The sequence below is a fragment of the Bidens hawaiensis genome, unplaced genomic scaffold (genome assembly GCF_021521415.1).
Source record: "Bidens hawaiensis isolate Kalapana, Puna unplaced genomic scaffold, B.hawaiensis_p1.1 tig00029922_1, whole genome shotgun sequence".
Lineage (NCBI taxonomy): Eukaryota > Viridiplantae > Streptophyta > Magnoliopsida > Asterales > Asteraceae > Bidens > Bidens hawaiensis.
Window position 1 is genome coordinate 57,389 of NW_027494979.1, and position 144,179 is coordinate 201,567.

Genomic DNA, 144,179 nt, shown 5'->3' on the forward strand with positions numbered 1-144,179 from the left:
GAGTCTCGTTTTTATTTATCGTAGTTAGTGTGAATTGCTCTTTTGGACTTTTGTGGTTTCCGTTGCCATTCTCAATCTTTTCGACGATATCGGATTTCTTTATCACATCAACTTATAAGGTGAGTTTTCATAACCCCTTTTCACTTTTACACGTTTTGGGGTGTAGCACGTCCAAACTTGGTTTTCTTATGTCAAACTATAATTCACATGCGTGTCTTGTATGTATTTTTTTGTATCGTATTGATTGTAAACTGTGTGATTACGTGCTAGTTGTTTATTGTTTTTGTTGGTGGATACACATACTCATAGTGGGAGGGTCCGCCGGGACGTACCTGCGCCGTCCATTTGTTAATGGTGGTATCATACACATAATCATAGTGGGAGGGTCCAACCGGACGTACCTGCGCCTCCATTTTTAAATGGCGGTATCATTATCATTATTCTATACTCCAAGTAGCTTGTCGAACGGGGATTCCTTGATTGATTTGACTTATGTCAAGCGAACGGGAATATCATGTATTTACATTTCTTTTGCTTTATGATTGAGACGATACATCATGACTTGTGAATTTTTACACTTTTAGTATTATATATATGCAAAACTTTATGAATTCTCACCAACATTATTGTTGACAAAATATATTATTTTAAACGTGCTGCAGGTTGAAGTTTAAGGATTGAAGACTATAGTAGTTGGACCATTAGGTTACTAGAAAACAAATTCAAAGTTTATTGTATTATTATTTGATTGTGTATTTGTGATGTATTGAAATAAAATAAATATAATTATTATCGCTTTAGCGTTACGAGCTTATGAGTGATCTGTACGTCACACCCGGGCGTATTTCGCTTTAGCCGGGGTGTAACAGCTACATACGTTCATCTCAAGGGAACACAACACTTCTCGATTTGGGCCTAATCTATATCTCATATACCAATTTCTAACAGTAAACTGAACTGTTTTCTAGTTATCTTTCCACTTCCGTTGTTCAAAAATAAACACTACTCCTAAAAAAATACCTAGTAAAGAGTATGGTTTATCAAATTATAAATAAAATAACTATCCTATTGAATTTTCAATAATATAACAAACCGTGACCACCTACATATATCATACACCAGCTATAAAAATAATAATTCCTTTATACCTCACCAGTACCACCGACCTTGATGAACCCTCCATAACTAATAAATTTATCAAATCATTTTTGTACGAGTATCTCAAACCACTCCTATTTTGTTACCACTCCGATCGATTTATCATAGAAGAGAAACCTCACGCTTGCGGACCAACGAGGTGTCTTGGCTTGTAGAGAACATACTTACTCCCAACTAATAAATCACCATTTTTAGTAGACTCGGCATGCTTACAGGTACTGAATGACCTAACGAAAGAATATTCTATAGTTACAGTTAATAGCATCTAAAGGTCAAGGGGAGTATACAAATGTCTCCCGATTATAACATACTGTTTAAACTCATAACGGACAAATGTCTACTCACGGGAGAGGCAGGATAAAACAACTATCCAATGGTGGGATTATATGGGAATAATTGTTGGGCAAGTTGTGAACTATTCATGAAGATTGTAATGTGTGCTCGGATAGACAAGGATAGTATGGTACCGTTACGTATAGTTTCAATACTCCATGCAATCATATGGTAGTGTGCTATGTTGATATAGAGGACGATTTGGATCTTTTATTACAAACATTGACCCTTATAGGGTTAAAATTACTTGTCACTGGGTGACAACTTTCAATATATACATGCAAACAACGGCCTTATTAGGCTAAATCCATGTACTATCCTTAGGATATGGATATAGGATTTGATGTGCGTGATACATACGTGCTATTTGAAATATCTGAGTATTAGCTAATGTTATTTTCCTGCGCGATGAGTATAGGGGGAATTACTATTAAGTGAAGTATAGTCGTTTATCATTATAAGATGGCCCTGAAGAAAACAAACACATGACCTTGAGGCAGTTGCGGCCGAGATGATTGTTCGTCAATTGCAGATAGTAACTCTGACAATAGCAGCGCGATTCGCTGTCGACATTAATATGATAATGAATACAAATCAAATGCCAAATGCTAATACGGCCGCGAATATTATTTCTCCGCCCAATACTAATACAGTTACAAATGTTATTTTCTTGATAAATACGAACATTGTCACGAATAATACTTCCCAGCCCGCCAAAGTGGACTTTCCCCCCTTAATTCTTTTTTTTTTTAAACCATTTAACACATATTTTAACATATGTTCCTGCACATTACCTCGAGCCGACTTTACTTAGAATATTTTCCTTAGAAAACATTCTTCTCAAGCAGACTTCATGAATATTCATGATAAATCCAAAGTTTGCTCAGATATATCCCACGAGCAAACTAGTTATTACTCGGATCCCTTCAATCTTTGTCTTAGACTTATATGAACAAACTTAGTATGCTCGGTACTGTAGCTTTGCGTGAGATTTAATAATGCTTAGAGAAATACTTAGAGTATTTCCATTAACTCCCTTCAAGCATACTTTAGATCCACTTATTATTATATCCTTGCTCGATCCACCAGGTTACTCGTGAACTTGGTTTAAGCTAAGATAAATCAAATGTTTGCTTAGATACAAACCTTACATGATATAAGAACAGCTTTGCTCGATGAAGTGCAACTTGCTTGAAGCCAACACTTGGAAGAATTCCAGAAGATAACGTTACTCGAATAAGATATTTTGCTCGAAATAGTACATACCATGCTCGGAGTGCCTAAGCTTGCTCGAGTTCCATATTTAGTATTTTCTAAGGAGGTGAAAAGATTCCAATCTCCTTATCAAACCTTTATACCTAACAGTATGAAAAGACCGGGAGTATGTTTTCATCGAAACTAAGGATCTAATGTGCTTCAATAATTGGACCTAAACTGTATTTTCTTTTTATAGGATCAGTTTGATTTGGTTTTACCACACATTTCATTGTGGTGGAGCCTGTAAATTCTTTTTTTTTCCTAAAACTTGGAATGTCAATTGTGGCTCCTTATAAAGTGCTTTAAACAGTTAAGCTTCCTTTTGGTACTTTTTACTTTCAACAATAATTAAATTATGTCTTTGTTAAATAAATTAATTTTAATTTTAGTTCATAGAGAAGTTGTGACTACAAACACTCTTGGTTTGATAATTTGTTGTTGGTAGGTAATTAACAATATTCATATAATAGGTAATTTGGTCATTTAGAACTATAGAAAGAAGATAAGAGCTCTTAGGATTCAGGGGTATTTTATTCATTATAGAAAACCTGCAACATAAAACTGGTTTGAGTAATTTTGACTTTCTGTTCAAATTTGACTTTTTGTAGATCAAAACTGGTTTTTTACTAAGGTTGACTTTTATTGGTCAAACTTGAGCAAACGGCCATTAATATTGTAAGTGCCATTATGCTAATTACGTAATACTCCTGAAATTCCATGACGCTCGTATATTTCTATCATCTCACCCGCCGCATCGTGCGGGTTTCCTATTAGTATATATATATATATATATATATATATATATATATATATATAGTACACACAAAAAGTAAGCTTTTATTAGTTGTGATCAAGTGATACGAGGCTTGAGTGTGACTCAACCTTTCATCCTGGTCCTTACGCAAGACTTCGTTAAGTTAACATGGCCCAAAGATGTTTGATCGGATGCTAACTCGAGATAAGCTTAAGGTTGATCTTCATTAAATACAAGTCCCTCTTTATTATTAGAAGACCTTAACGAGCTCAAGGCATCATCCAAGACTATAGAAAAGTTTCTAAATTACCTAAACATTTTCACCTAATGTGGTTTTTAGACCTCTTATATCTTTTTCATAACTTTTAATGATCTCAACATATTGCGTTCTTTCTTCTTTATGTAGTGGTTATCTTTTATTAATTCTTTTAACTCATTTCTTAAATCCATATTCTGATTAGTTGGAAGACTTGTTTGTTCAGACAAGTTATGACAATTTACGCATGACTCTTCATTACTTACCTCAGATAGTTGATCATTTAGTTATGCCATGTAAGCTTGATCCACTCCATTGTTTGACTTGCTTCTTACCTTGTCAAAATCCACCTTAGCTAAACAAGCTTGTTCTTCCACTTCTTCCACCTTCACATTCCAATTGTACCCCTTATTCTGATGAGATACCATTGCCCTCACATCAAACTGATTAGTTTATTGATTCAAATTTCGCTCAACTCTTTCATTTGTACTTTCACGAACAAAGTGATTGTTTCTTTGCGTATAGCACCGAGCCTTTGCTTTATCAAAACTTGGTTTTGACCCACAAACTTCCTACCAATCTTTTTCATGAATCTTTTAACTCTTCACACTATCATTGCCATTTGCCACTGTAAGTACATTTCTTCCATATCATCTACATTTATCTTATCATAGTATTCATCCAATTTTGTCGGATACATAATTTTTCCTTTAATATAGTTCTCATATGAGGATATGAAGGATGCGTACTGCAAATTGTTGTTCAACTGATTTCACACTCATAGGCATGGACGGGTAGTTCACACTAGGTAGACTTCCTGATGAACTATTTGTACTTAACACACTTTTAGTTGGTGTTGTTCCACCTGCTACAAAGCAAATATCCCCATAAGAGTTCATCACTACTTGGGGTCCTCCATTATCACCCATATCACTACCCATGTAGTATGTTGCAAACCCATTAAGTGTGAACTTTAAGAAACTTTGCCCCATACAGTGCTGAACTTGATTAGTAGTTGTTCCCATTCTTTTCATGTTCAGCTCATACCCTCTCTAAGTCTATTCATCACGGTTTCCAACTCAACCTTTTCAAAATCATTTTCATCTTTGATCATCACTGCATACATCTTCCACTTTGGTGGAAGTGCATCTAGAAGTTTTTCAACTATCTTGAAGTCAGTCATCTTGATGTCATAATTGTTGAGTTCAGTAATGAGAGGTGATAGTAACGAGTGATGATATCATCCAAAGACTTGTTTTTCAAGTACTTAAAAACATATAACTAAGTTTTTAGTAATTTGGTCTTTGAATTTCTAATAGAGACGTTTCCCTCATATCGATTCTCCAAGGCTTCCCATATATCTTTAACTGTTTTGTAATTTTTAATGTGTGGAGAATTTCTTGAGGCAAAGCCATAGTTAGTTTTCAGCTTCATACAATTTCTTCATGTCTTCTCTATCTTACTGTATTTTTAGCATATTCTCTTCCCTCAAATGTAGTTGTGGGTGGTATGTAACCATATTCAATACACACCCACATCTTGGCATCTTGCCATTTAATATACTGTTCAAATATTTCATTCCATTGGATAAGGTCGATTCCTCTAAGCAATTTAGGTGCTTTGGTTGTGGAACACGATTCTACTTCCATTTTGACTAGCTTTGAGATATTGACAAAAGTCATTGTTAAATATTTGAATTATTTAAGAATTTCTTTGTTTAATTCATTTTTTACTTTGCCTAAGTCTCAGTAATCAAACAAAGTTGGCATAACTTCGCTTGGTCAAAGTCTCTGGTCAACTTCGCCTATTAGAACTTCACATGTTCTAAATTCGCCTATTATAGCTTCGCCTGTTATAACTTCACTGGATCAGTGTAAACCCTACCAACAATTTCGCTGTGACGGCTGGAAATTCTTTTTTTTTTTTTTTTTTTTTGATTTTTTGGCTGTGTTTAGGTCCCTAGAATAGATCGATGACAAAAGTATCACAAACTCTAAGAGTGCGGAATCCCCTTAGTATTTGTTTACGAGTATTAGTAATAACTAGAATAAAAGGAGGCAAGAACTAACACCAAAAGATTATTTGTATTGACTAATAACGAAGTATATGTCAAATGCACGGTAAAGCACACAATGTTTCATGGCCGAAGTACTATCTCTAAAACCCTTTCAAAGATATTATTATATACTACATATCTTCGTCTGTTACATACTAGACGAAGTTGATAGCTTCGCCTGACCTATAACTTCGCTTCTAATCAAGCACATCAAACATAAACGTTAACATAACACAATTGTTCAATACAAACAAGACAAACATTAAACTTATAGACTACTTATACAAAATGCACCAACAGTTATGATAATGTGTATGCTTACGGTTCAAAATAGTATGTATCCTTTTATTTTCTAAAATAAATGTTTAATTTGCAAAAAAAATGTTTTTAAAAATAATTAATTAAAAGAATTAGCTCAACAAACAAACCAATCGGTCCGTTGAAAACCACATGAACTGTTCCATGGTCAAGCCGAAAACAAAAATTGTGAACACTTTACATTGAAAAGCAACAACCAAACTGAAATTGCTAAACTATACAGGAATAAATCCATGGTCCGTTGTGTACAAGAATATAATAAAATATAGGTTAATTAATAAACTTCCTTCTCTAAGAATAAAATATAATCTAACCTAGGATTTTTGCCCGTTTGTCATAAAACCTCCAGCCACACAGTTCGATATGGTTACCTGCCCACACGGTTCGATATAGTTAATGTCAGTGCATTTCAAAGCAACATATCTTTGTCAAAAGCAAACAAATAGTGGCAGTCAGTATGTATCAATGTCAACAGCCATGTTATTATACCAACTAAACTTTAGAACTTACTTATTACTTAATTAAAGGTTTAAAAGATAAGATCTCCGCCATGATGTCAAATTCCCTCGCACACGTTACCACTTCTATAGGATCAGCATATCCGGTGACAATTAGTTTTCCCGTTTCCTTATATGCAGAAACATATTCAACACCCACAATACCAGATACGGCCTTTTCTATCTTGTCAGTTTCACTTTCGCTATTAAAGCTAACTCTCAGCTCAATTATCTAGAATTATGAAAAAATAGGATTGAACAAAAGTATTAAGAACAAAGGATAATTGGAATCACCAATCCATATAAAGAGCAAAAGATTTTTTTTTTATGTAAACACGCTAAAAACAATCTATACTTGTTTTTTTAAGGTTAATGGTAATTGCTCTTTTCCTTTTTTTCATAGATAAAGGACATAGAACCAAAATATATGATAAATCATACTTTTAGAACAAATATTATGAAAAGATTTGTAACAAATTTAAAATTAAGGCACAGATATTACAAATATGTGAAAAGAAATTTATGGTAAAGGTATTTCATGTATACTCATGTTTTAGGTCAGAATTTTGTACATAAAAAGGATTGAAAGAGGGATTTAGCATATTGCTATTTTGTTTTGTTAAAATCGCAATTATCATTGGAATTTGAATAGATCTGGACTCAAAATTCATGTTGTTCCAGTGTTGTTAACTAGTAAAACCGATACGATTATCGGTGATCAACAAGCTGATCCTCGGGGTAAACAAATTGGTTTTGTGTTTTTTGATTGGTAGAATAGTCAAATTATTTGGTTGCTTTGTTATGTTATTGGTAATCCTAGACAAATAAATTTGTTTTGTTTGGACAGTTGACTAAACTGCAAGTTTGATTCAAGGGATACACGAACTGGTTTTGTGCTTATATCAAGATTCTATCTTTATGGTAAGATATGTCAAAGTGTGAATTAATATCACACGTAAAGTTTAGGGTAAGATATGTCAAAGTGTGAAACTATGTTCATTTCTTATTTATAATACTAGGATATAGCCCGTGTAATGCACGTGCGGTTAAAAAATATAATAAAATAGTTAAATTTAATAATATACGTAATAACATGCCTTATGGATACTTAAAATATAAATAATGATAAATAACATTTTATAATTCATAAATATCTAAAAACATCTTTTAATATAGCATTTAAAGTTACATTTGTAACTTTGTTAATAATTATATAAATGCTAATAGGGTAGTTAGCATCCTAGTTTGATACTTTAATTGAATGACATGTAGAAGAATTGCTTTGTTTTAATAGTATATGTAGATTGTAAACTAGAAGGGTGAAACCTCTAATACATGACAAATAGGATGCATCGATCAAATAATACTATGGTTACTTGGAAATTTGATTATTGTTGTCAGTTCAATTCTTGATTATCAAATTATTGTGTATTCAATCAATCCAGAGCAACAATACTTACTTTTAGAAAGGCCTTTTCTATATCTCTCAGCCTTCGGGATAGGTTTGACTGATGGGTTTTTCGCCATCCTTGTGAATCTGAGAGAATTTATGATACTACTATATTAGTGTCTATCATTACTTTTAGTATCAACTTTAAAACATCGAATAACTCAATCAAGAACATACCTTCATAGTGAACATTATCACCAAAGAAATATTTTAACCAATACGAAGTCTTTAAACCAAATAAATTTTTGCGGCAAAGATAGTAGCATCCTGTGGCCACCTTGAAATCAGACAAATCTCCTCCAATTACTTCTTCGTTTTTAATTAAGTTATTCTCATACGTTTCTTCTTCATCTACTTCACTGTCCATATACACAAGGCTGGCACCACAATTGTGTATTATCATCTTTCCTTTCTGCACATATATTACCACATTGACTTCGTCACCAACATCTAGTACGTTTCCAATTGGCCAGTAGCTTACCCACACAATATATTCATCAACTCTGGGTTTGCAATACACGATTGGGCTGTACAACCAAGTAAGACCCTTGGTTTTGTTGCTGATCTTAGCCATCAAATTCCACACATCTTTATCCTTGGATGTGTATAAACAGATTACACTTAATCCTTGGATCTTGTTTTTCTCATTTTGAAAAGGCACATGAAAGGATAAGGAACCACATGATGAAGTATACTCGTATCTCGGCAGGCTTGAATGCTTTATCCCTTGCAGATACGTGGTCATTATGCCATATTCATATAACATCTACTCCACATAATTGTTCTGTTAGTCATATTTAAAACTAGTGTACACTATATAAATATGTGTTCTAGTGTATTGATATGAGAGAAAATACGAGAGAACCTGTGTACGCCAAATTCTGCCTTTAGTAATCTCATCACCGACCAAGTCCACTTTATGGTTTGCATATGCTTTGATCCATTGCATGTGGCCTAGATCTCTTTCATCCATTTTTTCTACGGGCACTAATTTAAAAAGGCCTTGAACTTCAAACAGTTTAAAACAACATTCATAACCAAAGTCTTGCAGACTGAAACGACCTGATTGGAATGTTACTTTCTCCAGTGATGTACACCAATCTATATGCAACTGCACAAGCGTACTTGGGATACATGGGAGAGATTTCAGGTTTGGACAAGAATACAAGCAGAGTATGCGAATCATTTTAACGTCGATGTTGTTTGGCAGGTACTCAAATGGATTTAATGCCAAATTCAGGTTAGTGTATGATTGGGGATGGAACACCATACCAACATTACTGTTAAATTCCAAGCCACAGTTTGAGAGAGCTAACCAGGTTAATGACCGGGGTAAGGAAAACGACAACTGTTTTGGAAGCCTCGTTATATCCAATTTATTTACATACTTCCACAGTCTAGTACACCCTGTAAAGTCCAAATAATAAAGATTCCCAAGATTGGCTTTACAAATATGAATCAGACTGCTACAATTACAGAGGATCAACCTCACAAGTTTAGGAAGTCGGTAGAGATTGCATATGCTGACAAGTTTGTCACAACCTTTAAGGTTTAGTGTCTTCAATGAATTAAGAACCTATTGCAAGAATAATATGGTTAAACTATGATTATACATTCAAATAAAGATCGTCTAAAACAAAGAAGCTTAAAAGGTGAAATGTCAAACATAAGATTGAATTTCTTATACCATGGGAGCTTCAAACATTTTCAAGTGTCCATCACTCATGTCTAATACCACCAAGGTGCTCGCCAATAACCCGGGAGGCATTTTTGGCAAAGTACATCCATGCCAACACAACCATAGTAACTTTGGAAAATTATCATAGGACCCAGTAAGTTTCACATATTTGAGTTGCAACAATTTTAGTTTGTTCATATTTGCAAGAAATTTTGTTTCAAGGGTAAGTTCCTGCAAATTTAGCATGAACTAAAATTATTAGCAAGCCTTATATAGGTTATGACAGCAAGCCCAATAATTTCTTAGAATCTGTATTTTTAGTGACTTAATAAGCATTATATTGAACTCTAGTTTAGTAATTCTTTGTGGGTCAAAGAGCCACTTGTGTTGTAGCCGAGTGGTAAGAGGCAAAGCTTCTTAACACTATAATGTTCAAATTACTTCAAGTTAACCAAAATGATGTGTCAGATTATATATGCGGTATAAAAGGTGCAACCCTAGCATCACAATGTTCATGTTTTACCAACCGATTTCTCCATATAATGCGTGGGCAAATTACTAGTTCCATGTAATACTAAATGAAACAGGTAAATGAAAGATGTTGGTTTAATCTTGACGGGTCAAACAGTCATGGGTTATGAGTCTTTGTTTGCATGAAATAAGCTAGAGTTTCAAGAGTTTTTTGTTCATGTGATAGTGATCTGTATGGATGGAATATGGAGACTAAAGCATTTATTTATTTTTTATGGTTTGTTTATTTAGTTGTGTACTAGTCAAAGTTTGGTAGAGTTTGACCCATTCATCTAAAAGTATACGTTAGGAGTATGCACTAGGATAGTGGGTTGTACCGGTTCTTTAGGTTGACTAGGAGTTTGTTGCTATTTTCTTGTTTAGTTGGTTGTACTTGACGGCTATTTATAGCCTCATTCTTATTGAATAATAAAGTATGCATTGGTTTTACTCTCTGCATCCTTATCATTTTCTCATTACTCTTTCACTCTAAAATTCATCTTTTCATTTCTTCACATAACTTAGATAAACTTGCTTCTATTATAATTTTTATTAAGGGGCCTGAACCAACAAAAGAGGCATTTGAATGGCTACGATGATTGTTGCATTGTGCGTAATTTAACAAATGAAGCCTAAAACATTATGGTTAAATACTTATAGTTAACCACACACACAAATATAAGTAATGCCTTTCTTAAATAATAAACAACTGAGGACGAACTCTTTTTTTAATTGAAAAGGTTGAATGGTAAAGCCGAAGGAGTGAAAAGAAAAGCATGTGAGGAACGCATATCATTTTTTATAGTATTGATTATGTAAACTATCATCTAAAAGAAAATTTTATTTTAGTCAACTTATATATATATATGCAACCAAATGTTTTTACCTCTTGTCTCATTCCTTGCTCAACCTTTCGCATGTCGAGTGATAGACCTTCAATTGTATTAGATCCCTAATAAATAAAAAAACATGTTATTAATGAATACTGGTTAGGTTGTGAAATGAGAACAATCTTAAAGATAAACAAAAGAAGCATCTTACATCTCCTCTTCTTAACACACTATAAGATTCTTGTGGATGCCAAACTCTACTCCGTTTAGCAGGATCTTTGGACTCTTCATAAACTATCTTTCTTCCCATTTCTTGAAGTAGTTGATGCATCATGAGTTTACCATCTACGGAAATGGTAAGAAGGCATCTGTTAATGAGGGTCAAGATCCCAGATTTCGCATACAATTCATCCTCCAGTATCATTTCAATAAAATATTTTCTTTCACCAACAAAGAAACATGCAATATGCAGAAACAGCTCTCTCTCACTAGGTTGTGGTAATGAGTCAAAGCTCTTTCGTAGTAACCCTTGGATTTTAAAATCAATATTTCCTTTTAATGAATTCAGTGAATTTATTCTACTTATCCAAATTCCTTTCATGTCATTTATTGTCACTGGGTTTTCATCACTAAAATATAGAGAAGAACCTAATACTTTAAGAGCCAATGGATTTCCTCCACAATAACATGCTAGTTGTACCACAAGCTCCTTGAAATATTTTGGAGGAGTTATTGATCGAAAGGCATAAAAGCTTAAGAGCTCTAATGATTCAAGATCATTCAACAATTCGATCTCGTGCACCCAACACTTCCAAAATAGGGTAGCAAGCCATGCCTTTACATGTAGAATCCTTGTTGTGATTATGATCTTGCTTTGCGTAGGAAAGTCCTTTGTTCCAAGTAAGGCACTTATTTGTTCGTGTTGATCAATGTCATCTAGAACAATAAGCATCTTTTTAATTCGTAAGGCCTCCTCAATCTTCTGTGTACCCTCGAAAACACTTGATATTCTTATTTTCTTTCCACCCGAAACATCTTTGAGAAGTTGTTTCTGTAGCCCAAGCAACTCATCATGTTGTTTTCCAGCCACTTCAATAAAACTGCTGCTATGAAAATGTTGTTTGCTTAAGTTATATATGTGTTGGGCGAGTGTCGTCTTGCCACTGCCTCCCATACCGCATATTGCTAGAGCGCTGGACTCCTCATTTTTCAACCAGGAATTGATAACTTCAACTCGAGTCTCCATTCCAGTTAAATGTGCTGGAGTACTAGTACTCAGTTGTTTGAAATCTAGTTTACACTGAACTGTCTCAACCACTTCAGCAATGAAGTTTGTCTCAGAACTAAGAAAAAACCAAATATAGCACATTTAAAATGAAATTCCAACTTCTTAAGAATATGGACATTCAATTATAGTGCATAAATGTATTAAATTTATGGGGAGGGGAAAATTCCCAAAATAACCCTTTTTAGAGAAAGGATTCCCAAAGTAGCCCTTTTTTCCTTAGAATTATTTAAAATTTGGACTGCCAAGACACTTTGGGAAAATATAATAATATAGGGGTAGCAGGCCAAATTTATAAAGAAAGTTAGGTAGGAGACGAGATTTAGGGAAATAATGAAGGTAAAGTTCAAATTTTTTTGTAATCTTGGAGCAAAAGTTCAGATTTTTTCAAAACTTTTTTTTTCACAAAACCGTCTTCAGAGACTATTTTTTTATGTTTTCTACCTTTTCCGTTCATATTTTCAAATTCTTGAAAAAATATATTTTTTACAATTATACCCCTGAACCACCACCACCACCTTGAACCACCACCATCACCGACGCCGTCAGCCCCACTCCATCACTGGCATAATTTTTCATGGTATAAAGGAACATATGAAACCTGAATCTTTGAGCACATTCTCAACCATCGCTTATCAATGTTTAAAGAGATCGAGCTCGTAAAGAACGACCAAAAATGGGGGAGATCGTGCAAAAACTTGAGATTGCACTTGAACAACAAGTACTTTTCTTACCATTTTATTAAATGTGTCATATTACAAGTCTATAGTTGATTAATATGCAGACACATAATGGGTTCAAAGTAAAAAATTAATATTGTGGCAGGAGATTTTTTATAATGGGGAAAAGTTTGAAAGAGTGCGGAGGAATGCAGATCTTGCTGTATCTCCTCTGTCCTACAAAACCAAAAGCATGAAGTTTGGGTGGGGCAGACGGCGTCGGTGATGGTGGTGGTTCAAGGTGGTGGTGGTGGTTCAGGGGTATAATTGTAAAAAATATATTTTTCCAAGAATTTGAAAATATGGACAAGAAATGTAGGAAACATAAAAAACAGTCTCTCAAGATGGTTTTGTAAAAAAAAATTTGAAAAAATCTGAACTTTTGCTCCAAAGTTACAAAAAAATTTGGACTTTACCTTCATTATTTCCCAAATCTCGTCTTCTACTTCTACCTGACTTTCTTTAGAAATTTGACCTTCAACCCCTATATTATTATCTTTTCCCAAAGCGTATTGGCAGTCCAAATTTTAAATAATTATAAGGAAAAAAGGGTTACTTTGGGAATCCTCTCTCTAAAAAGAGCTATTTTGGGAATTTTCCCTAAATTTATGTTTAAAATAAACCTTGTGTATATAACTTAATTGTGTGACGGTATTTAATTATTATGACACTAGCTTTTAGATCCCGTATATTACACGGGATTATTCAAGTAATTAAATTACAAATAAAGTTAATCAATAAGTACATAATATATATGAAAAAAATATATTATATATATATTTCTTATTACTAAGGGCATGTTTGGGATTGAGTTTGAAAAATGCTTATTGGCTTATTAGCTTTTTCAAAAAGTGTAAGGCCAACAATGTGACTTGCGATATCAAAGTATGAAACCCGTTATATATTTACGGTCAAGTTAATAATTAAAGTGGGCGCGAAATCCGGAAACGAGACGAGAACTTCGACACGCTTTTAAGTTTAACGAAAAGGCTTCTAGAATATCTATGTTTAGCTATAAATAGGACTTTGTATTGTTAAGTTTTGTGTGTGTTTGTATGGTGTAAATCACCCATCCAAAGGGAGCTCACCTGGGTAGGTCAGTTCGGTTATTATGTATTTCATCTTTCGAAATCGACAACGGAGTCGTTCACTGTTTATATTAACTTTATATTACTTTGTTCGATCATTTGATTTACCGCACCCGTCTCGAGATTTATCAAGAACAAAGCCGTTTATTGTCGGATCCGGTTTTGGGACCTACAATTGGTATCAGGGCAGGTCAAATCTTATGATTCAACTTTGTTCTTGAAATTCGGGTTCTATTTCCGCTATTACCCAAACCGAGACGTTAATTCCGTTGAAGTTGTGAAAATAAAGTATGAAGATTAGAGAAAATAAAAGTGTTTGAAGTTCGTCTCGGGTTTGTAGATCCAAATTCTGTGCCGGTTAGAGATCTAGAATTTGTTAAGATGATAACGGTGGCTAATGACCTGGTATGCCGGCGGCTGTTTGCCGGTGACCGATGTTTATGGTGGAGGATGGTGAGGCTGTTGATGGTGTGGAAGGAGGCGACGACGGCCATAATGGCTTACAACGGCGTTGTGTGGCCGGAAATGGCGGTTGGAGCAGTGGCGGAGATGGTCGTGGTGATAGTTACGGCGGAGGCAGCGGCGAAGGTAGGTATGGCGGCGGAAGTGAGAGAGATGGAGTCTTTGATGGCCGAAAATAGGTTTTCCGGCAAGTACCGGGTTTTTCGAAGATCCATTTTCCGGCGAGTGGATCTGGCGGCTGTCCATCTTCACACAAAAGTGCATGTATGTATTCCATTTCAAAACCTACCTAGATCTGCTAGGGTTAATTTTTGGGCCAGATTCTGAGTGGGCTTCAAACTAATGTGGGCTGTTTATGTATGGGCCATATGATTATATTTTGGATGGATTTCTTTCTTGGGCCTTGTTTTTATTTATTTTGGGCTGCTGAATTATTTTAGCTTGGGCCAGTTACATTAATGTTATAACCAGATTTTTGGGCGCATTTTGAGGGGTATTTCTTGAGATTGATAATCGAGTTGACCAACTAAAGAAAGTCAAAATTTGTTCGGGTTTCGCGTTGTTTAACCGTGTTCAAAGCTTGTTATTTCTAAGGCGTTTGAGAAGTTGGATCCGAAAGATGAACTTCGAACGAAATAATAAGTTTTGTTCATTTGATCGTTGAATCCGGTAATTCGAGATTGATTTGTGAATAATCGAGCTCATCTCATGCCTATATACAACTTAAGATCCGAGAGAGCGGACAAAGAAGCGAGAACTACTTAAACATTAAATGTAGGTGGGTCATACCTTGAGGGGGTGAATTAAAACGAAGAGGCTTCGGTTTATCGGGTGATTTGTGAAGATGCGAGACACGGTTCGACAAAGTTTTGATATCATAAGTCAAAGGGGTGATTGTAAGGCCAAAAATGTGACTTGCGATATCAAAGTACGAAACCTGTTATATATTTACGGTCAAGTTAATAATTAAAGTGGGAGCAAAATCCGGACACGAGACGAGAACTTCGACACGCGTTTAAGTTTAACGAAAAGTCTTCAAGAATATCTATGTTTAGCTATAAATAGGACTTTGTATTGTTAAGTTTTGTGTGTGTTTGTATGGTGTAAATCACCCACCCAAGGGGAGCTCACCTTGGGTGGGTCAGTTTGGTTATTATGTATTTCATCTTTCGAAACCGACAACGAAGTCGTTCACCGTTTATATTATCTTTATATTACTTTGTTCGATCGTTTGATTTACCGCACCCGTCTCGAGATTTATCAAGAACAAAGCCATACGTTGTCGGATCCGGTTTCGGGACCTACAAAAAGCCATTTTGAAAAGCCAGGATTTGGGCTTTTGGAAAACTGCTTTTCAACCCTTTCAAAAATCTAATATAAGAAAGATTTTTGTGATTGTCAAACACATTTTAATTTATTGGCTTTTTAAAAACACTAATACGCCAATAAGCATTTTTCAAATTCAATCTCAAACATGCTCTAGATACCAACTCAGTCGGAAAATGCTCGGTTCAGCCCCGATTAATATTTAATGTTTCGAAGATAAGAAAGAGTGTGTGGGCTCGACGTGTTTGCTACCGAGCATATGTTGGAAATTCTGAAGGTAAATATGCATTCACACTGGCCCGTATTGGTTCACTAGATATGCTGATCGTGAAAGAGGAAGCACAACCTTGGCACCTTACCTACCGAGCGTATGTGGGAAATACGGTAGGTAAATGCTCCATTAGACCACCATAATCACCAAATGAGGTAACGGTCTGGCTGAAGACCTTAACAAAAATTTAGCGATGACCGGGAGGCAACCCGACCTTTTGTTTTGTTTTTCTTTTTGCATTTTACTTTTTGTTTGTGTTTAGCAGTCATACTAAACCCTAAGTGTAGGGAAGTTCATGTTGGTCTAGTCATGATTCAGTGGAGCATATATTGTCACATCAAAGTTCAAGGAGTTCAGGTCAAGTTTGCAATAAGTACTTATCAGCAGGAATCGTTTGACAAGAGAGATTCGAATCAGGTGCATGTGTCTCTTTCCTTTACTTTGGTTGTTAAAATTTTAAGTTCTCGTGTACTACACTCAATTTTAACAGTAAATTACATTGGGGACAATGTAAAGTTTAAGCGTGGGGATGCGGGATTGGAGTTGAAAACGTGAAAAATGTTAAAAATGTCCCGAATTTAAAACTTTTTGCAAAAACAATGGAAAATGATAGAAAAACTGGAACTGTTTGTAACATTTATATAAATAAAAATAAAAAATAATATTAATATTAATATTAATAATAAATAAATAATAATAATAATAATAAATTTTAATAATAATAAAAGAACAGTAACACACTTAATTTGGGATGTGTCGGTAGGCTCAGCCTTTAAAAATGAAAGGACGGTTTGGTTGTTGACTTAATTGAACCTCTAATTGCTTGATTTTAGTGGGAAACATTTTCGGGTTTTGATTGTTTAGCTAAGCCTGTGTAAGGACTGAGATGAAAGGTCGGGCCATACTCAAACCTTTTTGTTAAGATTTGATGACCAAAAGAAATTTTGTTAAAATATGAATAGACTACTGAACGATGCTTGGATAGGCTTAACGTTAGAGTATGCTAGATGGCTTGTGATATAAACATAACGAAAATACTTCTAGTTTAAGTGGTTAACGCTTCATAGGTGTATGGTTTTATAACCTTAAATCCTATATTGATGGGATGCTCTAGGGTTCGGACACCAGAGGTCTTTATGCGGTATATCATCTGGGTATTCGTATCTCCTAAGTGGATTTATGAATATTAAAAGAGCTCAAAGATCAAACCCGCAGTTTATCTGCCAAATATAAGTCATTAAACATGATCATCACGTGCTTTTAAAGTATAATTACACTACTGACTTGATCATCCATGCTGTTAGTCATATGGGCCTGTGCTCGTGTCTCAATACCATTAAGAAATGGACCACATGGGACATGCCATATGTAAGCCCTACAGATGAATTCGTACATACTCACCTATGGATATGGACTTTGGGGTGTTGCTTGATAACGGGGGTATACCATGTAGTGGGGACTATTTGCTAGATAGATGCCTAATTGTACCTTAATAGTATCTAATGACCATTCTGGTAGACTTTGATGCTTAAGTTTAGGTTGGACGATAATATCCTTGATTGTTTTAGCTATTACATATGGGCTCAAAATTTTACACATGGTTGTGCATAGTTTTGATCATCTAACTCCAAGGTTTAAGTCAAGTTGGGGGGTCTGGCTCGGTAAAACCATAATGAAGCATGGTAAGGCGGCTTCAGGGCTTGATGTGTGGGTTCCACTTAATCATATAAACTAATGAATTTGTCACACCTTATTTGTCCCGGTAAGTATTAGGGCATGGGTTTAAGTGGATAGCAATATCAGCAATCGTGGTTTTTGTGTTATCTGTTAATAATAAAATAAATCGAGTATTTAGTAAAAACAGTTTCCGGTTTTGATTCCGTTGTAAATCTTTTTCGGGACAAAAAAGGATAAGTGTGGGAATGTGATATGTGGGTGAACTAACGTGTTTTAAGTAAGTTATATCGTGTGTTTTACGTGTTTATGTGCCTTGGACACGATTAATTTGAGTGGTTTTACGTTTAAAGGTGAGTGAAGAATAAAGGAGCTTAAAGGAGCTAAATTGGAACATATGACATGGAATGGAAATGAAGATTTTATTACATGGAATGATAGAGAATTTGAAGAGGATGACGTGGCCGAAAACGGTGCGTAAAACGGAGCTATAACGAATAAGTTATGGGCAAAACAGTGTGAGGGGCTTGTTACCGTGAAGCAGAGTCTGAGGACCGTAGGCTACGGTCCCACCGTAGCTTACAATGGGGAGACCGTAGGCTACGGTCGCCTAGGCGGAAAAACACGATTTTTAGGTTTTTTCTTCCATATTTAAGCCCGGTTCAACCCTAGGACGGCTATGCTTCATACCCTAGCCCCCTTGGACGATTTTAGGGCCATTCTCCACCATCTTAACACCTCCCAATCACCATAATCACCCATGCCATCATCCATTCAATAATCAAAGAGGCCATTCAAGATGCATATGCTAGGCTAATCCGCTCGTGACCATCTCCGAGTGTAGGGTTAAGTTGTTCATTGGATTTGTGGTACATTAAACCTTAACTTTTGGATTTTGTTTGTATGCTTGAAAATGTTCTTGGGTAATCAATGATATTTGAAGTTTATCAGTTAAGGATTTTGGTCATCAACAATTAGGATTGAGTTCTTAGTGTCATTGGCCTAGTTATCTTTAACCATAGAACTGATGTTTCAACATTACCTAAGATTTACAATCAATTAGATTATTGTTTAGCCGTGTCAATCAATTGGATTAAATTCTAACGATCAACATAGTCAAACATCTAGTCTCCTGGTTTATTGATTCAAAAAAGGTTATAATTCAATAGATTTAATCGTTTATCCAATTTACTTCAAAATCTGAAACCTGGAGATTGGTTACCATTTTTATAATCGTTTACAAATCAAACTAATAGTCGTTTGTTTCAACAATTCTTATAAAACGCTTGACATCGTTTGTCCGCCTAGTATAATTAGTTATTACAAGTTGAACTTGATTAGCACTTTCCACTGATTCCCTGTGGATTCGACACCTTACTTACTGTAACGATTCCGGCAAATCCAGGTATACCCTAGCCGGTATATACTATTTACGTGTCATTTAATATTGATTATATGACTTATAGTACGTTTATACGAGTATATATGATTCATAGTACGAATCATACTCGATTATATAGTAAATCGTATTGGAATTACTATTAACCAATGAACGATTATTGAAACCCGAACGAATCGGGAATTACATTATAGACGAAGTATATAATGTTTAGTGATGTTTACGAAGTATTAATGCTTCGGGATAAGTGAATTATAGCACAGAAAAGGGATTTCGATTTATTAGTACGTCGGTACGATAAACGAAACCTTTAACATCAAACCAAGCAAGAGACGATCGATCAAACCGAAAAAGATGCACAATGACCGACAATATGATGTTTTAAGTCAATAAATGTCATGGTTTAAGTTTTTTAAAGTTTTTAAGTCGGTTTTATGTAAATTTTATTTTAACCCGAAAAACAACCATTTTAGGCTCGTTTTAAGCCGAATTACGAGTTTAAACGAGAAACGAACCGAACCAGATTATCCAAAACATTATCCGGATTACGGAAATCCGAATATGTGGCTTAGAATGGACTTGTGGGTCCCACCCCACCCCATATGGTGGACCGATCGGCCCACCCTCTTCATATTATCATTTCATTTTCTTTTTTTCAACATCAAACTCTCTCAAATCTCTTCCAACAATTCAAGTGTTCATCCAAATCCATCCCTTTTAACCAAGAACACAAGGTATAAGCATGTTATAATGCATAATCGTTGGTGTTGATTTCTTAATTTTGAGTTGTTTTGCAAGAACAAGAGGTTCCAAGTGAAATATGGGTGAAAACCCGAGATGGAACCGATCCTTGCTAGATCAAGTGATGTATACAAGTTATACACGGGATCTTGATCCAAGAAACGAGTTAAAAGTGTCAATAACGAATTTTTACGGTTAGAATCTTTAAAAATGAATTTCCAAGTGAAAGACGGGTGAAAACCCGAGATGAAACCGACTCTTGCATGATCAAGAGATGTATACAAGTTATACAAGGGATCTTGGTCCAAGAAATGAGTAAAAAGAGTCGAGAACGGATTTTTACGGTTAAAACCTTGTTTTTATATCAAAACCGACACTATGAAAGAAATGGTTTGATTGTTGGTGTAACTTGCTTGGTATAGTGTTATTGTGCTTGTAAGTGTTGTATCTAGTGGCTAGCAAAGGCTAGAAACCATGATCTTTGCGATCTAACGCTAGAAAACACAAGATAGTTCGATTTTCGTGTGATTTAGTGATTTTGGACAGATTGTAGTGTGCTTAGAGTTGGGTCATGAAATTTCACAGAGATGATCTACACATGAAAATATGAGATCTGTGAATTTTTGGTAATTTTTGGATAAAGGATGAATATTTGGTGAATTTAATGCTCGGTTTTGGCCAAAAATGGTGAAAAATAGCTAAACTTGATGAAAAATTCTGGAAAATTTAGGATAAGCTTTTTATAACATATAAAAGTCACACACAAAATTTGAGCTCAGTTGGAGAATTCTAAGGGGGCTTTTCGGTAAAACGAGTTCTAAGGCTTTCTAGCTCGGTTTTTGTGAAAATGGCTTGAAAAATGAGTTTTGGGTTCTGGAAAAATTCCAGGGAGTTATGAGGATGGCAGGGATCGTCCCAGAAAAATTTGGGATTTTTCTAAAGTCTTTTGGTATTTTTGACATATTTAGTGTTTTAATAATGTTTAAAAATAGATAAATAAATGTAAATATAAAAAAATAAATCTGGAAAATTTTTATAAAATTTCTTACTGTCAAAATAAGTTTTGTGCAAAATTTCAAGACCCGAGACTAAATGGGTAATTATTTGTGCTAAAAAGAACATAAAAACAAATTTTTAAAGCTTAAAACGTGTAAACCGGCAAAACTCGCATAAGCGAGCTGACTGGTATATAAAAACCTAAAAATGGACCATTTTCATAATACTAAGTAAATTAAATAAAAGTAAATCATCCGAAAATAATTCGGATGATTTGGGTAATTTTACCCGATTTTACTGTTTCCGGCACCTAAATGACGGAAACGGGCCCCGCGGCCAAACGGGGTGTCCAAACCGAGCTCTAATTTCATCACTTTAACTAAAATAACAGTCAAACACCATTTTTGGGTCGGGTGTGAACAAACTCATTTTTGAAACTAAAAACGGATAACCGTGCTAGGCACGCAAATCAAGGAAAACATAAAAATGACAATTTTGACCGTCAGACTCTAAGTAATGGCACAATCTGAGTCCTTAGGAGTGTCAAGGGGTTAACATTGTCCCCGGATCGAGTACAGTACTGGGTTAACAATGTCCCCAGATGTACCGATTAACACGGATTTAATTTATGGGAAATATATAGTAACGACTAGATATCATATTACAGATCCAGGCTTATAGCAGTTCATTGTACCACGTCCCGACTCACAGAAAGGTGAGTTTTCACGAGCCCCTTTTACTGAACTGTTTTAAATATTTTCCCGGGGCGGAAAGCATGTCTTTATTAAAGTATTTAAGTACATACCGATCGTATGGAAACACTTGTATATTTAAATATATATATGGTTTGATGCATAGAATATATAAATTGTTTATCGTGTGGGATTGTTCTGGGGTAACATAGTTCCCGGAGGTTATTATTGTTCTGGGGAACATAGTTCCCAGAGGTGATTATTATTGTTCTGGGGTAACATAGTTCCCGGAGGTTATTATTGTTCTGGGGTAACATAGTTCCCAGAGGTTATTATTATTGTTCTGGGGTAACATAGTTCCCGGAGTTATTATTGTTCTGGGGTAACATAGTTCCCGGAGTTATTATTGTTCTGGGGTAACATAGTTCCCAGAAGATTAATGGAAATGTTATGGGGAAAACATAGTTCCCCGCATAATTACATTGTTAATAAATGAATATTAAAATGATCTGTCAGTGTTTATTTAAATTAGTGAAACTCACCAACTATTCGTAGTTGACCCGTTTTCTTTACATGTTTTCTAGGTATGCCCAAGTTGGAATGATTGATATGTGCTTAATGATCTGTGCTACTTGTTGGAAGCTTGCTGATCTATGTTTTGTAATGAATATATTAACGTCTTATCGGTAAAACTTGTGTGTAACACCTAGACAGTAACGAAACTAGCAACAATGTAATATGATATAAATTAATGTAGTGGTATTTTTCTTTATAAGCAATGCTGTTGATATCAGATGTGTCTGTTGCATCCCGTGTACGTTTCCGCTGCGGTTACGGGGTGTTACAGAACTTGGTATCAGAGCCATTGGTTATAAAGAATTAGGATGTCTTTAAAAGATACCTAAAATATAACCAGTAGCTCAAGTATTATAGGATCTGAATATCAACTAAATATATATAGTGACGAGATCGGGATGAACTTGGATGGACAAGTGGGTTATTATGGTCCGGAACATAATAACAGACTTGTCTACACGAGGGAATTCAGGGGAAGTCAAGGGGGACTTTAATAGGTAAAATTGGCAACATATGTGCAAATATGTGATAATATTGTTATGTGGTCAAGTTGTATAAGTAAGTGCATATTAATTTGATTATGATTTACACTATGGAAAGAACTATATGTTTGTTAACTTGTGTGCAGGTAATATGTCAAGAACCCCCAGTGTGTCGATCGAGGAGGACCCGGAGGAGGTCAGCTCCGGGGACTCCGGGAGCCCACTTGTAGCATCCAGCACCGAGCCTTCCGAGGCTAGCTTGAGGAGTTCCGGCCAGTCCTCCTCAGCTAGGATGGCCAGGTCCCCGACCCCACCCGCACCACAGGTCGCTCCTGCACCCCCTGGATTCGGACCCAGCCTCACGGCGCGGATCAGTCTTCCACGGGTCCGACCTATCTCGCCCCCACCCAGACCTGCTACTCGCAGGGGCGAGTCCTCCAGCTCTCGTCCCGAGCCTGCGACTCTACCGGTGTGGGGTCTCCCGAGACAGGAACGGGATGCTGCGACCTGGCTCCGAACGCTCACCGAACAGGTGAACGAGCACTCCGCCGCCTTGACGGTGGGAGTCCAAAGGAGAATGTACTTGGGTGATTGCATACTGGATCATCAGTATGCAATCGCCCAGCTGAAGAGGGAGTGCTCGTACTCCCAATGGATGCTTGACCGGATGGAGAGTCGGGTTCGGGTTATGATGGCGGTGTTAGTGGTGTTGGTGGCGATGTTGGTGGGGTTGGTTTACCACCATGTTTAGTTGATTTGGGTTGGGGATAGACAGGGACCATTTTTTTTGATACTCTGTGTAAGTAGTTAGTGGTGATACTAACATGGAGTGAATCTTGTTTAGTTATGATACAACCACTGGCCCCTAGGGTGGGTCTCTTTTGGGGCATAATCATTATAGATACTTTTGGGTATCATTCAAGCACTGACCCCTTTACGGGTTATGTCGAGATGATGCCGACATAGGGCCCTTGTATTAAAACTTAGTTGTGTAATGTTGACTGGAAAGTATGTAAACCGATGTTTGTGTAATATGTATCAATGTTTACTAATGAATGAAATATGTATTGTGTTTTATGATTTGAGATGGTATTGATTATATGTATTTTCTTGATGTTGTGTAGTATGGCACCGAAACGATCAACGAAAATATCGGAAGTAGATGTGAGCCGTTTGATTGCTCAACAGTTGGAGGCGGCGATACCGGATATAGTATCGCGCATCGCCGCCAGTATTAACAACTCGACCAATCCAACCCCTCCGAGCAATCAAACGCCCATAAATAATGACGGGGAACAAAATGCTAATCCTCCAAGGAATGATAACACGATTCCGAGTAATGACGCACCGCCTAGGGTGGTCGTTACTGACAGCAATGGCCCTATACCTACGGTAGAGACAAACCGTACTGAACCAATTCGTGCATCCAGGGGATGTTCGATCAAGGATTTTATGTTGTACAAGCCATTAGAGTTTAGCGGGTCTGAAGGACCGAATGGGTTAGTTAAATGGATAGAGAAAATAGAATCAGTGGTGAATATCAGCAACTGTCCCGAGGATTGTGTCGTTAAGTACGCCACCTGTACATTCACCGACCATGCCTTGACATGGTGGAACACCATAGTACAGACTCGAGGTCAGGCGGCGACAAACCACATGACCTGGACAGAGCTTAAGGCTCTTGTGTTGGAACATTTCTGCCCAAAGAATGAATTGCAGAAACTGGAAAATGAGTTGTGGAATCTGGAGATGAAGGGGCGGACCACTTGGGTTATACCAACCGGTTTAATGAACTGTCACGATTAGTACCGTGGTTGGTCACCCCAGAGACGAAGAGGGTGGAACGTTATATTTGGGGACTTACTCCAGTAGTGAGGAGTATAGTTAACGCGGGGGGACACCAGACGTATGAAAGTGCAGTGACACAGGCTGGCATTGTCACGTATGATTTCTTACGGAGCGGATCACTAAAGGTGACAGGAGAATCCGCTGGGGGAAAACGGGGTACACATGACCATAGGATCCAGGAAAAGCAGCAGAGCAAACGAGCTAGGCCTGCTGCCCAGAGCTATGCCATGACGAGTTCGGGCGGAAGGCAAGAACCGCAGAAGGGAACGTTTCCTAAGTGCGGGAAATGTTGTTACCACCATGGTGGCGTGTGCAAAGAGGTGGTGTGCCACCGGTGTGGCAGGATTGGACACTACGCACCAAATTGTAAGACAAATCTGAACAACCTGAACCGACAACCGCAACCTATCCGTGCGCAGCCATTTAGGACCCAACCGGCCCGACAGCAAAACCCGCAAGGAAACCAAATGGTGACCACTAGCCGTGCTTGCTACGAATGCGGCAGCACGGATCACTTCAAAAGGAACTGCCCGAAACTGAACCAGGGAGGAAACGGGAGACAACTCACGGGTCAGGCATCGTCGTCCAATCCGGCGCGAGGCCGAGCATTCGTGATGGGGGCAAACGAGGCACGCCAGGACCCCAGCGTAGTGACAGGTACCTTCCTCGTCTCTGATCATTACGCTTCTGTATTATTTGATACAGGCGCCGATAGAAGTTTTGTCTCCGTTAGATTCCTTTCGATAGCAAACCTTCCTATTGGTGAAACCATAGAACCTTACACCGTAGAAGTCGCTAACGGTAAAACCATGATAGTTAATCAGATAGTTCGGAATTGCCCTTTTATTCTGAACGAGCAATCCTTTCTGATTGACTTGTTACCGGTAGAATTGGGTAGTTTTGACGTGATAGTGGGAATGGATTGGCTAGCACGTAACAGGGTAGAAATAAACTGTGAAAAGAAAATCGTCAAGATCCGAGTGTCGGATGACGAGGAGGTATTAGTGCAAGGAGAAAAATCCGGCACCATGATACCATTTATATCCCATCTCAAGGTGTTAAAATATATACGTCAGGGATGTGTGGCGTATCTAGCGAGCCTGACGGCCACTGATTCTGAGGAAAAACGGGTGGGCGATATTCCCGTGGTACGCGAATTTCCACAAGTTTTCCCAGAGGAACTTCCTGGATTACCGCCAACCCGACAGGTCGAATTCAGAATCGATCTGTTACCTCAAGCTGGCCCTGTTGCTAAGGCGCCCTACCGACTTGCACCATCCGAGATGCAAGAATTATCCAACCAGTTGCAGGAATTATTGGATAAAGGATTTATACGTCCCAGTTATTCCCCGTGGGGTGCACCTGTTCTATTCGTGAAAAAGAAGGACGGGAGCCTTAGAATGTGCATTGATTACAGGGAATTGAACAAGTTGACAATCAAAAATAGGTATCCTCTCCCCCGAATCGATGATCTGTTCGACCAACTACAAGGTGCGAGCTACTTTTCAAAAATAGATCTTAGATCGGGATACCATCAGGTTAGAATTCAGGAGGAGGATATCCCAAAAACCGCATTACGGACTCGCTACGGCCATTACGAGTTCTTAGTTATGCCTTTTGGGCTAACAAATGCGCCAGCAGTATTCATGGATCTCATGAATCGAGTCTGTAAACCCTATCTCGACAAATTCGTCATTCTATTTATTGACGATATTTTGATATACTCGAAGAGTAAAGAAGAGCACGAGCAACACTTAAAGTTAGTTTTAGAGCTCCTGGATCAGGAGAAGTTATATGCAAAATTCTCCAAGTGTAACTTCTGGTTACAAGAGGTGCAATTCCTCGGTCACGTTATAAACCACCAAGGAATACACGTTGATCCGAGTAAGGTTGAAGCAATTAAGAATTGGCAAGCGCCTAAATCTCCAAAGGAAATCCGCCAATTCTTAGGCTTAGCTAGATACTATCGTCGATTTATAGAGAACTTTTCCAGCATCGCCCAACCTTTAACCCTCCTGACTCAAAAGGATCGGAAGTATGAATGGGGTGAAGAGCAGGAAACGGCGTTTCAAACGCTAAAACAAAGATTGTGCCAAGCGCCAATCTTAAGTCTCCCCGACGGAGACGATGGTTTTGTCGTGTATTGTGACGCATCCCGGAGAGGGTTAGGATGCGTATTGATGCAAAATAGTAAGGTTATAGCCTATGCTTCTCGACAATTAAAAGTTCACGAGAAAAATTACACTACTCATGACCTAGAATTGGGAGCAGTCATCTTCGCACTTAAAATCTGGAGGCACTATCTCTACGGTACAAAGTGCACCATCTTCACTGATCATAAAAGTTTGCAACACATATTCGATCAGAAAGAACTGAATATGAGACAACGAAGGTGGGTCGAGTTACTGAGTGACTATGACTGTGACATCCGATATCACCCCGGCAAGGCTAACGTTGTAGCCGATACCTTGAGTAGGAAAGATCGAGTTAAGCCACTACGCGTGCGAGCGTTGGGAATGATAGTCCAGTCGAACCTTTCGGATTTGATTCGAATCGCTCAACGCGAGGCGTTGAAAGGGGACCAATTGGAAAAAGAGGGACTTTTCTGTAACGAGAAGAATTTCGAACAGCGTGTGGACGAAATTCTCTATTTCAAAAATCGGATTTGGATTCCGACCCTCCATGACCTTCGTGAATTGATCATGAACGAAGCACATAAATCAAAATATTCCATACATCCGGGATCAGATAAAATGTACAAGGATGTGAAAGAATTTTACTGGTGGCCAGGTATGAAAAAGGATATAGCCACATACGTCGGCAAGTGTACGACGTGTGCGAGAGTTAAGGCGGAGCACCAGAAACCCTCGGGAATGTTACAACAACCGGAAATTCCCGAATGGAAATGGGAGCAAATCACGATGGATTTCGTGACACACCTCCCTAAGACGTCCCGAGGACATGATGCAATTTGGGTAGTCGTGGATCGATTAACCAAATCGGCACATTTTATCCCGATTAGAGATAATTATAACACTGAGAGACTTGCGCAGATTTATATAAATGAAATAGTGTCTCGTCATGGCATCCCCATCTCGATCATCTCCGATAGGGATAGCCATTTCACCTCCAAACTTTGGCAAGTTGTCCAAGAAGCATTGGGAACACGTATTGACCTAAGCACAGCTTACCACCCTCAGACCGATGGTCAGTCTGAGAGGACCATTCAAACTTTGGAGGATTTGCTTCGTGCCTGCGTACTGGACTTTAAGGGAAACTGGGTTCAACATCTCCCACTCGTTGAATTTTCCTATAATAACAGTTACCATAGCAGTATAAAGGCAGCACCTTATGAAGCATTGTATGGACGGAAGTGCCGATCACCACTTTGCTGGTCTGAAGTGGGTGACTCGCAGGTCATTAGATCGGATCTGGTCCAGGAGACGACCAGCAAGATTCTTGAAATTAAGAACAACCTGAAAGCCGCGCGGGATCGGCAGTAGAGTTATGCCGATACCCGTCGAAAACCGTTGGCATTTGAGAAGGGGGAAAAGGTATATTTGAAAGTATCACCCTGGAAAGGAGTGGTCAGATTTGGAAAGGCGGGGAAGTTGGCCCCTAGATACATTGGACCATTCAGCATCACTGCAAAAATCGGTCCGGTAGCTTACCGATTAGAACTGCCTGAGGAACTAAGTGCAGTTCATAACGTGTTTCATGTGTCAAATTTGAAAAGATGTCTGGCGGATGAGACATCGGTGTTACCCTTAGAGGGTGTTCAAATAAATGATAAGCTCAACTTCGTAGAGGAGCCCATTGAAATAGTGGACGGTAAGATCAAGCAACTTAGACACAATAAGATCTCGTTGGTCAAAGTTAGATGGAATTCGCAACGAGGCCCAGAATTTACTTGGGAACGAAAGGATGAATTTCGGAAGAAATACCCCCACCTATTTCCTCAAAAGGAAGTAGTTGACGTGTAAAATTTCGAGGACGAAATTTTTATAACGGGGGGAGAATGTAACGATTCCGGAAAATCCAGGTATACCCTAGCCGGTATATACTATTTACGTGTCATTTAATATTGATTATATGAGTTATAGTACGTTTATACGAGTATATATGATTCATAGTACGAATCATACTCGATTATATAGTAAATCGTATTGGAATTACTATTAACCAATGAACGATTATTGAAACCCGAACGAATCGGGAATTACATTATAGACGAAGTATATAATGTTTAGTGATGTTTACGAAGTATTAATGCTTCGGGATAAGTGAATTATAGCACAGAAAAAGGATTTCGATTTATTAGTACGTCGGTACGATAAACGAAACCTTTAACATCAAACCAAGCAAGAGACGATCGATCAAACCGAAAAAGATGCACAATGACCGACAATATGATGTTTTAAGTCAATAAATGTCATGGTTTAAGTTTTTTAAAGTTTTTAAGTCGGTTTTATGTAAATTTTATTTTAACCCGAAAAACAACCATTTTAGGCTCGTTTTAAGCCGAATTACGAGTTTAAACGAGAAACGAACCGAACCAGATTATCCAAAACATTATCCGGATTACGGAAATCCGAATATGTGGCTTAGAATGGACTTGTGGGTCCCACCCCACCCCATATGGTGGACCGATCGGCCCACCCTCTTCATATTATCATTTCATTTTCTTTTTTTCAACATCAAACTCTCTCAAATCTCTTCCAACAATTCAAGTGTTCATCCAAATCCATCCCTTTTAACCAAGAACACAAGGTATAAGCATGTTATAATGCATAATCTTTGGTGTTGATTTCTTAATTTTGAGTTGTTTTGCAAGAACAAGAGGTTCCAAGTGAAATATGGGTGAAAACCCGAGATGGAACCGATCCTTGCTAGATCAAGTGATGTATACAAGTTATACACGGGATCTTGATCCAAGAAACGAGTTAAAAGTGTCAATAACGAATTTTTACGGTTAGAATCTTTAAAAATGAATTTCCAAGTGAAAGACGGGTGAAAACCCGAGATGAAACCGACTCTTGCATGATCAAGAGATGTATACAAGTTATACAAGGGATCTTGGTCCAAGAAATGAGTAAAAAGAGTCGAGAACGGATTTTTACGGTTAAAACCTTGTTTTTATATCAAAACCGACACTATGAAAGAAATGGTTTGATTGTTGGTGTAACTTGCTTGGTATAGTGTTATTGTGCTTGTAAGTGTTGTATCTAGTGGCTAGCAAAGGCTAGAAACCATGATCTTTGCGATCTAACGCTAGAAAACACAAGATAGTTCGGTTTTCGTGTGATTTAGTGATTTTGGACAGATTGTAGTGTGCTTAGAGTTGGGTCATGAAATTTCACAGAGATGATCTACACATGAAAATATGAGATCTGTGAATTTTTGGTAATTTTTGGATAAAGGATGAATATTTGGTGAATTTAATGCTCGGTTTTGGCCAAAAATGGTGAAAAATAGCTAAACTTGATGAAAAATTCTGGAAAATTTAGGATAAGCTTTTTATAACATATAAAAGTCACACACAAAATTTGAGCTCAGTTGGAGAAGTCTAAGGGGGCTTTTCGGTAAAACGAGTTCTAGGGCTTTCTAGCTCGGTTTTTGTGAAAATGGCTTGAAAAATGAGTTTTGGGTTCTGGAAAAATTCCAGGGAGTTATGAGGATGGCAGGGATCGTCCCAGAAAAATTTGGGATTTTTCTAAAGTCTTTTGGTATTTTTGACATATTTAGTGTTTTAATAATGTTTAAAAATAGATAAATAAATGTAAATATAAAAAAATAAATCTGGAAAATTTTTATAAAATTTCTTACTGTCAAAATAAGTTTTGTGCAAAATTTCAAGACCCGAGACTAAATGGGTAATTATTTGTGCTAAAAAGAACATAAAAACAAATTTTTAAAGCTTAAAACGTGTAAACCGGCAAAACTCGCATAAGCGAGCTGACTGGTATATAAAAACCTAAAAATGGACCATTTTCATAATACTAAGTAAGTTAAATAAAAGTAAATCATCCGAAAATAATTCGGATGATTTGGGTAATTTTACCCGATTTTACTGTTTCCGGCACCTAAATGACGGAAACGGGCCCCGCGGCCAAACGGGGTGTCCAAACCGAGCTCTAATTTCATCACTTTAACTAAAATAACAGTCAAACACCATTTTTGGGTCGGGTGTGAACAAACTCATTTTTGAAACTAAAAACGGCTAACCGTGCTAGGCACGCAAATCAAGGAAAACATAAAAATGACAATTTTGACCGTCAGACTCTAAGTAATGGCACAATCTGAGTCCTTAGGAGTGTCAAGGGGTTAACATTGTCCCCGGATCGAGTACAGTACTGGGTTAACAATGTCCCCAGATGTACCGATTAACACAGATTTAATTTATGGGAATTATATAGTAACGACTAGATATCATATTACAGATCCAGGCTTATAGCAGTTCATTGTACCACGTCCCGACTCACAGAAAGGTGAGTTTTCACGAGCCCCTTTTACTGAACTGTTTTAAATATTTTCCCGGGGCGGAAAGCATGTCTTTATTAAAGTATTTAAGTACATACCGATCGTATGGAAACACTTGTATATTTAAATATATATATGGTTTGATGCATAGAATATATAAATTGTTTATCGTGTGGGATTGTTTTGGGGTAACATAGTTCCCGGAGGTTATTATTGTTCTGGGGTAACATAGTTCCCAGAGGTGATTATTATTGTTCTGGGGTAACATAGTTCCCGGAGGTTATTATTGTTCTGGGGTAACATAGTTCCCAGAGGTTATTATTATTGTTCTGGGGTAACATAGTTCCCGGAGTTATTATTATTCTGGGGTAACATAGTTCCCAGAGGTTACAATTGTTCTGGGGTAACATAGTTCCCAGAAGATTAATGGAAATGTTATGGGGAAAACATAGTTCCCCGCATAATTACATTGTTAATAAATGAATATTAAAATGATCTGTAAGTGTTTATTTAAATTAGTGAAACTCACCAACTATTCGTAGTTGACCCGTTTTCTTTACATGTTTTCTAGGTATGCCCAAGTTGGAATGATTGATATGTGCTTAATGATCTGTGCTACTTGTTGGAAGCTTGCTGATCTATGTTTTGTAATGAATATATTAACGTCTTATCGGTAAAACTTGTGTGTAACACCTAGACAGTAACGAAACTAGCAACAATGTAATATGATATAAATTAATGTAGTGGTATTTTTCTTTATAAGCAATGCTGTTGATATCAGATGTGTCTGTTGCATCCCGTGTACGTTTCCGCTGCGGTTACGGGGTGTTACACTTACCCTAGCTAGTGAAGGTATTTGACAAATGTTTTTGATTGACCTTTCGATATCGATCATCATTGAAATCAAAATTAGTGGAACCTACCAAATAAATTTTGAAAATACCATAATGTCCGTAAATAATGAGCTAAATAGGATCACAACCTATAACACTACAAAGTAATTTTTTTTATAGAAAACATTAAAAGGTACCTACCTGTACACTTAAATACATATTTTGGATTATTTTCGACTTGTTTCCCTTTAGTTAAAAATGTAGCTTAACTTATTCTACCTATTAAGAATGAAACATAACCCAACTTCACAACATAAAAACAACTACAAAAACAATCCAATTAAGATAAAAACACATTCAATATGAGAATTAAATACGAATCAATTCAACAAAATACAGAAAACCCCTAATAATCATATGAATCAAATAATAAGCAAACTTGTCAAAACATATTCAAAATTAAAGCAATGAAAACAAAATCAAATACATATTTTTAAATTTCAAGGAACACTCTGAAAACCCAAAATGAAACTATTAAATTAAATATTGTTTAATATAATGTTTTCATTTTTTTTACTATTGTAATATGATTATCGTATATGTTATTAACAAACTAATCTTTTTGTTTATTGAAATAAATTATATTAATTAAATAAATTTGATTTTATATAATATAAAAAGACTTAAATGATGATATAGAAACTTAGGTTGACTTTTATAACTGAAATGTGAACTTAATAATAACCTATTATAATTAATTATATATAGAAAATATATATTAATTTTAATTAAATATCATAATTTACAAGATATAAAAGTAAAGGAATTTTTGTGGGAAAAAAATTGTTAGATGAAGTATGGTGATGACATGTGACACGATTATTTTCTTTTATTAGAATATGTAGATTATTAGTTTAATTAGGTGTAACTTTGAATAGATTGTTTACTTAGCGGTTAAATCAGTTAAACTATCACCCGATTAACATTTGCAGTTTTCCGCATGTAACTCACTGCCTAAGCATTGTGAAAATAACCGACTAATGTATACGAAAATAGATATATTGTTATCTTCCATCGTCGTCGTGTAATCAATCCTTGTGTCAATGCTAGTTGTGTATTTGTCTATTATCAAATTCATGTGCGCCTTTTCAGTTTTTTCATTTCCACTGCAAAATTGGGTTGATTCATCCTTATTTAACTTTATCGAAGTGGTATAAAGCCACATCTTTACTGATTTTCTTTCATTTGTAAATTTATGTGTATGTCCCGAAACCAGATCCGACAACGAACGGCTTATACGAGTGCGATGAAATCAAGCGATCGAACAAAATATTATAACAATAATATAAATAGTGAACGATCTCGTTATCGGTTAAAAGATTTATAATATTAAACCACCACAAGAAAAACAACCAATAGTGGCAACCTCAATAGCGGCGACATCGGGATTGCCGCCGCTAAAGGCCATGATCCGCATGCTTCATGTGAGGTTACTTACTAGCCATTGATAAAAATATGATCTAACGGCTAAAATCTACTCTGGTCTTCTTTACATCCACACACCACAACCTTATCCTCAAAACACACCAACCTAATCTCAAACACCCAATCTTCCTCATTGATTGAGCTCCCCTCAAATATCAATTGGCCACCACCTTCTTGACACTCCATGCTGCACGTCACCGTCAACCATCTTCTTGAAGCTCCGATGCTGTAACCAGGAACAACTTCAGATCCGCCACCGTAATTTCAAGATTCGGCACTGTCAATCTCCGCCACCGTATTTTCAAGATCTGCTACCGTCAAGCTCCCCCACTATTAAGCTCTATCGTTGTCGGACTACCACCGTATTTTCAAGTTCCGGCAACTAGTTTTTTATTTCTTGTAATTTTATGTAGAAGTCATTTAAAGTTTATGTAATTTTAATCGATTTGAATGAGAATCTAAGTATGTTTTGTTTTGATTTGTTTACAAATTCAGTTTATTGCTACTCAAACGTTTTATTGCATTCAAAATGTGGAACTCCTTAGCGGCGACGCATTAAAGAATTAGCAGCGACAAATAGGGCATCAGCGGTGCGGAACTAGCGGAGAATAATTGTCGTCGCTATTTCTTTTAGCGGTGCATTACGAGGTCTTTAGCGGCGACTTTTGCCGCCGCTAAAACTCAAATTTCTTGTAGTGAACGAACCGATCCCACCCAAGGTGATCTCCCCTTGGGTGGGTAATTTACACAATGCAAACACACATTAAAATAGCATTACAAGACCATATTTATAGCTTAACACATAATCTAGAAGCTTTCATGTTGAAGTTAAACGCACGTCGAAGCTACCATCTCGTGTCCGGAATTCTCAGCCATATTAATTATTAACTTGACCATTAATATATAACGGGTTTTATACTTTGATATCGCAAGTCACATTTTTGCCTCACAATCACCCCCTTGACTTATGGTATCAAACATTGTCAAATCGTGTCTCTCATTTTCACAAATCAACCTGATAAACCAGAGCTTCTTCAATCACCCCCTCAAGGTATGATCCACCTAATTCATTCATGACGGAGTTCTCGCTTCTTTATCTATCTCGGATAGTTAAACGTTATAGGTTAAGACGAGCTCGACGAAATACCAAGGACAACGATCAATGACAAAGCTTATTATTTCCTTTTTAAGTGCCCTGAAAATAAAATGAAAATAACACGCTTTGAACACTGTCCAACAATGACGAAAAACCCGATCAATTTTGACGTTTTCAATTTGGTCAATCAGAATATTATCAATTTCACCGTCCAAAATTATTTCACAAACACATACCCAAAAAAGTTCATACAACTGCGCAAGTAATAACTCATAAGCCCAGGTAAAAATTTGTAGCCCAAAATAAATACCCACTAGTGAATTAGGTCAAAGTAGCTAAGCCCAATGGCCAGAATCCATTTTCAGCCCAAGATAAGTTAGAAAGAGGCCCAGCCCAAACAAACCTGTGACCTAGCTGCTGCCATATTATGATGCTAATGTGTGCACCTGGCAGCCTCCATTGTCCCACGCCGGAAAAGAAACATTCACCGGAAAAGAACTTCGGTGACACACACCTGGTACACAACATCATCAATATCCTTCATCATCAACTCCAACTTTAGATACCTCTTCACTACGGATCCTGTATCCTAGACACCACAGCCGCCACCATCTCTATACCACCGATGACCGGCCACCCTAGCTGGAAAATCGATCTCCAACATGTCAACTTGAACAGCCATCACCTATAATCACCGATGACCTCACATATCGGAAAATCAATCGTCCGTATCACCGCCGCTGGCCACATTCACCGGTCATCCGTTGCCGGCCACATCCAGCCTCCAACACCAGCATACCACTTAGGCTTTTGCCAGATTTTATTTTTTTATTTTATTTCTCGGTTAAGCCTTACATCATCTTCATCCAACGTCGCTGCCAGAGTGATATGGCAGCGGCCCGAAGCACTTTTTGCTTTGTTGCTGTTCGGTGAATCACCAGCACCACCACTACCGCCAGCAGTTACCGGCAAACCCCTTGGTCACATCTTTATCCAACAGTTTCCACGATCGAAAATATTCGACACTCAAACACATCGGAGTTTGATTTTTACATCTTCATCCTTAGAAGCATTGCCGGAAAGGAATTTAGGGTCGCCAGATTTTAGGCGTATGACCGAACTGTTCCCGAAACGCCCGGATCTGGCACTTGTAGATCCCGAACATCCGGATCTACAAGGAGAAGCTTCAAACACGCTTATTTCCCACTTAATTTTCAACCTTATTTTCAAGATTTTCAAACTTTATTTTCAAACTTCATCGAGTCTTTAATGTCTCGGTTCGGGCAAGAAATAGAACTCGAATATTAAGAGCAAAATTGAATAATAAGATTCGTCCCACTCTGATACGAATTGTAGGTCCCGAAACCGGATCTGACAACGAACAGCTTTGTTCTTGATAATTGTGCAAGACGGGTGCGGTGAAATCAAACGATCGAACAAAATAATATAACGATAATATAAATAGTTAACGATCTTGTTATCGGTTAAAAGATTTATAATATTAAACGAACTGATCCCACCCAAGTGAGCTCCACTTGGGTGGGTAATTTACCCAATATAAAACACACATTAAAATAGAAATACAAGCCCATATTTATAGCTTAACATATAATCTAGAAGCTTTCCCGTTGTAGTTAAACGTGTGTCGAAGCTCTCATCTCGTGTCCGGAATTCTCAATGACATTAATTAATAACTTTACCACAAATATATAGCGGGTTTGGTAATTTGATATCGCAAGTCACATTTTTGACCTTAAAATCACCCACTTAACAGATGTGTTGTGTTTTTGGTTGTTTTATTTCGCAGTTATTGAGGTGTTTGCAGAGGGAGCTCCCTCTTAATGTAAACTATTGATTTGATTTGTACGGTCCATCTAGAGGACCTACAAGATTGGATCATGATACTTTATTTGCAGAGGGAGATCCCTCTTAATGCACCACACATTTTGAAAAACCTCCCGCATCCGAGTAAACTAGAAACTTGCATAGCTTACTGGTTTGATAAACTAGAAACTTGCTTACATGGCTTCTACATACATGGAGGCCTTTGAGTGGTGTTATATAAAAAAATCATTTAACTTTAATAGTATATTTAGAATAGATTAGATTTCATTCAATTGATTGTGTATTCTGAAATACCATTATAGAAATGATTAAGATAATTGTAAACCGATTAAAGTTGGATATTGATATTTAATGACTTGGATGTAATTCTGTTGCGCATTGTTTGTCTGCCATATGAAGTCAATTGTGAGTAGTTTGTCTGCCATGTGAAGTCAATTGTGGGTAGGGATGTAAAATCTAGCCGCTAATGAACTATTGTAGAATGACTTGTACGTTGAATTTGAATTGAGTCAAGCTTAAATGAGCTCAAGTCCAAACTCAAGCTTTTATTAAGGCTTATATAATAAACAAGCTCGAGATTCACATATCGATTTTGAGCCGGCTCATGAGCTTAAATGATCTTATTATTTGTATAATTTTTTTTAATATCATTATATAATAACCTTTAAAATGATATGATAATAGTTATTAAGTAATTTATATATATTAATTATAAATGTATGAGTATATATTTATTATAAACGTATGAGTAAATAATTATAAAAATATATAAACAAAACAGGCCGAGTTTACAAAGTACTTACAAGATGAGTCGATCTTTAGAAATACAACTCTAAATGAGCCGAACTCGACCTCAAGCTAGTTGTGCATTTCTTCATTATCGTACTTGTGTGCGTGTTTCTTGTTTGTTTACACTCCGGTATAAAATATTGTAAACAACTTGTTGTGCTTTTCTTCAAATTTATACTTTTAAATATATGACTTCGGATTTATCCTCAAAAACGAGTTTTTAAAAAAAATCATATGGACGGTCACGGGCTGTTACGAACTGCAAGCTGATTAACTTGCCATGCACTAAAGCAAGAACTAAAACTCCTAGTCAAGTTTAACCTAAGCATTCTTCAAAATCTTGAAATACAAGCATAAGCATAAAAAGGGGAGAATATATATATACCCTGAAAGAACCATGCCAGTCAAATTGGCAACATCTGTTAGTGCTGCGTTCCACCGCCTCACATCATCCACTGGCCTTGACCTATTAATGGCGAAGCTTCCTCTTTGGTTCCTGACATTTGATGGATCAACTTGATAGAAAACAGGTAAAACAAAATAATTGCACTTCCTTCTTTGCTCGAAGATCAAGCAAAGCTCGTCGAGGCACCATCTGGAAGTCGCATAGTTCTCGGATAATACAACTACACATGCCCTAGATTCAGTTATTGCAGTCTCAATTTCCTGTTTGAGTTCTTGGCCTCGGTTGATTTCATCATTGTCTCTGAATGTGCGAAGTCCTGCTCTGATTAATGCATGATAGAGATGATCAGTAAAAGTATGACGTGTATCTTCACCTCTGAAGCTTAGAAACACGTCAAACCTAATAGTAGGAGTACGTTGTGAAGCGGATGATGAAGTAGAAGCCATTATAATCAGAAGATTAATATTAGGACTTCGAAAGGTTAAGTTTGAGAAAGGAAGGTGTCATGGTTATAAAGGCATCAAAAATGAGTTGTCGTGAGAAATAATATTAATAAAAAACCACAATTAAGGTAGTTTTTAATTGTGTTCACTACAACTGTCATCTATGACAAGAGGTTTGACTTTTGAGAAAGAAATAAAGCATTTAACCCGGAACAAAACCTGATTTGGAAATGGTTTCGTTGAACTCGGTATCGACCCGAATCAAACCGTAGTGTTGAAGCCTGTTTGTAATGCTATACCTTAAAATCCATTTGAAGCCGGGCAAACCTGAACTGGACCAGTTTAAAATTGGTTTAAAACCGTTCAAACCCAATCCTTTCCCTCTTCTAAAAGTTGTTTCAGCCCGAACTATTTCAGCAAATGCCTTATCTGAACATCTTTGATACAACCCAAACCGGTTTTAACCCAAACTGAGTGTCTGAAAAACCCTATTTATCCACCTTGTCACCTCAATTTATTAATGAATACACCTATCAAAAGGCAAATAACTTTTTGATTTAGTTCCGTTAATTGGTATTGAATTGCTTAACTTCATTCACTTTAATCAATGATATGTATAATACATATGTAACGTATTCTATTACTGTTCTCTATCACTATTCCATCTTTTGGTATTTATAAATATAGTAGTTATCAAAAATAACCATGTAGCCTATTAAGTCTCCTCTAAATATATAGCTATTTATACTCCGGCGGTCAAAGCAGAAGATTGATGGATGTTGAGACTGTTTCTAAAGTCATCAGGAGGTTGACGGATGTCGGCAATCTGAACGGATGGAACATGTAGAACTTGAACTTGACCCTGAGCCACCTTTTCACGAACAAGATATCCAATTCAATGTGTTTACTACGCTGGTGTTGAATTGGTTCCCTGATAAGTAAACCGCACTAACATTATCATAGTAAACCAGGTTGTACGAGCATGTGGATAAGTAAGTTCCAACAACAAATTATGTAACTAGCATGTTTCAGATACTACATTTACAACCCTGTAAGGCCAAAAATTGTGACTTACGATATCAAAGTGGAAAAACCCGTTAAATATATATTTTGTCAAACAATCGGTTAAAGTTAGCGAGCAATCTGGATCCCGGACGAAAGCTTCGATGCACAGGTTTAGCTTCAATGAGGAGAAAGCTTCTAGAATGTAGGTTATTCTGTTTAGCTATAAATAAGACTTATTGTTTCTATTTTAGTGTGTGCTTTCTTGGTGTAAATCGCTCATCCAAGGGGAGCTCATCTTGGGTGGGGTTGGTGTTTATTCAATGTTTGAATCTCTCTTATATCGATTATGGAATCGTACTTTTATATTATCTATAGTTTTCTTCGATCGTATGATTTCCAACACACGTCTCAATCGATTATCAAGAGCAAATTCACTTATTTGATAGATCCATGTTTCAGGAGATCTACAAACCCACTGGAGTGGAACGAGAGACAGTTGGCTAACGTTTTGAAAGACCACGATAACTAATTATCTCCCAAGTATACAAGATATCCAAACGTTGAGCATCAAGAACCGGGACACCCACCCTGTCAGCATCTATGTATGAGATAAGCGACATGACAGGCGACTTTTTAATGTGTAACCCATAAGAAGGGTCCCTTGAATGTGCTTGAGTACCCATTTAATTAAGTGCAGTCAAATGGGTAGTCCACGAGGCGTGCATGTGAATGCAGATTTGTTAAATCGCATAAGTGATATCCGGACAAGTGAAAGTGAGATACTGGAGGATCCCAGAGACTTGACATTGTAAAGTAGCCCCATCCTTGAGAAGATACCCCACGTTCTCCTTAATATGGAGTAGATGCTAACATGTGTGTTAATCGGATGACATGAGCCCATGTCTGTCCCTTCTAAGATTTCGGTACCATAGTTTTGTTGAGAAATGTCATTTTCATCTCTGCGGTTTGGTCATTTTTGCCATTTTCATCCAAAAAATTTTTTTTTTTGTTATTTCTGTCATCCTGGTTTCATTTTCATGCAATTTCAGTCCAAATCACTAACTCCGTAAGTTGTTTTCTGTTAAGTGAGGGTATTTATAACTATTTACATGTATGTATGTATGTATGTATGTATGTATGTATGTATGTATGTATGGGGAAGGGTTAGAATAAAAAAACATAAGTTGTTAGAAAATGGCGGGAAGCAATCAGATTTAGGCGCGCGAAATTGAGTGCTTAAAAACAATAAGGGCATAATTGTTCTTTGTGTTTTAATTTAATTTAGATAATTTAATTAGTTATTAAGTTTATATTTTTATTGATGTACATATTTACAAAAATTACACTTATGAAAGTCTCTCAACTACGATTCAAAGTGTTTAAAACATATGGCGAATTTTATCAACGGCAATCCATGCTATTTACGCCTTGACAGTGACAACAATACAATTGTTCTTGTTTCAGTTCTTCGTTGACACTTTATTTTAGTCATTGAAATTCACACCGAGTAACTATAATTCGTTGTCGAAGCGGCCGCTTTAAGTGGTTTCCCATGGGCAGGTCTCAAGGAGAATATGAAGGATTGTTAAACACGATCCTCTATATAAATGGGTGTATTCACAATCCTTTATATTCAACTTAGACACATTTTAGTATAACTCACACAAACACACATATAGGATAACCATATAATCAAAACTCACTCTGTATAACAAGCAGTGGTGGAGTCAGGAACTTTTTTATATGGGTTCGGAATTTTTTGATGTTTGATTTTATTCCGGTGTCAAAGTTTTCGGGCCCAAATGGGTCAGGTCGGGTCGATCATTCGGTTAGATAAATAAAATGCAATATTACTATCATAATTGTTTTTTACGTGTTTTCATGTTTTGAAAAATATCTTCAATCGCGACTTTGAAAAGTAACCCCCTCTCAATATAACAAATACAAGCATCATTCATATAATCGTCGCCTAAAAGATTACGCAAATCCGACTTCACATGCTTCATTAAAGAAAAACATTTCTCAAGCGATAGACCAACAAGTATTGGTTGTTGGCGATGGTTGAAACCTTGAGGCGAACGGCGATGAGGCGATGGTCATCTGGTCGATCAAAAGAAGCTGATCGGTTGCTGAGTTGATGGCCGATGTCTTAATTTGTTTATTTATTTATTTTTTATTTAGGTATTATGTTTAAAAATGTTAATTGGGTAGGGCTTATTAATCCATTCTATAAGTATTTTTGGCTTTTTATTAATATATATATATATATATATATATATATATATATATATATATGGTATTGTTGGCCCATAATGTTTGTTATCATTCTTATAGTTTTTTAAAAAGCTTTTTATATTTTATAAAAAGAATATTCGTTACTAAAAAAATATAACAAAACTTCTAATAATCAATGGGTTCGAATATACTTTTTTAAAACGATAATGGGTTCGTTCGCCGAAAAAGAATGGGTTCGCTCATTAATTCAACATTGCGGGTTATATATAAAACCGAAAAAGAACCGGGTTTGGCCGAACCCGATGGTAATGGTGTGGCTCCGCCACTGATAAGAAAACTTAATAAACTTATTCTCCACCGCACACCGCATATTAAATTTAATAAAGTGGGTTTCTGTAGTGGAGATTAAATGCTCTAAAAAGCAGTTTGAAATTATGAAAAACTTAGCAGAGTAAAGTTTTTTTGTTTTTTTAACGGAAGTTCAAGGAAACAATTAGAGTGAAACGTGGGGCCAGTGACAAGTATTTTTTTTAGATGAGTTTATTATTTGCCATCTGAAAAAGGTGAGACTAATATCCAATTTGTATAAATAAATTGAAAGTTGCCTTTTATTTTCTCTTTTTTAAAACGTTTTATGTAAAACATGTGTATTTTGCTACGTAAGTTTTTTTTAATTATTTATTTTCAAATATAATAACATATATTATTTATGTTATGTTAGAAAAATAGAAAAAATTTAATTGTTACAAAGAATTTACATGAGTTTTAATAAGTTCTAATGGATTTTATTTTTGTGCATCTCGTATCCTTAGTTGTTTAACCACCAATGTTTTGAAACCCGGACCGGACCGGCCGGTTCGACCGGTCTGACCGGGACCCGGTAGGTACCCCGGTCCGGTTCACATAGCCTAACCCGTTTTCTAATAGCCCGGCCGGGTTTGTCGGTTTGCGGTCCGACCGGAACCGGTGAACCGCCGGCCGAACCGACAAAACCCTTTTTCCTCTATTAAAATAAAAACATGCAGCATGCTAGACTCGAACCCGGGTAAATCCTATGTCAACGTATTTAGTGATCTTCTCCAAAGCCATCCCACTGGCCTTCAATGATATCTTCGTATACTAAAATTAACTTATATGTACTATAAAAGCACAATTATGGCAACTGAACTGTTAGTGGCTACGTAGAATTATTGGACTTTTTGGAATCTCATTTATTATTCATTTTTTATAAACAAAAATTATATTATATATGTATATATTATTTATGACATCATCCGGGTCAAACACCAGTCCGTCTTCCCGGGTCGGTCCGACGTTTGACATGGTAAGGCGTCCAGGTCGACGTCTGGGCCTGGTCTGAAAACATTGTTAACCACTCAAAAATCAAAACACCCACAACTTTAAGGAGGTGTTTTTGCTAGTTTTCCTAATTTCCCAAATTATTAAACTTGAGTACATTAACTCAGGGGCCCACCTCATCAAAAATGAAAAATAAAACGTGCCAAGCAAGAATCAAAATCGAAAGCAGGACCTCTCTTTCATTTCAATATTCACAAGCCTAATAATTGGACCATGCATCCCACTTAGGTAAATCTTATAGATTCAAACTTAAAAGAAGAGTAGATTCGATAAATCTTACACCATACGCTATAAATAAAACAGAAATTTAAGCGGTGTCGCTTGAACACAATCTTGACTACGTAACTCGTCTCTGGCTGAGTGGCAGTCTTGGTATTAACTAGTTGCTTTAAACCCGGAAAGTATTCTCAGAATGCCCCCATTTATCGAGAATTATTATTATTATTATTATTATTATTATTATTATCAAATTCAATCAAATTATTATACTTGAGGGCATAAATCAAACTGTTAAACTTAGGGGAGAGTGGAATTGCATAACAGCATTTTTAACCCATCCTCTAAAATTATGTGAAATGGAATTTGTAAATTCTAGTGCGGGGTTATTAGTATAAATTATAGAGTGGAAATAGAAAAGTTAATGATATTTTGTAAATTTGAAAATATTGCCTCTATTTATTTCTTTTGATATTTATATAATTGATTATGAGTATGTAAGAAAGAAAACTGTAATAATAAAGTTATAAACATATGAAAGTAACATAATCACAATTGCAACAAGAATTTCAGGAGGGTCATATTCTATTTAAGGCCTTTCATGTTCACAAATGGACATGTTTAAAATCCAACAGTCTGGCGTTTGAAATTGTAAGAAATATAATGTTATTATAAAGCAAGCCTTTCCGCGTAATTTATAAGCTACGTGATAATTATTTAGATTGAGGGTTGACTTCTATTTATAAACATGTAATAATTATTTAGATACTGGTTTGACACGTAAGGAAACTAAATATTCATAGTTAAGTTGTCAGGCTGCATTGTAGGACTGGTAAGAGCTATCTACCGTGTGACATTATTATCACGTAAACAATTGGGCAATAATTAGTCACCTGATTAAATATTGTAGGTTAATTAAGTTTAAATGCATTTGAAAAAACTAAAGGATTGGCTATTTGTGGGGGTGAAGCCTACCTTTACGGTGATGGCGTCGTTATTGTGTTAATACAAGAGGTGGAGGAGAAGCATGGTGCTGAAGGGTGTTGTGGTTAGGCAGGGTGAGGTGGTCAATGGCGCCTCACCAGTGGCGGAGCCAGGAATTTTTTCTTATGGGTTCGGATTTTTTGGTGCTTGATTTTTTTCCAGCGTCAAAGTTTTCGGGCCCGAATGAGTAGGGTCGGTCGATCATTGGGTCCGATAAATAAAATACAATATCACTATCATAACAAGAATATATTTTTAACAATCAATAAAATACAAAGTCATTTTAAATTAAAAGATATTAAATATCATAATTGTTCTCTACGCGTTAATATGTTTTGAAAACAATATCTTTAATCATGACTTTAAAAAATAACTCATTTTTAGTATAACAAATACAAGCATCATTCATATAATTGTCACCCAAATAATTACACAAATTCGTCTTCAAATGTTTCATTGAAAAAAAAAACATTTCAGAAATGATAGACCAATGGATATTGGTTGTTGGCGATCGTTGAAACCTTGAGGCGAACCGGCAAAGGCGATGAGGCAATGATCGTTTGGTCGACAGAAAGAAGCTGATTAGTTGCTGAAGCAATGACCGATGTTTTTGTTTGTTTATTTATTTATTATTTAGATATTATGTTTAAAAATGTTAATTGGGTTGGGCTTATTATCCCATTTTATGAGTAATTTTGGGTTTTTAATAATCTATATATGGCTTATTATTGGCCCATATATGATGTTTGTTAATAAAATTTATAGTTTTTCTAAAAGCATTTTGTATTTTATAAAAAGAATATTCATTACTAAAAGAATATAATTAAATTTTTCACAAACAATGGGTTCGAATATATTCTTTTAGAACGGTACTGGGTTCGTTCGCCGAAAAAGAATGGGTTCGCTCGTTAATTTGACACTATAGGTTATATATACAACCAAAAAATTACCGGGTTCGGCCGAACCCCGTGGGAAGAATGTGGCTCCGCCACTGCGCCTCACCATGGTGTCTCCCTACCCATGGGCGGACATATGCTTTGGGTTTTGGTGTGTGTGTGAAGGTGGGTGGGATGCAAACCACCTTAAAAGAATAATTTTAGTATTATTTGTATGTGAAACTTCAAAACGTTCCCGTTTAAATTGGAGCGTTTAAATTAGTGTTAATGTACAATAGCTCCTCCATAAATATATAAATGTGTTTTCTAAATTATATGGAAAGTTTCGAGTGATTGTGATTGAAGAAAAAAGAAAAGATTTACTATTATTGAATAATTTATAGAAATAGCATTCACTCTTATCATTTTTTAATACCTTTTGAAATATATATAAAGTTTTGAAATAAAATAATTAGTAAATTGAAACATATGTTTTAACATAATAACATTTTGGAAATGCTTGGACCTATTTTAACTTTTTTTTATTTTATAAATTTAACATTTTAGTAATAAAATTTAACACAAGTTTTACTAGTTTAATGTTATCAATGTATTGGAGATGTTAAATCTAAGGGCATCTGTAGATGCTCGTTTGCGGATGTGGCCGCCGACAAACAAAAGGGGGTAAACGAGGCCCGTTGTGGCCGTTTGTATGTGACGGTGGGTTTGTGGCTTCAAGAAAGAGAAGGGCAGGAGCTACGGGCCACCCTCTCTCTCTCTCTCCCTCGGATATGTATATATACATATACATATTATAGAACAAGAATACTATTCAGCCGGCTGTACCTTCTAGGAAACCTATCTTCGGCTATAAATACTCCAACACCTTGAATGGTAAGGACATCATCTGATATCTCATCTTATCTTATCTAGCAATCTCTCAATATACACTTATATTCAGAGCAATCTAGTCTGATTCTCACGCCGGAGGGTGGTCACAAGGAGGAACCCCCCCCCCCTTCTCAGTGACGAGCTTACGGTGTCTGTTTTGCAGGTCACCTGAAGAACAACCTTCTATGCTGGACCTCATCCTGTTGGGAAACATTACTTAACCCCCAGATTATCCGTAATCTGCCCCGGGTCACTTAGTGTTTCTTCATTGGCGCCATCCGTGCATAAAAGCTAGAACTAATTCTTAGTTTTTTCAAAATTTCTGAAGAAATGGTTAACCTTACTCCGGTCCCAAGGCCAATAATCGACCAAGAAACCCCGGTAACCACAACCCCAGCAACTGGGGGGAACACCGGCGGTTATACAAATCTTACGAACACTACCCCGGTTACCCAAGCCGTGGCAAGTGCAGTAAATATTCCACTGGGGTTCACTGATGCCCAGTTGGAAAAACGAACGAGGGTCCCTCGCCAAACACTAGATCAAGTTAAGGCGTGGGCCGAAGCACGTCAGAAAGAGTTCCAAGCTGAGTTGGATGAACGCTTGCGTTCAGTTCAACAGGCTGACGAATTCGGCAGTACTCGCCAACATCTCAATATGAACAGTGAGTGCGAGTACTCAGACGATGAGCGGGAAGAATCCGATACCGACGCAAACCCTCGCCATAAGGCAAAAGGGAAGCGTAAGGAAACGGACTTCCAACCGACAAGGAATTTTGGGGAAGCATTTAAACCAACGAATGCGGAGAGAAACCCGCGGGACTTCTCCAAAACCTTCAGACCAACTGCTGCAAATGCAGGAAAGTCAAAGTTTGCAAGGGACATTGCGGAAGCAATCGCCCCGAGAAGTGCCAAACAAATGTCCAACATTGGCACTTATGATGGTCTATCCTACCCAGACGACCACTTGAACAGATTCATCGCGGGGGCAACCGTCAGTAACTGGACGGAACCCACGTGGTGTTATATGTTCCAGATGACTCTGGTTGGAGCGGCCAGGGCATGGTTCGATCGTTTACCGGTCCACCACATATATGATTGGGCGGACTTTCAGAACAAGTTCAGCCAACACTTCAGCCAACAAAGGAAATATACTGAAGAACAGTGGACGATCCTCAACTGCGTTAGAGAGGAGGATGAATCTTTACTAGACTTCATCACTCGCTTCAACTCCAAAAAGCTAAGTCTGGGCAACATAAGTGAAGATCTTGTTCGCGCCGCTTTCATCCAGGGCGCCGAATACCCAGAGCTTATCCGCACATTGACGGGTAAGGACGGCATGCCATCCACATGGGATGCCATCATGACGGCGGCCAAGCGCTTTGCCGAGACGGAGAAGCAACTGGGAAGGGATCTTCCCCAGAGTACACACCTCTACACGCAAAGGACTAGAGAAAACAATGTTCGGATCGCCCGGCAGAACAAAAAGAGGAAGCTAGGTATTTGGCAGTCAAGGGTAAACTTTGACACCTCATCCAGCTCTCACCCTCTTGTTGGCGGAAGAAATAACACACACCCTTCAAGCCAAAAACACCGGTGGACGCCACTCACCAAAAGCGTCACGGAGATATTTGCCACTGAAAAGCTACCATGGCCAAAAGCTCCAATGATCCGGCAGCGACCCAATACGGATCAGAGCAAATCCTGTGACTTCCACAGGACAAAAGGTCATAGCACGGAAGAGTGTACATCCTTGAAGGATATTGTTGAAGCATTCGTCAAGGATGGAAGACTTGCCCACCTGGTGGCATCAATCAAGAAGGGAGGAAGGAACGATAACCGGTACCGAGGCAACGGACGAAAGCCCGTTGACATCAGCATCAACATGGTTCATGGTAAGATCAGAGGAAGAAAAAGGCGAACGACAGAACCATGCGCGTGGAAGGAAGCTGAGGTGCGCTTCCCGCGAGTGCCAGGAGGACCCAGCAAAGAAGGCCCTATCGTCATCAAAAGCCAGCTGGGGCACTACATCACTTCTCGCACTCTTGCTGACAACGGCGCCTCGTCAACGGTGATGTACAAGCAGTTCTTCGACAAGCTAGATGACGAAGACAAGGAACGCCTGGAAACGATCTGCGCCTCGATGGAAGGGTTCGATGGCAGCACAAACACCCCCCTGGGTATCTTATCTTTCCCCGTCACTCTTACGGACGGGAATCACTCACGCACAGAAGACGTGGATTTTGTCGTAATGAGGAAGCCACACCACACATACGACATTCTCTTCGGAAGAGACGGGATGGCAAGATTCAACGCCGTGGTATCCTCAGTCCACGGCATGATGGGATGGCCAACAGCTGAGGGTGTAGCGATGATCACCGGCATTCCCCAGGTATGCATCGCATCTGTCTCATCTAAACCCAAACCAAAGATGGCTAAACCAACCATCACCGAGCCAGAAAGATGGGCCTTCAACGGCAAATACCCTGACCAGGCCATTTCCATTGGCCCAACAGTTGTTGATCCCACACGCACCTTACTCAAGCGCTTATTACAGAAAAACGCTGACATCTTCGCGTGGACACCAGCTGACATGACTGGTGTACCCCGAAGTAAGGCAGAGCATAAGCTCAAATGCGATCCGGCTGTTACGCCAATCGTACAAAAGCGCAGAGTAATGGGGCCAGAACAAACTAACGCGTGTAGAACCCAAGTCAAGGAACTCCTTGACGCAGGCATCGTACGCGTTAGTAGATATCAAACATGGGTTGCAAATCCCGTTATGGTACCGAAGAATAACAAACAATGGCGCATGTGCATAGATTTCAAGGACTTGAACAAAGCATGCCCCAAAGATTGTTATCCGTTACCCGAAATTGATCTTAAGGTGGATTCGTTAGCACCGTTTCGCCTTAAATGCTTCCTGGACGCGTATAAGGGGTACCATCAAATCCACATGGCCGTTGATGATCAGGACAAAACCGCTTTTCGGACGCCCGATGGCACATTTTGTTACCAAATGATGCCATTCGGACTTAAGAATGCCGGGTCCACATACCAACGCCTGATGGACAACCAGTTTCATGCCCAAATTGGGAGGAACTTGGAAGTCTATATGGATGACTTGGTCATCAAAAGCCCTGACGCAGAAGCGATGTTGAAAGACATCGAAGAAACTTTCAACACGCTCAGGAAGATAAACATGAAGCTCAACCCGAGCAAGTGTGCCTTTGGAATGGAAGAAGGGAAGTTCTTAGGGGTCATCGTCACAAAAGATGGCTTCAGAGCGAACCCTGAAAAGGTCGAAGCCATTATCAAAATGGAATCACCTACTACCATCAAACAGGCTCAGACACTGAATGGACGACTAGTCGCACTTAATCGATTTTTGGCAAACCACGCGGACAAGTCGTTTCCTTTCGTGTCAACGTTGAGAAACTGTTTAAAGAAAACGCACTTCCGCTGGACACCAGAAGCGGAAGCAGCTTTTCAGGAGATTCGGTCACGCTTGATCGAACTCCCAACGCTCACGGCACCAGAAGCGGGGGAGGGGCTAATCCTATACCTTTCCGCAACAGATAGAGCAACCGGGGCAGTCCTGCTAGTAGAGCGAAAAGGCATCCAGATGCCAATCTATTATGTCAGCCGTATCCTAACAGACGTAGAAACCCGGTACTCTACCCTCGAAAAATTAGTCTTAGCACTTATACATGCTTCACGCAGGTTAAGACGATATTTCCAGGGTCACCCAATCACCGTTCTCTCCAACTTCAAACTTGCAAATGTTCTAGGCAAACCCGAGTTATCGGGACGCCTAGCCAAATGGGCAATTGAGTTGGGGGAGTACGCGATAAAGTATAAGCCAAGACCAGCCATAAAAGGCCAGGTTTTGGCAGACTTTATTGCGGAAGTGCCTGCATCGCGGGAAAAAGAGTGCCAGGAAGAGGCTCAACCCTCTCCAGCACAAGACATCAATGATGTCTGGCGACTCTACACTGATGGAGCAGCCAGTAACGAGGGTTCAGGCGCAGGGCTGAAACTAACCAACCCAGCAGGCCAAGAATACACTTACGCTATTCGACTGGATTTTCCAAGTACGAATAACGAAGCCGAGTATGAGGCATTCTTGGCTGGGCTGAGAATTACGCGTAAGATGGGAGTGAAACACTTGGAAGCCCACGTGGATTCCATGTTAGTAGCCAACCAAATAAACGGGACGTACACGGCCGTGAACGACACAATGGCCCTATTCCTCGCACAAGCGAAAACTCTTATGCGCGATTTCAACGACTGCAAAGTCATACACGTCAAGCGTAGTGAGAATAAATCTGCGGATGCGTTAAGCAAGCTCGCATCATTAGCCTTCACCCACTTGGGAAAGGACATCCGCATTGAACTCCTTGAGGCACCTTCGGTCCCGCACAAGGAAATTTGTGTCATCCAAACCGGCACAGAAACGTGGATGACACCAATAATAAAATACCTTGCGGCAGGTACACTACCATAGTCAAAAACACAGGCAAGAAAACTACGCTGTAAAGCACTGAATTATCAACTCATCGATGACATCCTTTACAGACGTAACTTTCTTTGCCCACTCTTAAGATGCGTGGACAACCAAGATGCTGACTACCTCCTAAGGGAAGTACACGAAGGCATCTGTGGAGTACACGCAGGTCCACGCGCTGTTGTAGCTAAGCTAAACAACGCGGGATACTTTTGGCCGGGGATGCATACGGATGCGCTGGCATACATCAGAAAATGCAGGTCTTGCCAGCTCTACGCACCCAACACGCACCGCCCGAAGAATGAACTTGTCCCAGTCACCTCTTCATGGCCATTTCAGAAGTGGGCCATCGATGTGACAGGCCCATTTCCTACAGCAGCAGGAAATGTTCAGTTCCTAGTGGTAGCCATCGACTACTTCACCAAGTGGATAGAAGCAAAACCCTTAGCCCAAACAACCGCGAAACATATCAAAAAATTTATTTGGGAATTTATTATTTGTCTTTTTGGACTTCCACAGAATTTGGTGAGCGATAACGGCACTAACTTTGCTGACAAGAAGCTACAACAGTGGCTGAAAGAACTTCAAATCACCCACACCTTTACCTCAGTGGCACACCCGCAAGGTAATGGTGAGGTGGAAAGAGCAAATAAGAGCATCGTCGAAGGCATAAAGAAAAGACTCTTGGAACACAGATCCGGCTGGGTGGACGAGCTTCCGCACGTCCTTTGGGCAAACAGAACGCTGAAGAAGGCCAGTACGGGAGAAACCCCGTTCAGTCTCACTTATTGCACTGAAGCCATGGTCCCGGTCGAAATTGGTTTACCCTCACCAAGGGTCTTGATTCAGCCAGAAGACAATGATGCGGAAAGACGGTTAGACCTTATGCTAACCGAAGAACGCAGAGACTTAGCCGCAGTGCGTGAAGAGAACTACAAGCGACAAATGCAAAAGTACTACAACACGCGGGTAAAACTCTGCAACTTCAATTTAGGAGACTACATACTGCGTAACAACGAGGCTTCGAACCAAGAACGCCCAGGAAAACTGGCCCCGGTCTGGGAAGGGCCATACATTATCAAAGAAGCTCTGGGAAAGGGCGCATACCGGCTCGAAAGGCTCGATGGCACTCTCATCCCAAGAACATGGAATGGAGCTCAATTACGCAAATGTTATATGTAGATCAATTCCAAACTTGTAAAGAAAAGGCCTAGAGCCACTTCTAATGGAAATGATTCTCCTTTCACAATGTGTTGATAGCCTTACCTTTATACTTATGAACTTCCCACACTGATGTGCCGGTATTCACCGCATAAATAGGGGAAGAAGTAAGTCGTTACGTGTGGAAGGCGGCAAAACCCGCATAAACACAACGGTAAAAATTTCAAGTTTTAAGGAAAACCTCCACGCAGGTCAGATGTAAGTAAAGTTTAGCTATCCTTGTAAGTGCAAGTGACGGTCTTACCCGCACAATCACGAACAAGGAGGCAAAACTTCAACCTATTATCTACCACGTCCAAAGGTTAACTTATTCTGAACACTTAGAAAATTTCAAAGGAAAAGATGAGGAAAACTTCCACGCAGGACAGATATAAGTAAAGTTAAGCCATCCTACTAAGTGTAAGTGACGGTCATACCCGCACAATCATGAAAGAGGAAGCGAAACAAACTTATAATTGGCCACGTTAAAAAGTTAACTTATCTAAGTACTAAAGAAATTGCTAAGTTAAATCAAAACATGCGTAAAATAAACAAGGCAAGGGATTAACAAAATCTTTATTCCACAAAATTCAAATATTACAAAGATTGCTGGGTGCATACCCGCATACAAAAGAAGCTATACAAAAACAAAAATCTACGCTAATGGTGGAGAGGGATCTTCAGGATCATGCTTCAAGACCACTTCCACTTGGACCCGCACCATCAGTAGAGCGTGGCGGTTCAAGGAAAGCTTTAAGAATAGCTAGCCCATCATCAGCAGCAGCGACTTCGTTTACCTTCTCCACCACCGGATGCGGGAAGGCGGCATACTGATTCACTGCTTGGTCATAAACAGCTTCAGTATCCACATTATACAAAGGGAAGTTGGAAGGCGGGATGCCTTTCTCAACAAACCCTAGACCAACCAAAAAGCCGGCCTTTTCCCCATCCTCGTGAGAAGCGTTGAGGGCTGTGCTCATAGCATCGTCATAAGATGTCTCCGTGAAGACCCGATGCACAACCTACAAAAAGAAAAAAAATATATATATATACAAGTATCAAAACCTTTTCTATTTACAAAGAAAAGCATAAAGACATGAAAAGCTTACCTGAGACAACGCTTCTCGAAGAAGCCATTCCTTGGCAACCAGAGCTTCTTGGAGGGCGGCTTGAGCTTGGGTACAGGCGCGTTCGGCTTCACTTTTATTCAGGTTGGCAAGCAACACTTCCTTTGCAGCAGCCTCTTCGACGCCCTTTAGCTTCCGCTCAGTGTGGTCAAGCACGCCCCTCTGGTCCAGGATCTCTTGGAGCTTCTTCGCGTCCTCCATAGCCAAGGCATCATGAGCCTGTTGGAGCGCCTCTAATTTAGCTTTAAGTTCCTCATTCTCGAGGCGTAGAGGCTCAGCAACAGCTTCAGTCTTGGTGGCCCTTTCAGTTGCGTTCCTAGCAGTTTCCTTAGCCAGCCGAAGCTGTTCGTTAACAGCTTGGGCAGCCTTGGAACGGGCCTCGAGACGGGCCTGAACCTTAACTTCAAGGGCCTTGAACGCCTTCTCCTTCTCCGCAGCCGCGGCGGAGAGCCTCCTATTCTCCTCCCGGACAGCCCGCGCCTGAGCTACTTCTTGAATGCGAGCTGCTTTTAACTTGTCGTTTTCACGACAAAGCAGCTCGACGCGCGGCTGCATCCGGGCCAGGAGAACCCGAAGCTCATTGGTTAGCCTACCCTCCTGGTAGCTAGCCATGGCTTCCCCCAACGCACCGCTGGGAGCTGCGTGACGAGCCCACTCCACGCACTCCACAGGTGTGCGAAGGGTTGTTCCTCGGCGGATGTTCCATCGTGGAACATACACTTCATTGGAATCCGACACTGCAAAAAACAAAAAGCAGTTAGGAAAAGATGATATAAAAAATAAATAAAAATTAGGCCAAAAGAACCCTACGTACCTGTAGGGTCAATAACAGGCCGATAGCCGCCAAACCCATCACCTGAACCTAAGGGAAATCCGTCCAAAAGGTCAGGTAGATGGGAAGGAGGCAGAGGTTGGCGAGAAGCCCCATGCATACCTGAAGGATCGGCCGTCGTTGCCGATGACGGAGGAGGCATGGTGAAGGCCGCCGCGGCCGCCGCGGTCGCCGTTGCAGAGTCCGCAGCAAAAGTAACCGCCGGCTCAGTGAAAGATGCTGTAAAAATGGCACTGACAGCCGGCGGTGACGTCATCACAGCTGGAACAGTTGGCTCAATGGAATGAGCAACTGAACCAGCGGAAGCAGGCGCAGCCGCCTGGGTCGTCGCCTCAGGTAGGCTGACCAGGCCTACCATCATTGGCGGGGGGGGGGGGGGGGTACTCCTCCCCGCTCCACCCTGGAATGCGTCAACATCCACGCCTGCACAAAGAAGAAGTATTAATGATGGAAATCTATGAAGTTAAAAATAAAGTTTGAACTTACGGGTTTTCTTGAGCCTAAAAGTGCGGACAGGCGGGGATGAACCCGATGGAGCCGGCCTCTTCACGCCGGTCACCGTTGTCATCCTGGGCTCTCCGGAGGTGACAATCGTCACAGCCTCCGGAGCAGTGGTCTTATCACCACCGGGGTTCCCCGCCACCTCCTCGCTCTCGGCCTCTGAGTCAGACCGAGGCACTGGATCGGCAGTGGAGGCCACCTTCTCCTTCCCCTTCCCGCCGGCAGCCTTCTTCTTCCGCACCAACGGAGGACCATCTGCGGATTCCTCATCAGAACATACGATTAGAGGAATTCCGGCAGAGGTTTCAACATTGAGGGGTCGAGGGTTGAATAGCGCCTTACCTGGCCGCCTGGCGCTCAGGATATCGTGGCCTAGCGGGTAGACCTCCACGAACCGATCCGCCGTTTGTTCTAGGATGGGCAACTCGTTCTCGTCTAGAGCGCGAGTACCCATCCGAGCGGGACTGTCAGCCTCCCGCGGATACATGAGGGACTGCAAGTCGTTCCCCTCTGAAATAAACAGGAAAGAAGTTAGAAGATATTCTAAATCAACAAAAAGAAACAGAGCATACCGTAAGGAACAGAGTTCGAACCGTATTCGAGGACGATCGGGATCTTTCGCGCATCCGCATCCTTCCACACCCGGCTCATCCCGAGCATCACCATCCCGGACTCCGCAAACCGGTAAACCGGAGATTGGACCCGGGATATCTTCGAGAACCATTCCGCCTCCTGGTAGTTGGAGGCGTGAAGGCTTGGGAGAGCTTGCCCATTCTTAAATTTCATGGCAAGGGGGATGGCGCGAGCAGAGAGGTAGAAGAACTCCCTCTTCCACGAACGAAGACTGCGCTCGGTTGCGCAAATCTTCAAACCCTTGATTCGGGTTATCAGCGTATACCACCCCTGGATGCACCTCCAAGAGTAGAAGGTCATCAGGCGGTCGACGAAGGGCTCAATGCCCAGAATCCGGCACACCCACTCGAAGTGCCGAATCTTCGCGATCGCCATCGGGTGCACCTCGGTCAGGTGCACACCGTGCCTCTCCAGGACACGGTACACAAACTTTGTCAATGGGAACCTAAGGTTCCCATAAACAAAGAATGCAGCATATACCCCGATCTTGCCTCTGGGGGCATCATACACCGTCTGATGGGGTTCAGGAAACTCAAGCTCGAGAGACTCGAGCATGAACTTCCTGACGATGTACTGGTACAGATCGACAGGCAGAGCACACTGGCACTTGCCAGCAGTACTCTTGTCATCGGTGAACACCCCAGCCTCCTGGGCTGTAGCTTCGAGATCGTGAGAAGACATCTTGCAGATGAAAGAAGAAAACGATTTCGAGAGAATGCTCGACTGAAAAGTTGAGTATTCGCCGGAAATCGCTTTGAAGATGAAAAGTGAAAGTGTGGATTACAAAGAACTCTCTCCCCCTTTATATACTAATCGCAATTAATGCGATGAAATTAATGCGGAAGAGAGAGATATCGAATGTGCAATAAAACTATGACACGTGGCAAAAAGCAAGCTGGCAACAGCTGTTGAAAGGACGCGTACCATTAATTTCGCGGCCACGCGCCCGAAAAATCGCGCCCACGCGCCTGAAAAGGCGTCTGGAATGACCATGTACTGTCACGTCACCATAACTTCCTGCACGTCCTGACACAGTCAGAAGAAACCTTCGCACGACGTTTCAGAGGTTTGGACTGTTCTGATCCTTTCACCAACTCTTCGAATTTCAAAAAAAATTCAAAAAGATTCAAAAGTAAGCGGGAAAATACCCCTTACCTTGGCAACCAAGTAACCATAAGACGGGTGCGGGTACAGTGTCAAGGCAAAACCCTTCACATACTTAGCACCCGCAGGGAAATGACGCCAGGAATACCTTGGAAGTAAAGTAACCGTAAGACGAGTGCGGGTACAGTGTCAAGACAAAACCCTTCACATACTTAGCACTCTGCAGGGAATTCAAACCAAGAAGGATCTTCTGGGCCATGCTTGCGGAAACGGGAATAACATCCCCGCATGACGGGAACGTCGAGAACTATATTGTTTGAAACTCCAAGATGGAATTGGTGGTTTTAGCATAATTGATCAATATGTTGAAAACTACTAAAACCCCATGGAGAATCCACACAAGTGGGACTCAACGCTCCTGACTTGCGAGGAGGTTACAAACCTACCCGCTTCATACCCAAAGATCAAGCAGAAAAGTCGGGAATTTCTGCGTGACATCAGGAAAACCGCGGGAAGAATCCCCACGGAAAACCTAAAAACTAAAAACCCTTTTCAAAACCCCTTGCTAAGTCCAAAAGTTCACCTCACTTATTAATAATTCATGAGAAGAACATTGGACTGGGGGGACTTGAAGAGGTAGGTCCCAGCAGAGCCCAGTTGGACCCGCAAGACTCACCTTGAACAGGGACGTCTGCGCAACGACCAACTGCTCCCGCAGGACCTACCATGCTCAGAGAAAACCTTACGCGCAGTACGCCAGCTGTACCCGCAGGGAAAGCCTCCCAATGGTGAAGTACCCCGCCTATTCCCGCAGTTGCGGATACAAGCCATCAGGGAAGGCTACCCGCACTAACAGCAAGGCTACACGCACAAGGCACTAGCTACTTCAGTAGTCACATGAAGGAATGAGCAAGGCGGGAATACTCCCGCCTAAATGAGCCAGTCCGTATGCTTCTTGAAGATCTTTTGTACTATACCTACTAAGGTATGGGCAGAACAGACGATCTGACCAGAACAGCCCATGAACCAATCACAGGGTGACAGCTCACCGACAACAGTACGAGGAGGAGCACCCTCTAGTACTGTTTGTCACTATTAGCCGTTGCCTACTCACCAACCTTTACTATGGGACGTGCGCAGCCTACAGTTGGTGGAACAGTGCATAGCCGGCAATAAAGGAACAGTGTACAGCCGACCTTGTTACTGTCGGCCGTAGTCTATCCACCAACCAGCATGGCCTGTGCGTAGTCCACTGTTGGTAGAACAGGAATACTATTCAGCCGGTTGTACCTTCTAGGAAACCTATTTTCGGCTATAAATACTCCAACACCTTGGAATGGTAAGGACATCATCTGATATCTCATCTTATCTTATCTAGCAATCTCTCAATATACACTTATATTCAGAGCAATCTAGTCTGATTCTCACGCCGGAGGGTGGTCACAAGGAGGAACCCCCCCCCCCCCTTCTCAGTGACGAGCTTACGGTGTCTGTTTTGCAGGTCACCTGAAGAACAACCTTCTCTGCTGGACCTCATCCTCGTGGGAAACATTACTTAACCCCCAGATTATCCGTAATCTGCCCCGGGTCACTTAGTGTTTCTTCAAATAGGTTTTGTTAATTTGCTTTGTGAGAGAAGGTAGGTTTTCTAGAAAAATTTAGAAGCTGATCCACCAACCTCAAAAGCTCAATCCCATCATGTCTTCTGCTAGAAGAATTAATTATTAATATATATATAATAAGATTTTAATGATTATGGAATAATGGATTATAATTTAAATGCACGGTTTACAAGTTGATTTCGTTTTCAATCTAAAAGGTGTGGGAATATAAGCGTGAAAAGTCGTTTTCTTCGACACTAACCTAAGAAAAATTTTAATTGTACAAGTAATCCCAACATGATGTCGTCAGGAAGGAAGAACATATGTTGTAAAGTCAAAAAGTTTTAACGACACTCAGAATCAACTTCATAACAACCGACAAGACGATCAAAGTGTCCATAATATGTTTGCCCCAACATGTGAAACTTATAAGGTTGAAATGGGTGTGGTTCTAACTCTAAGCCAGGTAGTCCGGAATAGAGTTTTATCATTTATGCCCACCTCTATCCCCCTTTATTCAAAAAGCTTGAAGGTCGGCCCACGTATTGATTCCCTTTTTAAGATTATTGTATCGTTGGAGAATTAAAATGAATTAATAATTAATTTACTATACATTATTATCAAACATAAATCCCACCAATTCTTCATCATTTTTATTGACTCAAACGTTCACTATTATTATTTACTCAAACCCTTGAGGGCTAATTTCTCAAATAATGATTTCAGGATATACATCTTGCCGGCCAATTCCGTATTTATTTCAAATGATAGTAGCATACAACTTTTCAAATATCTTATCGAGCAAGCTGAAGAGGAAGACACAACATCATTGAGCATTCCTAAAAAAGTTGTTCGATGTGATCGCGAAAAATGGTCATTAGTTTAAATTTTCGCAATTTAATTTTTTGGTTTGAATTATCGTATTTTATTTTTCTGCTTGTCAATTATGTAGTATTTTTAATTTTAATAAATTTTAACTTAAATTACATTTAATAATTTAATTTAGTTTAAATTAATAAAAGGTTATAGACTACAAAAACTTATATATATATCCTGGGCAAGCCAAAATAAAAAGGCCATAGACCCTAACGAGTAATGAAACATACAACATATAAGTTAATGTTTTTAAATGACATTAAAATTATAACAATAAAAGTATCAAATATATAATTATAAAACCAAATACAATAATATCTAATGGCTAACTGATTCGTGGAGCTCTCCTAGCTTTATTAACCGCAAATTGTTTGATCTCCTCTTTGCGATTTACATTATCTAAGATTTCACTCTCGATAGCTATCATCGCAAATCTATTAAGTTTTTCTTGGGACATTGTGGGCCGTAAGTAAACTTTGATAACTTCAACTTTGAAAAAACCTCTTTCTGTAGATGCCATCGTGACTAAAATAGTTAACAATATTCGATACGCAATCCTTGCATTTGAAAATTTTTCTTGAGGCTCATTCAAATTTTCAAAACTTCAATAGAATTCTAAATTACATAGTATAAAATGTGGAGCTCAACTCCATATAAAATTCTTTTTTTAAGGGTTTATTATTATATTTACTTATTGACTTGGTTTAGTGGTTTGAGCCTAATAACCTAAAATTTACCAAATCGACTATGAATTAAAAAAAAAATTGTTCCCAATAATTTTTAAATGATCAAAATTAATTATATTACACATATATATGTGTGTGTATGTATTCTAAAAAAAAGATGCCTCGGTCGAGGGTGCGGCTCGCATACCTCTTAGGCCGGCCCTGATGATAGAATAATTGTGGGTAGGTAATATCAGTAACTTTGTGGTTTGTGAGTACATGAGGTTAGATATAAGGGAGAAGTACAAGATTGACCGATGCATGGATAATACCCGTAAGTGTCCTCTAGCTACTTTTAAGATTAGCAATTGATTAGTATTATTATTTTTATAGTAATCACAGTTATCTTTGATCTACGATTTTTTTTATATATAAGGACAATTTTTTTATACTCATTAAGGACACTAGAAATTTGGGGACGGCCCTGAGCAAGAAATAAAGGTAAAACAAGAAATCATTGACATGAGAGATTTCGGTACTGCCTTGGCCATTATGCCAATACCAAAGGACTTTAGGTAACGTATCAAAAGTGTGATAGAAACGGTTTTATCTTAAAAAAGGGGGGGCTGAAGTCTCGTAATGATCAATGATGATTAAATAAAAGGTAATTTGGCTTTCAAATGAATTTTGGGTAATACAACTTTTATCTTTCCCAATGTACTTGTTTCAATGTCCTATTAATTGATCTAGACCTCATTTACCTGATGCAATCATATGAAAGCTTGTTAGAGAGCATTTTCTAATATCTATATCAAATTACTATAATTTTCTTTATTTTTTAATTAAATAATACATTTTTATCCCATTATTATTATTATTAATTTAGTATATTATTATCCTTTTTCACCCATAACCATTACAGAAAATAGGAAAATTGGAAATAAATAATCCCACCTTTTGTGTATTGGCCGATAATAATCTCACTTTTAAAAATCACTAGCAATGGTCCCACCTTTTAACTATTTTTGTCTCATTGGTCCTCGGTTAAAAAAATACTTGACGTCGTGATGTTTTTTTCCCTAGTTTCAAATCGTTGTTTTAGGGCTTTTGATCGGAAGAACGATACGAGTCGACCGATGTAAAACTTATCTCGAAATGGTGATCCAAACGACGAAACAAAGTTTCAATTCGGATGCTTGAATTTCCAATTAACAAAAATCAAGCCATTTGAATTACCGTTTCGAAATAAGTTTTACATCAGTCGATTCATATCGTTCTTCCGATCAAAATCCCTAAAACATCGGTTTGAAACTAGGGAAAAAACATAACGACGTTAAATATTTTTTAACGGAGGACCAATGAGACAAAAATAGTTAAAAAGTGGGACAATTGCTAGTGATTTTTAAAGGTGAGATTATTATCGACCAATACACTAAAGATAAGATTATTTATTCCAATTTTCCTTTTTAAAAATCAATATTTTGCAACAAAAAAAGTGAAGCATTAGATCAACAATCAAACCAACCCGTGGCCCACACAACAGTTCCATGGTCATGCCATGCGCACATTTTACACCAAAATCTATGAGCATTCTCATCCAACCCTTCGTATTATGTGAGAGTGTTTTTATAATTTAGAAAGTGATTCAAAGCGTTGTGAGTGAATAGTTTTTATATTTTAGAAAAAGTAGTGATATTTCTGTATATTTGAAAAGTTACTGTTCATACTTTATAATTTTTTAATATATTTTGAAAGTGGTTGTAAGTGAAGGAAAGAAAAAAGGTAATGATAAAATGTATAAAAAGTATTATTTAATTGAAATGAAGAGAGAAAATATAGTGAGTTTTAGTGTAATTTTTGGTTTGAAGATAGGGGATGGACACGAAAACTGAAATGGGAAACTAAAAATGTTGAAACAATATTCACTAAGGGGCTGTTTGAATGACTCATAATCTCTTAATGGTTAAGAGGTAGTCTTAAGTCTGAATGGTTAAAAGGTAACCATTAAGATGTAGTCTCTTAAACATTCAGAGTTAAGGTTATCTCTTATCTAATAAGAAGTGATGAACCATTAAGATGCAGCCTCTTAATGACTATTAAGAGGTTACCAAACAGCCCCTAAATCTACTCGGAAGATGAAACTACACAACCAGAAAAACAAATACCCAAAAACTAGAATGTTACTACTGACGAGTTAATTACAATTCTTGCCAATGAGACATTTTATCAAAAATCTAAAGTTCATCAACTACACGGTTCAGCATGGTTAATGTCAGCACACTTCAGAGCAACTTAACTTCTGCTAAACAAACGAACGGTGGCTGCCAATATATATCTAAGTTAACAGCCATGTTATTTGTCAACCACACTTTATTACTCGCTGTCTACTATATATTTAACAGATAAAATCTCCGCCACGATGTTGCTGTCAAATTCCCTCAGACTTGTTACCACTTCTACTGGATCAGCATGCCCGGTGACGGTGAGTTTACCAATTTCTTTATGAGCGGAAACAGATTCAACACCCGCAATGCCAGATACCGCCTTCTCAATCTTGTCGATTTCACTTTCACTATTAAAGCTAACTCCCAGCTCAATTACCTAAAATAAAGGATCCAGCAACAATGTAACAAAGAATTGTATATAAAGACCCTACACAATATAGTTAGTACTAAATTTATGATAAATCTGATAATTTTAACAAACATTGCACATATAAATATTTTAAAATTGCAAAAAAGAAAAAAAAGTTTATGGTACATGTATTTTCACGTACACTCATGCTTTAATTCATCTAATTTTTGTTTATAGCACAAAGAAAGAGTAAGGTATACACTTACCTTTAGTTTAATGCTTATAGCCTCTTTCAGTCCCAGAGATAAGTCTGACTGATAAGTTTTCCTCCATCCTTGTGTGTCTGTGATTATTTATGATTATTAGTGTTAATCATTATATATTCTTAGCTTAATTAACATAAACTAAAAACATCCAGAAAAAAAAAAGTTCAATCAAACTCACCTGGGTAGTGAACGTCGTCACCAAATAAAAATTTTAACCAATCCAAGGTGGTTAAACCCACTATATCATGGCGGCTAAGATAGTAGCATCCGTTGGCCACCTCGAAATCGGATAGATCTCCTCCAAGAACTTCTTCCTCTTTCATCATAGAGTTATTCCCACACTTTTGTTCTTCATTTACTTCACCAACCATATACACAAGGCTGGCACCACAACCACTTATTGTCATCATTTCGGCGTATATATATACATCCACACTGACTTCATCACCAACATCTAAAGTGTTCCCAATTGGCCAATAGCTTATCCACACAACATCTTCATCAACTCTGGGTTTGCCATACACGATAGGCTTGTATACCCAATTAAGATCCTTTGTTATGTTTCTGATTTTGGCAAACAAACACCAATTTTCATTTTCATTTGACCCTGATGCTCTGTATAAGAAGCTTGCATTTAATCCTTTGATTCTGTTTTTTCCATGAGGCACACGAAAGGTTAGCAAATCGGAGAATGTAGTATACTCATATCTCAAAAAGCTTTGGTCCTTTATGCCTTGTAGATAGGTGCTTGCTATACCATATTCATACAGCATCTACTCCACATAAAAATACCGTTAGTCATAACTTAAAAAACGTGCACACAGTCTATGAATATGTTCGGGTTTGAGAGAAATTAAGAGCGAACCTGCGTATGCCAAATTCTGCCTCTAGTAATCTCATCACCGACCAAGTCCACCTTATGATTTTCATATGCTTTGATAGATTGCATGTGACCAAGGTCTTTTTCATCAATAGTTGCTATAGACACCAATTTAAAAAGGCCTTGAACTTCAAGGAGTTTAAAACAACCTTCATAACTAAACCCCCGCAGAGTGAAACGACCTGATTGGAATGTTACTCTCTCTAGTGATGTACACCAATCTATACACAACTCTTCTAGCGTACTTGGGATGCATGGCAGAGACTTCAGGTTTGAACAAGAATACAAGATGAGCATGCGAAGCATTTTAAGGTCAATGTTTTTTGGCAGGTACTCAAATGGATTGTGTGCCAAATTCAGGTTGATGCGTGACTGGGCATGAAACGCCACACACACATCATTGTTGAACTGTATGCCACAGTTTGAGAGCAGCAAAAACATTAACGACTGTGGTAAGGAAATCAACGACTGTTCTGGAGGCATCAATGTTTCCTGTTGATTTACATACTTCCACAGTTTAGTGCACCCTTCCAATTTCAAACAATCAAGATTCTCAAGATCTCCTATGGATTTACAAATACGAATCAGACTACTACAGTCCCGGAGGCTCAATTCCTCAAGTTTAGGGAGTCGGTAGAAATTGCTAATGCTGATAAGTTTTTCACAACCGTTAAGGTCTAGTCTCTTGAGTGAATTAAGAACCTATTCCAAGAAAAACATATTTAAAGTACGATTTACATTCAAATGAAGACTGTCTAAAACATAGAAGCATAAAAGGTAAAGTGATAAACAAAAGATTGAATTCCTTATACCGTGGGAGCTTCAAACATTTCCATGTCTCCATGACTCATATCTATAGCCACCAAGCTACTCGCCAACAACCCTGAAGGAATTGTTTGCAAAGGACATCCATGCCAACACAACCATATTAACTCTGGAAAATTCTCATAGGCCAGTTAGTTTCACATATTTGAGCTGCAACAATTTTAGTTTGCTCATATTTGCAAGCGATGTTGTCTCGAGGGCCAAATCCTGCAAATTTAGCATGAAGCAATTTAATTTGCAAACCTCATTTAGGTCACAATGGAAATCCTAACAATCTGGCCTTAATTGTGCAATCAAGTTTGACACAACCAGTGGTGCAGAACTTAAAACACTTAAAGTTGGGGGTGAAAACATATGCTAGATTTGGGCTTTTGGATTAGGAGATATTTATGTTGTAACCTTAACATTTCATATTATATTTGTATATCTTTGTACTGTGACATTAATATGCAATTATTTTAGTATACAAGTATAATTCATTATCGATTATGTTTGTCAACAATTGGCGGTTAACTGTGAGTTGGATATCTATTTGTTTTCCAATTACTCCAAAAACGTAAGCCTCTTTGTGTATTTATATATCTATTGTGATGATCATCTAGAGGGCATCAAGTTCTACTCGATTGCATCCGAATTAATATAACCCTATTGTGTGTTAATTTAAATATACACACTTTGTTTGTGAATCGCTTCCAACAAGTGGCACAGCCATGTATGGGCTAATACTTACACTTCTAACCAAGGGGAGGTGTGTGCAAGGCCCATTTCTGGCCCTATGGAAGCTCCGCCCATGGATACAATGGGTAAGAATAGTTTAGAGTGTATTATGTGTTTGTTATTTGTTAGCGGTCACTATGTAAACATGTATGGTTGGTAATTTACCATAATACGATTTTAAGTTAGTGTTTTGACAGTTGGTGAAACATTTTGTCAGCACGTACATCGGTTATATATATATGTCGATCACCATGTAACGCTCAAAGGGTGCATTACTGATCAATACAAATTCGTTTTCAGGGTTTCATCCCGTCTTGTTAAATTCTTGATTGTTTGGTTCAATCATGATTTCCTAGTTCGTATAAACAATCACTCAGTCTATAAAATGTGATTTAATGAGCATTATATCTCATAGTAGACCTCAATGACCAGGGAGAAAACACAAATTCGTTTCGGTAATGTCGTTCGATAAAACAAACTGTAAAAGCGGCACTTGACAAGTGAAAATCTAAAAGTAAACTACTTTATACGTCAAAGCCTTAAATGTGAGCACAAAATAGAAAATAAAAGTTTTCTTTAAAAATAAACAAGTGAGGATGAAATCTCAAACTATTTTTTCTTTGCTTGATGTGGTTGTATTGTAAGGATGAATAAGTGAAGACAAAGGCTTGTGAATTCTAGTCCTAACTCCTAAGCGATACCAAACACCGTAAGAAGCATTTTAATAGTAACATATCGATCCTAATTGCAACTGTCATCCGAGTTTCCTAATATATATATATATATATAAGGGAGGGATATTTTCAGGGCCGTCTCCGAGGATTTAAATACCTCGGCCGAGCCGGAAAAAAAAGGCCCATAGCCTTAACGAGTAACGAACTATATAAGCTAATTTTTTTAAACGAGGCTTAGTGTTATAACAATAAACATAGAAAAGTATATTATTAAAATCAAATACCGTAATAATTAACGATTAACCAGTGATTCGTGAAACTCTCCTAAGTCCTAACATTGGAAAAAAAAATAGCTTGTCCTTGGTGGCTAGCTTGGTCAACCGTGGAAGAGCCTGGTGGTTAATAACGAACCAACAGTGGTGGTCAACTGGGTTGGTCGTTGTTCAGCATTCACAAAGAAGGAAGGAACCAAAGAGAAATTTCAATCGACCGCTATTTTTTTATTTTGCATCGGGTTTTTATTATTTTATTTTTTTTAGTTTTTAGTTTTAGTTTGGGTCTCAATAATTTAAACTTAATTAAATGGATTATGGATAAAAAATAATCGGGGCCAATAATTATAAGATGATAAAGAGCAATTCATATTTTATAAGTTTTATATTTTTAAATGTATATATAAACAATATAGATCCAAAAAATTTTGGCCCCTAAAAATTACGTGCCCAGGCCGACGCTCCGACCGGCGCCACCCTCCAGCCGGCTATGGATATTTTGAGAACCATGTTGAGTTTTAAGAACTTAAGAACTCAATTCTAGGCCACACATTTAATTAAATGGATTAGAATATGTGGTTGATATTAAATCTGGCAAAAAAGTCAAAGTAGGAGAGAGAATAAATATGTAAGTGGTTACACTAACTTTTACGTCCGTTACACATGTGTAAAAAGTCGAATCGGTGCGTAAAATTTTTACGTGTATGTAACTTACATATATTACGCATGTGTAAAAAAAATTCGAAAAAAAAAATCATTACACTGTGTTCTTTCGAGTTCTTAAAACTCAAAGGGGTTCTTAATTGAAATCTCCATATATATATATATAGGGGTGGGTTCTAGTGAAAATTTCTCTTAAAGAGAAAACTTAAAAACTCCTAAAAATTTCTAAAAAACTATTTTTTTAATTTTTTTTTAAAGTTTTTTTTTTCATTATTCTTATATATATGTTGTTATTGGTTCCAAAAAAAAAAAAAAAAAACTTGTCGGTAACCTCGTCAGTATAGTGCTCATGTGTAATAGTGTGCATTGCATATATGCAAAAGTGTTTGTATTGCATAGAATACAACACTATTGCATATATTTGATACACACTATTTTATATATGCAATATAAGACTAATACACACATTGAATACACATTAGTACGTATATGTAATACAACATTAACGCACATGTGCACCACATCGACTTTTATTTTATTATTATTTTTTTTTCATATAATACAACATTACTACACATATACAATACACAAATATTGAATATATGCAATAAAACACTATTAAACTCAAAAATACATAGTAATACACATGTGTAATATAACGGTATCGCACAATAATACGTATGTGCATTACAGCGGTTTTTTTTTTGTTTTTTTTATATTTTTCGAGTGAAATATAAGAAAATATAAGAATAATGGCTAAAACAGAATTTTAAAAATATTTTTTATTTTTAATTAAAAATAATTCTTTAGGAGTTTTTTAGTTTTCTCTCTAAAGGTGAGTTTTCTCTTAATCCTCTCCCTATATATATATAATCAGGATTATGTGAGAACTTTTTGGGAATTGAGAACAATGAAAACCAATTTGGACCACAAAAAAACCAAAAAATAAAAAAAATCTTAAAACAAAAATAAACACAAAAATAAAGAAAGTAAAAAAAACCAAAGTTCTTATTTATCTTCCCGGTTTTCTTAAAAAAAACATAAAAAAAACTCGTTTTAGCTAAATTATACATATATGTATAATATGTACACACATGTTTATTTCCTATACACATATGTATAATTTAAGGTAAATGATAATTTACATATGTTTACATTACGTAACTATAGATTAAATGAAAGTATACATATGTGTATAGGTATAATACGAATTAAAAAGAAAAATAATTGGTTTTTTTATTATACATATATTGATAATGTGTACACACATGTTTTTTCCTATACACATATGTATAATTTAAGGTAAATGATAATGTACATATGTGTACATTACGTAACTAGAGATTAAATGAAAGTATAGATATGTGTATAGGTATAATACGAATTAAAAAGAAAAAAAAATCGTTTTTTTAATGAAACCGGAATGAAATATAAGAATTTTGGTTTTTTTACTTTTTTAAAATTTTCATTTTTTTTTGTTTTATAATTTTTTAAATATTTTTTTAGAGGTTTTTTTTAGTGGTCCAAAATAGTTCTTAAAGTTCTCAATTTGCCAATGGTTCTCTTAGGATACTTACCCTATATATATATATATATATATGAGAGATTTCAAATGAGAACCCCTTTGAGTTTTAAGAACTCGAAAGAACTCAGTGTAACAAAATTTTTTTTCGAATTTTTTTTGCACATGAGTAATATATGTAGGTTACATAAACTTAAAAAAATTACAGAATTTTTTACGCGCCGAGTCGACTTATTACACATGTGTAACGGACGTAAAAATTAGTGTAATCAGTTACAACTTTATTCTCTCTTCTACTTTGACTTTTTAATCAGATTTAATCTCAACCACACAATCCAATCCATTTAATAAAATGTGTGGCTAAGAATTGAGTTCTTAAGTTCTTAAAACTCAACATGAATCTCAAAATATCCCTCCCATATATATATATACATATATGCTCAAATTTTGAGGAACACATCTAATTTAAAGAATCACATCATTCGATTGATGAATGCCTATTATAATCCGTAAGAAAATCTTAGTAAATCCAGTCATTGTTCAAATATATAAATTACTAATTTGGTTTACCTTTGATCTTATCCCTGGGTCAACATTTCGCATGTCGAGTGATAGACCTTCAATTGTCTTTGAACCCTGACAGATAAAGACATGAAATCAATGAATGCTAGTTGAAATACGAGGTTGTAAAACATAAGAAGCATCTCACTTCTCCGTTTCTCAACAAATTATAAGATTCAGCATCATGCCAAACTCTACTACGTTTTGCAGGATCTTTGGATTCCTCGCAAACTACATTTTTTCCCATTTCTTGGAGCAGTTGATGCATCATCAGTCTGCTATCAGGTGAAGCGGTAACAAGGCATCTCTTAATTAAGGTCAAGATCCCTGACGTTGCAGACAATTCATCCTCCAATATCGTTTCTATTATATAACTGTATTTACCAACAAAGAAGCAAGCAATATGAAGAAACAATTCTCTCTCACTAGGTTGTGGTAAGGAGTCAAGGCTTTTTCGTAGTACACCTTGGATTTTACAATCAATATTTCCTTTTAATGAATTTAGTAAATTTATTCTACTTCTCCAAATTCCTTTCATGTAATTTATTGTCATTGGGTCTTCATCCAAAATACGTAGAGAATAACCTAATACCTTAAGAGCCAATGGATTTCCTCCACAGTATTGGGCTAGTTGTGCGGCAAGATCCTTGAAATCTGTCATAGGAGTTTTGGATTGAAAGGCATGCCAACTTAAAAGCTCTATTGATTCATGATCATTCAAGGCATTCACTTCGTATGCAAAACACCTCCAAGATATTGCATTAAACCATGACTTAATATCTAGGATCCTTATTGTGATGATGATCTTGCTTTTTGTAGGGAACGCCCGTGTTGCAAGTAAAGCGCTTAGTTGTTCGGGTTGATCAATGCCATCTAGAACAACAAGCATCCTTTTCATTTGTAAGACCTCCTCAATCTTTTGTGTACCCTCAGATACACTTGATATTCTTAATTTCTTTCCACCCATAACATCTTTGAGAAATTGTTTTTGTAGCCCTAGCAGCCCATTAGGTTGTTTTCCAACATCTTGAATAAAACTGCAGCTTTCATAATCTTTCTTGTTTAAGTTATAGATGTGTTGCGCGAGTGTTGTCTTGCCACTTCCTCCCATGCCAAAAATTGCTATTGCACTATTTTGCTCATCTTTTAACAAATAATTGATGTCTTCAACTTGTGCTTCCATTCCAACAAAATGGGCCGGAGTACTCACTTGTTTTAAATCTAGTTTACGCTGAATCATGTCTACCACTTCTGTGATAAAGTCTGGCTCAGATCTGGAACTACATGAGAAAACATCAAATTCAGAGCATGGCATTTAAACCTCATAAGAACAATAATGTCATTTTAGATTTTTCTGTTAAACCATAATGCTAAATATGTCCAAGAAAACTACAAAGCAAATCAAGTATAACACGAATTGGCTCCAAAGATTCCTCAAAAGCATTTTTAAGCAATATATATAACTTGGTATTATGTTCTAAAAGCTGCTCATTTATATTCAAATCGATACTTTGAGGTTATAAACTTTGGAAAAAATGAAGTTCTCAAACAACAAATATCATCTGTATTAATGTCATTTTAGATTTTTCTTAATGACGGACACAACCGCAAGGCCAGTATGCGATCAACAATGCTAGATTAGCCACCACCATGCGTTTCAGACTCCTAACCAAAATTATGTTAAGCAAAAAAGCCTGGTCAATACAAGTTTTGAGCAAAATGAGTTCGTGTCAGAATGAGTCTTCTAAAAAAAAGTATTAGTTTGGTTTAGGTTAGCATAAGTAATGGCCAAATGAAGTCAGGTTGAAAGATTTTTTGAAAAAAGTATCAGAATAGGTTTATCCACTGTATTTTTCTATGGTGGCCATGGCTATGGGTGGTGGTGGTGGTCGGAGGGCTATGAGGATGTGAAATTATAAGCAATATTTCATTTGTAGATGGGTAAACTTGAAGGACAGTAAGAAACATACAAACGATCTCAAGGAGTCATTATGAGGAGATCAAATGTTAAATGGTTTAGTTAAAATACTTGCAGTTTAAGTCTAGATTATGCTTATCCTTTTTGTTTTTATATTTTTAAATTCATTTTTAGTGCTAGTAGGACTAGAAATTTAAGGTCTATATAAACCCACGTTTATTTGTTTCCAAAAATAGTTTGTTTTCAATAATAATAAAAAAGTCAGTTGTTTGTAGTAAATATTCGCATTCTTGATGTCTCCCTAGTTTAACAACTAGTGTTGCAGTCGAACGATTTAGCCTCATATACGTAATAGTCTCCCACATATTCTAATTGTTGAAATGTGATGGAAGGCGTGCCCAAGTAAAAATAATCACATAAAAGAATCAATCAAAAAACCAAAACTATAGCAGGGCTACAGGTTATAGGTGGAATTAAGAAACTGAATTAGACAAACAACAAACAATGGAAGACATGTATCAAATAGTATCTTTAGAGCATTCTCATCTGGTTCCCTAAATTTTTGTGAGGGAAGTTTGTAAATTATAGGGTGTGGTTTTGAGTGGTTGTGAGTGTAAATTATAGGGTGTAGAGAGAGAAAATACAGTGATTATTTTGTAAATTTGGGAAAAAGGTTGTGATTTTTTGTAAATTATAGGGTGGATAGAGAAAATTGTAATGATTAAAGTACAAAAAAATATTATTTAATTAAACAGAAGAGAGATATGTAGTGTTTTTTAGTGTAATTATAGAGATAGGAATAGGAAACCGGATGAGAATGCTCTTAGAGTCAAGATCTTTGGTATGTAACGAACGGTAATATCAGGAAGTGGTAGGTGAAAATGGTTCATGTGATATTCATTATCTAGAATACGATCGAAGAGAAAGTTCTTGATCATATTCAAGAACTTGAATACCCAAAGCTAGCATGTGATACACTCAGACCTTATTCACAAAGAAGAACGATGCTTAGTTGAAACTAGTCAAAGGTGAGCCGATGACGGCTTCCCAAGGTGATATTCTGATTTCATAGTATATCTGCAAAATAAAGAACCTCGGTCTTGATATTGAATACTTATCCATGGTTTAAGGCAGCAGTATCGTGTATTTGTTATCGCTATCCAAGGATGACGAACTTAACCTAACATCATCGAATTTGAAAATATCCACGCCGGACAAGTAGCCTTGGAGAACCAGCTTACCTAGTATGAATAGTTCTATACGTAGATCAGAAGAAGAACTATAGAGCCCGTTTTCATGTATAAGTTTTTTGTATTTGTTAGCATAGTTCTCGTTGTATTTTGTATGCTTTCGTTTAAGTGTCTTGTATGTTTGGGTCCTAGGCCATGTAAACTAAGCCCAAGTAAATAATATGGAATGTAAGAGACTTGCACATTAAATAGTGCAATTTTCTCATGCATACTTAACCTTTTTAACAAAAATCACTCTCTCTCTCTCTCTCTCTCTCCCTCTCTCTCTACTTTATATCCTCGCCAACTTTCTCACTTTCCATATTTAGCAAATAACAATCAAATACAAACTAGATCCGAGATCTAGTGTGTTGTAAGTGATTTCAGCTACAACCTGGATTGATTCAAGAACAGTGGCGAGTATTCCTCTCGACAATTTAAGGAGTTTTAAAAACATGAAACATTTTGTGACAATTAACATAACCCAATGCAGCACAACAAAATGGTGTCTGATATGTAGCTGAAGTGTCGGGTGGCATGACTCATGACAGAAACGTGCGCGAAAGGTTTTATGCCGATTGGATAAAAACTGCAACTTCTGTGATTAATCAGTTACCTTAACAGATGAACTCGATTTCATGTCTCTACATGAGATCTTCTTGAAGGTGAAATCAAGCGGTGGCTATATTAAAGTCTTTGGGTTTGTTTTCTATGGAGAAGTGGGAAATTGAAGTTGTCGACTAGTTTGAATGGACTCGAATTAATCTGAATCCAATCGTATTTACAATTTACTTTTGCTTTAATCAATTTTATGACAACCACCAAGAATATCGTTAGTTTATTAAAGGAAAATCAGATATTATTAATCCAAACTATTGACTATTGGCTAATAATAGTCCCCACTATTACTTTGACACGTGGCAATCCTAACTTTTAGTTTAGTTACCAACAACAATTCCGGTCTAACCGAAACTTAACTCCGTTTATTATTGATGAAGACATGGAAATTACAATGCAATGTTAGAAAAATAGATGGTAACTAAACTAAAAGTTACCAATAAGTAACATAGTTAAGTTCCTACTAGATCAAGATTGTTGTTGGTAACTAAACTAAAAGTTGGATTGTCACATGCCAAAATGATAGTTGGGATTATTACTGGCCAATAATCAATACTTTGGATTAATAATATCCAATTTTTCTTTATTAAATAGTTTTTTATGGCGTGAAATATAAACATGAACGCTATCCCTGAAAGTTCCAAGCCAGCCAAATTCGCAATCTCTGTTAGTGCTGCCTTCCACCGCCACACATTGACCTCAGTCCATTTTGACCATTTTTTTTGAAAAGTTAGTCGACTTGGCGACTTTTATTAGTGATGATGTCAATTTTGACCCTTTTTCTGAAAAGCCGATCAAATTAGCAGTTTCTGTTATTGCGGTATACTTTGACCTTTTAATAGTGAAACTTCCTCTTTGGTTCCTAACATCTGATGGATCGACGTGATAAAAAATCGGTAAGACGAAATGATTGAGATTCTTCCGTTGCTCCATGATCAAGCAAAGCTCGTCGAGGCACCACGTGGAATTTGCATAGTTTTCAGACAATACAACTATAGAAGCCCTAGATTCGATTACTGCGGTCTCGATCTCTGGCTTAAGTTCTTGGCCTCTGTTGATTTCATCATTGTCTCTGAAAGTGCGAAGTCCTGCTCGGAGTAATGAATGATAGAGATGGTCTGTAAAGTTGTGACGAGTATCTTCACCTCTAAAGCTTAGAAACACGTCAAACCTAATTTTAGGATTTAAAGTGGATGATGAAGTAGAAGCCATTAAAATGTGTAGATTAAAGTTTGGCTTCTAAATGTGAAGTTTGTGAAAGGAATGGGATGGATATAAAGGCATCAAAATTGAAAAAGTCACTGTCTTGGAGTTGTTGTGAGAAATAATAATATTATTAAAAAACAAGAGAGATTTTTTAATCGTGCTCATTACATCTGTGACAATTTGTTAGATACGAGGTTTATAATTCCACTCGGAGCCTAATTTCCATTCTTCTTTTTTCTTTTTTATGAAAAATCCTCAAAATAGCTTATCTACAAAATGAGATTCCAACTTTATCCTTTAAATTTAATATTTCTAAAAATAGCACTCTCTAACTAATCTTTGACCATGTATTAGAAAATCTAATGCGTCTTTGACGACATGTTAGCATAACACATCGTCAAAGACGCGTTGGATTTCCTAACACATGGTTGAAGACGCTAACATGTCGTCAAAGACGCGTTAGTTCCAACACATGGTTAAAGATGAATTAGGCATCCAAACACGTAGTCAAAGATATGTTAATATCAAACGCGTAGTCGAAGATATATTAGTTTTTTTGTTTGTTTTTTAATATTATATTTTTATAGCTAGTTTTACTTATATTTGTTTTTCTTTTATAACTTTTAATATATAAAATTTTATATTATTTCAAAAATACCGACGAAAAATGTTTATTTTTATCTACGGATCGACATAAATTTTATTTAAAACCGAGCGAAGTCAAATTTTATTGAATATTTCGATATTGATTTGGCACAGCTCGAGTTTGAGTTAGTTTATGTCGGTCAGTAGGTAAAAGTAAGCATGTCTCGTCGGTATATTGGAAATAATATAAAACTTTTATATATTAAAAGTTATAAAAGAAAAACAAATATAAGTTAAACTAGTTATAAAAATATAATATTAAAAACAAACAAACAAAAAGCTAACATATCTTTGACTATGCGTTTGATGCTAACATATATTTGACTACGTGCTTAGAAGCCTAACTCATCTTTAACCATGTGTTAGGAAATCTAACATGCCTTTGACGACGTGTTAGCGTCTTTAACCATGTGTTAGGAAATCCAACGCGTCTTTGACGACGTGTTATGCTAACATGTCGTCAAAGACGCGTTAGATTTCCTAATACATGGTCAAAGATGAGTTAGAGAGGGCCATTTTTGGAAATATTAAATTTAGGGGACAAAGTTGGAATCTCATTTTCTAGATGGGTTATTTTGGGGTTTTTCCCTTTTTTTTCCCTTTATTTATTACTTTTTTTCTTTTTAAGTTTGGGCTCTTTGGACTCTATTTCCCCTATCCAGAAATGGAGGTGAAGGCATGAAGTGAGCTTGTCTTTCAAAACCAGATATATATTTTTATTGCGTATCCATTTAACAATGTATGCACAAATATTAGAATATACCTGCTTGCAGCAAAAAGATTTCCAACTTATTGTTGGTGGTAATAAATAATTGAATTTTCACTTTTTTATTAGTTTTTCAAAATTAAAATTTAAAAATGTATGCATCAATAAGACACTGACACAAATATTAGAATATGCCTACTTGCACAATTTTGTACTTACTGTTGGTGATAATAAACATTTGAGTTTGCATTTTTTTAGTATTTCAAAGTTGAGAGACTAGACTTTTACACCCGTCGTTGCCCATTCACATGTGGAACCTTAATTCATTATCACCCACTGGCAGGTGATTCTTGACTATAGATTATGTTTTTTATTTAAATAGCATATAATCTCATGTGTATACCTATCTTTTTGGGGCTATGTCCAAGTTTGACTCCTCGACCGTCGTGAGACTGTACCTTCCGGATATGTGGGAACCGAATGTAATTCGTAAACCCTCGCACCCTGTCGGGTTTGAACCTGGGATTAAAGCCCTGACTCATCCATTCGCCCAAATATCCTTCAAACTGGCCCAAGTGAGAATCAAACATGCGTCTCCATTAAAAGAGGGCATGTGTTTTACCACTAGACTAACTTTTTAGGATGACTAAAGATTATCTATTTTCTTTTTTTTCTTATTTCTACTTTTTTAAAAGTTAAATATATTATTTACAAATCATATCGGGCAAAGATCGAATCAATAACCACCATGTTAAAAGTAAATCAGTTTTTTCACCACGCCAAATGATGCAGGATATCAATTTCTGTGTTAGAGCATTCTCATTCAACCCCTTATTTTGTGTGAGAGGTGTTTTTATAATTTAGACAGTGATTCAGGGTGTTGTGAGTTAAGAGTTTCTATATTTACAAAAAGTAGTGATTTTTCTGTATATTTGAAAAACTGTTCATCCGCTATAATTTTTTAATATATTTTGAGAATGGTTGTGAGTGAAGAAAAGAGAAAAGGTAATGATAAAAAGTATAAAAATTATTATTTAATTAAAATAGAGAGAGAAAATGTAGTGAGTTTTAGTGTAATTTTTTTATTTAAAAATAAGGATAGAATAAGAATGCTCTTAGTTTGCATATCCATTTCATTTGCTGAAAATTGAATATTATAGTAGAAATGAATATAATGTTATTAAAAACTAAATATAATATTATAAAAAATTAATTGAAAATAAAAACTTAATAGATTTATGGTATTATGATGCGAATGGACGTTTTACAAGTTGCATTCATTTTCTATCGAAAAGTCGTGGTCTTCGAAAGATACCAGATAATTTTTTTAATCGTGTGTTCATTAAATAATTTAGACAACAATTGCAAGGCAGCTGGAACCTTCAAATAATATATATTTTTGACACGATTACGTTGTTATTCCATAACATTTATTTATTTAAAATAACAAGATTAGATGTAGGGCTCGTTTTATTAAGTATTAACTTTTTTGTATTGGAGTTTATGTTTTGGGCTTATAGTTTGTAATTATATGTTATTGAGGCCCAAGGCCATGTAAAGAAACCTATTGGGCATGTAATGATATAAAATGCATTCTCATGCATGCTTCCTGAAGACCCATTTCGTTTCGATTGGTTTCTTGTTTGCGGGCTTCTCGCCCAATCTCCAAACGCTCAGCTTCTTAAACTATAACAGTTCTTCTTGCATTGCTTCAACCCAAGAATTATCTCGCATAGCAACTTTATAATCCTTGGGCTCAACCTGTGAAATAAAACAAGCAAAAAGACACCAGTTAATGTTACCAAACGTGTTGCGGGTTTGGATACTAGCCGAGGGATCTCCGATGATGTTCTCAGTTGGGTGAATCTGATGAATTAGCAATTGAGGAATCGGATCAACTGGTTCAAGGGGAGTAGTCTGTATCTCTACTGATAAGCTTCCTGTGGGATGAAAAACGGCAGGCGCATTGATGAGAACATCGGAGTGCGTTGAAGGGCATCTAGTTGATCAACCAGATGTTCCTGATCAATGGGTCCATCCCATAGATTATCATAAAAGGGAACGACAATGGCGGGAACCGGAGTGGAGTCGGTGTTATCAGAAGTCTCAGTGGGAACATTTTCTAGAGCAGTCTCCTCAGCAGCAACCTGAGTATTTTCTGATGAGGAAGGTGTGGGAATGGATTCAACCACACTAGGTCATGCTTCAGAATTCGCCCAGGATCAGTTTGCTCATTGTCAACGTTGTCAACTGACATAAACGAATCAGAATCTGAATCGGAGGCATCTTCAACGGTGACCATGTCAGTAGTATCTGCAAGTGGTGGCTTTGCGTTGACTGTAGCTGGTTGATTTGCTACAGTTAACACATTCCTAAGTGGAGCGCGAGCAGCTACACTGACATCCTCTAAGCTTTTCAATACCGATTGTATCAAGATTAACTGATCATCTGCAGTATGGACTGGTACAGGTGCAATTTGAGGAGCGACTGGTGTGACATATACTCCTCGAAACTGATGGAACAGACTTTCATCATCAAACATCCATTTGGGACCGTGGCGTGCGTCAGTGGGATTCAGCTCCTGCCATTTAACTTTGAAGGATTCCACGCTCACCTTTGTTCTCTTGTCGTATACCAGATAAGCACTCTTTTGAACTGCGTGGCCTACAAAATAGCACTCATATGCCTTCTCTGCAAATTTTGATGTAGAGTTGGCACTTGATTGGAGCAAAGTGTATGGACATCCAAATGTCTTCAAGTAGTTGACTCGGGGCTTGTTCCCATAACAGACTTCATGCGGAGTCTTGTTCAACTTCTTATTCAGCAACACACAGTTTTGGGTAAAGCAAACGGCGTTTACAGCTTCACCCCAGAATATCAATGGAAGTTTGAAGTATGACAACATTATTTTAGCAGCTTCAATGAGAGTTCTATTTTGTCTTTAAGCGACCCTGTTCTATTCAGGAGTATATGGAGCACTGAATTGACGAAGAATCCCCTTGCTGTGAAAAAAGTTGTCCACAGCCCTGTTGCAAAACTCCGTTCCATTATCGCTTCTGATACATTTGGCTCTCTTGTCACTTTCATTCTCCAACAAAGTCATAAACCTTATCAGAAACTGAGTTGTCTCGTCCTTGTGACCTAGTAGAACTGTCCAACTGAAACGCGAAAAATCATCAGTAATAACCAGACAATAGGCTTTTTGACCTATTGCCAGTGGTTGAATTGGACCAAAAAGTTCCATGTGTAACAGTTGAAGAATTGAATTAATGGTATTGACGGTCTTGGGTCTGTGAGGGAGTTTGTGGTGTTTAAATTTTGAGCAAGACAAGCATTTTCTAATACAAGAACTCACATGGTCACCTTTAATTCTGTTGAGTCAAGAAAAGTGTCAAGAAAAGAAAAAGAAAAAGAGTCAGGAAAGAAATGAAAAGAAAAGAAAAAGAAAGTTTAAAAAGAGGTCTGTCTTAGGATTTTTAACTTTTAATTTATATTTTCCTTTATTTTGATTCAAGACTTGGACTTTCTATGTTTGTAGTCATACAAGATCTGATTGTTAAGACCCTAAATCTTCTACTTTATTTTATTTTCTTTCTTCTGTTCATGCCTTGGATTTTCTGTTTGTAGTCATACAAGACCTGATTGTTAAGGCCCTGAATTTCTGCTTTATTTTAATATTTCTAGATAGAGTCAAGTGTCAAAAAGAAAGTGTTCAAAGTGTCAATAAGCGTACTGTAATCAAATAAGAAAGGTTTAAGTCAAGTTGAGGTGACATGTGAAAGCAAACAAAGCCTGAGGTATGATGGAGTCTGTAATTTGTCGGATTAAATGGGGACCACACAAGCATTGTGCCTAATGTATACCTTAGCATATCACCTTAACATCAAAATACTTGTTAAGTTTAAAGTGGATAAATTATATCTACAATCGACTTTGGGTTCTTGGCATAATAATGTTCAATAGATGTGTGATCTAGAATGTTAACAGATAATCTGATTCCATGTCGTGATATTTCTCACAAAATAATTTAGTAAATTTTTAAGTAAATATTTTTATATAATATTAATTTCATCTTTACTCATGTCTTTTATTTTTGTTTTTTCTTGTTTTATTTTATGTTTCAACTTCAAAATATTATGTATATAATTTCGTAATTTTAAAATGTATGAAAATGCCAAAAAGATTTTAAGTTTTTATTGTGATTGTACATATCTTATTAAACCTTGTTTTATTCAAAATCATGTGCTTGGTTGTCAAGGTCGTTCATGCAAAGTTTGTTGGAAACCTAAGACTTAAACAAATCACTTACAAGTAGAAGGACTGAAATTGGGAGGGTCTGTGAACGAATTCTTCTTTGACCCTTGAGAAGGTCTGTGAACGAATCTTATTTAAGTTTTGTGCAGTTGTACATGGGCATGTCGATCAAGATCAAGTATGCTTAGAGTTGCAGATGCTGAAGCGCTTAAAAGAAAACGAGAACGTGAAAGTTGGTGGTTGAACCTAAAGATGAATTGGCCGTGTTTGAAGGCAAGGAATGAAGCCAGTCGGCTCAAGAAAGTCAACAAAAGAAATTAGATATCAAGCCTCCCACATTTGATATTTCTAAATTTGCTGTTGTCAATCCTTCCTCTAAAATAAGATTGAAATTCAAGTCTACAAGACCGGAAATAAAGATTTGTCCAAAATCCAATCTGGTTCAAGATCCTGGATCAAGACACATACTAAGTTTCAAGAAATAAAGACGAAGCAAAGAACTTGACGAAGGTTCCTCGACATACTCAATCCTAGAGGGAGATTGTAAGGCCAATATTCTATATTGTCATTAGGATTGTGTATGTCTTTCGGTTTGCTTTTAGTCGATGTATTACGTACTCGGTACGTTTATTTTGTAAGTTTATTATGTAAACTTTGAATAAATGGGGACCCAATAAAATGGTCACTTTACCCATTTCTCCAAACAACTCAATTCACAACTTTTTGGAAATAAAGTTTCTTTCCACTTTCCTCTCCATTCTCTCTCTTTTACTTTAACAAAACTAAGATCCGAGTGTTGTTGGTGATTTCCGCCAACCAACAACACGGATTGATCCGAGTAAAGTTGTGAGATCCATCTAGAAGACTACACATTTCTCGTCTTTCTCGCACTAATATTATTTCTCGCTTGAACCATCCCCATATATATATATATATAGGTTAAGTATAAAATGAAAACCCACTTGAGTTGTGAAAACTCTAGAAACTCATTCTCAACCACATGTTTTTAATTAATGTTTAAATCTTGTGGTTGACAATTAAAATGAATAAAAAATGTAAATATAAATATAAATTTTTCTCTCTCCTGAAAACATATATAAAAATTAGTAAAAAAAATGTTAAAAAATAGCAAAATATTTTTTTTTATGTTTCGATGTTTTGTATTAAATGTTATAACATATATTACATGTAACAAAAAAAAACGATGTTACATAGGGTTTTCGCGGGTTTTTACAACTCAAGTGGGTTTTCATTTTAACCTTACCCTATATATATATATGGGAGATTTCAAATGAGAATCCCTTTGAGTTTTAAGAACTCGAAAGAATTCAGTGTAACGGTTTTTTTTCGAATTTTTTTTACACATCGTAATATATGTAAGTTACATACACGTAAAAAATTACATAATTTTTTACGCACCGAATCGACTTTTTACACATGTGTAACGGACGTAAAAGTTAGTGTAACCACTTATATCTTTATTCTCTCTCCTACTTTGACTTTTTTGCCAGATTTAATCTCAACCACATATTTCATTTCATTTAATTAAATGTGTGGCCTAGGATTGAGTTTTTAAGTTCTTAAAACTCAACATGGTTCTTAAAAAAATCTCTCCCATATATATATATATATATGAGAGATTTCAAATGAGAACCCCTTTGAGTTTTAAGAACTCGAAAGAACTCAGTGTAACGATTTTTTTTTTGTATTTGTTTTACATATGCGTAATATATGTAGGTTACATACACGTAAAAAAATTACAGAATTTTTTACGCACCGAGTCGACATTTTACACATATGTAGCGGACGTAAAAGTTAGTGTAATCAGTTACATATATATTATCTCTCCTACTTTGACTTTTTTGCCAGATTTAATCTCAACCACATATTCCAATTCATTTAATTAAATGTGTGGTCTAGAATGAGAGTTCTTAAGTTCTTACAACTCAACATGGTTCTCAAAATATCATTCCCTATATATATATATATATATATATATATAAAAGACAAACCTTGAAAGTATAAAACGTCTATACGTAGTCAACTTATGACTTTAGAAAATACATTTCTACTCAAATATGTACTTTATTGATTGATTAGATGTCCACCACCATGTTGATATCATGAATGGTGATGACGGCAAACATGCCTTTTGTTCAAATACATGTGAATAGAATAAATGGACTCTGGAAACCTTTAATTGCAATCAATTGAATTGAACCCTTATGGTCAATTGTATGATAAACGGTTATTATAATTTCATCTTCAACTTCTCGGGCATGGGATATTCAGAAGCGAGAACAAGTTTCGCATTACTCTGAGTGATTACTCCGCTGGTTGTTTACGCTTGATTCCAAATTCTCTGCTCTCTATGCAACCACATATTAGTCAGCAAATTTGACCCATGTTTTACTTTAATACCCTCAGGCCTTAGTTCTTATGCAATTTCATTTTGTTAAACTGATAATTGTAATTGATTTTTATTCCTTGCAATTTCATTTTGTTATATGGAAATTGAATCCCTTGATGTTGGAAGTAATTTCAGAATGCAAGTCACAAGTCGGTGAACTTGAGTAACCAATATTGACATGTCAGTCATAGTTGGTTATGTTTCCTAATTGTATTTTAATTATAATTGGTAATGTCTTGACTAGCAAGTTAGGTTAGTCTATATAAACCGAGTTATGTTTAGACATTTTAGAACATGTGAGATGCAACCGAGTTAGGGTTCATGTAGAGACACACGAGATGTAACCGAGTTAGGATTCATCTAGATGCAACCAAGTTAAGGTTAATCAAGTGTCAAACTGAATTAGGGTTTGAGAGTTTGTAATCAATTTTTTGAGTTATATTTTTTAATTAATATAAACAAAAGTTAGTCGTTTAGTTCTTTTCGATCTTTATGGATCGGGACTTGACTTGAAAGGATTCCCTTAGTAATATATTATTTAACATTATTCATATTTTTTAGCCATCTAATAGGCAAAATAGGCTGCAAGAATCAATGTGATGGCCTTGAAGCTAAAGAGACTATCGTTACGAGCTGATGTTAGACAGGATGTGGTGATGGTCAATAATTTACTGTAATATGGTATGCACCCATCTTTTTGTGTATCTATAATAAATGATTATATGCAATTTAAATTTTTATTTATAGTGTTGTGTTTGGGGACGAGTCGGAGGGCGTTTTGGTCGGTAAATGGACTTCGGGAGATACACTTTTTTTTACCGTAAAGCCTAAAGGAATTCAGTTTTCGTGTAATATTAAAATTGGTTTTAAAGGGTAGAATTGGAAATTATTAATATATTGTATTTTGATCTAAAGGCTTGTTTGATAAGTTTCAGAACTCATTTTAGTTACAGATTGATTACCGATCATTTATAACGGTACAAATAGGTATGTTTTCATCATATCAAGTTTGATTTAGGTTGAATTCATCTTTGATTTCGTTATCATCTCTGCGAGTTCGCATGTGTTGCTTTTAATGTCCTTAAATAATTCTCTACTTTTGTCTGTAATTACCTAACTTTGATTGTAAACTTTTCTGCAATTTTTCACTTCACGATTGTGTTAAGAACATCAGTTGTCTACTTTTAATGTATTTATCATTTTGCTAGATTCTTGATATGAGTAATCTTTTTCTAATTACTTCTTCATCAATATTAGTAAAGTTGTTGCTTTTTTTAGTTCGTGAACTAGAGATCCTTCCCGGCCGGAGCTCGAACCTGCTAGACTCGTGGAAGTGCTCATGCAATACCTGAAACCCAATTATGCCCCGACTACCCTAGTAGAAGAAAATTGAATAATCTTATTATCTTAAAAGTAGAAAAATAGATGTTATTTTTTATATACTTCTTAAATAATCTTATTTTAACGGTAGTAACCGCTCTAAATAAATTATAACTTAAAAACATTGCATAAAGATTAACACGCCTTTTTAATATCTTTTACTTACTATTGAATTATGTCATGTTTTTTAATGTCTACTCTCACTCCACCACTTCGGACCCAAGTTGGGGTGCAAAGTATTGTGACGAACCGAATAAATTTCAATAAAACATCGGTACCAGTCTTGGTATTGTCGGAACAGATGTCGTTATCCATTTTAATGCTTTTTGCAATTATGCTTAATTTTTTCTTGAATATTCTGCAACACATTTTGTTGAAATCGAAATTATATTCCCAATTTTTTTTTCTTTTTTATTTTTATATCATAAGTCATACGAGCGCCTAGTGATGTAGATGATCTACAGATCTAGACATAAATCTCAGGGGTAACGCTAAAGTTTTTTTTTAACCGTATTTCATACAATATAAACGAAACAAAAACCTATTTCAACTGTTGAGATTCTAATCGGTAAAACTAACGCTAGCTTCAATATTCGAGAAACCAAAGGAAAAATGGTGTGCTTTCCGGTTTCCACCCTTATATGAGCAAGGTCACACATTCCACCCAATTTTGCAAATGTATTATCTTCCGTTAAAGTGTGATAATAGGTCGTACGATTACCCAAAATATACCCTCTTTCTTCATTACTTAAATCATTCAGATACATTTATGAAATTATATATGTCAAACTTAGAAAAAGAATCTTATAGATTTAAACAAGACATATTTTCTAACAAACTAGTTAAGACCTCACTGAATCTATTTCCCAGTCTTGAATTTACATATCCAAAATCGTATTAAAAACTTCAAACTCAAAATGATGATTCTGTTGAGCTTGTTTCTGTTTGATATTTCTCGTTTAAACGAAAGAAAAAAAAGGTTAATGGTTTCTATTTGCTTTAGGCATTTTGTTTGGGCTTTATTTGATTTGAACTTTTAAAAAATGATGATTCTGTTGAGCCTGTTTCTGTTTGAGCTTGTTTCTGTTTAATGTTTCTCATTCAAACAAAAGAAAAAAAGGTTAACGGTTTGTATTTGCTTTGAGCTATAAACTTTGTTTAGGCTTTATTTGATTTGAAATTTTAAATTGGTTGCGTTTTAAATAAATAGGGGTAACGAACGTAATGTTTTTTTCAGGGGCAGCAAAATACGAAAACCAACTCAAAATGAAAAAAATTTGCACTACCGACAAAAACTTGAGGGGTAACGAATATTCGCTACCCCTGATTATAAAGTGGATCCGCCCTTGATTTCAATCATTTTAATTTCATCCACAGAATGTGAGGCCACCACCTAGTTATTAAATTATATTATATGCTATATAGTGTTCAAAGAGTTAAAATTTAAAATATACAAGTCATAGTTTTCAACATGCTTGCCGTGCTTACGCCTTCCGACGCCTGAGTTGTGTTGAACAAGTTTGTCTTTACCGACTGAATCGTTGCTTCCCTTTCCTGTTGTTTTTTGAGATTTAACAGAAAATCTCGGTTTTTCAGCAAAATGCCAGCCCCTGACTTTTCAAATATTACATAATCAGATCTCCTCTTCTTCTTCTTCCTTCACGATTCTGTCGTCAGACGTTTTACTTGCTAATGCCATGACGCTATCACTTATACTCTCCCAAAAAATCACAAAGAAATGCCGTAAAACTCAAGTTCTTTCACTGGATGACGCTTGTTAAACCAAATCCTAGCCAGACCGATGTCGGGCTGAGATCGACTCTAATGGGTGGATTTATGGGTGATATTTGAGAGAGATACGAGAGTGATATTAAAACACACACTTAAGAGTGTTTATTTATTGATATGAATAATGAATCTGACATTGTTACAAGCATACATGCTATTTATAAGCATAACGAAGTATCTACAATCGTACTATACAACATCTATAATCGTACTATTATTCCTAATGGCCGACCAAGTCTAAGGACAGTACTTTTTCAGCTGTAATCCTTGTCTTCTTTCTTGTCTTTATTGAGTAGATGCTTTTCTAGCTTCTCCTGTAACAATACTTCACCATGGGTGTCGATGCCATTTCTAGGGTGTCACCCATACAACGCCAGTGTTAGAGCAAATCCCAACCTCTATGATTATAGGTTAAGACCGACTCTAATGGTTAACAATATAAATGATATTGAGAGAAGTACAAGGATAATTGTAAAACACATAGCTAAAGGTGTATATATATCGATGAGTATGAATAATCTTAGCATTGTTATAAATATGTACTCTATTTATAGAGATAATACAACATCTACTAATTGTAATGTTATTCCTAGTGGTCCCCTAGGCCGATACCAGAGCTATCATTTTTCAACTGTGACCGTTATTCCCCGTGAGAGCTTTTTTCTTGTATTTAGTGGGCAAATGCTTATGTAACGATGTTCTCGATGGGTGTAGATGCCCTTTTTCGGGTGTTACCCCTACAACGAGCCTTACTAAAAAAACCCAATTAATTGTTTTTAGAGTAAAGTGCCAAAATCGTCTTTAACGTTTGTTAAGTTTTGCGATTTTCGTCCAAAATTTTTTTTTTCTCATATAGAAGGTTTCCCGATCATTGCCAATGTCATCCAAATTGTTAACTTCGTTTAATTTTATCGTTATGTCAAGGATAAAGGCGTCTTGTCGCTTTATTTAATATTATAGAATTTTTTAATGTTTTACAAAGTTAAAGGGTCTAATATGAAATGTTTAACAAGGTTAAGGGGGTTAGCATGAAATGTTTTGTCTTCTTGTTTATTCACATCGTCTTTCCGACACCATCTCCGGCCACCGTCTTGCAACTCTGGCGAGCCATAAACGCTGGAATCAACACTTGATATCGATCAAGTAGCCAAACCTCTAGACTCAAAACTCGAAAACCGAACGAGATGAAACTGATTTGAACCTTCAAACGTGTTATTAATTACAGTTAATTGAGCGGAAGTTCGGGAAACTGTGTTTGAGCCTATAAATACCGACTCTCCACACTCATACCCTGTTATCAACTTTTGTCCTCTGCTGCAAGCTAGCCGACCATCGAGTCCAGCACCATTCCGAGGCAAGTTTAATGTCGATATGCTCGTTTCCATTTAGCGATTCAAAGCCCTATGGTCATGACCATTCTCTATATTTTCGTACTCGAATTTTAAAGTTGAAGAAATTCAAAAGGTGATTCTAGGGTTTAACTCTAATGAAAAAGATAAAACTATTTTTATCACTGTAATTTTTTACCTTGGTGCATGATGGTGTTGGTTGTGGCCGGAGAAGGTGGTGCCGGGTGGTGGTGGTACTGGTCGGTGAAGGTGATGTCGGTCATTGGTGACAAGAGAAGGTTGGTGCCATGGATTGAAAAGATGATAATCAGACTCTGTTTAATTTAAGGATCCATGTAATAATAATAATAATATAGATTTTTTATATTTTGTTTAACTAACAAAGGCAAAAAGGACGGAATTGTCTGTAACTTAACGGTAAAAAGTTAATGAAGTTATCGATTTGGACGATATTAGCACTTTACACTTGTTTTAACATAAGCTAAATAAAATAAGGGGTGTTTGGGATTGCTTATTTTACCAACTTATAACTTATTAGCTTTGATTGCTTATATTGTGAGAGGAAAAGTTTCATAAGTTACACTTTTGTAACTTATTAACTTAATGAAAAGTAGTTATAAGGAGATAAAATAAGAAATCTCAAACACCCCCTAAGTAGCAGCCAATTATCAAACAAACAAACAAACAAATAAAGCTTTGATACACATATATATATATATATATGTGAGATTTCAAGTAAGAACCCCTTTGAGTTTTAAAAACTCAGTGTAACGATTTTTTTTCGAAATTTTTTTTATACATGCGTAATATGTGTAGGTTACATATACGTAAAAAAACTACAGAATTTTTTACGCACTGAGTCGACTTTTTACACATGTGTAACGGACGGTAAAGTTACTGTAACCACTTACATCTTTATTCCCTCTCCTACTTTGACTTTTTTGTCAGATTTAATCTCAACCACATATTTCAATTCAATTAATTAAATGTATGGCCTAGAATTGAGTTCTTAAAACTCACCACGGTTCTCAAAATATCCCTCCCCTATATATATATATAGGGTTAAGTTAAAATAAAAACCCATTTGAGTTGTGAAAACTCTAGAAACCCATTCTCAACCACATGTTTTTAATTAAATGTTAAATCTTGTGGTCCACAATTAAAATTAATAAAAAATGTTAACACAAATATAACTTTTTCTCTCTCCTAAAAACATATAAAAAAATTAGTAAAAAAATGTTAAAAAATAGCAAAACAATTTTTTTTAATGTTTCGATGTTTTGTATTAAATGTTACAACATATATTACATGTAACAAAAAAACGATATTACATAAGGTTTTCGCGAGTTTTCACAACTCAAGTGGGTTTTCATTCTATACTTTGCCTATATATATATATATATATAGGGGAGGGATAGTTTGAGAACCATGTTGAGTTTTAAGAACTTAAGAACTCAATTCTTAGCCACATATTTTATTAAATGGATTAGATTGTGTGGTTAAGATTAAATCTGACTAAAAAGTCAAAGTAGGAGAGAGAATAAAGTTGTAAGTGATTACACTAATTTTTACGTACGTTACACATGTGTAATAAGTCGATTCGGCGCGTAAAAAATTCTGTAATTTTTTTACGTATATGTAACCTACATATATTACGTATGTGTAAAAAAAATTCAAAAAAAAAATTGTTACACTGAGTTCTTTTGAGTTCTTAAAACTCAAAGGGGTTCTCATTTGAAATCGTCCCTATATATATATATATATATATATATATAGGCTAAGTATAAAATGAAAACCCACTTGAGTTGTGAAAACTCTAGAAACTCATTCTCAACCTCATGTTTTTAATTAACGTTTAAATCTTGTGGTCCACAATTAAAGTGAATAAAAAATGTAAATATAAATTTAACTTTTTCTCTCTCCTAAAAATATATATAAAAATTAGTAAAAAAAATGTTAAAAAATAGAAAAACATTTTTTTTGATGTTTCGATGTTTTGTATTAAATGTTACAACATATATTATATGTAACAAAAAAAAACGATGTTACATAGGGTTTTCGTGGGTTTTCACAACTCAAATGGGTTTTCATTTTAAACTTACCCTATATATATATATATAGGGAGAGGATTAAGAAAAAACTTATCTTTAAAGATAAAACTTAAAAACTTAAAAAGAACCATTTTTAATTAAAAATAAAAAAATATTTTTAAATTTCTTTTTTTGCGATTATTTTTATATTTTGTTATCATTTACTCGAAAAAAATAAAAAAAAATGTTGTAATGCACATACGTATTACTGTGCGATACTGTTGTATTACACATGTGTATTACTATGTATTTTTATGTTTAATAGTGTTTAATTGTATATATTCAATATTGGTGTATTTTATGTGTGTAGTAGTGTTGTATTATATGCAACAACAACAACAACAATAATAATAATAATAAAATAAAAGTCGATTTAGTGTACATGTGCATTAATGTTGTTTTACACATACATACTAATATGTATTCGATGTGCGTATTAGTCTTATATTGCATATATATAATAGTGTGTATCATATATGTGCAATAGTGTTGTATTCTATGCAATACAACACTTTTACATATATACAATGCACACTATTACACATGTGGACTACATCGATTAGATTACCGACAAGGGTTTTTTTTTTCTTTTCTTCTTTTTTTGGAACAGTAACAACATATAAGAATAATGGAAAAAAATGAAACTACAAAAAGTTTTTAAAAAAAGTTAAAAATAATTTTTTTTAGAAATTTTTAAGTTTTTTTTTAAAAGGAGTTTAATTTGATCTCAACCACATATATATATGGGAAATTTCAAATGAGAACCCCTTTGAGTTTTATGAACTCGAAAAAACTCAGTGTAACAATTTTTTTTTTCGAAATTTTTTTTACACATACGTAATATATGTAGGTTACATATACGTAAAAAAATTACAGAATTTTTTACGCGCCGAGTCGACTTATTACACATGTGTAACGGACGTAAAAATTAGTGTAATCACTTACAACTTTATTCTCTCTCATACTTTGACTTTTTAGTTAGATTTAATCTCAACCACACAATCCAATCCATTTAATAAAATGTGTGGCTAAGAATTTAGTTCTTAAGTTCTTAAAACTCAACATGGTTCTCAAAATATCCCTTCCTCTATATATATATATATATATATATGATTAGGTTAAAATAAAAACCCACTTGAGTTATGAGAACTCTAGAAACTCATTCTCAACAACATGTTTTTAATTAAAGTTTGAATCTTGTGGTACACAATTAAAGTTAATAAAAAATGTAAATATAAATATAATTTTTTCCCTCTCCAGAAAACATATATAAAAATTAGAATAAAATTGTTAAAAAGTAGCAAAACATTTTTTTTTTGATTTTTCGATGTTTTGTATTAAATGTAACAACATATATTACATGTGTAAAAAAACAAACAAAAAAAAACGATGTTACATAGGATTTTCACAACCCAAATGGGTTTTCATTCTATACTTTCTCTATATATATATTATATATATATAGGGGATGGTTCAGGAGAGAAATGAGATTACTGTTAGAAATGTGAGAAATGAATATAAGCCACTAGTTTTATTTTATATTTTAAATGTTTAAAGATAAATAAGGAAAGTATTAATGCATACTATCTCTTTAATTAATATAACTAATAAATATAATAGTAATCTATTTAATTAATATAACTAATCAAATTATTATAATTAGAAAATAATAATAATTCATTTATTTTTATAACTTAGTTTTTCTCTCTTGAATTTTTATCCTACACAAGTACAATTTATTCATACATTAAAATTTCTTTCTATACAAGCCCAATTTCTTCCAACTTAATATATTAATATCCATCAACACGTAGTTACATTGTGATGACTAGTACAAAAAACTATCTTACACGTGTTTGCACTAACTATCAACAAAAAAGTACACAACCTACACAAAAACATATAACATACACTTGTTCTAATAATAAGAAAATATATAACCTACACACGAAAAATATATAACCGACACACAAAATTCAGCATCAATAAACTACACACGCACACGAAAATGTATAACCTACACACGAAAAACATATAACCTACACTCAAAAGTTTTATCCTACACAAATACAATTTATTTATATATTAAATTTTTTTCTATCCAAAACCAATTTCTTCCAACTCTATATATCAATATTAATCAACACGTAGGTACATTGTGATGAATAATACAAAAAATCATCTTACATATGTTAGCATTAAATGTCAATAAAAAATATACAACCTAAACAAAAACACATAACATGCACTTGTTCTAAGAATAAGAAAACATATTACCTACACACGAAAAACATATAACCTACACACGTATAGGATACATGTATCCATAATTTGAGAGTGATTTATTATAGTTATATTAGTTGTATTAATCGAAGAGAGAGAATGCATTTATTGTTGCATTTACATTTTTTTTTATTTTTAAACATTTAAAACCTAAAATAAAACTAGTGGTTCATATTCATTTCTCACAGTAATTTCATTTCTCTCATGAACTTAAACACACACACACACATATATATATATATATATATAGAGAGAGTATCAAGAGAAAACTCATCTTTAGAGAGAAAACTTAAAAACTCATAAAGAATTATTTTTAATTAAAAATAAAAAAATATTTTCAAATTTCTGTTTTTGCCATTATTCTTATATTTTCTTACCCCTTGCTCGAAAAAAATAAAAAAAAAACAAAAAAAAAACTCGCTGTAATGCACATGACGTATTATTGTGCGAAACCGTTGTATTACGCATATGTATTACTATATATTTTTAAGTTCAATAGTGTTTAATTGCATATATTCAATATTTGTGTATTGTATATGTGTAGTAGTGTTGTATTATATGAAAAAAATAATAATAAAATAAAAGTCGATGTAGTGCATATGTACGTTAATGTTGTATTACACATATGTACCAATGTGTATTCGATGTGCGTATTAGTCTTATATTTTATATATACAATAATATGTATCAAATATGTGCAATAGTGTTGTATTCTATATACAATACAAACACTTTTGCATACATGCAATGCATACTATTACACATATGTACTACACCGACGAGGTTACCGACAAGTATTTTTTTTTTGTTTTGTTTTTTTTTGAACCAATAACAACAAATAATAATAATGGAAAAAAAAGAAACTTCAAAAAAAATTTAAAAAAAAAAGTTAAAAATAGTTATTTTAGGAGTTTTTAAGTTTTCTCTTTAAAAGGAGTTTTCGCTTGATCCCACATATATATATATATATATATATATATATAGGCTAAGTATAAAATAAAAACTCACTTAAGTTATGAAAACTCTAGAAACCCATTGTCAACCACATGTTTTTAATTAATGTTTAAATCTTGTGGTCCACAATTAAAGTGAATAAAAAATGTAAATATAAATATAACTTTTTCTCTCTCCTGAAAACATATATAAAAATTAGTAAAAAAATGTTTAAAAATAGCAAAACATATTTTTTTATGTTTCGATGTTTTGTATTAAATGTTACAACATATATTACATGTAACAAAAAAAAACCGATGTTACATAGGGTTTTCGCGGGTTTTCACAACTTAAGTGAGTTTTCATTTTAACCTTACCATATATATATATATATATATATATATAGGTGAGGGTTTAAATAAAAAGTAATCGTTAACTTAAAAACTATGAAAACCACTATTAACCAATCACATAATTTTGTTATTTCTTTTTTCTTTTTATTGATTAAGGGTATACATGTAATTTGTTACCTAGGATGTTTCAATATCTCTTCCACAGATTATTAAGGGGGTGTTTGGGTGAGCTTTTAAAACTTGCTTAGTTACTTGTTTGCTTGTTGAAAAGCAAAATGTGTTTGGCAAAAGCTCCTTCAAAAGCTTCAAATTGAAGCTTTTCAAAGTTGCTTTTGCTTTTCGAAAAGCAAATAAGCAAAATAGCAATTTTAAAAGCTCATCTAAACACCCTCTAAACTTGATTCATTAACACCAAATCTCGCCACATGTAGAACACATTACCGCCGGAGAACTTTGAAAGCAGCAGCCCAACCGACAACGTTGTCGATTGATGACTCCCCGGAACCTTATCCGCCGCCACAAATTACCTGTCTTCGCCGTCAACCATTTTCAATTTGCTTGAATGGGAACATATCTAGAGTCTGTGGAACCTATCCGGGTGTTAATCAGGTAATAATGTTTAATGCTTTTGACTTTTGAGTAATCTTCTAATTAAAATTGTTGATTCTTCTTTCAAAAATCATATCAGGTGCTTGTTAATATTTTATGGTGTTAGATTTATTAGTATGTATTATTCCTTGTTTTTCCTTGAGCAGCTTGTAGTGATTTGTATAACATTAAATCAATTCTCTCATAGTGTTAACAATAAGCCCTCATTTGCATATTTATGATTGGAATACTGAAGGCATGTGATACAAATTTGGTGGGAAAGTAACAATCTAATTTGCTCACAGACAACTAATATAGATTATGCAAAGTGCAGCTATTCGTAAAAATTGAATGGAAAGCCCTGTTTTATATATGTTTCAATAAGGGGAAAGTGAATACGGTGCTGTTAGCCGTGTAAGCTTACACGAAAAACCAATCAAAACTACGTAGTTTTGATTAAAAGCCTATCATTTTAACTAAAATCCCTTCCATATTTACAAAAATTCTATAAATGAAGGTTACAAAATGTCAACTCTTTTGATTATAACTTTATAAGGTTCGTTTGCAGGGATTTCCATCCCAAAAATCAAGTATCTCAAGGTTTGTTAAAGAGGAATTAAATTGGCTATTATGATCTAAAAACTCAAGTTTTGCAGGTTTTGAAGATGAAGTGTGTTTTCTTTTTTAAATTTGTTTGTCATTGTTTATAATTGAAGTACTCTATATGACATCATCATTGAGAATAATACATTAATATAGAACCTAAAGTTGGAAACAAAAAAAAAAAACAAAACTTAAGTAATCCAAGAAATCAAAAGCCACCGATGTGATAAGAAAAGTTTGCAGATTTTAAATGAGGTTGTTGTGTTTTTATTTGTTAAATTTTATTTTTCATTCTTCTGTTATTTAAATTATATATAACCTCATTCTAATTAATACATAACTTAAAATTTTTAAAGAAAAAAAATTAACTACTCCATGAGTACGAGCAAGATCCAAGAGTTTGAAAGCTAACTTATGTGTTTTGTGGTGAAATTTGAGATTCGTAAATAAAGATTTTTGTTAAAAAGGGAAGGTGGTTTAGTTAAAATGATAGGTTTTTAATCAAAACTACGTAGTTTTGATTGGTTTTTTGTGTAAGCTTACACGGCTAACAGCGGTGGTGTTTGTCTTAGTCATTGTATTTGTCGTATTCATCGGTCTCCAAAACCAAATGCTATGATAATTGTTCGACCCATCTGTCTCTGATGCTTCATCTTCTGCCACTCATCAAAATCTGATCCATCTTTCAAAAAAAAAAAACCATAAAAGAATGAAGGGGAAAGTGAATACGGTGCTGTTAGCCGTGTAAGCTTACACAAAAAACCAATCAAAACTACGTAGTTTTGATTAAAAACCTATCATTTTAACTAAACCACCTTCCCTTTTTAACAAAAATCTTTATTTTTGCCTTTAGTAATTTCATCACCGACCAGGTCCACCTTATGATTTGCATATGCTTTGATCCATTGCATATTACCGATCTCTGGTAACGTAATTTTTGCTATAGGGACTAATTTAAAAAGACCTTCGACGTCAGACAGTTTGAAACAACCTTCATAAGAGAACTCCTGCAGAGTGAAACGACCTGACTGAAATGTTATTCTCTCTAATGATGTACACCAATCTATAAACAAATACTCTAGCACACTTGGGATACATGGGAGGGACTTTAGGTTTGAACAAGAATACAAGCAGAGTAGCTGAAGCATTTTAAAGTCAATGAAACTGGGCAGGTACTCAAATGGATTTACTGACAAGTCCAGGAAATAGCGTGATTTGGCATGGAAGGCCACACAAACATCACTGTTAAACTCTATGTCACAGTTTGTGAGATCAACATTCGTTAACGACTGGGGTAAGGAAAGCAACGGTTGTTCATGAAGCATCATTGTATCTACTTGATTTATGTACTTCAACACTTTAGTGCACCCTGTCAAATCCAATAGATCAAGATTCTCAAGGTCTCGTATGGATTTACAAAGATAAGTCAGACTGCTGCAGTTTAAGAGCATCAATGTGTGTAGATTAGGGAGCCGGTGAAGGTTGGAGATGCTAACTAGCTTCTCACAACTACTTTGATTTAAAATCTCGAGTGAAAGAAGAACCTATATATGCCAATAACAACATGTCAAAATACGATTGTAAATTTAATTGAAGAGTATCTAAAACAAAGAAGCTTATACCATGGGAATTTCAAACTTTTCCATGTCCCCATAACGCATATCTATAGCCACCAAGCTGCTCATCAATAATCCGGAGGGCAATGTTTTCAAAGGAGATCCATGCCAACACAACCATATTAAGTTTGGAAATTTCTCATAGGACCCATCGAGTTTCACGTATTTTAGTTGTAATAGCTTTAGTTTGTCCATATTTGCAAGAGAACTAGTTTGAATGGCTAATGCCTGAACATTTAGCACAAAGCAAAGTAACTAACTAGCAAATCTAAACTTTTATTTTAATGTATAAATCTTATATATAGCACCAAATGCGTGTCAAAACTCAAAATAAGGTAAATTCCACACCATGAGAACTTCCATGTCATTTAGGATTTAATGGCAATCCAAACAATTACTTAGAATCTATAACTAAACTGTAATTTATTGTGCATTAGAGCATTCCCAGCCCGTCCTCCATTCCTATATTTATAATTACACTACAAAACAATATATTTCTCTCTTCTATTCAATTAAATAATACTTTTTTTATACCTTTATTATTACAGTTTTCTCTCTCCACACTATAATTTACAAAAAAACACTACCTTTTCTCCCAAATTTACAAAAAATCATTACATTTTCTCTCTCCACCCTATAATTTACACCCACAACCACTCACAACCCCACCCTATATATAATTCACAAACTCTCCTCACATAATTTTAGGGGATGGGTTGGGAATGCTCTTACTCATCCCATCCATCATCTTCTCCCCCATCTTAAATTTTAAAAAAATCTACTAAAAACTAACTCCATCCCATCTACTATTTGTTTAACCCAGCCTTAAATTATAAAAAGTTGCCATACCAACTTTTTATATATAAAAAGCTACTATTCATCATTCTTTAAATTATTGTGAGTGTATAAAAACGAGAAATATAATAAAATAATTGTTTGTGAGTATGATAAAGATAAAAATGGTGAATATGGGTTGTGGAAGATTTTTAAAAATGATTATTAAAATTTGAAAACTATGAATTTTAGTTAAATTATAAGGTATTAAATGATTGATGGAACGAGAATACTCTTATATCTCATAATTGTGAACAACCACCAGCTTAATAACAACCTTTAGAGAACGCCATAAGTCATTTAGTAACGTCGTTACATAAAAATAAGCTGTAAAATCATATCAGCAAATGAAGAGACATTTGAATGGTGTTTCTTATTTAATACCCACTAATGGATACACGTGAATAACTTAACAAATGAAAGCCTCAAATTAAACATTTTCGGTCAAATCCTTAAAAGTTTACCACAAAACATGAAAACATAATCAATTTTTTAACAGCAAACAACTGAGGATGAAATCGCAAACCTTTTGTTCTTCTATTGATATGGTTGAATGGTAAAGAGGAACAAGAGAATAAAGGCATGTGACATTCTAGTCCTAACCGATAGTTAATATGGTAAGAAGCATTTTCGTAGGAACAAATCTACTCGAATTGTGACGTACACATTATATTGAAGGACCCGTAACATTATATTCACACATTGATATATGACAACTATAATTTATATGAAACTCTTAGTTAATCGGTCAATTTTCACGATATAATTTACTAATTTGTCTTACCTCTGATAGCATTCCTTGCTCAACCTTCCGCATGTCAAGTGATAGACCTTCAATTATATCTGAACCCTAATGGAGAAAGACATGGAATTAGAAAATGCCACTTGATATGATGTTGGAAAATGAGAAAAAGCTTAAAGATGCACACTAAAAGCATCTTACGGTCCCTTTCCTTAGCACACGATAAGATTCAGCATCATTCCAGACTCTACTACATTTTGTTGGATCTTTGGACTCCTCACAAACTACCTTTCTACCCATTTCTTGAAGCAGTTGATGCATCATGATTTTGTTATCAATTGAAATGGTAAGAAGGCATCTTTTAAAGAGTGTCAAGATCCCAGATTTTGCACAAAGTTCATCTTCTAATACCATTTCCACAACGTCTACATCTTCACCAACAAAGAAACAAGCAATATGCAAAAGCAACTCTCTCTCACTCTGTTGGGGTAAGGAGTCAAAGCTCTTCCGTAGTACACCTTGGATTTTGCTATCAATATTTCCTCTTAATGAATTCAGTGAATTTAATCTACTTCTCCAAACTCCTATCATGTTATTTATTCTTATTGGGTCTTCATCACTAACACATAGAGAAGAACCTAGTACTTTCAAAGCCAATGGATTTCCTCCACAGTATTGTGCTAGTTGTTCCGCAAGCTCCTTGAAATCTTTCATAGGAGTTTTGGATCGAAAGGCATGCAAACTTAAAAGCTCTATTGATTCAATATCATTCAAGAATGAGAGTTTGTGCACACAACACCTCCATGATATGGTATTTAACCATGAGTTTATATCCAGAACCCTTGTGGTGATTATGATCTTGCTTTGGGTAGGGAATGTCTTTGATCCAAGTAAGGTGCTTAGTTGTTCATGTTGATCAATGTCATCAAGAACAATAAGCATCCTTTTCAACCGTAAGACCTCCTCAATCTTTCGTGTGCCCTCAAAAACACAAGATATTCTTATTTTCTTTCCACCCAAAACATCTTTAAGAAGTTGTTTTTGAAGCCCAAGCAAAGCATCAGAGTGTTTTCCAATCTCTTCTATAAAACTACAACTTTGAAAATCATGCTTGTTTAAGTTATAAATGTGTTGGGCGATAGTTGTCTTGCCACCGCCTCCCATACCGCAAATCGCTATAACATTGGATTGCTCATTTCTCAACCATGAATTGATGAATTCAACTTGAGCCTCCATTCCAATTAAGTGGGCTGGAGTACTAAGTTGTTTTAAGTCTAGTTTACGCTTAATCGTCTCAACCACTTCAGCGATAAAGCTCGACTCAGATCTGGAACTAAAGAAAAAAATATAGCGGATTCAGGGTATGATATTTCAACATCTTAAGAACATAGATGCCATGTACGCAATTATATTAGGAGCACAAAAATATCCGATGGAAGTGTAGCAATGTATTTAAAAATGCTACTACAATCTGATTATGTATTAAAATTCATAAAAAGAAATTAAACTAAATATGCACATATATATGTTTCCTCGTTATCTGTAAGGTCAATATTTATGACTTGCGATATTAATATGGCGAAACTCGCTAAATATATTATGGTCAAGAAAATAAAGTGGGCGAGAAATCCAGACACGAGATGAGAGCTTCGACACACGCTTAACTTTAACGGGAAAGCTTCTAGATTATGTGTTAGGCTATAAATAGGACTTGTATGTCATATTTTAGTGTGTGTTTGTATGGTGTAAATCACCCACCCAAGGGGAGCTCACCTTGGGTGGGGTGGGTTCGTTCGTTTATTATAAATCTTATAATCGATTACGGAGTCGTTCACTATACTTATTATCTTTATTTGTTTTTGCTCGATCGTATGATTTACTGCACCCGTCTCGCACGATTATCAAGAACAAAGCCGTTCGTTGTCGGATCCGGTTTCGGGACCTACAATTGGTGTCAGAGCGGGTTTGGATTCAACTTTGTTCTTAATATTTGGGTTCTAATTCCGCGATTACCCGATCCGAGATGTTAGTTTCTTGAAGTTTTTGAAGATTCGTTGAAGTTTTGGAAATAAAATTTGATGTTTGGAAATAAAGTTTAAAGATTTGGGGAAATAAAGGTACTCGAAGTTCATCTTTGTGTGGATCCGGATTCACTACCGTTTAAAGGTTCATTTTAAAGTTATAAGAGTTTTTCATGATGAACTCTATGATCAAAGTTCGTGTTATTTAGATCTAGAATTCACATCAGACCAGGGAAAATGGTTTTTTTTCATTGTTTTTCGTACACACAGTTGTGTGTGTGAGAGAGTATAGAAACAAAACATTGAATCTAGATCTGATAAAAGTTATTCATTGTGGTTGCTATCGCTCTACTTACGTTTATCTCAAAGATCATGGTGATTCCATGATTATAGATATGGTGATGTCACTTTACTACCGAATCAATATTTTGTTTATACTTGCCGGGGTTTGTGGTCCGGTCAGAGTGGTCTCCGGTGAACCAATATGGCAGCACATGGTGGGTAATGGTGGCGGTCTTCCGGTAGGAAGCGTAGGTGGTGATGATGGTAGTGTAGGCTGTAGTTGTGACTAAAGACGGAGGTTGTTGCAATGGTTTTGGGAGATGACGACGATGATGCCTAGAGGGTGGCCGGTCGGAGTAATGTTTTCCGGCAGACGGTGACTTTTGACCACAGGTAAATGTGATGTGATGTACCTAGCGGCTAGGTTATTATGAAATATTCTTAATGGGCAGTTATACTAGTTTATTTTGGGCTAGTTGCAATTTAATAAAAAATTATATATATAACTAGATTAATTGGCCTGATTTTTGTTGAGATGGACCACTTAACTTGATGTGGGTTGCAAGTTTTTGTTTGGGTTTAATTGTGGGCTGTAGGTGGTCTGATTGTAATATTTGGGTCTAGCATAATCTGATTGCTTTGATGTTTAAATTTTGAAGCTTGGACAAATTGCGTGGAATGGCTTGTTTTTGGCCATGAAAGTGATTATTGATCGGGTTGACCAAACAGAAGAAAGTCAAAATGATCGGGTTTTTGTCATTGTCTAATTGTGTTCAAAGCTTGTTATTTTTATATTATTTTCAAGGCGTTTGAGAAGTTGGAACCGGGTGGTGAACTTTGAACAAATTGGATATGAATTTGGATTTAAAGAAAAAATAATAAGTTTTGTCATTTGATCAATGAAACCGGTAATTCGAGATTAATTTGTGGATATTCGAGCTTTTCTCAACCTATATTGCTTAATATCCGTGATGGATAAAGAAGCGAGAATTTCTTCATAAATTAATTATGTGGGTCATACCTTGGGGGGTGAATTGAAACGAAGAGGCTTCGGTTTATCGGGTGATTTTTGAAGATGCGAAACACGGTTTGACAAAGTTGATATCACAAGTCAAGGGGATGATTGTAAGGCCAATATTTGTGACTTGCGATATTAATATGGTGAAACTCGTTAAATATATTATGGTCAATAAAATAAAGTGGCCGAGAAATCTGGACATGAGACGAGAGCTTCGATACGCGTTTAACTTCAACGGGAAAGCTTCTGGATTATGTGTTAGTCTATAAATAGGACTTGTATGTCACATTTTAGTGTGTGTTTGTATGGTGTAAATCACCCACCCAAGGGGAGCTCACCTTGGGTGGGGTCGGTTCGTTCGTTTATTATAAATCTTTTAACCGATTACGGAGTCGTTCACTATACTTATTATCTTTATTTGTTTTTGTTCGATCGTGTGATTTACCACACCCGTATCGCACGATTATCAAGAACAAAGCCGTTCGTTGTCGAATCCGGTATCGGGACCTACATTGTCTTTTGGTTTATTTTATCTTCTAATAAATTGTTTTCACACATTTTTTTTTATTTTTTAATTTTTGGTAGAAAGAGGTGTCATAAAGTTATTTCTCCATCTAAGTGAAAGTTTCAATGTATAATATACACTAACAAGGTACAATCATTGTGACAAACGTATCCAAGGGTTCCTCTTTAATAGTCTTAAGTCATATTTAGACAATGCGGCATGGATAGCTATCGCTGAATTTCTTTCTGTGACATATCACACTCAGCTCTTTCTCACTCAACTATGTCGTTGAGGCGAGTTTCGTTAACTCTGCCTAGTTACTAAGAATCAATCAAAGGTGGGTAACCTCAGCTAGAATCGCATCTAGTCGTTGATTTTGAACCGATTTTGATTTTAAAACGGAAAATTGGTTTTTATTGGTCCTAACTATCCCATTTTGGTCGGCGATGGTCCCAACTTTCATTTTGGCTGGCAACGGTCCCAACTTTCACATTCGTTTCTTTCATCAGTCCGCGACTAACCAAGTACTAACTTCGTCATCTCATTGCTAACATGTCCATCCTACTTGTCAAAAACATATGACATGGCAGCCTACATGGATATTAGTTTATACCTAATAGTTTTACATTCATAATCCATAGTTCTCCAACCATTCATTCACAATCAAAATACCCAATTCTCTCAAGCCCTAACTAATTCACGTTCACGGTGATAAAGCAACCTCAAATTTGGCATTTCTAATGTCAAATTGCCTAAGGGAAGCTACAAATAATGCAATTAATTGCTAATCCGATTAAAACCCCAACAGAACAAATTGATTTACGAACGCATATAACTTGCCTGAAGAACTTTGGGGCCTTGGAAATGAGTGGATTTACGAAGTATGGATGATTAGGCAATGATTTGCCTCCGATTGATCGTAAGTCGGTGTTTCATAGCTCTGATTCAATTGAGCGAATGATGGTTGAAGCTCCTGAGAGTTTGGTTTCAATTAGGGTTTTGATTTGGTGGATGTGTTGAAAGCACCAACAGCTGTTAGTTAGGGTAAAACATCTGAAAAAGAAGAAGAAGAAGTTGTTGCCATCACTGTGAATGTGAATTAGTTAGGGCTTGAGAGAATTGGAGATTTTGATTATGAATGAATGGTTGGAGAACTATGGATTATGAACGTAAAATTGTTAATTATAAACTAATATCCACGTAGGCTGCCGTGCCATATGTTTTTGACAAATAGGATGGACATGTCAGCAATGAGATAACGTAGTTAGTACTGGGTTAGTCACGAACTGATGGAAGAAATGAATGTGAAAGTTGGGACTGTTGCCAACCAAAATGAATGTTGGGAGCGGCGCTGACCAAAGTGGGATAATTGGGACCAATAAAAACCAATTTTCCTTTTAAAAAAAATAAAGCATAATTCACATTTCTATAATATTAAAGAACAAATATCATTTTTAAATAATAATTCGTAATTTTTATAATAAATTATTAAAGGAGGAAATAATTCCCTGACCTTTCTTGTTCACAACATTGAGTATAAACCCCGACACTTCCTATAACTATGGAAACAATCTATCACAATAATTACAAGAATATTTTACATATATTTCTGTTGACTAAGACACCCCGCAGTCTTCGCGATAGGAGCACAGACTAGACTTGAACCTCTAAAAATGGGCGCGGTAATCCCTTGGTGAATATGTCGGTATACAGATAATCAGATGTAACATGAAGAGCGCGGATATCACCAACTCGAACTTAATCTCTTACAAAATGAATATTAATTTCAACGTGTTTTGTTGGTTGATATTGGATGGGATTCTTCAAGAGATATACAGCCGAGAGGTTGTCACAATAAACGATCGTCACCTGACGAGTGGGAACGGATAACTCGATAAGAAGGTTGTGTAACCAGCCCATTTCGGCAACCGTGTTAGCAATGCCACGGTATTCAGCCTCGGCACCGGATCTCGAAATGGTGGTTTGGCGTTTTGACGACCAGGAAACCAAATAAGTACAAAAAAAAAATGCAATATCCGGATGTAAATCTTCTCGTGTTCGGACAACCTGCCAGCCCGCATCAGAGTAGGAGGTGAGAGATGTGGAACTAGAGGCATTAATGTGTGACCCATGTGATATGGTACCACGAAGGTAGCGTAAAACCCGTTTAAGAAAATGAAAGTGTGGTTCCTAAGGCTCATGCATGAATAAGCATATTTGTTGTACCGCATACGTGATATTTGGTCAGGTAAAAGTAAGATATTGTAGTGCGCCCGCAAGCCTTTGATGGAATGTCGGGTTCAATGGGCCCAGTATTGGCACTCAATTTGGAAGACGTGTCAATCGGAGTTCCGGCCGATTTACACGTGGTCAATTGGCTCATGCCAAAATATCTTCCACTTACAACTCTTGATAGAGAAATAAACAGCCTTTCTCATGATTAATAGAGATACCCAAAAATGATGAAGTTTGCCGAGATTTGACATGGCAAACTCCTTGGAGAGGGAGTTAATAATACTTTGTAGCAAAGTAGGGTGGGACGCCGTTAAGATTATGTCATCAACATAAAGAAACAAATATGACATTTGATCACCCTTTTGTAGATAAATAATGAAGAATCAGACGTCGCACTCTTGAACCCGCAAGTATGTAGGTAAATGGTAAACCGTTGAAACCATGCCCGAGGGGCTTGCTTTAAACCATACAATGCTTTTCACAATTTGCAAACATGTCCTGAACGATTAGTGTCCTTAAAACCGGGCGGTTGGAACATATAAACTGCTTTTTTATAAGTTCACTATGTAAAAATGCATTCTTGACATCCAATTGACGGATCGGCCAAGAACGTGATGTTGCTAAACTCAAAACCATGCGAATAGTTGTTGGATTCACCACCGAACTAAAGGTTTCGTCACAGTCTATACCAACACGTTGAGATTTTCAATTAACTACAAGTTGTGCTTTGTACCTTTACAATTGACCCGCGACATTAAACTTGTGGCGGAACAACCACATACACCGGATGATATTTGCATCGGGTGGTCGGGAGACTAGCTCCGAGTGTTGTTATGCAATTAGGCACCATACTCGTCATGCGTTAAGATGGGAAGTAGGTAATAGGGGAACAGTAGTGGTGTTAAGGTTAAGAGGGATTTTGGGTTTGGTGATACCCTCCTGAAGGCGTATGGTGGATGGATGGATTGGTGGAGGTGGAGGGGATGAGGGGTGAGCCGTGGGCTGTGGTAGGGCTGGTGGAGTGTGTTCAGTTATTGGATGTTGGGAGATGTGCTTGGTTATGTGTGTTGTGTGTATTGGGTTGGATGTGATTATGGAGAATTATGGGTCGGTAGTGGAAGGTAATTGAGGATTAGGCTGAGTAGTGGGCGGAATGAGTGGTGGAATGTGAGATTGGGCTTGTTGAAAAAGTAATGGAGATGGGTCAAAATCGAGGAAGGAGTAGTCGGTTTGGGTGGGTGTGGAGTGTGATTGGAAGGGGAATTATGTCTCGCCAAATATTACGTGACGTGAATAAATGATTTTCCCGGTGGATAATTCAAGGCATTGACATCCACGAAAATTTGTCTGATAAACAAGAAACACACAAGGGTAGAACGGGGGCTAAGTTTATGTTGTCTGGTGGCCGATGTGTTAGGGTAACATGCACATCCAAAAACACGTAAGTGATCGTACCTAGGATGGCGTTGATATAGAGCTGCCATAGGAGTGTGGTAGTTTAAAAGTTTGGTGGCTAAGATGTTGTAAGGTAGGAGGCAACATGAAGCGCTTCGACCCAAAAATTTTGGGGTAATGAAGCATGAGCAAGAAGAGTTAACATTATCTCGTTTAAAGTTGAATCATGTGTTCGGATTTCCCATTTTGTTGGGAAGTTTGAGGACAAGAAAAACGGAATTGTAACCCGTTAGAGGCGGCAAATTGTTTAAAGTTGTGGTTATCAAACTCACCCCCCTAAGTCACATTGTAACAATTTAATATGGACTTAAAATTATGTAAGAATAAAAATATGAAATTTGGTGAATTTATCAAAGGTCTCAGATTTAAAACGTAGGGGTTATATCCAAGTGCATGTAATGTGTTTTATCATCGGCTAAAACTATATAATATTTGTACCCGAATTTGCTTGGGAGGTCTACAAATCACAATAAATAATATCAAATGGTAATAAAGTTTGTGACATAGATAAGGAAAATGGCAAACTTTTACTCTTAGAGAGTTGACAAGAATGACAAATAAGTTCACGACCACGTTTATTACAAGAAATATGATTATTAGAAATAAGCGAATTAAATAATGAAAGTACCATATGTTCAAGACGATTATGCCAAAAAATCTTGTTCATGGGAGAGATGAAATACGGAAGCGGTAGTGTTGGTGATCAGGTAGAGGTGTCTATCACTGTCATGCCTTGATAGGATCTTTCCATTTGTAAAATCTTTCACAGAAAATTAAAAAGGGTCAAATTCAATAGATGTCCAATTTCAATGTTGAATTGACGAACATATATTAGGTTTTTAATAATTTGAGTTGTATAAAGAACATTTTTAAGGTGAAGTGGTTTGGTGGAAGTGGGTAAATGTATTGCCTGATCCAAGATTTGGAATACGTTGACCATTTCCAACCGTAATAGAACTTATTGAACTTGATAGCAAATGGGAAGACAGTTTACCCAGGTCACCTTTGATATGAGAAGTGGCACCCGTGTCCATGTGCCATGGGTCATCCATGGTGTTGGTGTGCATAGCAGGAAAGACATTACCTAGATCCGTTGAGTCAAGACCATCAAAATCAATGTGATGGGCTTATGCCGATGAAGCCGGAGCCGAACCAGGTTTATGGGTGTACTGTGTTGCCATTTGCAAGGAGTAGGAAAAGATGTCAGGAAAGTAAAAAGGATGAAAGTGCAAACCAAAGTCGGCAATGAACTTGAAGTAGACCGAAGTCGATTAGGGAAGGATCGATGTTAAAATTATAGGCTAATGATACCATGAAGGTGTAAACAATTCTCTGGCCTTTCTTATTCACAATATTGAGTACATATACACAAAGTCATAACCGACACTTCCTATAACTTTGGAACTAATCTATCACAATAATATTTTACATATATTTGTGTTGACTAAGATTTATTATTTAAAAATGAATTTATTTTATTTATATTAATATTCAACTAATTTGTTATAAATATTAATAAACTTATGATATTTGACATATATATAAGATCCAAAATTAATTTTCCATATATTTACAATGTGTGAGTACTCTCTGAGTATTACACGAGTACTCCGAGTACACCCAACTCCTTAGTCGACCGCCTAGGATCCGCCTAGTGACTTTTACAACCTTGTTTCAAACATTAAAATCAACTAGATTAACACCAGCTTATTATCTGACATGTAAGAATTTAAAAATCCCAACGAAATGTATTGTAAGCAAAAGCCTAAACAAACTAGATGGGTAGGGCACGTTTGGTTAACAAGTCAAAATAGTTCGGGTTAGTACACCATACAACTTTAAAGCAAAATGAGTTGAGTCAAAACATACAATTTTAAAAAAACTAGAAATATTAATAACTAGAGTAATTGTCATACACTACACTTTATGAATTAGAATAAATATTATTACTTATCTACTTCATTTTTTTGCGGTATAATTTCCTTCGGTCAAAAGTGTTGAGTTTAATAATTACTTTAGTTAGTTATACATTTGGTATGTTAGTTTCATTTGTATCGAATTTCACCATCAATTATTTAAATAATTGATTAAAAGAAAATTTTCCTAGATAGCCTAGTTTGACAAACCTTTTCCAAAAACAACCTACGTTTTCAACAAATCCCCAATATGGCCAACAATTCCATCGGATCCAACGGAATTTCAATAACATCCGACATAATTTATGGACCTTTAAAAGCACGCCATGTTTCAACGTATTAATGGATCCGATGAATTCGTTAAATAACCGTTGGATCCGACTGAAATTTTAATGGATCCGGCGGAATTCAATATCTTCTACCTCTCAAACCATAAACCTCCATCCATTCTTTCTTATTTTTCCATAAAATCAAGCAAATTCATAGTGTAAATCACTTACTATTTCGAGGAGAACACAACCATAGTGTTCAATTTTACTCTAGAACTCAAAATCGAAAACTCCAGACGGACAAATTAAACAGTTGGATCTGACGGAAGCACGAACTGAATCGTCGGATCCGACTGTTTATTATAGGTCGCCTAGAACATGAATTCCTCGGATAACTTAAGAAAACGTCGTATCCATGGACTCTGTAGCGACGAGAAGTCGTGGCAATAGGTGAACTCTATAGCGACAACCCTTGTAGCGACGACTTCTACACCTATAGCAACATCACTTAGGCGACGACCAGGATTGCGATGATCTGTCGTTGTTAAAGGGTAAGTCGATGACAAATCGTCGCTATAGAAGTTATAATTTTTGTCATGTCAAAGACAATTTCTTGTAGTGCCACCAGAAAATTAGAATACGTGTCAACATCTAATAGGCTATATTAATACTTCGGATCAGTTTATGTTTCCGTCAGATCCGACGAAATTGTTGGCCCACTTTGTGGATTTGTTGAAAACCTAGATTGTTTCTAGAAAGTGTTGACCAGAATAGGAAGAAATTTGCTGCTTCTTCTATTAGTGCAGTCACTTTTGATCTTTTAATAGCGAAACTTCCTCTTTGGTTCCTGACATCTGATGGATCAACGTGATAAAAAACCGATTAAGCTTCCTCCTTTGCTCGATGATCAAGCAAAGCTCACCGAGACACCACGTGGAATTTGCATAGTTCTCCGACAATTGAAGCCCTGGATTCAATTATTGCGGTCTCGATCTCTGGCTTCAGTTCTTGGCCTCTGTCGATTTCATCGTTGTCTCTGAAAGTGCGAAGGCCTGATTGGCATAATTCATGATAGAGATGGTCTGTAAAGGTTTGTCGAGTATCTTCACCTCTGAAGCTTAGAAACACCAGAGATTAAAACTACGGCTTTGAAATGTAAAGTTTGAGAAAGGAAGTGTCTTTTGTAGTTGTTGTGACAAAAAAATAATATTGAAAAAACCAGAGATATATTCTAATTGCCTGATTACATCAGACAATTTGTCTGATACAAGGTTTGACTTTTGAGAAAGGAATAGATAGTGTAAAAAATCACTTGACATACAAATATAAAATTAGAAGTTTCATCTATGGCATACAGTAATACAATCATAATGGTGATGATAAAGACTAAAGAAAGAGACCCATTATATATATTTTTTTAACGGCGGCTTTCTTGTGTTTAAGCTATCGCACTCTCCAAATTTGGAGAGTCCCGATGCCTCACTCTGACCAGACTATGTTGTCTTAACCGGACCCACGCTGACTTCAGAATTTGGCTTGGGCGTTCCTCTGGGAAGCCATACCGCCGACTGCCACTTGACAACCGTTGTGCCACCACAAGAGTGGAACTCTTTAGCGTAACACACGGTACGATGAAAACCCGGGTGGGCCCTGGGTTTGAACTGACAACCTTGCACAATGCCTAACTCAAATCCTTCATTACCAATATCCACCCAAATGTGACACAAGTGGGATTTAAACTTGAGTCTTTATTGAAAACCCAAACCTCCTACCACTAGGACACAAGTGGGATATACCCATTCTATATGGGATATACCCATTCTATATATTAGATGGAGAAAGACTTGATTATTTTGAATTTCAAGCTTGATTTATGTTTCTTCTTTAATATACTTACTCACTCAAGATGAATGGTATTATTGCGATTCCAATCTTGAATGTAAGAGCTTTAATTAAGAGACATAAATAACTCCACTCGAATAGTTTAGTCATCAATTCATCATATGATCAGTGTTTCGTTAATTAAATAAATTAAATCTACATTCATCTTAGTAAATTTCAAACAATCCCCCACGTAAATGAAGATTTATCAAAACATACAAAATATCCCATGTAACCTTCACATTAAGTATTGCATGTTAGGTAGGTGTTAGTTTTGAAACTTCATTTGTGAAGTATACGTAGGTGCTATTTTTTTTTTCAGAGATAAAATGTTTGCAATCTACGGACTACATCTGCAAGCATTTGTTAAAGAATATGTGGACCAAAATTTGAAGTCTACAACAATAAGACGGTTTTTTTTTAACATTTGTAGACTTCTAAAATAAAATGGTGGTAGTGTATGCTAGACGGTTGTAGAGGTAGTGGACAGTAGTGTTGGTGGTAGACGGTGGTGGTGGTAAATGGTGGGTGGTGGAGGGTAATGGTGGTGGATGACGGTGGTAGGTGGTGGTGGTAGATGATGGTTGTGGGTGGTGGACAGTGGTGGCGGCGCACGGTGGGTGGTGGACGGTGGTGATGGGTGGTGGACGATGATGGTGGTGGTGGTGGTGGATGGTGGGTGGTAGGTGGTGGTGGTTGATAGTGGGTGCTTGTGTTTAACCCTCTGCAGACCTTAGAAAATCTTGAAAATGTATGGATCAAGTCTACACCAACAAGAGATCGCATAGACGTTTTTTTAATGAAACATCTTTTAAAAACAAACAGTTTACATACGGTTGGCGCAGATAAAAAAGTCTGTGCAGACCTTTGTTAGAAAAACAAAAAGTGCCTTAGTCTCCTGATGAGTAGTTGTTTGGTTGTGTCTGATTGTTAATAATATTGTATTTTTGGTTTAAATATTTGTTAAAATGCTATTATATTAAGTTTTTTTTTCTTTTTATTTGAAGGGTTGTTAAGAAAAACGATTAAAACTGTTCAATTGATTAGACGGAGAAATGAAAATGATTAAATTATTAAACGTCACTTTCATATATAATTATCTTTTGGAAGTAAATTGTGAAACAAAGTTTTATAATATGAAAATATGAAAGTCGTGTAGCTACATAATATTTAAACGAAAATACTGTCCATCTTTAGCTACATGTAATTAATTGATGTTCAATTACTATTTTATGATATATATATATATATAAAATCAAATTAGAACCCATTTGAGTTTTAAGAACTCGAAAGAATTCAACGTAACAAATTTTTTTTTACACATGCGTAATATATGTAGGTTACATATACGTAAAAAAAATTACATAATTTTTTACGCACCGAGTCGACTTTTTACACATGTGTAACGGACGTAAAAGTTAATGTAATCACTTACATATTTATTCTCTCTCCTACTTTGACTTTTTGGTCAGATTTAATCTCAACCACATATTCCAATCAATTTATTTAAATGTGTGGCCAAGAATTGAGTTCTTAAGTTCTTAAAACTCAACATGGTTCTCAAAATATCCCTTCCATATATATTATATATATAGATATAGGTTATGTTAAAATAAAAACCCACTTGAGTTGTAAAAACTTTAGAAACTCATTCTCAACCACATGTTTTTAATTAAAGATTAAATCTTGTGGTTCACAATTAAAGTTAATAAAAAAATGTTAACATAAATATAACTTTTTCTCTCTCCTAAAAATATATAAAAAAATTTATAAAAAAATAGCAAAACAATTTTTTTTAATGTTTCAATGTTTTGCATTAAATGTTACAACATATAATACATGTAACAAAAAAAAAACGATGTTACATAGGGTTTTTGCGGGTTTTCACAACTCAAGTGGGTTTCATTATATATTTTCCCTATATATATATATATAGGGTAAGGATCCTAAGAGAATCATTGGCAAATTGAGAACTTTGAGAACCATTTTGAACCACTAAAAAAACCCTCTAAAAAAATATTAAAAAAATTATAAAACAAACAAAACCGAAAATTTTAAAAAAGTAAAAAAACCAAAATTCTTATATTTCATTCCGGTTTTATTAAAAAAAAAACCGAATTTTTTTTTCTTTTTAATTCGTATTATACCTATACACATATGTATACTTTCATTTAATCTCTAGATACGTAATATACACATATGTACATTATCATTTACCTTAAATTATACATATGTGTATAGGAAAAAACACGTGTGTACATATTATACATATATGTATAATAAAAAAAACCGATTTTTTTTCTTTTTAATTCGTATTATACATATACACATATGTATACTTTCATTTAATCTCTAGTTATGTAATGTACACATATGTACATTATCATTTACCTTAAATTATACATATGTGTATAGGAAAAAAATCATGTGTGTACATATATGTACATATTATACATATATGTATATGTATAATTTAGCTAAACCGATAATTTTTTTTTACGTTTTTTTAGAAACCGGGATGATAAATAAGAACTTTGGTTTTTTTACTTTTTTTGTTTTTGTGTTTTTTTTGTTTTATTATTTTTTTTATCTTTGGGTTTTTTTTGTGGTCAAAATGGTTCTCATAGTTCTCAATTCTCAAAAAGTTCTCACATGATCCTGATCCTATATATATATATATATATATATATAGGGAGAGGATCAAGAAAGAAATCCTTCTTAAAGAGAGAACTAGAGAACTAATAAAGAAATATTTTTAATTTAATTAAAAAAAATATTTTTAAAATTTTGTTTTTGCCATTATTCTTATATTTTGTTACCATTCACTCAAAAAAATAATAAAAAAATAATAATAAAAAAACTCGTTGTAGTGCACATATGCAATACATCGACTTTTTTTATTGCATATGTGCAATAGTGTTGAATAGCATACATGTAATTTTTTGTATTGTATTAGTGCAATAGTGTTATATTATATCCAAAAATACAAAAAAATCAATATAGTGCACATGTGCATTAGTGTTGTATTACGTATATGCGATAGTGTGTTTTGAGGACAATTATTAGTGTTGTATTTGCATATATTCAATCGTGTGTATTGTATAATGCAATTGTGTTGTATTATTATATGCAATAAAACACTATTGTATATATATATAATACATATTAGTGCATATATGCATTACATCGATGTTTTTTTAGGAACAATATCATCTTATTAGAAGAAGGAAAGAAAAAAAATCGTAAAATATTTTTTTTAAAAAAGTTATAAATAATTTTTATTAGTTCTCTAATCCTCTCTTTAAAAGGAGTTCTCTCTAGATCTCATCCCTATATATACATATATATATTTATCATGGTTGTAAAAGTCGTTAGGCGATCCTAGGCGGTCGACTAGGGAGTCGCGAGTACTCGGGTGTAGTCGGGGATTACTCGGAAAATACCTACGGAGTACTCGACCGAGGCGGGGAGTACTAGATCTAGGCGGGGAGTAATCGGGGAGTACTCGGCCGCCTACTCGAGAGTTTTACAACATTGATATATATATATATATATAGGGGTGAGATCTAGTGAAAACTCCTTTTAAAGAGAAAACTTAAAAACTCCTAAAAAACTATTTTTAACTTTTTAAACATTTTTTTTTGAAGTTTCTTTTTTTTCCATTATTCTTATATGTTGTTATTGGTTAAAAAAAAATTGTCGATACCTCGTCGGTATAGTGCGCATTGCATATATGCAAAAGTGTTTGTATTGCATAGAATACAACACTATTGCACATATTTGATACACACTATTGTATATATGTAATATAATACTAATACACACATCGAATACACATTAGTACGTATGTGTAATACAACATTAACACACATGTGCACCACATCGACTTTTATTTTATTATTATTATTTTTTCATATAATACAACACTACTACACATATACAATACACAAATATTGAATATATGCAATAAAACACTATTAAACTCAAAAATACATAGTAATACACATGTGTAGTACAACGGTATCGCACAGTACTATGTATGTGCATTACAGCAGGGTTTTTTTATTTTTTTGAGTGAAATATAAGAATAATGGCTAAAGTAGAATTTTGAAAATATTTTTTTATTTTTAATTAAAAATAATTCTTTAAGAGTTTTTAAGTTTTCTCTCTAAATGTGAGTTTTCTCTTGATTCTCTCCCTATATATATATATATATATATATATATATATATATATATGGGATGAATCTTTTAAGAACCATGTTGAGTTGTAAGAACTTAAGAACTTCATTACAGGTCACACATTTAATTATATGGATTGGAACATGTGGTTGAGATTAAATCTAGCAAAAAAGTCAAAGTAAGAGAGAAAATAAAGATGTAAGTGGTTACACTAATTTTTACGTCCGTTACACATGTGTAAAAAGCCGACTCGGTGCGTAAAAAATATGTAATTTTTTTTGCGTGTATGTAACCTATACATATTACGCATGTGTAAAAAAAATTCGAAAAAAAAAATCGTTTCACTGAGTTCTTTCGAGTTCTTAAAACTCAAAGGGGTTCTTATTTGAAATCTCCTATACACACACACACACACACACACACACACACACACACACACACCGAGTCGGCTTTTTACACATGTGTAACGGATGTAAAAGTTAGTGTAACCACTTACATCTTTATTCTCTCTCATACTTTGACTTTTTTGCCAGATTTAATCTTAACCACATATTTCAATCCATTTAATTAAATGTGTAGCCTAGAATGAAGTTCTTAAGTTATTAAAACTCACCATGGTTCTCAAAATATCCCTCCCCTATATATATATATATTTATATATATTTTAATAAAGTAAAATAATTGTGGACACTTGTCATCTTTTGGTTAATTCTCACAATTCTTTTCCCTTCAAAACTAAGATATTAATTAACCCCAATATATGTAATATATTAATAATTATTCACTTTCCTTTAATACTCTATTTATATTATATCTATACATTTTTATACAAATAAATATTAACATATTTTTTTACTATATATTCCAAAATATTTGGTGAAATGTTTGTTAAATATTGAAAAAATATAATTTCAAATGTTTTCATTAACATATTATAATTTGTACTATGTTTATTATAGAAGATTGTAAATAAAAACAAAACTCGAATATGCTTTCATTTTCCAAAGTTATTTGTTTAATCATTGAATTATAAATATATGCTTAAAAGTCGATCAATTTATTTCAAAATCAATCAATTTATCTATGATTATTATTAATATTATTACTACTATTATTATTATTATTATTGTAAATCGTCATATAAATTTATAAATTATAAATTTATGCTTAAATCATACATTTATTTTTGGATTAATTTAGTACACTATATATATGTTAAAATATAAGGATAATATATACCAATCACTTTTAGGCATAACAAAGTTTATCATATTTAATTTCTTACTATTTTTATCAAGGATTGTTCCGGATTTTTTGTGGAACTTAAATTTGATTTTTATAGGTCAAAAGTTAGTAAATAGATTGTTTGGTACAAGTTAACTACATTTATGATCAAAATTTGTTACATGTCAAAAATGATAAATATGAGTGTCTTTAAAAGTTGAGAATGCAAATAAATTTATCATCAAATTTGTTACGGGTTCAAAGTGTTGACTTGAAAATGTCAAACGGATGAAAGTTAGAATTTTAAACATGATTCAGGTTTTAAAATTATTTTCAGGGGCATTTTTTGGAAATAAAGGTTCGGGATTTGACAAATTGAATATTTTTCCCTCGACTATTAAAATTTAAGAAAAGATTGCGAACACTTTCGACATGCCACCCCTAGACCTATCAATGCTTCTAATGTAACATCCTAGAAAATCCCATAGTTATTTTGGACTAAAAATGTCAACATTAAAAGTTGAAAGATTAAAAACATTCTTATAACAAATAAGAGAAAGAAAAGAGATAAGAAAAACAAAGCATCTTATGTTAAGGAAGTAGGAAATTCCATCCCACATGGAAAGATGGAAGAAAATAGAAGCATTCTACATGGGTATAAATAAGGAAGATAACTTTCATCCCACATGGAAATAAGAAAAGAAATGGAAGCTCTTTATAAGGAAGCAAGTTTCCATAATGATGTTTTAAAGTGGGTAACCATTCTCCATAGTCCTTGCGGAGGGTGCGAAGCACCCGACGCGCACGGACTCGGGCGATGGGCGTAATGTGGCGTTTTGATGGCGCACTTCGCACGCTCGCATCGTCGCGAGCCGCATAAGGGCCGCTTTAGTATTTTTGGAAAATGGAAGTATGATCAAGAAGTGGCAAGTTATCAAAGATGAAGGACCAAAAGTGAAAAATCTGATTCCAGGACCCATTGCGCTACGCGATGAGCCCAGGAACAACACCATCACGCTACGCAATGGGTTGTATGAGTCACCAGATACGTGTCGCAACGGGGGACACGTGGCAGACGCTAGGGCTGAGTCAGCATAACACGTGTCATTCCCTGACATTGCGCTACGCGATGCCCAAGTAGAAGGGACCATCGCGCTACGCGATGGTATCCAATTTCGGCTATAAAAGGGGAGGCTCACGACATTTCCATTCTCACACCAAACACCACCACTTTCACATAGTTAGCCTCGTTTTGCGTGCCATACCTCGTAGTGCGTTCCAAGCTTCGAAATTCCGAAGGTTTGAGCTTCAATACGCGATAGAGAGTAGAAGTACTGCCCGTACAAGCTTAGGTATATAAACTCCAAATACCCGCGTAAGTAAGGAAGGGATTCTGCCTAAATATTATTTTATTATTATATTATATGGCTTAGACCATAGTCAGGGGTATAGCCCAAAACCTTGATCAAATGCATGTTTCTTCATGCTTAAGAAACATAAGCATTCACATACAAAAGATATAGTAAAAAATAATATTTCTTTATGACTAAGAAATATAACATTCACAGGTTATAGTTAAGATAATACTTCTTCATTGTTTTGGTCAAAATTTAACAGTAGTGAATTTGTAACCAATTTAGTAAATCGGGACTAGGTGCTTGTAAAGATAGTATAAACACAGAGATTTGTTGCGAAGAAAAAACCTGCTATCCTTAGGATAACAAGAAAAAAACCCCGGGTGGTGAAAACTATCACCACCGGTTTATTAATAATAAAGGTGATTACAAGTGTGGAGCTCGAACTTGATCGTGATTACAGAGAATGTGAGTACTAGTAAGTTCTTGAGTGCTAGAGTGTGTGTTATGATCAATGTTTAGAGCTCTATTTATAATAAACAAAGTCTAACAACTATTGCCTATAATTTAGGAAACTTTTGGACTAAATCTAATTAGCCGTTAATCTCTCAATCAACACGTTTCCTTTTCTGCCATGATCTATCAACAGAAAGCGCGAGTCTCCGGGAGATTAAGCAACGGTCTTTGACCTGGTAAACATGGGAAGTAGCAAATATTGCGTTAGTTATATAACGTAATTAGGATACCTGTTACCTTGGAGGATACCGCATCCTGGATTCGTTTTGAATATAATCTTTGCTGAGGATACTGAAAATCCGTGCCCTAACAATTGTCCCCAAATTTTATCGGCTGTAGAAATGCGTTACAGCTGTAAAATTTTTGAAATTTGAATTTTAAATCTTGCGTGGTGGATCTTTAGTGCACGTGTCAGCCGCTTTGATAACTCGCCAAACCCTAGGCCGTCCTTATACTTACTCAGATAAATAACATTTTCATCCATCTTCTCTTCTATCCAGGTAATTCTCTCTTTTATTTCTTCTTTATCTTCGCGAAATCATGAGTCCAAAGCTTTTACCTTATGGTATTGAGGATTTTGTGCATCAGAATCTCCTCGCAAGCCCTGCGAACGAGATATGCACTTTTGGCAACACTGATATCGCGAATCTTCGATCTCGGGGTTGCTTTCTTGCTGGAACTGTTTTTCAGACCATTTGATGCTTCTCTTTCTTCTGATTTTGTTTCAAAAACTTGGATTTGCTTTCCATTTTTGCTGTTCAAAATCAGTTTTTCCTACCCATTTCCTGCCTTTACCACCGAGTTCTTTTCCAGAACTGGTCTTAGTTATGCCCAAACCATGCCCTTGGTTTGGAGGACCTTGTTTGTTTTGGAGAGATTAATTGCCGACCACGCTCTTGACTTTACCCTTTCTAAGCTTGCTTCAGTATATGATCTTCGCAGCCACGGATCTTCAAGATATCTTCTTAAAACCAAATCCGGCCGAACTCCGCTTATCTTGAAAAATACCCAGAATAACGATGAATGGAAGAGACAAATTTTCTTTGTTAGCAGAGATTCTCTCCCACAGCCTGATATTCTTCCTTTTTTCTGGGTTTCCAAAAGTAAGATACTTTATTATGAATATATATGCTATTATCTTTGTAACTGATATTTGTGTTTCTTGCAGCTTTGAAGTTCTTTGATATTGCCCCTCCCACAAGAGAAACCGAGGAGAAGCTTGCCTCTTTGTTTCTCATTGACGAGGAAGAGAGAACATTTTATTTTCAGTCAAGCTTTCAAGAACCATATCCGTCCGCGAGTTTCGTTATGTCTGGTAAAGGTTTATGAGGCTATGGATGGGGTGAAAAAGTCTGCTTCTGTTTCTATATTCCAATCCCGGCTCAGGATGGCTAAAGAAGCGAAGGAAGCTGGTCTGGACACTCCCTTTTGGGATGTAGCTGGTTGGGAAAGGGTCTTGGCTGAGCTGAATGGGGAAGCGGTGGAGGAGGCTGGTCCGAGCGGAGCGGAGAAGGTTGCGGAGGAGGCAGTGGATGAGGCGATCAAGGGAGCGGTGAAGGTGGTTGGTGACGAGGTGCAATTGGGTAGTGATGGCGGTAAAGAAAAGGCTTGAGCCCAATTTTTATGTGTTTGTGGTTTGTTATCGGTTGTAATGGTTGTTGAACAATTTTTATTTTCCTGTCTTGAACAAGTAAGCTTAGGATAATAGGATACATGGGTAGAGGGATCTTGACTTTCCAAGACGAAGCCCATGTTATCTTGACTTTTGAACATATGGCAATATTCGGGTGAAGGGATCTTGGCTTTTCAAGACGAAACACGGGTGTTGCCTTTTCATTTCCTGCACTTATGATTAGTAATAATATAATCTTTTGGCTGGAATATTACATGTCTTTAATTTTCTGACATAAATTACTTCGAGGATAGTGTATCTTGAAAACATGTTTCTTGAATATTTATAGTTTCAGAAAAAGTATCTTTTAAGACTCAAAAATATCCTGAGGATCATATATCCTGGACATAAAATACTTTTACGTTTTTAGAAAACATAATCAAAAGACTTATTAGGGATTGGTATAGAATATCTTAAGGATAATATATCCTTGTGTCTTGTGTGAGCTATCACAATCAAACCAAAAGATCATACCTTGAATATAAATTGAGTGATAGAACTAAGTGTAAGGAGTACCTTCATGGAGATCATTTATAAATCTAGTTAGCTTACATATGATGTCCCCAATTGTTGAGCTTTTTGAAGTATCATGTTTCTGGAATTTTGCTAAGTCAAAAACAACTTTGTAATATCTCTCCATTTAGTGATTGTTCGATCTTCGATCTGTCAAAACAAAGTTAGATGATCCTGGCGATGAAGCCCATTTACTGGCGATAAAGCCTTTTTACTGGCGATAAAGCCTTTTCACTGGCGACTAGGCCTTTACTTGAGAGACATGAAAATGTCTAAGCTTGATATAACACTGGGGAAAGTCCCAAACGTATGGGCATGTCAATGCCAAAACTTGAGATAACATGAAAATATTATAAACCTTAGATAACATGAAAATGTTATGAACCGTATGTGTGACACGTCTGCCACTTATCTTAAGGATTCGGTATATAGCCAACAACAAATGGATTATCAGCTGGTCTGGTCCGCTTGCCTCGAACTACATCCGAATAATCGTGCGCTCCAGGCGATCGTTAGAAAGGTGAAGACCTTTAAACCTTAGGAGATATCCAAGATATCTTATTCGGGCGCTCCAGGTGTTCGTTGGAAAGGTGAAAACCTTTAAATCTTAGGAGATATCAGGGATATCTTATTCGTGTGTGAGGTGATCAGCCTCTGACTGTTGTGATGATAACATATCCTTGGGATAACTGCAAAACACTAAACTCTTGATGAGGGGTGGGTGTTAGCCTGGTTAACACCCCTCCGATGCTTAAATTAATAAACTTGATATAGAGATAATAAAGTTCAAAGAGTACAAGAATAGATGAGGGAACTTACCTTTATCCTGAGGATATGAACATATCAGTCAAGGATACTAACAAAAGTATGCTTTAAGGTGAATAACATTCCAGGCTCTTGGTATAGGAACACCTTCCATAGTGATTAACATGTAGGCCCCTTTACCTGCTTCTGAATCGATCAAGTAAGGGCCTTCCCACTTTGGAGCTAGCTTTCCATCTGCTGGGTTAGTGGTATTCTGAAATGCCTTTCTTAACACCATATCTCCTACTTGGAATCTTCGAATCCGAATATTCTTATTGTAGGATTTGGCTATCCTTTGTTGGTATGCTGCCATTCTGATCTTGGCGAGATCTCTAAGTTCATCAATGGTATCTAGGTCTTCAGTAAGGCTTTGATTGTTGGACTCAGTATCTCGGATGCTGATTCTTGCTGTGGGGATCACCATCTCTGTAGGGATAACAGCTTCGGCCCCAAACACCAAAGAGAAAGGTGTTTGTCACTTTTCATTTTTTTGAAGTGGTTCTATTAGCCCAAAGAACAAATGGTAGTTCTTCAGCCCATTTTCCCTTCTTGGATCCCAATTTCTTCTTCAAATTGTTGATGATGATCTTGTTACTAGATTCTTCTTGACCATTGGCTTGAGGATGTACTAGAGTTGAAGTCACCATCTTGATTCCCCTACTTTCACAGAAGTTGGTTGTTTTACTACTGACGAATTGTGATCCATTGTCACAGACAATCTCTGTCGGGATACCAAATCTTGTCAGGATATTGCGTTTGATGAATGAGATCATATCCTTTTCTTTAAATTAAACAAATGCCTCAGCTTCGATCCATTTAGAGAAGTAATCTGTCATTGCCAGCATAAAGACCTTTCCACCGAGCTTTCCCAAATATCCATTCCCCATTTCATAAATGGCCACGGGGATATGATAGGATATAATGGTTCAGCTGGTTGATGCAAGATATTGCTGTGTCTTTGACAAGCATCACATTTTCTGGAGAAGTTCATTGCGTCCTTCTTCATTGTTGGCCAGAAGTAAACTGTCCTCAGTATCTTGGATACTAAGGCTCTGCCCCCAGTGTGGTTTCCACAATCACCTTCATGTATATCCTTGAGAACTTCTTGTGCTTCTTGATATTCCAAGCATCTCAAGTATGGACCTGCAAGTGATTTTCTATAGAAAGTATAATTTAGGATAATATACTGAGTTACCTTCATTCGGAAAGCTCTTGGATTTTCTCCTTCTGCAATCTCGTTATCCTAAAGATACCGCATTATGGGATGGGTCCAGGATATTGGATTGTCTTCAGGATTCGAAGTCTCCAGGACTTCTTGGTTTTCCTTCGTTTCTGGGGTCAAGATATTCACGATGGGTATCTTAATATCATCTGGTATCTTGAGAGCTGATGCCAAATTTGCTAAGGCATCTGCTTTGGTGTTCTCTTCCCTTGGTACCTGTACTATATCAAATATTTCGAAACACATAGCTAATTTCTTAACTATTTCTAAATATTTTATTAAGTTTTCTGCATTCACTACATAAGAGCCATTAAAATGGTTGGCTAATAACAAAGAATCAACATAAACTTGAAGATACCTGACCTTCATATCCTTAGCTAACTGCAAACCAGCTATTAAGGCTTCATATTCAGCCTTATTATTAGTAGTCTGAAATTCACAAGATATAGATAGAGGTATTATGTCCCCTATGGCGATTTTAGCAGGATACCTAGACCTGTTCCTCTTATGTTGGAGGCACTATCGGTATGCAAAGTCCAACTTTCTTTGATCTCCAGTTGTTGAACTTCCTTTTCTACTTCCTCAAGTACATGCTGGCTAAAATCAGCCACAAATTCGGCAAGTGATTGAGATTTTATTGTTGTCCTTGGTTCATACAAGATATCATATGCACTAAGCTTCACAGCCTACTTTGCCATCCTACCTGACATTTCTGGTTTTCTCAAAACAGCTTTAATAGGATAGTTAGTTTTTACATGAATAGCATGAGTTTCAAAATAATGCCTTAATTTAGTAGAAGCCATTATAAGTGCTAAAATCAACTTTTCAAGATAAGAATACCTGGATTCAGCATCTAGTAGACTTTTACTTACATAATATATTGGATGCTGTTGACCTTCGTGATTTTTGACTAAGACAGCACTTATTGCACTTATAGAAACAGCTAAGTACAAGGATAATGGTTCACCATCAACCAGCTTCATCAGGAGTGGTGCTGAGGATAAATATTCCTTCAAAGATATCAATGCCCTTTCTTGCTTCTCTCCCCATTCGAATTTTTGATTCTTCTTCAGGATATCATAGAAGTCTTTACACTTCTCTGAAAATCTTGAGATGAATCTGTTGAGAGCTGCTATTCTACCTGTTAACCTTTGGACATCTTTGATATGTCTTGGTGATTTGATATCGAGGATAGCTTTGATCTGCTCAGGGCTTGCTTCTATTCCTCTCTTGGTAACCATATATCCAAGAAAATTTCCTGCTTTGACACCAAAATGATACTTGGCTGGGTTCAGTTTCATGTTATACTCATCCAGGATGTCAAATGCTGTTGCCAAGTCTTTGAGATGATCCTCCGCCTTTCTTGACTTTATCACCATGTCATCTATGTAGACTTCTATCGTGTCCCCCAGTTGGTCTTTGAACATCATGTTATCTAGCCTCTGGTATGTTGCACCTGTATTTTTTAGTCCTAAAGGCATTGCAGTATAACAGTATATACATGTGGGAGTCATGAAGGCTGTATCTTCCTGATCTGAAGGCTCCATTTGAATTTGTTGAAATCCTGAGGATGCATCCATGAAGGTTAGCAGCTCGTGGCTAGCAGTTGCATCCACCATTGAGTCAATGTATGGGAGTGGGAATGGGTCTTTTAGACAGGCCTTATTCAGGTCTGTGAAGTCCACACACACTCTCCATTTTCCATTTTTCTTCTGGACAACAACTAGATTGGCCAACCATCTAGGATATTGGACCTCTCTTATCATCTTGGTTTTGAGCAGCTTCTGCACCTCTTCTTGTATGATAGCATTTCTCTCAGAAGAAAACTTCCTTCGCTTTTAATGTACCGGCCTGAAAGATTTATCTATACCAAGTTTATGTGTAATTATAGATTTAGAGATAGCTATTATATCTTCATGTTTCCAGGCGAAGGTATAAGATATTTTCTTTAGGAAGGATATCAACTACATCTCAATATCCTCAGGAATACTTGATCCTAATAATACTTTGATGTCAATATCCTGAGGATCCACAGATACTTCCTTTACATCCTGCTCTCTTGCTTGCCGGACCTTCCCCGGTTATTTCTGTAATTGCTATGCTTGAGTAGGCTTTGTAGTCCATTTCATTGATGAAGCATAACATTCCTTGGCATCTTGCTGATCGCTTTCAATCTTGATGACCCCCCATGGACTTGGTAGTTTCACACATTGATGATAAGTTGAGGGTATTGCCTTCATGTTGTGGATCCAGGGCCTGCCTAATATCACATTACAACAAGATAATGAGTCAATAACACAAAATTCTTGTAGAGAGTTAGTTCCTTCAATATATATTGGAAGTTTGATTTCTCCCAAAGTGTTCTTGGTCTTGCCACTGAATCCTACTAGAACTAAGGATTTTGGGATAATCTCCGTTTCCGGGATATCCATCTTCTTTAAGGCACCATTTGGATAATGTTCACAGAGTTTCCTCCATTTTATGATATAAATAAAATTAATTTATGTACACATAGCATAGATACATGCATAGATGTAATATATCTTTTTATATACGTTATGTAATTATTTGCTTTACTTGTAATTTTAATTTGGATAATCCCATGTGTGACACGGGCACTAAAACTAGTATATATATAAATGAAAACCCTAAAATCCTACGTGTCGTAATGCGCTCCCCCCTTTTTTGGAAGCCACCAGATTGCTTGATTTTTAAATGGAGGTCTCTCATTAAGTTAACCCAAATTCATGGGTATGGGTCTTACCCAAACCAGATATCTCTTAAACGGGTTATAACATCTCATTAAATTAAAATCTAATGTTACCAATTATTTGATATGAAAATCCTATAAAATAGGGATATACTAAACTTTAATATCCAATTTAAAAAGAAAAAGATATTATTTATAATTAATAAACAATTTTATAGTAAAAAACATAAGCGGGTCATTGGTCACCAAATTCAGATAGCTTTTAAACAGGTTATAACATATCATTTATTTATGAAACCCTTTCATTATCAAACCCTAAGTATATTATTAACTTTCTTACAATAAAGAAAATTAAAATCCAAAAAATAAATAATAAAAAACGAAAAATGTAAAACAACCATTCTCTCAAACCATCAGATTGCTTTATTTGTAAATGAAGGCTTCTCACGCATTTGACCCGAATTTACGGGTAAAGGTCTCACCAAACTCAGATAGCTCTTAAACGGGTTATAATATCTAATTATATTAAAAATTAATCTCATCAAATATTTGATATGAAAAATCCTATAGAAAGGGATATACTAAAAATTAATATCCTATTTTAATTAAAAATTATATTATTTATAATTCAAAAACAATTTTATAATGAAGAAGATAAACGAGTAATAGGTATCACCAAACCCAGATAGCTTTTAAACTGGATTATAACATATCATTTATTTGTGAAACCATTTTATCATCAAACCTCAAGTATATTAATTATTAACTTTGGTACAATAAATAAAATTAAAATCCATATATATATATGTATATATATATAAATATTAAAAACGAATAATGTAAAACAACCCCCGTAATATGAAGGATAAAATCTAGTATATAATATATATAAATGAAATCCCTAAAATCCTGTGTGTCGCGATGTGGTCGCTCCCATCTTTTATAGATGCCACCAAATTGCTTGATTTTTAAATGGATGCCTCTCATTGATTTAACCCAATTCATGGGTATGGGTCTTACCAAAACCAGATAGCTCTTAGACGGGTTATAACATCTCATTAAATTAAAAATTAATCTTACAAATTATTTGATATGAAATCCTATAAAATAGGGATATACTAAAATTTAATATCCAATTTAAAAAGAAAAATATATTACTTATAATTAAAAATCAATTTTATAGTAAAAAACATAAGCGGATCATGGGTCACCAAATCCAGATAGCTTTTAAACGGGTTATAACATAACATTTATTTATGAAATCCTTTTATCATCAAACCCTAAGTATATTATTAACTTTCTTACAATAAAGAAAATTAAAATAAAAAAATAAATATTAAAAAACGAAAAAAGTAAAACAACCATTCTCTCAAGCCATCAGATTGCTTTATTTGTAAATGAAGATTTCTCACGCATTTGACCCGAATTCATGGGTAAAGGTCTCACCAAACTCAGATAGCTCTTAAACGTGTTATAACATCTCATTATATTAAAAATTAATCTCATCAAATATTTGAGATGAAAATTCTATAAAATAGGGATATACTAAAAATTAATATCCTATTTTATTTAAAAAAAGATATTATTTATAATTAAGAAACAATTTTATAATAAAGAAAATAAACGGGTAATGGGTATCACCAAACCTAGATAGCTTTTAAACCAGATTATAACATATCATTTATTTGTGAGACCATTTTATCATCAAACCTCAAGTATATTAATTATTAACTTTCTTACAATAAATAAAATTAAAATCCAAATATATATATATATATATAAATATAAATATTAAAAACGAATAATGTAAAACAACCCCGGTAATACGGGGAATAAAATCTAATCTATAATATATATAAACGAAAACCCAAAAATCCTATGTGTCACGATGTGGTCGCTCCCTCCTTTTATGGAAGCCACCAGATTCCTTAATTTTTAAATGGAGGTCTCTTATTGATTTAACCCAAATTCATGGGTATGGGTCTTACCAAAACCAGATAGCTTTAAACGGGTTATAACATCTCATTAAATTAAAATTTAATCTTACCAGGATATTTATTTGATATGAAAATCCTACAAAATAGGAATATACTAAAAAGGAATATACTAAAAATTAATATCCTATTTTATTTTAAAAAAAGATATTATTTATAAATAAGAAACAATTTTATGATAAAGAAAATAAACGGGTAATGGGAATCACCAAATCCAGATAGCTTTTAAACCGGATTATAACATATCATTTATTTGTGAAACCATTTCATCATCCAACCTCAAGTATATTAATTATTAACTTTCTTACAATAAATAAAATTAAAATCCAAATATACATATATAAATATTAAAAACGAATAATGTAAAACAACCCCCGTAATACGGGGGATAAAATCTAGTATATATATATATATATATATATATATATATATATATGTTTTGCTCATGGAAGCCAAAAGCCAAGTGATGGAAAAGAGAAGGAATTAAAAGTAGGTTTGACTCGTCAGGAACTCGTAAAAGGAATTGTAAAATTGGGCTGCTATTGAAAATGGTCTTGCTAGGGATACCCCACCATACCACCCTATACGCCGTGTATAGGGCTATACGCGGCGTATTAGGGTACGATTTGACGTCCTAGCCTGGCTCTGTCAAAGGGTTGTCGGATCGTACGGGTTATACGTGGCGTATTGGCTTTTGTATATTATTGGAGCCCGGCTCCCTCCCCACCATTTACCTTTATCTTTCCTTTATTTTTTTTCTTAACCCTCACCCTCTTCATTCAACCAAAACTAACAACCATATATGTTTCCGGAGTCGGACGAGGAGATGCCGGACGGCTAACGGTCAGTCAGAGTTAAACCATGTATGTTTCCGGAGTCGGACGAGGAGATGCCGGACGGCGCTAACGGTCAGTCGGAGTTAAACTAGGTTTCGTTTTATCTTTATTTTTTACATGTTAGGACATAGTTGTAGATGTTAGGACAGAGATTTGGTGAATGATTTACTTTAGAAATTTGTCTAGGCATCGACCGTTTGACGGTAACCCTAGTTCGCCGGGCCTCCTAAACTTAAAATAGATTTCCCGTATTGTTACCATTAGCGCTAAAATTTTTATTATTATCATCATCATCATCATCATCGTACTCAGTATATCCCACCAATAGCAAAGCTATAGTAGGGTCTGAGGAGGGTAAGATGTAGACAGCCTTACCTCTACCCCGTAGGAATAGAGAGGCTACTTCCGTATTAGTTTTAATTTAGTTGGGGGTATTCTAAGTTGATCATCTTGCGTATATTAAGAGAATTATCAGCTTATATATATACGTATATATATAGTAGATGTGCGGTATAAAAATTCATTGCGCCGACATAACCAGCAGCAGATCGAGATACTAGTTTGATGAGTTTGAATCTCTCGGATCCGCAGTATCCGCTAACGGCAACGAGAACAGGAACCTCTATTTTGGAGAGATGGGTGGAAATTCAGTCATTGCTCCAACATAACGAGCACCAGATTGAGATATTAGTTCGGATATTTGAATCGGTTGACACGTATGCAGACGTGGATTTAGGGTTCGGTGTTGACGCGGATATTAACACGATTGTTTACAGCATTGGTTGACAGGTTTGCATAATACAAAATGAAAGCACAAACTCAAACAACAATCCACACAATAGCAATTGTCTTCGTTATTTTTCTCTTCTTCTTGTTTGACTGGTCGTTGGGAGAATTGCTATTGTGTGGATTGTTGTTTGAGTTTGTCTTTCATTGTGTATTATGTAAACGTGTTAATATCAGCGTCAACACTGAGCCTAAATCCACGTCAGCATACATGTCAACTGGTTCAGGTAAGTCCGGGCTAATATCTCAGTCTGGTACTCATTAAGCTGGAGCAATGACCGAATTTCCACTTATCTGTCCAAAGTATGGGCTCACGTTCTCGCTGCCGTTAACGGATACCGCGGATTCGAGAGGCTCAAACTCATCAAACTAGTGTCTCAATCTGCTGCTGGTTATGTAGGCGCAATGAATTCTTATTCCGCACATCTACTATATATGTATACGTATATATATACGCCGATAATTCTTTAATATACGCAACATGACCTACTTAGAATACCCACAACTAAAAATAAAACTAATAACAAGCCTAAGCTTACGCTTAGTAACGACTGATATGTGTTTGAGTGAACACAACTACGGTTTCCGGTGGTGGCCGAAGGTCAAGACCGTTGGAGTTTGAAGATATCGAAGTGGCGGATTTGAGATGCCAATACCGAGAGCATCCAAGAAAGGGTTCGTTTGGCACTGTCAGTTTTTCCCAAGGTAATCACCGTAACTGATTCAAGATGTCCATAACGATATCAGCCAATAAATTGAAGGGTCGTTTTGCAATGTCAATTTTCCCATAGAAGCCCTGCTACCGAACACACTTTGCCGAATTGTGAATAATAATATATTATTCATAAATAAAATAATAATAATAATAATTATTATAAATAACAATAAATAACAAAAAAAAAGAAAAGAAAAAAAAAACAAAAAACATAACAAGACAAGCTGGTTGGTTTTTCTAGAAAAGCTCCCCTATACACCGCATATAGGCCTACACGCGGCGTATTAGTTTGATTCCAACCTGCCCTGCAAAAGCTAGGCAAGGTTGTCAACTCATACCTTATACGCCGCGTATAGGCCTATACGCGGCATATTGCTTTTGCTGAAATATTGGAGCCCGGCTCCTCTCCCTTCCCTCCTTTCCTTTCTTTATTATAAATGGAGACGTTGTATCTCTCAACGTTCAACAAAAAAACAACACAACATTTGTACTATATATACTCAGAATGTCTTGGTTTAACCATTTATTTCAAGAGCAGGAGCCGGGTTACGCCGCTAACGATCAGCCTGGCACGTCGTGGTTACCCGACTTGAACCAGGTTTCGTTATATATTTATTTAGTATGAATTTGGTAGGTTTTTTTACTAACACATGCTGAATTACGTTTTGTTAGGAGTATGTCGGGTATGATACCCAGCCCCAACAACCTTACTGTCAGCCCGAACAGTTTTATGGTAACCACTGGCTCTCCGGGCTTGCCAAACTTGAACCAGGTTTCGTTATATAGTCTTATTGTAAATATATGGTTATGTTATTAGTATTTTAATATTATTATTTATTATTAAAATATTATATTTTATTTTTTTTATAGGTATTATTGTTATTTATTATTATCACTAGCACTGTTGTTTGAATTTCTAATTTATGTATGGTAGGAGTATTTCGTGTCGGATTACGGTAGTCAGCTGTCGTACCCGTCATCTGTCGCCTGGTTGGATTATGGAGGTCAGCCAACGTCATCGTACTAGCCACCGGTAGCAAATGATCCGTTTTATGGAACCGAGTCTTCATCGCACCACGGGCGAAAATGATCAAGCCGGGCCAAACCCAAATAACGAAGATGGGTACGATGACGACTATATACGCAAGGTGAAGGTTTCGTATAAAACAGATTCTGTAAGACACCGTGTGTTTTGTTTAAGTTAATATTGTTTGTTTGTATGTTATTTAATAAACGGCTTAAGAATTAGCGTGAAATGTTTCAGATTTTTGAGAGCCGCGAGGAGCTGGAGAAATGGGTAAAAATTAGAGCACGGGAGCATGGGTTTGTTGTTGTGGTCCAGCGGTCAAGGAAACACGTTGTGGACCTTGCATGCAATCGTAGAGGCTAACCCAAAATAAAGGCGACGGTGAGACGTACCGGCAACATCAAAAAATGCTGTGTGTTTAAGATCCTGGGCAGGTACGACTCGAGGGGTGCATGTTGGAGGGTTCAAGTGGTAAACGAGACTCACAACCACGATCCCGTTGAATTCGAGGAGGGGTGTGCGTCTTTTAGAAAAATGAACACCGACCAGCTGGATTTGGTTGAGAGTTTACACAGGGTCAGCGTGAAGCCGCAAGAAATCGAAGCAGCCCTCCGCGAAAAGTTTCCCGGTGTGCAACCTGTAATAAAAGATATATACAACCACACCACCAAGATTAGGAGGGATGGGCTACTAGGCGACACCCATATGAAGGTAGTTCAAAACACTTGTAGTTTTAATGTGTACTTGTCGTGCTTGTAATATTTACCAAAGTTTTATTTCATCCAATGCAAGCGCTGGAAAACATTCTCGTAGACAACGGTTTCACATTCTATACCCGAGAGAGTGATAGCGATGACAGGACGGAGGAAATTTGCTTCTGTCATAGTAAGTCGCAAAAGATGTGGCGTGTGTTCCCTGAGGTGCTGATGATTGACACGACGTACAACACCAACATGTACGACTGGCCATTGGTTCAGTTTATCGGTGTGACCTCGAAATCACAGTCGTTTTGTATCGCCGCCGCGTTTGTGATCAGGGAACGACATAGGAACTTCAGCTGGGCTCTGGAGAAACTTAAACAAATGCTCGACGACTTCATGGAGGTGGGCGTGATCCTAAATGACGCGGACCAGGCCCTCATTAACACATGCGACGCGGTTTTCCCTAATGCCACAAAAAATTTATGCAAGTGGCACATATCGGAGAATATAAGGAGAAAATTTAAGGGCCTATATAACACGGAAATGGGACGAACTTTGCGTACTGGTGGAAGATCCTGTATCAGTCGCCGATGGTGTAAGAGCACGACCACCGTCGCCTCAACAAGGAGCGTCATTTGATACGAGACGATAGAGCCGGTGAGTCCTTCGTATCACCTGACAGTTTTTAATAGCCTAAACATACGTCTTAATAACGTTTCCTTTTATTTTTCAGAGGTCTGGCAATACATTCGCAAGAGCTGGCTGGATCCACAAAAACACAAGTTTGTAGCCTACTGGATCGACGAACGCCGAAACTACGGCGAAACTACGACGAATACAGTTGAGAACCAGCACGCAAATCTCAAAAGGTACCTCAATGGAAGCAACAACTCGCTCGACACAATTGCCAGGAAAATCCTTAAAATGGTCAACTCGCGGATGAAAGAAATCGGTAAATCTTTTGAAGCCTCCCGTTCGAAGGTCATGGAAGGACATCAATAGCACGTCTGGTTGAAGAAGCTAATAAACAGGGTGTCGATTCACACTCTGGGTCTACTTGTGAACGAGTATGGGTTGATAAACAAGATGCGTGACGGCGGCGCTTCATGCGACCACCATTTGTATTCGTCTTCGGGGCTGCCATGTGCTTGTCGGATTAAGGGATACATAGTTAACGACACGTGTATCCCAATAGAGGATGTTGATCCGTTCTGGAGGAGGCTTAATTTTGATCCAGCCTGTCCGCCGAACGAAGATCCAGACTACGCAACAGGTCTACGGGACATCACAGATACGCTATCGTCCATAGATGACCCTAATCAAAAGAAAAGTTTTTTCGCCAAGCTCTTGTCTGCTATTCCAGGGAGATCTAAAAAGAAGGAGCCAGAAAAAAGAGAGGATCCTCGGGGGCGTCCCAAAAAACCAGATCCCCCGAGGCACAGCGCATACAACCCCGCTCCAGATCTCCCCAGACACAGCTCCTACAACCCATCCTCGTCACAGGGGCCCAGCCGAGAAACCCCCACCCCATCCTCGCTGACTCGTTTGTTGTCCCAGTCAGCGTCGCGGTTTAAAACTCCTTGTGGACGACCTAAGACATCGAAACCTACGGGAGCTCACATCGGGTTTCCTTTGATGGTTTCGCCAGCGCAAGTACCGGTGATAGAAACGTTTAGGAGCGTCATTCCTAGCTGGGCCCAGCCGTTCGTCGCAGACATCAAAAACTTACGCCCAGACGGTAACTGGGTTTTCGATCAATCGCAGTGGGTTTGGGGATACATGAGAAAGTTTGGCCGGATATTAGGCGGGCGATGCAGAATGAGCTGGAAACAATCGAAGGGTGGTGGAGGACGATGTTCAACAAAGAGGATGACAGATTGTACGGCTGGGTTCATTCCAGCATTCCATACTACAACACGGTCAAACCGGCGCCGCCGAGTCGTTGGTTCAGCTTACCCGGTCACGGGCACGTGGCTGCTCAGACATACGTGTGTGTGTTAGTCAACCTAGCTGGCAATCAGACCGAATCTTACTTCCCATTGAGAATCGGTCCTGAATTGGTTCCGGATTCACAAGTTATAGGCATCGCTAACTGGGGAGGTGATCACTGGATATATATCAACCTGGTAGGGGATTTCCCAATGCCTACGCAAACCTTAATTAGGAAAGAAGCTCGTACTAGCGGCGCTCGAATGGAAAACACGGTTCGGACAGCGTTTGAAGGAGTACGAAAACATACGCCAAGGTTGGCGAAGGGAATCCTCTAACATAGATCTAGACAGCTTATAGAAGACATTGTATCAATGGACAAAAATTCTATAATAATAATAATAATAAATATTAAATAATAAATAATAAATAATAATAATTTTAATAATAATAAATAACAATAATTAAATAACAAATTAATATTAATATTAATAACTAAATAATAAAAATAAAAATAATAAAAATATTAATAATAATAATAAATAAATAATAATAACTAAATAACAAATTATTATTAATATTAATAACTAATAAATAATAAATACTAATAAATAATAAATACTAATAAATAATGAAAATTAAATAAAAAAATAGGCCTAATACGCCGCGTATCGGCTTATACGCGGCGTATTAGCCCCCCTTATATCAGTCGCCGGCAGCTCAACAACCACATAATTTCAAATTTCAAACTCCCGCCTGATCAACCGAGCATCTGAGCATCCACACACGAGCCTATATCGGACGGACACCGACCGGAATACCAAACGAGCTGACGAGATTTCACCCGATACCGACACGACACGGAGGTAATTTTTTAATATTATGTTGATGATGATGATTATGTTAACATGATGATGATGTATTGTTGATGATGTGATGATGATGATCCTGTTGTTTGGATGGATAAAACCGTCGGCCGGATTCCGGCCGTAAAATGGCCGGAGTCCGGCCAGGGACTATCAGACGCTGCGTATATCCTTATACGCGGCGTCTGATATAATTTTTTTTATTTTCTGTTTTATTATAAATATTATTATTAATATTAATATTAATATTATTATAAATATTATTATTTAATATTTATTATTATTATTTATTATTATTATTAATATTATTATTGTTGTTATTGTTATAATAATAATTAATATTTGTTATTATTATAGTTTAAGGAAGACGAGATTGAGGCCGAGCTCGAGCTGGTGGGGCGGGGCCAGGGCTATGTCCTTGGCCGGGGCCAGGGGCAGGGCCGCGGACCTCCTGAGGGCAACGACGTGTTGCTCACCTACCCTTATGTGCAGTTTGATGAGGGTTTTCCCGCCCACACACGATACATTCGCCTACGCAAGATGCACCCGTTTCCCAGTACGATTATATCCTGGTCGTTTTTAGAGTCTTCTGACGCGCACCAACGGGCGGCTGAGTACATTGGACAGGATACGCCCTAGAGCCGATGCTTCAGTATGCCACTATCAGCCCACCAGGAGCTGACACTAGAGGTTTACTACACGATACGCGTTACGTAAGTTTACTCCACATTATTATGTTTTTAATACATTTATTATATTATATTATATTATATTATATTATATTATATTATATTATATTATATTATATTATATTATATTATATTATTGCAGGCCCCGCGCGCCTGGTACGCCAGAGATTCAGATGAGGGTGCCAGGCGCCGATACGACACAGTCGGAGGTTTACTTCCGCATGTTCGGGCATGACGTCCATCTCTCGATGGAGGAGTTCACGGTTGCTCTGGGCTTATACACCGCGCAGGAGGTACGCAGCCCGATATACACGGAGAGCATCCACCAGATGCCGGAGGACGAGCTGCGGGTATGGTGGCGGGCCATCAGCGATCACGACTTCGGGGATAGGACCTTGGACACCAGTTCCAAGGTCTCGGCTATTAGGGACCCGCTGCACAGGTACGTTCTTAAAATGTATTCTATTGTTTAACGTAACGTATATTATATTATATTGTATTATATTATATTATATTATATTATATTATATTATATTATATTATATTATATTATTATTGTTAATAAATTATATTATCTTATATTACACAGGTACCTTCACAGGCTGATTGCGATGTCCATCGCGGGTCGTAATCAGGGCGCGGAGCACTTCAGCCTGCGTGATCTAATTTTTTTGAGGTGTCTACTGACTCACAAACACTGCAACCTCGCTAAGGGGTTTGCAGACTATTTTGTCGGCTACCAGTTCAGGCAGGGACGAGGGTCCTTATCGGGTGGCGGGTACGTCACCCGGCTTGCGATATCTCTGGGCCATGGAGCCCTGGTGGACGGCCTGCGTATCACTCCGACCCCTCCCAGCCCACTGGACCACCTCCGTTGCGGCGGCATGCACATTGTGCGTTCGTTCCCCGGGCCCAACGGCCCGCATGACCGACTGGTGGCCGGGGCGGGGGCACGTCCGCCTTACGTCCCGGTGCCTTTAGTCGAGCCTCCCCCACTCGCGGCACCGGAGGTGGAGCTTGTCCATGAGCCTGTCGACGTGGGGGAGGGGCCGGGCGGGGATTCGGACGACGGTGGTGCCGGACATGAGGATCCGGGCGCATCTCAGGTACGTTTTAATATATTAACGTTTTATCGTTTCTTTTAATTTGAATTCGTATTAAACGTATTTATGTGGTTTTTTTGTTAGGGGCCAACGCAGCACGTTCCGTGCACATATCGCGCGGTGCGTCTGGTTCCCACCACTGATGCTAGGTTGGAGGCCCTAGAGTTGTAGATGAGGCGGATGTCACGCCAGATTGACTAGCGGATGAGCCAGATGTCGCGCTAGATCGACTGGCTTGTTGCCAGTCGGGTAGCGGAGCTGTCTGGACAGCAGTACACCGTGCCACCGCCACTGTCACCACCACCACCCCCCAGTTTTGACCACAAGGCGAGCACGTCTGGCGTTAGACGCGGACGGGGCGATGACGTGGATGCCCCGGACGGTTCGGGGCCGAGGCGCAGGAGAGAGGACGACGCCGACGTTGGTGACGCATTTGGGGGGCTCGTGGGCCACGACGACGACATGGGCATAGACATGGGGGACTTCACGTAGATTTTATGTTCTAGTTGTCGTATTTTCTTTTATTTATATAGATTTAACAATGATTTTTGGTATATATATGTATTAACTGTTTTCACTGAAAGGATATTAAATAATAAATAAATAAATAATTAATATATAATGATAATAATAAAATAACAAAATAACAAAGAAAAAAATAAAAAAATAAACATAATAAGACAAAATTGGTTGGATTTTCTAGAAACACCAAATTATACGCCGCGTATAGATCTATACGCGGCATATAGACCGGTGTTTTAGCAATTGGGCGGTGTCCCTAGAAAATCCGATTGAAAAAATTCACATGCGTGGGCCCATTCCCATAGAAAGAATTTGTGGCAGGCCACGAACAACAAGGCTTTACGAGATTAGGGATTATGATTATTAGTATAACATACTAGTTTGAGGCCCGTGTAATTGATGAAAATTTTAAACTCTAGACATTAAGTGAAATTCAATGAACAAAATAATCATATATTGTTAATACATTTACAATTTACATTAAATTGTAAAAATTATATGACTAAGGTTACACAAATATGTTACAAATAAGTAAAACTTCTTTGTACACTAATTTGTTGTTGTATTGGTCGGTGTATATTATTTATCAAAAATCAAAATCTTTAGTTCATGTGTTATTGTAACTCTTGATAAGGTAACATATAGGTTTTCTTGTAACTCTTGATGTAGCCACATATAGTTGTCCGTGTGACAAATAAGGTTCGTTCAAGTATATACCAACCATAAATAATGGAAATATACCCATGAAACTAACAAAAAAATTATATTCATACATATAAAATATTATACCTTTTAAACAGTTAATATGATATCATTTGAGATCATCTATTCATGTTTATCCTAAAAACATGATTATCCCGAAAACCAGATTATCTGAATTTTGATGATATAATCGTCCGTAGAATCTTTAGAATCTGAAATTGATTGATCATGATAAATTTGTTGTCATTAATATTTTGTGTATGACAAATTTTTAATTGATTTTATATTTTACAATTAAAAGTTGTATAATCAAGCAACATATAAAATCGAAAATTAAAATATAACAAATGATTGTTTCATTTCATATTAATGTAATTCATAGGAAAATGACATAGACATACTAACCTTAAAGTCATTGTTCAAATAACAGCGATTATTCTGAGTTAGGAGAATATTAGAAGATTTAAAGTTGCATAAAGTAAAGGTAGTGATTCTTATTTATAATAGTTCAAAGTATTGGATAAGGAACGCTTAAATTTTGAATTTTAATCCCGTGTTATTAGTTAATATTATGGAAAGCTGTTGAAATACTTAATTAATCGATATATATATTTAACAACTTATAAAGAAAAAAAAAAGAATAAGCATAAGCAAAAATTTTGGATTTTAGGAAAGCATGGTAAATGACTTTTTTTTCACAATTAATATGAAAATGGAAGATACTTGAAATGTAATGAGGAACATGATTAAGTTACAAATCATAAGAAAAATAAAAATAAAAATAATAAATATCTCTATTAAGTTACACAGTAACTCAACGACACGGAAAATGATAGCTTCGTGTTCAGTATGATCGGTTTTGCTATTCAAAAGAGCGTAGCGGCGCAATATGATCGGTTTGGCATACAAATCCAAAATCTTAGACAATGATTCGCCTTTATTTTCTTTAGCTTGCAATTATCTGTGACTTAAAAATTTTATTTTAACAGGACTGCAACTTCAATGTTAAAATTTCTTTATATTCTTATTTCACGAATGTTAATGAATGAATCGGTTGGGATCTACCTTTAATAAAAATAAACTTGAATTCATATATTGAAATGACTTAAATATAAGGGACCATATATTAAAATAGGTTGAAAAAAAGATGAGAAGGGCTATGAGATTGACAAGTGGAAAAATTAAGTAGTCTTTTAGATAGATAATTTTTATGAACACGACAGTTCGGGGGTAGTTCAGCCGCACGAACGAAAAAGGCAGCAACCTAGGGCTCCGTGCACAAAAACTTAAGCTGCGAGACGTACATGGATCAAGGGCGATACACAAGAATGAGCGGCTAGACTCATTGTAACTTTCTCTGGGTGAACGGTTCGTTTAGGTTAAACATTAAACTTTGTTTTGTTTATGTTGGGATTTTTTTTTTGCCATTAACAACGTTGTATAAACAATTTGATATGTTGGTTTATTTAAACTATTTTCATGTGTTAGTAATCCTTGTTTTACAACTTGTTCGGTTGATGACAAAACCTGATAGCTTGTTGGGTGACATAGAGTAGGTTGATTCAGACTAATAAATAGGGTAATTGAACTGCAAAAGATCTAATGACAAAGACCTGTGTTTAATTACCGGCTAAATTGACCAACTTTCCAGCACCATGTCTATGTGGTGTGCAATTAATCAAACGAGTTTTGTGTGAAACCTAGAACTTGAAATCCGGAGGAGGCTGCATTTTCCTTAAATTGTTTTTAAAATCAACCTTTTAATTTTCTCTTTGACATTGTTTGTCCACCTTAGTTAATTAGCTTTAGATTAAATAATCAAACAAAATATATAATACTGATCACATGTTTCTCGTGGATACGATACCCTACTTACTCTATCTATATAGTTTAATTAGGTTTTTGCATGACTAAAATGATGATCATCAAAATGGCACCTTTTCCGGGGAGCTAGTGTGGTTAGTGTTGTGTTGCTTGTTTGATTAAAAATAAAAAAACTTACAAAAAAAATATAAAAAAGTCCAAAAATATTTTTCTTTTTATTTCTTTTTGTTTAATTTCAGTATTACACTTGGTATTACTTGTCTTTGATTATGTAGGAACTTCTTATTGTGTCGGCCGCGTACGTGTAGTTCGGTTATGGTTTCTTAAAATAATCAAAGTCCACCGGTGGCCCCTCAGGCCCACCATTCACACAACAAGAATTCTCAAACTATGACCTATCACATCATCAAAACCAAAACCAATCCGAAGATGATGAGTTTGATGATTTTGAACTTTCACAACACAGCCTACCAGTACCACAACAAATGACCCCCCAAACCAGAAAATCACCACCTCAAACTCGACATGCCAGATATAATCTAGATGAAGATGATGGGTCATATGGTATTTCTCAGGGGAGTGCTGGTAGAGTAAATAGGAGATTTGGAAATTGGGATGGGGATTTCAATGAAGATGGGTATTGTGATCAGTTTAGATATGAAGAATTTAATGAGTTTGTGCCCTCAGTGCAACAATTTAATCTAAAAGGTCAGAATCGGGTCAAGTTGGGTCGGCAGAGGTATAATGGTGTTCAGCAGAACAATTATGGAGGACAACGGGGCTAGGATGAATATGTGGATGGAGTGGCTAGGGTGAATTCGAGAGCCCTTGTTAGAGGAGTTTCCAGTCATTTTGTGCCTAAAGTACCAAAGAACGCCTCACTGTTCATGCCACCACATCAGAATGCAAGATCTTTTCAGGCACCAATTCAGAATTGCTATGAAGGAGGTCAAAGTAACTGTCAAAGCAACTTGGAGAATCAAGGGAATAGGCAAACAGGACAGAATGGGTCGGATGATAACTCCGTTAATGAAAAATTGGATACAATTGAGTTAGTGATGGATATTTAGAAAGGCAACGAGATCAGAGATAAGGAAATCAAGGCATTGTCACAGCAGGTTGGACAATTAACTGAAAAAGTGGAAATCATCGGAAGAGATCAAGGTAAGCTTTGTGGTGATACTCATATTTGTCCAGCTCGCAAATCCTCTAACGGGAGAGTGTCCACATAAATGAGGTAAGTACTCATCCTCTTTCTGAAATTTCTGTTGTTGAAACTCATTCACCACAATGTGTTGAGGGTAGGGTGAACGATATAAAGATCTTGTGCCTAAAGTACCAAGAACGCCTCATCTTTATCAGAATAACTAATTCATCACATGAAGAGCTTTATTAAAGATTTAAATAAATTAAATCTTCTTTCACCTTGTTAAATTTAAGTTTCCAAGTTAAGATTTTGTGTTACTGTTACATAACCTCGTACTCTCGTTCTGAGTCATCAATCGAATACACGAATCTTTGAATATTTTCACCTTGTAAGTTGTGACTGTCCCTTCAAAAGTAAAAGCAAAGGACAAAAACAATACAATAATAAAGCTTACAGAAGCCTGCTATGAAGTTGTTGGGATGATGCTGTAACGTTTAAATGAAAAGAAAGATGCAACCATTAAATATTAAAATGAATAAAAAGTCAAACCAAATACTTTTCAACTTAATTTTGTCATTCAAAAAAAAGTATCTTTTGTTATTTTTGTTAACCTTACTATTACTTTTAACGAATTATTATTCATGTATTCTTTCATAGTCAAACTATTCAAACTTGTTAAAACATGAACAGAGAGGTGTTTACAGGTAACCTAACACGTTTAGACCAACCGAGCCTGTTAACCCGTCCAAATAATCCGGTTTAGTTTATACAAATCCTATAACCCGTATGTAAAAGTAACTCGTGCTAATTGCTATAACACATAATCTCAAAATTGATACACAATGTTTAATGATCACCAGCCAATGAGCATAAGTAACACAACTTATGATCAAAAACAAAAAACAATAGCCATCATCAAGACCCTACTACCTGAAAATAATGTTGGTGACGAGCGAACCTTTTGTTGTTCTTAAATGAAGATGATGCACACGCGATTAAGACCGGTAAATAGGACCAATACCATGTTAGAGCTCCAAGTCCCTGGTAGATATTACATATTGAATTATAAGAGAGATTAAATTAAAAAGTTTTATTCATAAAAAAATGTAACAAGTTGTAACAACCCTGATTACAACGCTTGATTTTTTTTATTATCTACCTATTCTAATAAAGTAAATAATTATGGACACTTGTCATCTTTTGGTTAATTCTCATAATTCTTTTCCCTCCAAAACTAGCATTTTAATTGACCATAATATATGAAATAGATAAATAATTATTCACTTTACTTTTATACACTATTTATATTATATCTATACATTTTTATAAAAATAAATATAAAATATTATTTTACTGTATATTCCAAAATACTTTGTGAAATCCAAAAATCAACAACAAACCATGTTTGCAAAATATTGAAAAGAATATAATTTCAAATATTATCATTAACGTATTGTATTATGTATATTGTAAAAGATTGTAAAAAATTAAAACTCGAATATGCTTTCATTTTACAAAGTAACTTTTTTAACGATTAAGTCGATCCATTTTTTTTAAATCAATCAATTTATCTATTATTATTATTATTATTATTATTATTATTGTAAATTGTCATATAAATTTATAAATTATAAATATATGCTCTAAATCTATCTATTTATTTTTCGGTTAATTTAGTAAACTATATATATGTTATAATGCAAGGATAGTATATACCAATCACTTTCAGGCATAACAAAGTTTATCATATTTAATTTCTTAGTTTTTATCAAGGATTATTTCGGGTTTTTTTGTGGAACTTAAATTTGATTTTTATAGGTCAAATTTGGTAAATAGATTATTTGGTACAAGTTAACTACATTTAGATCAAAATTTTTTACGGGTCAAAAATGGAAAATCTGAGTATTTTTAAAAGTTTGAGAATGCAAATAAATTCATCATCAAATTTGTTACGGGTTCAAAGTGTTGGCTTGAAAATTTCAAAAAAATGAAAGTTAGAATTTTAAACATGAGTCCGGTTTCAAAATTATTTTCAAGAGCATTTTTGGAAATAATCAAAAGATTAGGAATTTGGCAAATTGACTATTTTTTCCTCGACTATTAAAATTTAAGAAAAGATTGCGAACACTTTTGACATGTCACCTCTAAACCTATCAATGCTTCTAACTTTGATCAAATTTGAAATATTTGTGTAAACATTAACTATTCCTTCAATGGTGATCAAAACGTTGTATGGGAAGCATATCATGCAAAACTATGCTTAAATGAAGCAAAATATTCACAAAATTGAATTGGTTAACATGTTATTTTTTATGTTGTCATTATGACAAAGTCGAAAATCCCTTGAAACTTATCAAAATCTTTTTTATGGTGTAGCTCAGAAAAATATAGTTCTTGAAGAACATCCGTCGTTATAATTTAATGTTCTCCTTTCCCTTGATGGGTTGTAAAAATGATAAATATATCAATAAAGATAACACTTATTCTGTATTTAGGCTGAGTGGTTAGAACTATTGTTGTATGGAAAGTCTTATTCTCGAAATTGGTTAATAACCAAAATTCTTTCAATTATACATATATGACATTGGGAATGAATTTTTCAATAGAAAAAGTGTTCTCGGGTACGTTTCTGCACATGCTTTTTTTTTTATTAAGTTCATTTAAAAAAAACATTTTGTGATATAAATAAAATTAATTTATGTACACATAATATAGATACAAATATAGATGTAATGCATTTTTTCATATACGTCATGTAATTATTTATTTTACTTGTAATTTTATAATTTGGATCATCCCGTGTGTAACACGGGCTCTAAAACTAGTTTTTTTTTAATAAACACAATACCTAGATTTGTAGTTAATGTATTATTCTAGGCGCGAATTAGCTAGGGCTTGGCCCAAAAGCATCTATATAATTAAGAGTATGTTTGGTATTGAGTTTGAAAAATGATTATTGGTTTTATTGATGGTTTTAAAAAGCTAATAAATTAAAATATGTTTGGCAATCACAAAATCTTTCTTATTTTAGTTTTTTGAAAGTGTTAAAAAGCAATTTTCTAAAAGACTCAAATCCTGACTTTTTAAAAAAGCCAATAAGCCAATAATTATTTTTCAAACTCAATCCCAAACATGCTCTAAATCGTTATTGTTTAACTTAATGAAAGATTTAACCTCTTGTGATTAATCTCTGTTCTCACAAGTTACAACACAACACCATCAAGGTATGTGACATCATGATTTGAAACTCCAAACTCGGTACTATATAATATCCTATTCTTGAAACATTATGTTTTACTTCTATATTAATTATCTGACTCTATGTACGTGTTCCAGCCATAAATCACGACCCGAATCCTCTAATTTCTCCTCTTTTTGGCTGCTGTGATCGAGCCCAAAATGGAATCCTAAAGCATTATTGAATTCAATTACAGCTTACACTAAAATAAACAGTTATTTTACAACTAGAATTAGTAAATCAAACTGTCATTGAATATAACCAAATCTCTGTTGTCATAATTAACAGAACAATTACAAGATAGAAAACCAAAACTGATGAAGAACTAGAAAGAAGATGGGAGAACATATTACAGAGTATGGGGTGGGAACAAATATTCTATGGTGTGCCACGATCTAATTTGTCACACACCCACGTTTTATGATTTGTTTAATTTATTTCCGTTTAATAATTAGTAGTGGATAGTTTCTTAAGTAGTGGGTAGTTTCTATTTTATTTTGTAAGCTATTAAATGGCAGGGAACGTTAAAAGTTAATTATGAATGAAAAAATGATGATCTGAACAATCAAAGTCTCATCCAAAAATCTATGATTTCTAATCTGGTTTCTGTTTATTTTCTTTAGATTATTTGATTAACGATTAGGTTCATATCATATTCTAACAAGATTCCTTCATGCCCTTCGTTTTCTTTTCTCCTCACTTATATCCTGTTAATCCATGGTTTAAACACTAACTGGCCTGTTGGGCTTCATGATTTGGGCCGTTGGATTAGGTCCATATGATTCATAACATTACTTCCCCCTAGAGGTGCACAAATCGGTTAACCGGTTAATAATTTGGTGGGAAATAACTGGTAGACCGGTTAATTGGGTCGGATACTAACGATTTTGAGGGGAAAAAAAGAAAAGGAAAGAAAACCAGTTAATCGGTCGTTGAATAACCTATTAAAACCGGTTTTTAATAAAATAATTTAAAAAGAAAATCGGTTAATCGGTTTGTAATCGGTTTCGAAATCAATAATATAAACCAGCTGCTGACCGACGATTTTTTCTTGTTAGAGATGGACTGGTTAGTAACAACTAACAAGTTACTAACCGGTTAGACTGTGCACCTCTACTCCCCTCCCAAATACGCCTTGTCCTCAAGGTGTAGATTTATAAAAAGACTGAGCGAACCGGCAATCTTATCCCACGTATCCACAAGCGGCCTTTCTTCGATTGAGGACTTGGATAAGGGCAATTAGGAAAACAGGGAACATATCCTCGTGTTCCAACATGTGGGCATCCAATTTGGCAATGCAACATGACTACATGAGTCGTGATGAATATAACAAATTTGGTTGGTGGTTTATGTCCATGCAGAGCCGCAAAAGATGACATGTCCAGGTTAAGAAAAGAAGCAGATGTCGATATTCGATAATGGCTTGCGAACATGAACCTCTAAATTTTGACCAAGGGAAGTAGTTGGTGGATCAGTTGCAACAGGCTGCAGTAAGGTGAATACTCTTAAAGCTTTTGTAATGGCACCACATTTGACGTGCGTATTTGGCAAAATAATTGCAATAACTAGTTGGATGTGTGCGGCACTTTGTTTTGTCAAACTCCATCTCATAAACATCCATATGTTTATCACCTTTGTAATATTTTCCAACTTAGAAGCATTAATTGAGAAATTGTTTATTGCACCTCTAACCGTACGCGTCTTTTATTTGCAGCTACAATCCGACAAGAAACTAGCATTTGATTTGTGTGCATCATAGACTTCAATCGAACAGTGCAGTTACTATAACACCAGTAGTGCATATGGAATTGAAACAATAATACTCAGTGAAACAAAATTTTTCCTTTCGATTTTACAACCGAACCGCTATTGGCCAACCTGGTCTCCATACGAAATTTGTTGGAAATAAGAGAGATTGAAATTATTGATTTGAATTGATTTATTCTTGTGTATTTTTACAATGAACAGGAGTCCCCAATTTATAATAAGTTACAAGATGTATCAATGGAAACTATACAATTATAGGAAAAAAGATTATGGCTGTAAACGAGCTGTGATTTCTTTATTCCGGGAAATGATGTATTGACTGATCCCCAAAATAGTTTCTTATTTTCAACACTCCCCCTCAAGTTGAGTAATGGGGTTTCTAATACTTAACTTGGTTAGACAAAAGTTGAAAACTCTTTCATTTACTGCTTTTTTTAGTATGTCTGCTAGCTGATCCTTTGACAGAACGAACGGGAGTTCAATAATACCTGCTTCAATTTTTTCTTTAATAAGGTTTCTATCAACTTCTATATGTTTTGTTCGATCATGTTGTACAGGGTTCTCTGAGACCTGGATTGCAGCTTTATTATCACACATGAGCTTTATGCTTTCTTTTGGTGGAAAACCGATTTCGGTTAAGAGCTTTCTTATGAACAAAACTTCACTTATTCCTCGTGCAATTCCTCTTACTTCGGCTTCCGCACTTGAGAGAGCTACAACTTTCTGCTTCTTACTTCTCCATGTTACGAGGTTTCCTCCGACTAAGGTAAAGTAACCCGATGTCGATCTTCGGTCTCCTATATCTCCGACCCAATCAGCATCGGTATAGGCTTGTATTTCCTAATGGCCAATAGATCTGAATAAAACTCCATGACTAGTTGTTCCTTTGAGGTACCTGATGATTCTCATAACAGCTTCCATGTGTGCAATTTGGGGTTGGTGCATGAATTGACTTACAACCCCAACAGCATAAGCTATATCAGGTCGTGTGTGTGAGAGGTATATTAATTTTCTCACTAGTCGTTGATATCATTCTTTATCTGCTAATTCTGCTTCCGGCTCCATGTGGAGTTTATGGTTCATCCTCATTGGGGTTTCTGCTGGTGCACAATCTATCATACATGTCTCTGCTAGGAGATCTAGAATATACTTCTTTTAACAGATGAAGATTCCCTATTTAGACCTTAGTACCTCAATCCCGAGAAAGTATTTTAACCTTCCTAAGTCCTTCATTTCAAATTCTGCATACAAGTTTCTCTTTAATTTCTCCATTTCTTCCTTGTCATCGCCGGTGATAATCATGTCATCGACATATATAATTAGACATGTTATAGAGCTATTTCTTCGTTTGAGGAATAAAGTGTGATCTGAATTGCTTTGGTTAAACCCATATTTATTCATTGCAAGAGTAAATCTGCCAAACCATGCACGCGGAGATTGCTTTAACCCATAGAGAGACCTTTTTAACCGAAAAACTTCCCGTTCTTTGATATCTTTAGCAAATCCAGGGGGTGCTTCCATGTAAACTTCTTCTTTTAGCTCTCCATGGAGGAAGGCGTTCTTCACATCGAATTGGTGAAGAGGTCATCCTCTATTTGCGGCAACGGAAAACAGAACCCGGATAGTGTCCATCTTAGCGACGGGGGAGAATGTTTCGGAATAGTCAATTCCATATGTTTGAGTATAGCCTTTCGCGACTAACCGAGCTTTATATCTTTCAACTGTTCCATCCGGTTTTTGTTTAATTGAATAAACCCACCAGCAACCAACAGGTTTTTTACCAGGGGGAAGAGTACATACCTCCCATGTATCATTTTTATTTAGTGCTTACATCTCGGTTTCCATGGCCTCTTTCCAATGTTTCGATTCCATACCCTCTTCCAAAGTGCTTGGAGTTTGTTCAACACATAGGGGGGGGGGGGGTGATAAAAGCTTTTGCTTCACTTGACAGGTTCCCTATAGTAATGTTTGCTACCGGGTATTTGGATCATTTTCCCTCTTTTTCTGGAGAGTATCGTTTTGGAGGAATTCCCCTGTTAGCTCTGGGTAGCAACACATATTTTCCCTGTGGTGTTTCTTGTTCTACTCTTTGGTCAGAGTTATGTTCCATGGCTGTTTCTTCATGAGTCTCTTCATCTGGCTCGGGAGTTTCAACATGCTCTGTTGACATCTCATGTTCCTCATTGTTAGGAATAATAATCGGATTAGTTTATGAGGTTTGAGAATTACTTACCTCTGACTCCAGGTCGGGAAGATCATGGATGGCACTGGTTGGTGGTTGTGTGGTGATATGAGGTGATTTGTCTTCGATACTATGATCAAATTCATTTGAATGAGGAAGCCACGTTAACCAACTCAGTGTATCGTCTGAGTCTCTCTCCCCCTGACCACTGTTTTGGGAATTATAGAAGCATTCTGTTTCAAGAAAGTCACAGTTCATGGTAGCAATTATCGTGCCCCTTTTGGACTATAACACCGATATCCTTTCTGGTTCACACCGTAGCCAACAAAGACGCATTTTTCTGCACATGGGTCGAGTTTGGTTCGTTCGACTTTGGGTATATGAGCAAAGACAGTGCAATCAAAAATTTGTGGTTCAAGTGTAAGGATTGACGGAAGTTTAGTGAAGGCAGATAGGGTTTGTAATGGGGTTTTGAATTGAAGGGCCTTGGTAGGTAATCGGTTAATTAGGTAGGAGGCTGTGGCTAAGGCTTCTGGCCAAAAAGACTTAGGGACATTAGACTCGAGCATAAGGGCTCGGGTTATTTCTAGCAGGATACGGTTCTTTCGTTCAGCCACACCATTCTGTTCAGAATGTCTCGAGCAGGTGGTTTGGTGAATCATTCCCTTTTCTTGAACAAACTCTTTCATAGAGGTATTCATAAATTCACCTCCATTGTCGGATCTTAATATTTGGATATTGGTTTTGTATTGGATTTGAATCATGGTATGGAATATAGTGAATTTTTAAAAACCTCCGATTTGTGTTTTAAGAAATAAACCCACGTCATACACGTACAATCATCTACAAATAGCAAGAAAAAATGAAAGTTTTGTCCACCATTGACCTTTGCTGCCCCCCATACATCATAATGAATTAAAGAAAACGGTAAATCAACCTTGGTATTATTTGGTTTAAACGTTTGGCTATGGCTTTTGGCTAGAGCACAGGTTTCAGAACTTATCATTTTATTAGACGGAAATAATTTAGGAAACATAAGATGTAAATAACCAGTGGAGGGATGCCCTAATCTCCTATGCCAAAGCCACGCTTCTCTGTTTGTATTTCCATGTGCAAGCATCACAGTACCACTTTGAGTCACCTCATCCACATAATACAACCTATTCCGTCCAGTGCCACGCCCAATGATCGTTCCAATCCTGATGTCCTGTAAAATACAAAAAGTTGGAT

General features: G+C 36.2%; 2 protein-coding genes and 2 pseudogenes across 3 annotated transcripts; all 4 read right to left on the reverse strand.

Annotated features, from left to right (window-relative positions):
* Window positions 1-5,212: 5,212 nt before the first annotated feature.
* On the reverse strand, window positions 5,213-38,036 carry LOC143579733 (disease resistance protein RPV1-like). Its single transcript, XM_077062956.1, has 11 exons — window positions 37,570-38,036; window positions 11,309-12,440; window positions 11,154-11,219; window positions 9,767-9,988; window positions 9,556-9,655; window positions 8,945-9,087; window positions 8,257-8,845; window positions 8,090-8,166; window positions 6,650-6,861; window positions 6,504-6,555; window positions 5,213-5,416 (listed from the first exon to the last, which is right to left on the reverse strand). The coding sequence occupies exons 1-11, from the start codon at window positions 38,034-38,036 to the stop codon at window positions 5,213-5,215; spliced, it is 3,264 nt and encodes a 1,087-aa protein (XP_076919071.1).
* A 22,980-nt stretch (window positions 38,037-61,016) lies between these two features.
* Window positions 61,017-68,912, reverse strand: LOC143579734 (TMV resistance protein N-like; annotated as a pseudogene). Its single transcript, XR_013143513.1, has 8 exons — window positions 67,746-68,912; window positions 67,594-67,672; window positions 67,514-67,533; window positions 63,176-63,395; window positions 62,349-63,065; window positions 61,662-62,256; window positions 61,484-61,560; window positions 61,017-61,244 (listed from the first exon to the last, which is right to left on the reverse strand). The product of XR_013143513.1 is annotated as a TMV resistance protein N-like (transcript).
* A 3,149-nt stretch (window positions 68,913-72,061) lies between these two features.
* LOC143579735 (toll/interleukin-1 receptor-like protein pseudogene) lies at window positions 72,062-72,574 on the reverse strand (annotated as a pseudogene).
* Window positions 72,575-92,774: 20,200 nt separating this feature from the next.
* LOC143579736 (disease resistance protein RUN1-like) lies at window positions 92,775-96,491 on the reverse strand. Its single transcript, XM_077062957.1, has 4 exons — window positions 95,344-96,491; window positions 95,185-95,250; window positions 93,573-93,794; window positions 92,775-93,494 (listed from the first exon to the last, which is right to left on the reverse strand). Exons 1-4 carry the CDS (start codon window positions 96,376-96,378, stop codon window positions 92,775-92,777), a joined length of 2,043 nt encoding a protein of 680 aa, XP_076919072.1. The 5' UTR covers window positions 96,379-96,491.
* Between the last annotated feature and the right edge of the window lie 47,688 nt (window positions 96,492-144,179).

Coding starts and splice junctions, on each gene's coding strand:
- LOC143579733 (XM_077062956.1), bottom strand. CDS start 38,036: ATGGCTTCTACTTCATCATCCGCTTCACAACGTACTCCTACTATTAGG. Junction 9,656..9,766: donor AAATGTTTGAAGCTCCCATG/GTATAAGAAATT, acceptor TTCTTGCAATAG/GTTCTTAATTCATTGAAGAC. Junction 6,556..6,649: donor TCTTTTAAACCTTTAATTAA/GTAATAAGTAAG, acceptor CTTTTGACAAAG/ATATGTTGCTTTGAAATGCA.
- LOC143579736 (XM_077062957.1), bottom strand. CDS start 96,378: ATGGAGGCTCAAGTTGAATTCATCAATTCATGGTTGAGAAATGAGCAA. Junction 95,251..95,343: donor GTGTGCTAAGGAAAGGGACC/GTAAGATGCTTT, acceptor TTTCTCCATTAG/GGTTCAGATATAATTGAAGG. Junction 93,795..95,184: donor AGCAAGGAATGCTATCAGAG/GTAAGACAAATT, acceptor CTAAATGTTCAG/GCATTAGCCATTCAAACTAG.